Below are 144,179 nucleotides of genomic sequence, written 5' to 3' on the forward strand. Positions count from 1 at the left end.
TCTTGGTTTTCTTTTCTATTTCAAAATTCAGAATTTTTCTTTTTCTACTTGAGATGTGTAAGTTGCTAAATCTGGGGCAGATCCCTGCTTTCTCGATGTAACTCTACAGGAATTCTCATCTCTTCCCTCAGTGTCTGCCCAAAATAGGTACAGTTACGAGAGCTGCTGCCGCCCACAAAGTGCAGGCTGCTGTCCCTCGGGCTGTGGAGCAGACAAAGGAAGGAGAGAGGATTTTTTGCTAAGAAGGCCTGTGGCAGAAGCCTGGGTGCACATACTTGCCAGACAGAAAATAGCCCAAGATGATAATCTCAACTTATTCTTGATTGCTAATTTCTACTTGCTGTACTGAACACAGAGTTAGAAACACCATGTGCTCGGAGGGTTTGCAGTCTACTCTGCCAGTGGTATGCCCTGTGCATAAGACTGGTCAATAAATATTATTTGATGAGTGGGCAGTCTATTCAGAGGGAGGGACAAACTGGCTCTCTGAGTAGTTCAAACACTCAGTCCAAGAGAAGAGGAATGGGATTCTGCCAGAAGTTGAGAAGTAGTAACAAAATGAATACTCATGCCTATTTATGAGCAGGGAGGGTTTTTTGTTTTTTGTTTTTTGTTTTTTTGTACCACAAGGCCCAGGTCCTTTTTTTTTTTTTTAAGATTTTTATTTATTTATTTGACATACAGGTCACAAATAGGCAGAGAGGCAGGCAGAAAGAGAGAGAGGAGGAAGCAGGTTCCCCACTGAGCAGAGAGCCCGAAGCGGGGCTCAATCCTAGGACCCTGGTATCATGACCTGAGCCGAAGGTAGAGGCCTTAACCCACTGAGCCACCCAGGTGCCCCCCAGGTACTTTTGAACACAGCTCCCAACCCTGCTTAGTGGCTTCAGGAAGCTTGAGGGATAGATTCATCCCCATTTTTGAGGAGGAGAAGTTGAGTTATGAAGACATGAGTCAGCTTTTCTGTGGTCATACGGTACAAATAGTCCCAGAGTTAGGTTTCCTGCCTTCCAGCCAAAGAAGGCATTTTTCAGACCTCTGGCCCCCTTCACAGGACTCTTCTGATACAAGTGTCTCCTACCAAACATCCAAAAAAGGCCCAACATGGCTTTGGCTTTGATTCCAAGTTGACCAGCAATTAGCGATGTGAAATGGAGACCTTCCCCAAAAGGGGCAGGAGAACAGCAGAGCAAGAATGAGTGGAGCCCAGGTCAGTGTCCTGTGCTGCAGAGAAACAGACAGTCACCAGACATCTCTGCTGTCCCTGATGTGTGGCCCTCCACAGGTGCAAAACAGGGAAGACTTGCCCCTAGTGATCAGATCGCCATCTGAGGCACTAGATAACACAGTTGGCAAATAACCGACTCCACATGTGGCTGGCTCAGCTCAGCTTCATCTCTGAAAATGAGCATATGGCTCTAGGTGCCCACAGGCAATGCTGCTTCCATCCAGCTCAGCCAGGCTGTGCAAAGATGATTATCAGCAAGAGAACAATCAAAACACTTAATTGTCCTGAAAAAGAATGAAATGAAAGCCAACTAGTTTAGCCAAAGAAGAAGATACTTGTTTTTTAAATACCAAATTTAAAAACCGATTCACCAAAGAAAACAAAATACAAGCCAGAAATTACCAGTCGGTAGAGGTTTGGCATTTGAGTGTGGTGGACCAGCTGTCCAAGATGACAGGATTGTTGTTGATGGGTCCAGGCCTCCAGGGAGATGGACTTTGGATGGTGTTGCCATGGCCTGATCACACTTGTTTACATCTGTTCCTTGGAATACTAAAACAGCATTGTACTCCATGCCCTATGCCTCAGTAACCTAGCTGCTGTCCCCTTGCAAGCCCATACGGCCCTGTCTTTAAAACAAGTCTTAAAGCATAGGTCAGCCAGAGGGCACAAGTGACCCTGTGGCAGAAAATGTACTAGATGAGGGGTCAGAAGAGGTTTTTCCTACCTCTCCCTCTAGCACTTCTCTGATATCACTGGCTATGGTTTACTTAGATAAAGTGGAGCTCATACATACCTTCTCCACATGTTGGTGTCAAATGACATCCCATGAAGTGCAAGGTCTTGAGGTTGTTGGTGTCCCAGGGCCGTTGCCTTGGCTTCTGATAAATCTCAAGTTGGTCCTATATCAGCATCTCAGGCACATGTAGGGCTTGGCCTGCCACTTCCCCTCAGTTCTTGGGGCGTATATGTACTGCTCTTTGGATATTCCTGTGGTTGGATCATCACTCCTGGGGGATGATTGTCAACTAGTGACTGCAGTGATACTCCAGGGTATGTCCTTGTTCCCTGGAGCATGTCTGCAAGAATCCAGCATTGGCTCTCCTTCAAGCAAAGGTGCTGAAGATCCTGGCAAATCTTAGAGTATCTCCTAAAACTGCTTCCAAGAATCAGTCCTACAGAAGATCATTTGACAAATCCTGAGATTCAGCACTATTCTCTCTGTTTTTAAGGAGGGAACGGAGAAGCCAGGACTGAAAAGTGAGAAGCCACACCTGATGAAATAGTTTGAGATGATCACAGTGAATGTATGAAAACAAAAGACACACGGAAATCATGACTTGAAGTTAGATTGTGAAGGAATAGATTTGATGTCTTTCAGGGTGTCTGCACGGCTCCTCTTCTTGAGCCTCCTCATCTATCATGTGAGATATCTGGGTCATGTGGCCTGCCTGCCTTGGCTGGAGCTGATCAGGTGGGACCTTGGTCCGGATGCACCAGTGGGACTCCCAAGGAATGTGGATTTGGGATTCAAGGATGCAGCTAGTCTCTGGGTGTGGCTGGACCAGAGGGACATGTAAACTTGTGCTCTGTGGGGCAGATATCTTCTCTCATGTGCATGGAGCCACAGAGAAGGCTGATCTAAGGAGACAAAGCAGACCCACAGAGACAGCCAGAGATGTGAGCCCATTAGGGCCCAAGGGCCCAAGTTGCCTTAGTTCTTGAAGTGCCCCAGGGTTTGATTCTAGTCCCCTGTGAGATGTACCTCCTTCCTGCTATTCTGTGAGATGCTTCTGAATCCTTATACCACACCTTCCTTTTTTAATTTACATTAGATTGAGTTTGTTTCTTTTCCCTCCCTCCTTTCCTTTCTTTCTTTCTCTCTCTCTTCCCTCCCTTCCTTCCTCCCTTCCTGCCTCCCTCCTTTCCCTCTCTGAGTTCATTTCTACTATTTACAATTCTCATAACCCCAAGAAACTCAAGAGACTTGCAGGTCAAATAAAGGCATTTAGACTTTTTTCCTCAAGCAGTGGGGACAGTGCCCAGGCAGTAAACCAGTAGCTTTTCAAACCATCACTTAAAGAAAATGTTGAAATGTAGCTGATACAGCATCTCGCTGTTAACAGCCACTCAATAAGTGGTTCTCGAATTACATGAATTAAGACATGTGTAGGACTCTATACTCTAGTTCAAAAAAGGAGAGGAAGAGTGTGAGGTAGGTCTTTCTAATCTTCAAGACAATCAGATGCTCTGGTGTTTAGCAAGTGACACCTAGGAACCTCCATCTCTTTTAGGTAGTCTGTTTTCTGAATATATCTATATGCTCCTAGCATCTAGGAGGGTGTTCATGGTACAAAAAAGGCGATATTTATGGAGACTTCTCCTACATATGGTAATTACAGACAGTGGATATGTACTTCAAAATATTTATGGAGGCATCTGGATGCCTCAGTCAGTTAAATGTTTGCCTTCAGCTCAAGTCATGATCCCAGAGTTCTGGGATGGAGGCTCATGTCAGTTTCCTAGTTTAAGGGAGAGCCTGCTTCTCCCTCTGTTCCCCCTGCTTGTGCTCTCTCTCTCTCTCTGTCAGATAAATACATTTTTAAAAAATATTTTAAAATATTTTTTAAAATATCTTGAGAAAAGATCTTTCCCAAATTCATATCTGTATTAGACAAGTACTGGTGGGGGGAGGAGGCCTAGACGTTTCCTTTCCAGGGATGCAGTACTTCTCAACACTCTTCTCATTACGTGGTACAGAGAGCCCCATTGTTCAAAAGTTTGCCTTATGCCACTTCACTCTTCCAGAAGACCTGCATTAGTACCTGTTTGCACTAACTGAAAGAAATCCGAAGAGGATTTTTTTTTGCTTTTACCAAAAAAAAAAAGGTGAAAAGCCAAAATCACACTCAGCTTTTGTTTTGCAGCAAGCCTTCACAGAGGCTTCCAGGCAGTGAGAGTGTTGCCCCCAAATTTCTCCCTGGGAATGGCACTCAGTGCCTCTGTATCAAGCCGCATTGCTCTGAACTTGAGTCTGAGTATCTGTGCTTTATCTCCATTTATTTTGTGCACTTGTTAGCAAGATGTGTCTGGAGGTATCTGAAAAGCCTAAGAGGGATTATTTTTGGGGTCTGGGAACACTCAAAAACTTTTCCATGTAAATTAATGGCAATGATTCCTTCATTTTATGTCATTTTGGTTTATGAAGGGTTTCATAGGAACACCACTTTCAGGGAGTGGGGGAGACCTGTATTGGAGAGTGTGCTAGGGACAAGAGAGGAATGGACAGAGACAAACCAGAGAATGAACATATAAGTCACCATAGGAGAGGACTTAATATTAAAGAATGAGGTCTTTAACCAGAGAATATTTGGCTTGGAGGTGAGTTCTTAGTCTTTATACCTATCTTTAAATATCTTGAAGATTTTCAGGTTGGAGAGAAAATAAACTTGTCATGGGTTATTCTAGAGAAGGAAACTACAGGGGCACCTTTTTCATCCAAAACACACAATATTGTCCCAATATTATACAGTTGGTATGTTTTTTCTACCTCTTCCGTCAACAGGTACTGTGCTTTGCCTCGAAGCTAGCCAGTTAAGGAATCCATGCCTTGGTTTTTCCCATTGTTTGGTCTGTGACCCAGGGATTTTCCTTTCCATTGGGACCTTAGTATGTTCAGGCTTTGATAAAAACATGCTACAGAATGGATGGTTTATAAATGAGAAATTTACTTCTCACAGTTCTGGAGGCTGAAAGCTCGAGATCGAGGTCTTAGCGTGTTCAGTTTCTGGTGAGGCCTGTCTTTCTGGTTCATAACTGGAGCCTTCTCGCCGTATCCTCACATGGTAGATGGGGCAAGGAAGCTTTTATAACAACACTAATCCCATTTACGAATGTTACACCCTCATGACCTAAGCACCACCTAAAGGCCTCACCTCCTAAGACCATCCTCTTTGAGGGTGGAGAGTACGGCGGGTTACAGTTTCCACATATGAACTTAGGGGGCACGCAGATGCTCAGACCATAGCGATTGGGTTCATGTTACAAGCAACTGAACAAGTCCTGCCCTGGACCTATAAGAGTTGCCTGACGAGAAGCAGGCAGTCTTTCAACAGTCCGTTCCTAGGATGGGGCATGTGCACAGAGAGGCAAGAAGCACCGTAGAGGGAATCAAAATGTCTTCTGCACTGTGAACACTTCAGCTTCTTGATCCTTAAATAATAGCAATATTCTTCCTTCACAAATTATTCACCAGGAAAGAGAAAGTAATGCATAATACATGCCACATAAAAAATTAAAAAGACAGCAAAATGTTGTAAATAAACTAATAAAGTACTCAATTACCACCCAAATATATCACTCAGCTCATCTTTATTAACTTCCACCTCTCCTTCTACTATACGAGTTCCTTAAAGGTCTGTGCCTTTCTGTGTTTTGTTTTGTTTTGTTTCTGTATCCCAGGACCTGACAAACACTTTTTAAAGAACTGAAATTTAGGTGCATCTTTGTTTTCAATAATTTCCAACATCTAAAGGATATGACTTACTTGAATTTAGGGATTTACCGAAGCTGCAAGTGTACTTTATCAGCTTGAGCTGTGGTAACAAAATACCACAGACTAAGTGGCTTAAATAACAGTTATGTATTTCTCACAGTTCTGGAGGCTGCGAAGTCCAAGATTAAGTTGTTGGCAGATTTCAGTTCCTGGTGAGGGCCCTCTTCTTGGCTTATAGAGGGCTGCCTTCTCACTGTGTTCCCGGGGCACAGAGAGAGTAAGCAAGCTCGGATCTCTCCTCCTCTACTTATAAGGGCACTAATCCCATCTTAGGGCACCACCCTCATGACCTCATCTAAAACTAGTCACTTCTCAAGGATCCCACTACCAAATACCACACACTAGGGCTTAGGGCTTCAGCATGTAAATTTTGTGGGAACACAGTCAGTTCATAATATATAGTTTATTAGGAAAAGAAACTCTCCCCAGACTCACCCAGGGTCCACTCTCCCTCTTGGAAGAAGGCTGCGGCCTGGGTAGAGCTCTAATTTCCTACTGTCCTAAAGAGGGCAGCCTGCTATAAGGCGGTTGTTTGAAGCCCAGGATGAGATGGGCCTTCCTGGCAGGTTGTCCTGTGAGATTATATTAATATTATAGTTCTTACCTTAGCCCTGGAGTCTATAAGACATGGAAGCTTCCCTCCAGAAATCAACCACAGTTAAATTAGCCCCACCAAACCCCAAACAGAATGCACCTTGACTCTGCAAAAGCTGAATTTCCTCAGGCTGACCCAGCTCAGCAGCAATGTTAGAATGCTTAAGAAGATTTCTTGAGGCATTGGCAGCCATTATTGTTGCTCTCTGACCCTAACTAGCTTTCCCCAAGGTTTCTCAGATCACTGTGGGGCAAGAGCCTCAGACCTTGCTTCCATCAACAATCGTCTGTCATCACCCAGGGGCATCCATTGGACACTGGGATTACCAAACCTATGGAAGCAGTGGGGACACTGGAGGGTTTGTAATAATTTTTACAGGGTAGAGGCCTTTACAGGGTGAGGGGAACCAGACAGAACTGTGACCTCCATTCCTGGAGAGAGAGAAAACTTAAAAATCATTTAATTATGACTTTTGGACTTCATAGGAACAAGCTCAAAGTTTTCCAACACCCTTCCACAAAGCCTCACAGCCTCCAAATGACTTCAGCCGCTCTGAGACAGTCCACTATGTGTCTGGGACATCAGTTTGATTTACAGAGCATTTCAAAATATTTATATATTTTTTAGGGTTTCCATCACAGCCTCAGCCAGTAACCTGCTGTGTTTGAAAATGTCTGGGCAGTAATTGTCACTGTTTGCAACAGCTATTTTGGACTCCACTGAGCACCGTGGCATTTTGTAGAATCTAGGAATGCAATTACCAAAGTTGTATACATAATCCAAGTGACCTCTTGGCTTCAGAAGCTCAACCCCTAGGAAAAAAGGGATAACAACAGCAAAACGTTTGTTTCATTTTTCTTCTGTAGTTGGTCAGTGGTAGGTGGATTATATTATGGCCAATTTGGCAAAAAGATGATTAGTGTAACAATTCCTTATAAGTACAAAACAATGTTGGATTAAACATACAAGAAAGAATATGACTGGGATGATGGGCTCCTCTGACCCACTTTCCTACCTAAGTGTTTGTGGAGGAAATTAGATACGGTGGGGATGTCTGGGTCTTGTAATGATTCATCCTTCATGATGCAAGAGATTGTTTTTTTTACCAATTAGAAGAGGGCACTCTTATGTCATTTAAAAAACAAGTTGCTAACAGTCAAAAAGTTTACGTAAAGACAAAAAACCGTATTCAACAAGAAAGAGACCACTTTAGAGTCAGTAAATGAATTTACGAGTTGCCCTGTGTGTCATTAGGGATTTAGGTTTTTTGGATCTTATCAGCTTCTGACAGGCTCAGGTTACTCCCAGATTATTTTCTCCTCTCCTGGTGTGTGTGTGTCTGTGTGGTGTGTGTGTGTGTGTTTGGCTTTCAGATATTATCTGGAAACTGCGCTTCAAAAGGCCTCCTGCAGTGTGAAGCAGACTTGTCAGACCTAAGAACAGATAAACACAACCTCTTGATTTCCAAGCACATCAGTGGTTTGGGTAGCTCCTGCTAGAAATACAGAATTCCCAAGAAACAGTCTCAAAATGTCCAGGCTTCCACCAAGAAAAAAAAAAAGTAATTTCTCAGACGGAACTGCCCGTGATCATTTTGCTAGCCCCTTTCAGGCTTACACAACAGGTCCCTAATCCTCTCTGTCCATCAGCATGCCTGGTGCCTGTGGATCTGAACCTTGGTGAGTCTCAAGCCTGGATCCCAGCTTTTTCTCAGACTCAATGCTAAGTGGTGGACTGTGCTTCCTGCACTGTCCATATCCTCTTCTCTTCTTCCCTTTTTTTTTTTTTAAGATTATTTATTTATTTATTTGACAGACAGAGATCACAATTAGGCAGAGAGACAGGCAGAGAGAGAGGAAGGGAAGCAGGCTCCCCGCTGAGCAGAGAGCCCAATGAGGGGCTCAATCCTAAAACCCCAGGATCACGACCTGAGCCACCTGAGCCGAAGGCAGAGGCTTAGCCACTGAGCCACCCAGGCGCCCCCGCCTCTCCTCGTCTTGATGATGGTCTTTGTTTTCCAGCTTGTTTTTAGTATGTCAACAGGGCCACTGGAAAACTCAAATGAAACTGGACCTAAACGGAACCTCTAAAGGTTCTGAAGGTCTGAAGCTCCCTGAAGTGACTTAAGACTACAGAAATGGGACCCAGGTGACCCTGGGCCTTCTTAAAGTTTGTGGTCTGTTTTTATTTTTTCCACTTCTTTGTTGTTGTTGCTGTTGTTGTTGTGTTAATACATCATTAATTTTTGATGCAGCGTTCCAAGATTCATTGTGTATGCACCACACCCAGTGCTCCATGCAATACATGCCCTCCTTAATGCCCACCACCAGGCTCACCCATCCCCCCACCACCCCTCCCTTCCAAAACCCCCGGTTGTTTCTCAGAGTCTCTCACAGTCTCTCATGGTTCGTCTCCCCCTCCGACTTCTCCCAATTCACCTTTCCTTTCCTTCTCCGTATTTATTCCACTTCTTTACCAACCCCTTCACTTCACTGCTGTTTTCACATTCCTGTGAGGAATTATGCTAAGTATGGACAAACACTCCCATACCCCCCGCCCTCCAAACAACATGTATGTTCTGAAGGACTGCTCTAAACCCTAGGCCAGGCTTGCCACACGTCCGTGAGATTAGCAAATGCATCTCACTAGGAGCACACACAGGCTGTCTCTGAAGAAAAGCATTGCCAGCCAGTCTCCGTGGGGAAAGAGCTGCTTCAAGACAGGCTAATCATTCCCAGTCAAGCTGGGTGCTGCAGGACGGTGTGTAGACAGCTGTCGGCCATGATTACCGAGAAGTAAGCCGGCTCTAGGAGGCTAGGGAGGGGTTCTGAGTCCAGACTCAGCCGGTACTCAGATAGTGGTAATAGTAATTATATCTGAAGTGTCTGCCACCTAAAGAGGTGACCTCATACACAGTGTCTGGATAAATCATCCAGAAAGCTCCAGCAGGAAGTTGTCCTCGAGGAGGCTCTCCAGTTTTTTCTCTTCAGATTATGCACACATCAAGATAAAATATCTCAGTGGCTTCTGTTCACATAAATTATATGGCTCTGAAATGCCAATCCTGTATCCAGACAGGCAAATCTTTCAGCCAAGGGAGTTTTTATAACGTAAGCTTTACTAGGTACTTCCTCCCTCTTTCTTGTATACTCAGTTACCCTGGTTTGTCTTTTATTACTGTAAGCATGGCTTTTGACTAGAGGAAATGAAAGCATTGACATTTTTGTTCATTCATTCATTCATCCTTAAAAGGAGACTGATGCTTTTGTGATGTAAAGATGTTCCCTGGGAAGCAATGACAGCCTCGGCTGGAAGAGCAGATTTAACAACAAATACATTATTCTTGCAGAATTTTTCCTTGTGCCAGGAAAGCAAAGTGATCTGAGCTTCACCAGGGAAAGCTGTTCCATCCATGAGAATTTGAAGCAGTGGAAAGGGCTCCAGATTCCTCCGTGTTCATTCCAAATGCAGACTAAAATGCCTCGCACTGTACACTTGCAAATTAACTCTCCAATACGTCTTTAACTCTGTTAAAATCTGGATACCAGAGGAATAGGGAGGCAACAAATTTATCACCCATAATTTATGCCTGAGTCTGAATGAAAGATTTGAGAGCAGATTTTGCTAGAAGGGGAATCACAGAATGTTAGAGTCCAAAGAGTCTCTGGAGAATATCAAACCCAATCTCCCAGTCCTACTTTATACTTTCTAAGTGGTCCTTGAACAATGCCAATCAGTCTATGGCACAGGTCTGTGGGAGGGCTTTTCTATGGAATTCTATCATAAAGTGATAATGGTCCTAATTCTATTGTTTGGAGCAAAATATAAGACACTCCCTTTTTTACCTAAAGGCCTTCAAATACTTGAGGATAATCATCACATTTCCACTCAGTGTTCTGTTCTCTAGGTTCTGGTCTGTTCCTTTGCCCCGTCTTCTTATGATAAGATCTCCACGGGCTTCCCCCAGCTCTCTCTGCCTGCCTCTCTGCCTGCTTGTGATTTTTCTCTCTCTGTCAAATAAATAAATAAAATCTTAAAAAAAAAAAAAAAAAAAAAAAGCAAGCTTATGGTATGATCTCCGGATCCCTCACGTCCTAACTGCCATCTGCTCAACCCCTTCCAGTGGATTGGTGTTTTTAAAATGTGGTGCCTCGGGGCGCCTGGGTGGCTCAGTCCGTTAAGTGGCCAGCTCTCGATTTTGGCTCAGGTCCTGGTCTCTCGGGTTCCTGGGATCCAGCCCTGTGCTGGGCTCTACCCTTAGTGGGGAGTCGGCTTGGGTCTCTCTCTCTCCCTCCGCCCTCCCATATGCTTACATGCTTGCAGTTGTGCATGCTCTCTCTCTCTCTCAAATAAATAAATCTTTAAGAAAATAAATATATAAAAATGGGGTGCCTAGAAATGAAGACAATATGCCAGGTATTCTGTGGATCATGTTCACTCCCTAAAATTACAATTCTCTTCTAAGAGCCCACTCTGATCTTGGGAGCTTAAGGCCAACTTTCTTCCTCATGAAGTGATATCAAGTCATGTCCGCCCCTCCCATCCTGTGCTTATTTTTAATATAAAATTTATATTTACCTATATTAAATTTCTCCTTCACGCTTCTAGTCTTGGCTGTATCTTGATTCTGGCATCTTTTGTGCCTGCTCTTCTGCTTAACTTTATGTCATTCTCAAATGTGACAAACAGCTCTCCTGTATACATTTATCAAAATCACAGATAACAATATTGAGTAAGAGAGGGACAATCCGGGGCGCCTGGGTGGCTCCGTGGGTTAAAGCCTCTGCCTTCGGTTCAGGTCATGATCCCAGAGTCCTGGGATCAAGCCCTACATCAGGCTCTCTGCTCAGCAGGGAGCCTGCTTCCTCCTCTCTCTGCCTACTTGTGATCTCTGTCTGTCAAATAAATTAATTTAAAAAAAAAATTAAAAAAAAAAAAAAAGAGAGAGGGACAAGCCTGAGGTTTGTGGCATGCCACAGAGGACCCGCTTCAGATGGAAACAGATCCACTGCAGGGCACTTTCACATTCTGTTCTTTCTTTTGGGGGGGGTTATTTTGTTTTGTTTTTTGTTTTCGTTTTTAAGTAGGCTATGTGCTAAACATGGGGGTTGAACTCGTGACCCCGAGATCAAGAATTACATGCTCGACCAAATGAGCCAGCCAGGCGTCCTTGCATCCTGTTCTTAGTCACTTTCTACTATGATTAATCTTTATATCTCACAATTAGCACAACGTCTGGCATGGTGCAACTTAACTGTCTGTTGAATGAATAGCGTCCATTGTATTTCTCCACTCAATACACAAGAATATATGTCTGTATATACACTGTATACTTGACTCGCTAAATGGAATATACTTTCTTTCTGCACTATCTTCCCTAATGTATTAATGTAGTAGCCCATGTAAAAGGAAGTGAATTTTTTTTAGAATAACTAACTTAGGGTCACATTTTTGCACAACCCAACATTTTGACCTTGGCATAACATACCTGCCACATTGGGAAGCTTAACCTTATTTGGAGTTTGGCTACTCTGTTGACTAGGTCCTGGTCCTCAGTTTTCTCTGCTATCCTCTGGGAGCTGAGAACCTTTTTGTGTGATACCAGGTAAGTCCTCTGCTTTCACATATATTTTCAATTGCCTGTTATATGCTCTCACCCTTTTATTATCTTTTCCTAAATGTCCATGGAGCTTAGCAATAACCGCTCAATTTCATTGGCTATAAAGGTATTATTTGCCTCATTTACCTCAAAAGCCTTTGGACCTTTGCTCCAGGTCTTATATCCCCTTCCATTGATCTTACTATCCCATGCACTGAAATTGGAGGTTGTAACAACTGGATCTCTCTCTACCTAACACCACGGGCTCTGTGTGCTCCACCTACCAGCAACTAGGCTATAAATGACCCAGCTTCTAAACTGATCTTACCTTCTGTGCTCCCAGGCTACTCCCGGTACTAGTTTCTCCAGGAAACAGACAGAATTCATCATGCAGGGAGTTTATTAGGGAAAGCTCTCACAATCAACACCTGTGGAAGGAGGGAAAGAAAGTAAGATTTGGGAGGAGGGAGAGGTCAAGTGGGAGCTAAAACAGTCAGTCAGTCCCCAACAATGGGCAGAAATAGCTAGACCTTTATGACCCTCCTCCATCTATCATTGGATGATGTCTTCTCTAAAAGGGCAAGCTCTTGAGCCAACTGGCTCTCTGCAGCTAAGACAATCTCAGAAGAGTCTATTAACCAAAGTCTGTCCACTGGCAGCCCTCCCAAAAACTGAGAGAAGTTTTTTCTTGTCACAAAGGAGTTAATATGAAGACTATGCAATTAGATAAGATTCTTTTATTAACTATTTACTTTTAAGAATTTCTCATGCTTGTTAGATGTTAATGCTCTCAGAATTGATCCACAGATTCCCAATGAAAATTGCAGTAGACAGTAGACCTTTGTGTAAAGAAAAGACAGCATTCATTAAGTTAATTTAGAAAGCTGTAAAGTCAAAGGCAATTACTAAAGAATAATAAAAGGAATGTAACTTCCAAAACCAGGAGCAAGGGAAAGTGAAATAAAAATTAAAAACAAAGAAAGACAAAGCAAACCCTGGATCAATCCAAAAGAAGGAAAAGGGATGACACTAAATTAAGTGGTAAAAATAAGTTCAAAAATATTCCAATAGGGGTAAATATTTAATTATTAAAAGACAGCAATGGTCAGATTAGATTGTAAAAGCAAAATCCAGCCATTTATGGTTTTAAGAAATGACTTAAAGCCTAAGTACACAGAAAGTTTGAAAGTAAAGAAATGGAAAAATTGTACCAGGGAAATTTTTAATAAAGGAAAGCTGGTGGGGGCACCTGCGTGGCTCAGTGGGTTAAACCTCTGCCTTTGGCTCAGGTCATGATCTCAGGGTTCTGGGATTGAGCCCCGCATCAGGCTCTCTGTTCGGGAGGGAGCCTGCTTCTCCCTCTCTCTCTGCCTGCCTCCCTGCCTACTTGTGATTTCTCTGTCAAATAAATAAATAAAATCTTAAAAAAAAAAAAAGAAAGAAAGCTGATGTAGTAAGAATTATATCTGAAAAAAATAGGTTTTAAGATAAAAAAATTACATGACTAAAAAATATATCATGTAAATTACATAATAATAATACAAAGACATAATTATTTAATAATATGAACAATTTATTCAGGACAATATGGAAATATCTGCACACTTAATGATAGTATAAATAATTTATTCAATGAAAATATCAAAAGTTAATTAATGACATTATGAATAATTTTCTGGGAAAATATGACAATCCTTTACTTACATACATACCTGCCAGCATTGCATATAAGCAAAACCTGACAAATGTACAAGATGAAATTTGGAAGATATTAATCTGTCACCTATAAATTACTAAGATCAAGCAGCTTAAAAATTAGTAGGACAGAGAAGATCTGAATCATATAATGAGCAAACTTTAATCCAATGGACATAGCTTACACAATGCATGTAAAAGACAGAGACATACTCTTTTTTGGACAAAAATGGACTACTTAGAACTGGGCCCTAACATAAATCTTATGCCAAATAGGTGTGCCTGGGTGGCTTAGTGGGTTAAAGCCTCTGCCTTCGGCTCAGGTCATGATCCCAGGATCCTGGGATCGAGCCCCGCATTGGGCTCTCTGCTCAGCCTGCTTCTACCTCTCTCTCTGCCTGCCTCTCTGCCTACTTGTGATCTCTGTCAAATGAATAAATAAAATCTTTTTTAAAAAAATATTATGCCAAATCATTGACATAACACCCCTCTCATCACAATCTAATAAAATTAGAAATCAATAATAAATTGAAAGCTGATTTTTTAAAAATTTTTAATTTTTTCTTATCATATAATGTATTAGCTCCAGGGGTAGAGGTGTGTGAATCGTTAGGCTTAGACACTTCACAGCACTCACCATAGCACATACCCTCCCCAATGTCCATAACCCAGCCACCCTCTCCCTGCACCCCTCCCCCCCGGCAACCCTCAGTTTGTTTTGTGAGATTATGAGTCCCTTAAGGTTTGTCTCCCTCCCAATCCCATCTTGTTTCATTTTTTCCTTCCCTAACCCCCCAAACCCCTACGTTGCCTCTCAAATTCCTCTTATCAGGGACATCATATGATAATTGTCTTTCTCTGATTGACTTATTTCAGTCAGCATCATACCATCTAGTTCCATCCAAGTCGTTGCAAATGGCAAGATTTCATTTCTTTTGATGGCTGCATAGTATTCCATTGTATATATATACCACATCTTCTTTATCCATTCATCCATTGATGGACATTGGGCTCTTTCCGTAGTTTGGCTATTGTAGACATTGCTGCTATAAACATTTGGGTGCATGTGCCCCTTCGGATCAACACATTTGTATCTTTAGGGTAAATACCCAGTAGTATGATTGCTAGTCATAGGGTAGCTCTATTTTCAACTTTTTGAGGAACCTCCATGCTGTTTTCCAGAGTGGCTGCACCAGCTTACATTCCCACCAACAGTGTAGGAGGGTTCCAGAAAGCTGATTTTCTAACATCTAAGATAAATATTTAACTATGCTCAGTATTATGATTTCATAGATGATTTTATGACTTTCCTGCAAGGTTTTTTTAATTTATTTCCCTATCACCAACCAAAGTCTCCTTGGCCAGAATTAAGTCTAGCATACCAGGTTCCCTGTTGTTTACTCCTTCTTTTAAGAGATAAAATAAGTAAAAATAAATAAATAAAAGAATTCAGAAATGGAGATGACAATGTCACGGGAGCAAATTGCAGATGGCCTGGCCAGACTGAGCATGGGAGAAATATTTTACTATTTTTTTTAAGGTTTTATTTACTTATTTATTTAGAGAGATTGAACATGAACAGGGAGAGGGGCAGAGGCAGAGGAAGAGGGAAAAGCAGACTCCCCTCTGATCCTGGAATCATGACCTGTGCTAAAGGCAGATGCTTAACCAACTGGGCTATCCAGGCACCCCAGCAATATTTTATTTTTAAGTAATATCTTCTTAATACACATTATTAATCTGAGATAATAACAATGGAATCTCTTAACCATGTAGACGTGTTAAAAGTATTATTTGACTGAAAGCAGAACATGTGATAAAATTTTGTTCTTCCTTATCTGCCATTTTATCCCTTTATTTTTAAGCATTTTTTAAAAGATTGTATTTATTTATTTGACAGAGAGAGACACAGCAAGAGAGGGGACATAAACTGGGGAGTGGAAGAGGGAGAAACAGGTTTCCAGCGAAGCAGGGACCCCGATGTGGGGCACGATCCCAGGACCTAGAGATCATGATCTGAGTTGAAGGAAGATGCTTAATGATAGAGTCACCCAGGCGCCCCTTATCTCTCTCTCTCTCTCTCTTTTTTAAAAGATTTTATTTGACAGGCAGAGATCACAAGTAGGCAGAGAGGCAGGCAGAGAGAGAGAGAGACGGAAGCAAGCTTCCTGCTGAGCAGAGAGCACAATGTGGAACTCGATCCCAGGACCCTGGGATCATGACCTGAGCCAAAGGCAGAGGCTTTAACCCACTGAGCCACCCAGGTGCCCCTCTCTTTTTTAAAAGGAAAAGATTATTTATTTGAGAGAGAGAGTGCATGTGCCCAAGCGGGGGAGGTGGTGGGTAGGGACACAGGGAGTGGGTGAAGGAGAGAGAGAATCTCAAGCAGACTTCCTGCTTAGCACAGAGCCTGACAGGGGGACCCAATCTCAGGACCCTGAGATCATGACCTGAGCCAAAATCTAGAGTCACATGCTTAACCGACTGAGCCACCTAGGTGCCCCTGATTTCTTGTGAAGTTCTTAACCTTTCCGTGCTCCAATAGTCTCATCTATAAAATGAAGATAATAATAGTACCAATATCATGGGACTTTGTAAGAATTAAATGAGTGAATACATTCAAAGTGCTGAAGTCAGTATACATAGAATAGCTGTTATTAAATAGACTTGCTCTTGAAATTTAGTTTAGAATTCTCTTGATTTTTTTTATGTATCTTTTGCCAAATACATTATTTTTTTTCTTAAGATTTTATTTATTTACTTGAGAGAGAGAGAAAGGGCATGAGCAGGGGGAAGGGCAGAGGGAGAAACAAACTCTCTGCTGAAGGGGACCCCAATGTGGAGCTCGACTCCTGGTTGCCCGGATCATGACCTGAATCGAAGGCAGACCCTTAACCGACTGAGCCACCCAGGCACCCTACCAAATACATTCTTGCAGGACTTTTTGTGACATTCTCTCTCCCATGTTTTATGGATCACAGTTTAGAAAACTCAACCTCTTCTTGACATCACTGGCAAAACTGTTTGCTTACTTTGCTTAGTCAGAATTATAAAATGTCAGAGATTTTTTTTTAAAATCTGTGTTTCTAAATTCTTCCATCTCCTACCCAGTATGTCAGTCATTAGAAACACATTTCAGACTTTTTCTGATTATATCTATTCTTTCCATGTAAATCAGCACATGTGGATGGACTCAAATACAAGTTACAGAGCTTATAAATAAGCCTCCTTCCATAATCCTTAGGGCAAAAAGAATAATCAGCCTACTCTGTGATCCTTCCGGTGCAAAATATCCATATGCATTTCTATACAATAAAAATGAACAATCCAAAAATAAAATTAAGAGAATAATTCCATTTATAATATTATCAAGTAGTATAAAATATTTAGGAATAGATTTAAAAAAGAAGGTGCATGATTTGCCCACTGAAAACTAGAAAACATTGTCAAAAGACATTAAAGGAGACCTAAATAAATGGTTTGGAAGATTTAATATTGTTAAGATGGCAGTACTCCCCAGTAGAACTACAGATTCACTGCAATTCATATCAAAGTTCCTTCTGCCTTTTTGCAGACATAGGTAAACTAACCCTAAAATTTATGAAGTTACAAGAAACCCTGAATAATCAATTTTGGAAAAAAAAAAAAAAAGTTGAAGGACCTACACTTCCCAATTTCAAAACCTACGACAAAGCTATTGTAACCTCAAAATGGTGCAGTACTGGCATCAGCATAGATGATATATAGATGAAAAGAACAAAAATGGGATTCCAGCAATAAACCCATATATCCATGGTCAATTGATTTTTGACAAGGGTGGAAAGCCAAGGCAATGAGAAAATAATAGTGTCTTTAACAAATGGTGGTAAGATAAATGGATAGATACCATATGCAGAAGAATATAGTAGGACTCTTACCTCACATTCTATACAAAAATTAACTCAAAATGGATCAAAGATCTAACCATACAGATTAAAACTCTTCATGACCTTGGATTTGGCAATAGATTTTTAGGTATGACACCAACAACACAAGGAACAAACAGGAAAATAGATACATTGGACTTCATTGAAATGATAATCTTTTTTTTTTTTTAAGGTTTTATTTATTTATTTGACAGACAGAGATCACAAGTAGGCAGAGAGGCAAGGATAGAGAGGCGGGGGGCGGGGGAGCAGGCTCCTTGAGGAGCAGAAAGCCTGATGCGGGACTCGATCCCGGGACCCTGAGATCATGACCTGAGCCAAAGGCAGAGGCTTAACCCACTGAGCCACCCAGGCGCCCCTCAAAATGATAGTCTTTTGTGCATCAAAAGACCCTATCAAGAAAGTGAAAAGGTAACCCACAGAATGGAAGAAAATGTTTACAAATCATATAGCTGATGAAAGTCCAGTATCCAGAATATATAAAGAGTACTTATAACTTTATAACAAAAATAGAAATAACACAGTTTAAGAATGGGCAAAGACCTTGAACAGACCTTTCTCCAAAGAAGATATATAAATCATCGATAAAAACACACAAAAAGATGCTCAACATCCTTAGTCATTTAGTCACTAGAGAAACACACACATGATACCATTTCACATCTACTAGGATGACTATAATAATTCTTTTTCTTTTTTAAGATTTTAATTATTTATTTATTTGACACTCAGAGAGAGAGCACAAATAGAGCAGCAGACAGAGAGAGAGGGAGAAGCAGGCTCCCCGCTGAGTAGAGAACCTGACAGGAGACTCCATTCCAGGACCCTGGGATCATGACCGGAGCTGAAGGCAGACACCCAACCATCTTAGCTACCCAGGCGCCCCTATAATAATAATTTTTAAATAGAGAAATAAGTGTGGTGAAAATGTAGAGAAATTGGAGCCCTTATACTCTGCTAGTAGGAATGTAAAATGGTGTAGCTGCTGTGAAAACTAGTGCTCCCTCAAAAAGTTAAAAAGAATTACTATATGAACCAGCAATTCTACTCATAGGCATATAATTCCAAATTTAAAAAACAGTGTTCGAACAAAACCTTTTGTACACGTGTTCATAGTAGCATTATTCATAATATCCAAAAGGTGGACACAACTCAAGTGTCCCATCAACAAATGACTGGACAAACAAAATATGGAATATTCATACAATGAAATATTGTTCAGCCACAAGAAGGAATGAAGTGCTGATACAGGCTACAATATGGTTGAACCTTGAAAAGATTATGTTAAGTGAAAGAAGGTGGCAATAAATACTATATTTTTTGTTACTCTATTTATATGATATGTGCAGAATAGGCAAATCCTTAGAGACAGTAAGCAGATTAATGATTGCCAGGGGCTGGGAGGATGGTACATGAGGAAGTGACTATTAACAGGAGCAGAATTTCTTTTGGGGGTGATCCAAATGTTCTGGACTTAGGTAATGGTGACGATTATACAACACTATAAGAGTACTAAAAGCCACTGAACTGTACAGTTTATTTTTATTTTATTTTATTTATTTAAAGATTTTATTTATTTGACACAGAGAGAGAGAGCACAAGCAAGGGGAGCAGCAGAAAGAGAGGGAGAAAAAGGTCCCCTGCTGAGCAGAGAGCCCAATGTGGGGCTTGACCCCAGGACTCTGGGATCATGACCTGAGTCTAAGGCAGACGCTTAACCTATTGAGCCTCCCAGGTAACCCTGAACTGTACACTTTAAAATGGTGTACAATTTTCCCAAGTTAGGGGATGGAAATCCTAATTGACAGATTCAAGAAGGAAATTAGAAGTTAAGAATAAAAGATGAGAATGACTTTTTTATTCTCAACATATGTCATGATCCATTGTTAAACTGACCTTGTAAAGTTAATTTGTTGCAAACAGATTGGGGTTGACTCTGCAGGTATGGAAACTGTGTTTTCCAACTCTTCTTTTAACCATCTTATTTAATTGTGCTATTTTAAAAAAATGATTTATTATATATAAAACAACAGGCTAGACAAATAAGTAAGTACACTTACAATTTAAATAGTGGGTAATTCCTGTTGCTTCAGGCAGGGCTTCATGAGCCTTGGAAAGGAATTTGGGCTTTAAAGTCAGGGGTGTCTTGATAAGTTTCAAGTTCTAGAAAATTCATAGTAACTGCAATGGGAGAATGACATAGTAGGGAATCAGTCTATTTGCAGAAATCAGTTAGGAACCTTTCAGTGGCTTGGATGAGACTGATGGTGGTATGCACAGAATTAACAGAGAACGTGACCAATTTATTATATTAATCAGAACTCTTTCAAAGAGACAGAAATGACCTCGAGGAAACTCTGTTATAAGTGAGGAACTGTTGATTCCAGGAACAAAATCATGGAAAGGCCAGGGAACTACTGGCTCTGGGATGACTGGAAGACTAGATGGGGGAAATGGAATGCTGCCATCTCCTTCTATTTTTGTTCTCATTTCTTCTTATCTCTGAAAGTTCGCTGTTCCCTCTTTTAGGCTGGGGAGGGTACATGACCTGTTGGTGGCTCTGAATTCATGTCCTTACAGCTTTTGATGAAAGGAGACCTGCTATCTTTGATTCGGAATAGATTCAGAATGTAGTGTCCCAGGAAAAGCTGCCATTGGCCAGGTTCAGATCATGTTCTTATACCTGGACTCCTGTCTCCAAGGGGAGAGGTACTTAGACTGTCTAAGGGACATGATCATGCCAGTGGTCAAGGAGGTTAAGGTCCATTGCCACATAGGCAAAGGGGAGATGCAGGCCATCCTGAACAGACACAAGAGGCACTGCAGAGTTAATGGAATTTGGCGATTGATTGATTATGCAGGAAGGGCAGGAATGAGCCAAGTGTGACACTTAGATTTCCAACATCCTGGGAGGATGTTGGGGCTATGCTCTTAGACAGGAAAGGGAAGAATAGATGCAGGTTTGAAGAAGACAATGAGCTTACATTTGTAACCTGGGGAGTGCTAAAGCACAATGGGACATCCAATTTGAGATGCCCAATAACAGGCCTGATTTCCTAGAAGAAACAACTGAGCTGGATGGAGATTTGGGAATCATCAGCATTGAGAGTGACGGTGAAGCCCCAGGATTGGAGGCCATCTTTCAGAGTGGATGTAGAATGAGAAAAGAGTGGTTGAAGACAAACTCTGGAGAGAACCACCATCTGAAGGAAGGACTGAAATGACTAAGAAGGAACAGTAAGGAGTAGGAAACCGGGAGAGAATACTGTTACGTGTATTCTGGCTCACGGTGGTTGGAAGAGCTTGCAAGGAAGGATGAGAAAGCTGGTGGCAAAACGGAGAAGGAAGTCATAACCTTTCTAACAAGATAGGAACATATCAGCTAACAAAGCAAGTAGTGTGTGATAGGTGTCAAAATGAGTTCTAGGAGGGAGGGAGAGAAGAAGCATTATGGATTGGGGCAGCCAGAGGAAGTGGGATTTAAGCCAAAAATGCCCAAATGGGTAAGACTTGAATAGTTGGAAATAGGAGGAGAAATTCCAGGTTCGAGGAGTTTTTGAACAAAGGAGGGACTATACCAGGAACATTCAGGAGACTTACTTATGTTGAGGTTGATAACAGATAATTTCAGGAAACTGAGTTTAGGCCAAATGGAGAGGCTTTGAATGTCAAGCTAAAATATCTGATAATAAACGAGTTAGTAGAGAGTCTTCAGTGGTTTTAGATAGTCCCTTAAAGAAATTGCCCTGTTGTTGCTGCTATTATTTTGTCCTGTGATGTTTTGTTTTTGTTTTTACCTCTCAAAGACATCCCTGCTGGACCAGCCCCTATTGTATGAACCACATTCTCTCCCATCACATTGTATTTCTCTCTTTTGTTTTAGAGAACATTAGGTGTGACTCTGACGCTCTTTGAGTGTCAAAGCTGCTCTGGGACTGTTCAGAAGCTTTCTCCAATAGGTAGGTAAGTTTTCTTTTCTTCCATCCTATTAGTTCTACTTACATCTCTCAGGGACCATGTGAAACAATTCCACGTTTTCTCAAGTTTATGTTCTGAGGATGCTTATAGAGTTTCCACATTCCCTCTACTTTGAGCTTAGCCAAGGTATACATGTTTAATTCTTTTAATCTCTCCCCCTAAGTCACTCCCTCTGGCCTCTTAATCATCCTAATTGCTCTTCTTTGAATGGCAGCCAACTCAGTATGTGCATCTTCCTTGTGAGGCCATGAGGAACATACTATTCCACGTGTGGTCTCACTAGACCCATAAATTACCATCCTCCCATGGCTGGACACGTGGGACTGCCCCCCCTCCAACTCCCCCCCTTCCCACAGTGCAACCTGGCCTTGGTAAATCCCTTATCCAACAGGTTATCCTTCCATTTCCAGGTGGCCTTTTCCAAAGCTTGGAACCTCTGTTCACCACGTGCTCTCCCCCAACCTCCTGCCCCAGGAGGTCTCTCACTGGAGAGAGACTTGGGCCCAGGAGCAGGCCCAAGTGTCTGTGGAAAGTTGCAGCTAAGCTTGCACAAGTAAATCTTGGAAAGGGGCAGGCTGTGGAGTGCCCAGAATTAGAGGATGCTGCGGCCTGCCATGAGCTCTCTGGCCTGCAACGCTGTGAGCATTTAAGAAGGTGCAACTTGGAGGCTGCTTCCCTGTTTCCAATTATCCTTTTATCTGTGCTCTGGCCCCTCTCCTTACCTAAGTGTTTTCATAGCCCTCAGCCCTTACTGTTCAGCTTTGGGGGGGGATAAACGTGAAACCAAACAAATTATAAATATCCTGTTTCAAGATGTGTTATCACTCTGTGACTAGAAACCCTCAGAAGCCGGAGTCTTTTGAAAGCTCTAGTTCTTTTTTTTTTTTTTTTTTAAAGCTTTGAAAGGAAAAAAAAAAAAAAATCCTCTGCCACTCTAAGGATGTGGTGGCAGAGGTTAAACTGCCTTTGAGAAAGCCAAATGTTTGGACTTCAGTGAAGGTTGACATGGAAACCCACCTGAGGCTTCCTCTGGTGTCTCGGGAGGAAATAAAACCCGAGATGGATGTTCCCGTTGCGAGAGGAAGAGCCGCTCAGAGGGGTGGCAGGTAGGCCTGCACCGGGTGAGGGAGAAACGGCCCCGGGGGCGCAGACGAGGCAAGTCGGCGGAAGACATCAAAGGCCAGAAAGGGCACGACTGCGGCGTCTGTGCCGGTGCCCCGGGGACATCCCGGCCGTCCCGGAACTTTCCACGGCCGGGGCTCCAGCGCCGCCGCTACTGGAAAGTTGACGTTTTTATTCGAAGCCCTTTCGCCCAGCCGTTTAATGAAGAGCAGCCGCGGGCCGGGGACGGCGGCGTCCCGGCGTCCCGGGCGGGGGCGCGCCCAGTGGGCACCTCCCTGGGCCGCCCGGCACCGCCGCCGCCGCCGCCGCCGCCCCGGCCCCACACCAGGCCGCAGGGCGGCGGCCGCCGAGCCGGGGAGGGGTGGGGTGCGGCGGAGGGGCTGCGCGCCGCCGCTCCCCGCCTGCCGGCCGCGCGCCTCCGCTCCGCCTGGCGCTTGCACGCCCCCACGCAGCTTTGCCCGCCGCTGTGCGGTAGGCTGTCCGGCTTCGGCCACTCCCCACGTGGGCACGGGAAAACTACAGTGAACCGAAGTTTTTGTTCCTTGGGGTTGGGGGAGGGGGTGGAGAGAGCGTAGAAGTGAGGAGAGTCTTGAGAGAAAGAGAGGAGGAGGAGGAGGAGGAGGAAGGAAGCCAGAGAAGGGAGCCTGTAGGAACCGGAAGGAAGCAGGCAAGAAGCTGGTTGCTTCCAGGTTCTCCTTGTGTCTTTCTATCCGGATCTCTCCTCAGAGGTGGGCCAGGCTTGTGGGGGGAACTAGCCCTTGCACTCCAGGTGGCCCAGACTCTTCCGTTGCTACTCTGAGTGCTTGAGCATGCCCTAGAAAAGAAATCTTGAGAATGTCTCTCTGGGGGATTTTGAGGGCCTCCATCTTGTAGGGTCACCGTCCAAGTCTGGGTTATCCATACAGTCTAGTTGTGAGGTAAAAGAAGGACTCCTCGTTCAATCTGAGTATCAGATAAACAAGGAATAATTTTTACTCTAAGTATGTCCCATTCAATAGTGTGTGTGTGTGTGTGTGTGTGTGTGTGGCTAAATCTGGTAGCTGATTCAGTGTGTATTTATGATTCCTCTAATTCAGTTCCTGTCCAGGCAGCCACTCTTTGAAGTAGGAAAAGGACTCCTGCACACTCTACCAGCCACCAGGCCCAATTTCCAGTCTTCTTTTTGTCCCCTCTAAATTTGGTACAAGTTCAGCTTTGGGCCAAACTGTGAGGTGTTTTCTGGGGCAGTTGGTGGAGAGAGCTGCGTTGGGGGCAGAGATCAAGGGGTCTGTAATTTAGGTTACCTAAGATAGCAATTGGAATTTCCAGCTTGAGATAACACCTCGACTAAGTGCTGTCTTCTCATTTATTGGAGGCATTTACAAGATGTGCTGTGAACATAAGAGTTAAATAGTAATCGCCTTTTGTAAGAGCAACTCTAACTGGAGTTTACATTTGGGATTAATAGTAAACTCCCCAGGCCTTACCGAGAGAAGAATGCAGTTGCCCAAATAAACAATATTTTGATCAGGACTGAGCACCAGTCCTCAGAGCATGTAGCCTTTTCCTAGCAAGGAGCATTTCCCAACTCTGAAGTAATTCGCAATGTGCTAGAAAAACATTTTTAAAAAATGGATATCTTAGATACCATAAAAGGGAAAACAATTCTCCCTTTTTAAGTAATAAATACCATTTGTAGGAGAATTCCTTCAGTTTGCAGTTCTGAATTATTTCCTGATAATGTGAGGTTTACAGTCTTGAACGGTGCCTACTGCCTATATAGTAAAGAGGAGTCTAAAAGAACAATGTAGGTCTGGGGTTTACTGTCCTCCAAATGTTACACATTCTTCTTGATACATAAAACTAAGAATGCATGCCACATATGGGGCTGGTCATCGAGACCCAGAGTGGAAGGCCCCTCAGAGGGTGGAATTCTGTCACAGCTTCCCAGTGGCCATTGTTCCTTCGGCCTCTCTAACCAAAGGGGAGGAATAGCGAAGGAACACTTTCAAGTTGCTTCCCCCCAACCCCTTCCCATTATGTCCCCAACATCACAGACTGGATTTCAGCAAGATACAACATCTCAACAAAGACAGTCCTTTGACTAGAATCTGAAAGTGCTGAGAAGCACAGAAAACATGTTGTTCTACTGGGAGGTCTCAAACAGCTCCAGGAGGACTCTCTTGGACAGCCCTGGGTCTACTCCAGAAATGCTGCTCACTCTGCCCCCTGGTGCATGTGTGTGCGCGACTCATCCAGTCCGGAATTCCTTCCTCACCACTTCCAGGCAGTGTTGTGAGCTGCTTTTGGAAGATCCTGCCTTCCTGGGGCCAGTGAATGTTTCTCACTCTGTGGGTCATGTGCTTAAGGTTGGGGAAACCAAAAACTTGGATTTCTTTCCAGTTCATTCCTTCAACAAATATTTGTTGATTTCCTACTGTGTCCACATCACTTTTCACCAAGCTGTCAAGGGAGTCAGGCTTGGGGATGAATGGGGCGGAGGCTGAGTCACTGTGGGGAGTGTTGTGGGCGAGCGGATGGCAAGGGGAGAGAGTGGGCACACTGGAATTTAATAACAGTAAAGCCACTTTATGCTCAATGTCTAGCAGTGTTTCTGGCACAAAGCTAATGCTCAGAAAGTATTTGTTGAATCTACTCGGCAGTGAAATATTCTGGGTGATTAACTTTTTCTTATTATCCTTAAACTCCTTTTCATTTCAGTAAGTATCTTATCAATCCCTTCTTGGTAACAATGTGTGCCAAAGTAAGATTTTTTTTCCTTAGAGGCTTAAAAACTTTGGAGCATATCAGACTCATTTTCTGATCTCAGATTGGGTCTGCCGCGTAATGAGTCCTATGGCAAGGCATTGCAGGAGAGGAGGTGAGTATGCACTGACAGAGGGACAGGTCTGGCTTTTTTGAAGAACTCTCTTATGCAAGTTTCTTTGTTGAGATGCTGCTGCATCTCACTGAAATTCAACCTACGACAACGTTTGGGGGCAGGAAGGGAGGGAGAGGAAAACAATTAAGTAGGAAATGGGTATGACTTGGGAGCCCTGCTTATTAATGAACTATATGCCTCTATCCCACGGCAACGTCCAGGTAGGGTAGGTTTGTGTGAGTGAAGCGGAGGGGCCTCTTCTCAGCTTTTGGTGAGGTGCAAGAAATATCTGGGAGACCCCCCACAAACACACACAAACACACAAACACACGGCCAAGTCTGGCTGCTCACGCTGCGTGAAATTTTATGGATAGCGTTGCCCAGGGGTTGACATGGGAAACATTGCTACTGACTATTAAATGTTTTATTTTATTTTTTTAAAAGATTTTATTTATTTGACAGAGAAATCACAAGTAGGCAGAGATGCAGGCAGAAAGAGTGGGTGAAGCAGGCTCCCCGCTGAGCAGAGAGCCTAATGTGGGGCTTGATCCCAGGCCCCCAGATCATGACCCGAGCCAAAGGCAGTGGCTTAACCCACTGAGCCACCCAGGAGCCCCTAAATATTTTAAAACAATTAGATGTTTATTGGTTCTAGAATGTGAAAACCTTCCATAGTGCTGGATCTGGTGGGAGGCAGAGAGGAAAGAGAAGAGTCTCCACCTGCTGGGGCCTATAGAGTTGTTGCAGATTCAAAGGTAACACAAAACAATCAATTGATGTTATGACACAGGTACATAGAGACGGCAGAAAAGGACATGGGTCTCAGGAGCCAGAAAGAGTTAGAAGGCGAGAAGGGCTGATAGGGATAATAGTAAGGTGCCAGACACTGTGCTAAACAGACTGAGGGGACTGTTTCTGTGATCTACACTCTAGCTCTGTGGTGGCTGTGCTCTTGTTCCCATTTTCTACATGAGAAAGCTGAGTCGTACAACATTTAACTTGCCCCAGGTCACTCGGGATATTAATGGTGAAGCTGATATCAAGACATCTGTATAGAAGACAAAAAGAGTGGATGAAAATTGTAGTGTAGTGGGGGGGGGGGGCAGCACTTCCCCTCCCCCCCTCTCTCTTTAAAGCACGGTTGATAATTCCTACCTTTCAAGATTATTAGGTGGGATAAATGAGAGTGTTTGTGTGCATTCCAAGAGGCCTGGTGCTCAGTGGGAAGTCAGACTGCATTAGGGAAAAGTGGGGGTGAGGACAGACATCCCAGTGAGGAGTGGGGCACATGACTAATGGGAACAATGGGAAAGGGGATCTCGTTATTAGAGGACCTCAAAACCTGAGAGAGAGGACCTCAAAACCAGTTGATGTGTCATTACATACTTCACCAGAAGTAATGGTTCTTTTCTGATTTGGGAAATAGTATACACTCACAAATAATTTGGTGGGAAAACCTGGGAAAGTAGAGAGATTAAAAAAATAATAATTCCACCACTTGTACATAACCATATATCTTTTTTTATTATCTAACTTTGATCCTAACTTTATGTTATAAAATAAAAAATCATGATCTTAACTTTATGAAATACAGTGCTCATAAATGTATAATAAATACATCTACTTATAATATTCTTTACAATTATACTGTGAAATTCTGCTTTTTTCATGCCTTTTTGAGAACATTTTCCTCACCACAAGATAGTATTTTTTAAAAGTATTTAAAGTGAGAGAGAACAATTTCTCTTTTATTGGCTATTTTGATTGTTCCCAATTTTTCACTTAAAAAATAGCAGTGGGATGAATATCTTTATTTGCACTTTAAAGAATTGTTTCTTTAGGCCGAATTCCTAGAAATGGAGATACTAGGTCAAAAAGTTAAAGTGTTTTCAAGGCTCTTGATTTCATTTACCAAAGAGCTTTCCAGAAAGGTTAAATCAATTTCTGTTCCCACCAGTACCATATGAGAGTGCCCATTTTAGGAATCCCTTGCCCACAATAAATTTTCCTTTTTAACTGATAATTTCATAGAAAAACATAGTATCTTGTTTTACTTTGTATTTCTTAGATTATAAGTGAGGTAGAACAGTTTTTCCAGTTTATTGGCTATTTGTATTTCTTCTTTTGTGAATTTTTTCTTTGTGTTCTTGACCATTATTCTAGAACAGCACTGTCAAATAGAGACCTGATATGAGTCATGTACATATGTTTTTCTAAAGTACAAACCTGAATGTGTCAGAGAGCAGGAAGTAGGAAAGAAGTAACAATGGCTTTGCCTTCTCTCAGGCTTCAGTTTTGAATTTTAAGTGAAAAAAATACGTCATCTTTTATGGAATTTCTCAATTCAGTTTCAAAGATTTTGTATTTAGTAGAATTTCCTCCCAGATTTTAGAAATAGATAGACTGGGTTTTAGTTGGGTTTAGACTTGGGTTTTAGTTTTTCTCCACCCACGGATATATTAGCTCATGGGAAAGGTTCTATTAGAAAGTATTAATCAAACACCACAGGTTTTACTCTGGGTGAATAATTTTGACCAGGAGTTGAGATCATGAGAGCCATTTTAGGATGATGCCTGACCTGACAGAACCATGTTTTGGAAGAGTTTGAGCTTGGAGGTCTGTAGACAAGCTGGGAAGTCATTGGAACACACAGGCCTGAGGCACTGAGACTTTTGAAGGGACAGCGACATCAGGAATGGAGCAGGATGTGTCTATCCAGAAAACAATTCCTGTGAAAAGAAACTTTGGGTCTTTGTAAAAAAAAAAAAAACTGGACTATAGCAAATGAAGATAGAGAGAAAAGCTGGCTTTAAATGTTTTGTGTGTATTTTGGTGGATTTAAGAAAACAAAACAGTTTGCCTCTGCATAGAAATGGGAGGGTAGGAAATCTCACTTATGGGAAAATGTTATTTTCATATGGGATATGCCGACGTGGAGGGAAAAGTTGTCAGTCTGTGGAAGAAACTGAAGACTGGCTTATTCAACAACCATTCAGTCTCTGTTCCAGCTAGTCCTGTATCGCAGGCACTAGAAAGCTAAACAAACAAACCTGTTCTCAATCTCCTAAGCAGATGAATTATAAGCATGTGACTATAAGCATGGATTCTGCCTTAGTTGCACCTTTGAGATTTAATGGCAGAATGGAGCACATGGGCTTGTGGAAGAGGTCACATCTGAGCTAGGATTAGTAATGATGTGGTGAGAATAATGGAGTGATAGGAGATCGGCTTCTCAGAGAAGAAAAAAGGTGCTGGTCAAATGTGTGGGGATTTTATTAAGGAGATAACTCTGAAGAACATGAAAGGTTTGGTTTTGTGGGGCTGGTTGAGGCTGAAGGACATAAAACTTTATAGGCTATATCAATTCAATGTTATATCTTTCTGCACTGGGAGCCAAAGAATACATGGCAAGACTAATAGAGTATTTGCTTTAACTTTGTTATGACTTTTAATAGTATGGCTTTGAGCAGGTTGCTTATAGTCTCTAGATTTTCACTTCCTCTTCTTTTTTTCTTTAATTTTAAATTTTTTATTAACATATAATGTATTATTAGCCCCAGGGGTACAGGTCTGTGAATTGCCAGGTTTACACACTTCACAGCACTCACCATAGCACATACCCTCCCCAATGTCCATAACCCAACCACCATCTCCCTACCCCACTCCCCCCAGCAACCCTCAGTTTGTTTTGTGAGATTAAGAGTCTCTTATGATTTGTCTCCCTCCCAATTCCACCTTGTTTCATTTTTTCCTTCCCTACCCCCCAAGCTCCCCACTTTGCCCCTCAACTTCCTCATATCAGGGAGATCATATGATAATTGTCTTTCTCTGATTGACTTATTTCGCTAAGCATAATACCCTCTAGTTCCATCCATGTCATTGCAAATGGCAGGATTTCATTTTTTTGATGGCTGCATAGTATTCCATTGTAGATATATACCACCTCTTCTTTATCCATTCATCTGTTGATGGACATCTATTCGCTTCCTCTTCTTACATATCTAAGACCATTTTTGCCAGAATTGAAGCCCCCTCCAAAGTGAATTTTTTTTTTTTTTTTATTTGACAGAGAGAAATCACAAGTAGATGGAGAGGCAGGCAGAGAGAGAGGGAAGCAGGCTCCCTGCTGAGCAGAGAGCCCGATGCGGGACTCGATCCCAGAACCCTGAGATCATGACCTGAGCCGAAGGCAGTGGCTTAACCCACTGAGCCACCCAGGCGCCCCCCAAAGTGAATATTTAATAGTAGTTCCCCACCTCTATGAATCAGGCAGTGTGCTAGGTACTTAAGATACAAAGTTTATCATGACAAGGTCTCTACCCTCAAGAACTCATATATTCTGTCGGGGGAGAGCACAGTAGTCAACAGGAATTACAATACAAATCAGAGTAATGATGAAGGTCCGCAAAAGCATCCCAGCTTGGGTAGGGCTGGGGAGTTGCAGAGGAAATCAAGGAAGATTCTCAGAGGAGAGTAGATTTGTTGCAGATCACAGGGGTGAGTCTAAGTGTTTAGATAGAGAAAGCAGGGAAGTCATTTTTAGTCAGCTGAGAAGCATGGACAATGGTGTAGGTATATGAACACTTTCAGCCAGGACTAGTAACATGTCTAGGTACTCTGGGAGGATGGGTCATGGTGATCTGACCCTTCTGTTGCCCCTGATACTTGCTCTGTCAGTTGACTCCTCCCTCTCAGTAGCTTCAGGATCCCTTTACATAGGCCACTTCTCTTTGGTCAAAACCTATAAACTCAAGTCTTCTCAGAGATTTGATAATTTTCCTTGTTTGTCTGTTTCTCCATCTATTGCCCTTTGACTATCTTTCCTTCCTTTTCACTCTCGGTCTCCCTCTTCTCCCTTTGTAACTCAATCTCAATCAATCTTTCTTTCTTTTAAAGATTTTATTTATTTATTTGACAGACAGAGATCACAAGTAGGCAGAGAGGCAAGGGAGGGGGGTGGGGAAGCAGGCTCCCTGCCAAGCAGAGAGCCAGATGTGGGGCTCAAAGCCAGGACCCTGGGATCATGACCTGAGCCAAAGGCAGAGGCGTAACCCACTGAGCCACCCAGCACCCCTCAATCTCAGTCTTTCTTACTCAATCTCCAGTGCCTTAGGTTCCTTGTCCATCCCTCTGCTAATCTATTCTTACCGCAGGTTGCCGGGGGCTAACAGATGGCCAGAATCCATAGCTCCTTTTTCTGTTCCTTTCTTATTTACCTCTGTAATAGTTAGCCCTTTGCTGCTTCTTCCCAAATCTTCTACCTCACTATCCTTTCAGAATCTCTTGAGTCTTCTGTCACCTTTGCCAGTCCTTTTCTGCTGCCCAACCCTGAAGTTTAATGCTTCCTAGCATTCTTTTCTGAGCTCCATTTTTACAACCAACAACTCTCTCGGAGTAATGTCCCTCTCTTGGGGTTTCAATTTACCTCCCTCCATTATTCTAGCGATTCTGGAACCCTTATCTGTGGCCTCTGCCTCTTGCCTGGGGTTCCATGTCACGTTTCCCATCTCCTACTGAGGACTCCATTTTTCTGTTCCTCAGGCATCTCTAAGTGAATATATCTCCAATCAAACTTATTAGCTTTTCCAACAATCCTATTTCCCATATATCCTATATATACTTCCTATATATCCATTTCCATCTCAGTGTCCAAACTTGAAACCTGGGAGGGGTCCTTACAGCCTCCTTCTCTCTCTTCCATATCCAATTTATCAACAAATCCTTTTATTCCTTTCTATTTATCTCATGAGTTTTTTCTCTCCTCGTCACTGTCTGAGATCCTGATCACTATTGAACTGATCAGCTTTCTTTTTTAGGGGTGGGGGTCAGCTTTTTCGTTCGTATTCTTTCTTTTCCTTTCACTCCACTCAAATCTATCTTCAAGTATCTTTCAGAGGGATCATTCTAAACTACATTCATTCCAACATGAGTGATGTAAATCATTCCACATTCCTGATTGAAAAATGTGTTTTCTATTACCTAAAACAGTAGTTATCCTTCTTGCACAGAGACTTTTTCATGTCGAAACACCTGGTGTATGCCCACGTGTTAGCTATACTCTTGGTGCCTGTTGATTGAGAAAGCACATCAACCAAAAGCTACTTCAAATTCAGCGACAAGTTTATTCTGTTATTAACAAATATAGCATTGACATACATTGACCAATAATATATATTCAGAAACATAAGACATATTTCATCTGAAGGCCATGAATGGTGGATTCTTGGACTCCTTGCAATAACTACTTCCTACTAGTCAGGAACCACTGCCTTAAAGATGACATCCAAATTAATTAATGAGCTATATAAGGTAATTTAAACATTTTTTTTTTCTTGAGAGAGAGAGAGAACCTGCAGTTGAGTGTGGCGGGTGGTGGTGGAGAGGGGAGGTGGAGTGGGGAAAAGGGCAAAGGGAGAGGGAGAGAGAGAATCGTAAGCAGGCTGCATGCCCAGGACAGAACCCAAGGTGGACTTTGACTTTATGTTCCTGAGATTTTAACCTGAGCTGAAATCAAGAGTTGGATGTTGAACCAACTGAACCAACCCAGTGTCCTGTAAAGTGATGTTTCCACTCTCATCTCTAGTCACTTTGCCGTCCTTGCCTTCTTGTCACACCACGTTGCCTCCACAAGTTGCTCCTTTTCCTCCGGTTCCTCACTCATCACTTTTTCAGGAATTCCCTTCCTTCCTTTCCTCTATCTAAAACATCCGTATCTTATCCCTCAAGACCTGACAAAAATGTCAGGAGAGAAGACTTATTTAGATTCCTCTTAGAGTTATTTGTTCTTTGATGCAACTCATAACACTTCGTGCATCATCTCTAGCAAAGCACTTATTACATATTATATTAGGATGGTTTTTACATTTATCTCTCTCCCTAGATTCTGGGCTCCCAGGTGGCAGAGTCTGGGTCTTATTCATCTTTGTATCCTGGCCTCCCAGAATAGTGCTTGGCATATGGTAAGTGCTGTGGTATATAGTAAATGTTGGTGGATTCATAGTAACTATTAGAATATCTCTGGCAACCTTAGAGCAGCATCAAAGAAAAGCAAAATCCCAGCCCTGAATGCCTAGCTCTTTCCTCGAAACTACCACTCTATGCTTCTGGAGCGTCTGCAAGCATATGCAGGGACAAATAATGATCAATCTTACACTTATCCATAAACGTGTAGAAAGTTACAGCTATAAATAACTGTAGCTGTCATGCAATATGAGTCCTTCACATTACAGACTGGGAAATCGGCATTGAGACTTTCCTTTTCCACATCCAGCATCACTCTTTTTAGCTTTCTCCATATTCTGGTCCCTGATTCATTTTCTTTGGATCCCGACTTGTCTACATTCCTCCTAAATTGTTGGAATAAGTCACTCATTTACAGAAGGTATAAAATTTGTTTTAGTCCCTAATATACAAATGCCTGCAATCCATAGATAGTGTATATTTTTAAATGATTTAGACATTTTAATCTTCCTCCTGGCCCCAAGTTCTTCACTGGGCAGTATCTAAGGAGGAACAGCATTGGCAGATGTGAATTCAAGCTTCCTTTACTTCTCTTGCCCAGACTGTGAGGGAAGTGAATGGGCAGCAAAGTGCCAAAGGCAAGCGGCCAGAGAAGAGCAGCAACCTGGACATCCAACCTCTGGAAAAGTGAAAATCTACTGAGGCCCACTCTCATTTCAGAGATTATAACCTGTCTGGTTTGTATAACCTCTGAGCCTTGAGCCTCAAATACCAGGTGTCAAACAGGAGATGGGTATTTTTGTGGCAATGTGGATGTATTTGGTGGGGGCAGGGGGGGATATTTATATGGAACCATGAAGTAAGTGACTTGAAGGAGAATGTGGAGAAAATTTGTCTTGGGCAAGAGGCTAAGCCCCTAAAGTATCTTCAGGATGCTGTGTATAACATGGAAAAAATTAGACTTTCTTCTGTTGCATCCAACTGACTACATGGTCACTTTGAGAACAGGAAAGTGGTAGTTATTCTTGAAGAAGTGTGCAGGAGAAAATTTAGCAAGAGGAAGTTATAACTGAGGACTTCTGAAGCGTCTGCCCCAGATCTAAAATAGATTACTGCCTCCCTATGGAGGAAAAACCTGGGCATCTCACTGAATTTAAATGAGGTATTACTGTTTGTTATTAAAAATGAAAATCCTCCTACATCTAGTTGCCTGGGGTGTGCAAGCATCCTTACCAACCTGTATTCTATCTTTTGGCAAGTAAAAGTGACCTGAACTCATCTATTTATACAGATTCCTAACTCTAGGGGTGGAAATTGTCAGGCTTCCAAATTCAAGTCTAGGGAGGTTAGAATCCTTATTGTACAAAGCTTGTCCATCAAATAAAGCTGGTGTTAATTAACTCTGGCATTCCTAAATTCATTTTGCATATTCAAAGGTTGCTATGAAGGCTGGGTCTTAAATAACAAATGCACAGACAGCACCATTAAGCAGAATGCAGGCATCACATAGTTTTCCTTGTGTTGCTTCTGTTACCAATCAAGCATGCAGATGTGAGACTAGAGCATTTCTGCTCTAGTAAGTCCCACAAAAGATGCTGTTCATTGATCTTGGCAGTGGTTAGTACTATTCTAAGAAGGCAGCTGTACATGGCAGAGCTCACTGTTATAGCTCAAAATCTGTCCTTTCTTAACACTTGCAGGACATTAGGTTACGGCATTCAGAAGGAAATAGAACAGATAGAAGGGTACATTGAGAAACAGTTAAAATGCTATGACTTATAAAATCCCTTATGTGCAGCACAATGTTTTCAGTTATTAAATGAACATAATTAAAGAGCAATTTGCTTGCATTGTTAGTACTGTTGTATATTCCTACCATATTGGTCAGTTTTAACTTTTTTTTTTTATATAGATTTTATTTATTTATTTGACAGACAGAGAAAGATCACAAGTAGGCAGAGAGGCAGGCAGAGTGAGAGGAGGAAGTAGGCTCCCTGCTGAGCAGAGAGCCTGACCCTGGACTCGATCCCAGAACCCTGAGATCATGACCTGAGCTGAAGGCAGAGGCTTTAACCCACTGAGCCACCCAGGAGCCCTAGTTTTAACTTTTTGTAGACAACTTGCAACTAGTGCAGATGAATAGTAGTTCATGGATATATTTAAATCTAAAACAAGAGGTTTACATGATATTTTAGAAATTTTAGTTAGCACGTTTCAAGTTATAGTAACTTCAACAAATACCCTATGTAAACAGAATATTTGGATATAAAGTAAGCCACCAATGCAATATCTCAGAGGTTGGTCTTCTTTTTTCATGTGATCCTTTTCTGGGCAACAAAATTGCAAACTCATTTGCAGGCGATTGGGAGGCACACAGAGAAATGCCCGTGGATTCAGTTCAGGAGTACACTGACCTACTAGGACAAGAATGGCTTTGTCTGGGCTCACGTGACCAAAAACTGCACACAGTCTCTAATGATAGACATACCTTTTTCCTTTTGATTATTGGCAGGATGCCCACTGTAAACGGACAGCAGGCTGGGTGCTGAGCAGAGTTGGAGAATGAGAAGGAATAGAGAAGGTAACGGAGCAGTTTTTCTTCTTTCTCCCCAATGTTACATAATGTAGATTTATTTACTCCTTAAGTCACCAGGCAAATATCCGGCTATCCTTATGTACACTGTAATCACCCTCTTTGCTAGTGCTTTCGGAATAAAACACTATTTGCATCCAGACATCACATGTTTTTGTCTTTGCATATATGCTAGAGTCTAATGAGCCTGATTCATTCCATGGTATTATGGCAAGAACATCGTTGGATCTGCATCTTAAGGCTTTAAAATAGAGATTGGGGTTTTGAATTGAGAGCCTTTCCTCCCCCTTAATTTGCAGATTATTCCCTTTTTTCCTATTCTGCGTTAAACCAGACACTCCTAAAAGAGTCTGTACCTCGAACAGACCGGGCATTGTTGGGAATACATGGGCTGCAGTTCCATAGAAATCCTGTCCATGAGTCAGAAAGCAAACACCAGGCCTGTTGTATTGATTCTATGATGTGGGTTACTAATATAACACCTGACGTGTGTGAGCTGGCCAAGAGCTGCTCCCTCAAGAGTTGCTGGGCAGAAGGCTGGAAGGGTTGCAGCTAATTGGAAGTATAACCCATGACTGTTTAGGGGAGGCAAAGTCGTGCCATTTGAGAGCCAGGCCTTTCCCTTCTGTTTCTCAGTGGGGATGCTATTTTCTTAATAGTGTCCATGGCTTTATTGCAGTCAGTGGAAGACAAGAGGCCATTTGTTTCCTGTACATCAATCACCATGGACCCGAGATCTCAGGGTATGCTCATCAGAAGGGAGGCTGCACGAGCTCTGCTCCTAAATTCTTGGAGAACACTCAAACAAGTCAGCTAACTGCAAGAGCCCAATTTATCAGACTCTATGGTGGATAGAGGTGTGAAGAAAAACCCAGATGTCTTCCAATGAGTAAGCAAAATAGATTGCTCGTCTGTCATTGTCTATGGTATCATGGACCTGCTATAAGTCGGAGGTCAGCAACCTCCACCTTCCAGCCTGATTTTGTACAGCAAACAAACTAAAAATGACTTTTACATTTTAAAAGCATTGTTAAAAACAAAAACAACAACAAATTAAAAGCAGAGAACAGGGGCCAGAGACTGTACGTGGTCCATGAAACCTGAAGTATTTACTATCTGGCCTTCTATGGAAAAAAATGTCTAAGCTGTGAAGGCATGATAATGAGAAGTTGTGTATTTCTAGCTGCCTCGTTCCTTCACTCCCCCTCTCAGTCCATCTGAGTTGTCAGCTGGCCCAGGGGAGGACTCTGGCTCACTTAAGAGAGTCCTTCTGGACCAGGTGTGGTTTTGAGATTCCTGCCCCACTTTCAGGCGGGCCTGATCACAGTAAGGCCATGCCTGGTGTTCCGGAGGTAAAGGGGTGGAGACAAGTTAGACTGAACATGTATTTGAACAGTCCCCTCCAAGTTCCCAGCCCATGACAGGCCTGCCACAGCCGCCCAGCTTCTCAGCGAGCACACACATTTATCAGATCTTTTGAGCCATTCGATACTTGGGTGTTTTTCTTCCAGTGCCTTTTTTGAAGAGCTGGCCCACCTCCAGTGTTTTGGGAAGATAAGATTCTAAATTAATTCCTAAAGTTTCGGTAAGATAGAGACTGCCTTTCAATCCGGGTTCTTCCTCTTTGTTCTTTGATCCAAATCCCCGGAGAGTCACGGGTGTCTCTCCTGCTTCAGCTCTGTCTGAATGTTGCCAGTGAGGTCTGCTGATGTGCCCCTAGGTTGATGACCAGGAATGGGGCCGGGGAGGGGAAACATCCTTCCTCTTTCATCTTGCTTTCTCTTTGGGCCAAACATTCTCTTCTTGAAGGATTATGAATCTCAAGGCTAGGTATGCCTCACATAAACAGACTGACTTAAAAACCTGGGATTCCAAGAAGCTTCCAGATGGGGCATCCATCCCCATTTCCCTGTGACTCTCATCTCCCCCTTATCCTCTTTGGTGTTGAAGGTCCTGGTTCAGGCCTTCATCACCTGTCACTAAGACCAGAGTAGTGACCGCATCACTGGTGACTCAAATCCAAGTCCACCTCAGCCTACTCTGCACCCTGCTTCTGGGGAGCTGAACACCTGGCTGTGTTCCCATAGCCTACAGAATAAAAGTTCAATTCTCTCATGGCAGCTTGAGATCTGCCTACTTTTCCAGTGATCTGCCTACTTCCTTACCTCATCTCCCATTTGCATCTATTTTTTTAAAGATTTTTTAAATATATTTTTTAATTTTTTTATTATTTGACAGGCAGAGATCACAAGTAGGCAGAGAGGCAGGCAGAGAGAGAGAGAGAGAGAGAGATGGAAGCAGACTCCCTGCTGAGTAGAGAGCCCCATGCGGGACTCAGTCCCAGGACACTGGGATCATGACCTGAGCCGAAGGCAGTGGCTTAACCCACTGAGCCACCCAGGCGCCCCTGCATCTATTTTTTTTAAACATAGTTACAACTGTGTCATTCCTTAGCAGACTGACACATCTATGCCTTTAATCATGCGGGTGGCACCCACCATCTAAAAATGCCCTACCTGCTCTTTTCCTAGTGTGTTTCACTAATACCTAATCATCTTTCAGCTTGGAGATCAGGTTCATGTTAAGGATTAAATTGCATCTCCCCAAAAGATACAGAAGCCCTAATCCCCAGTACCTTTGAATGTGACCTTATTTGGAAATAGGGTTTTTGTAGCCATTCAAGTTAAGATGAAGTCAGTAGGGCCAGCCCAATAAAAAATGACTGGCACCTTCTAAAAAAGGCAAATTTGGACACAGATTTGCATGGAGGGATGATGATGTGAAGACCCTGGGAGAATGCCATCTATAAGCCAAAGAATGACAGGCTATCAGAAGCAAGGAGAGAGGCCTGAAGCCAGTTCTTCTACAGCCCTCAGAATGAACCCTTGATCTTGGATTTAGGCTCCACAACTCTGAGAGAATAAATTTCTTTTGGTAAGCCACACAGTGCGTGGTACTTTGTTAAGGCAGCCCTAGCAAACAAGTATGGGTCATTTTGACTGGAGAGCCTTTCTTGGTTCACATACAAGGCAAAATGGACTTTTGTGTGCCCCAGCTTATTCTAGATATATCCCATTATGCCAGCAGCCATATACAATAAAGCTGTGCATTCAATTTATAATGCATATGCAGATCACCTGGTAATCTTGGTAATCACCTGGTAAGGGCAGATTCTGATTCCTTTGGTCTGGGTTGGGGTCTGAGATGCTGAATTTCTAGCAAACTCCCAGGTTATACTGATGCTGCTGGTCCACGGGCCATACTCTGAGTGCCAAGGCTTTAGGACACTTGTTAACATGCGTAGTCATGATGCTGTACCATGCCCGAGGGCAAGATCTAGGTCTTTAAATACCTCATACTTGAGGCAGTGCTGGGAATATGACAGGCACTTAATAAATGTTGGTTGGATGGTTAGTGAACCGATAAATGAATGAATCTATGTTATTAGACTTGTTCGTTGGTATCGAAGGATTCATGTTCATTCCCAAGATATGTTGGACATACAATAACTGCCCTGCCAAATGTCTCACAGCTTTCCTACCCTTCACCTGTTTTACTTGTTTGAAACTCAGGGAGAAAATCTGCTCTGGGGTGCCTGGATGGCTCAGTTGGTTAAGCAACTGCCTTTGGCTCAGGTCATGATCATAGAGTCCTGGGATCGAGCACTGCATCGGGCTCCCAGCTCCGCAGGAAGTCTGCTTCTCCCTCTGACCTTCTCCCCTCTCATGCTGTCTCTCTCAAATAAATAAATAAAAATCTTAAAAAAAAAAAAAAGCAGCTCCTATCACACACGAGGAAAAACATTCTTGAAGGCCTCAGTGGTGGTAGGGGAGGTTTATTGCTCATTCGTCAACTATATTGAAGTCAACTATATTGAAGTCAGCTCTTTGACACTGTTTGGCAAGAGTCACCCCCTTCCTCCATCCATCTTCCACTTCTACTCTTTGTGAACTGCCCAGAAGGTGACCAGTGAGAGACAGAGGACAGGCAAGCAATGTACATAACTGAGCTCCTGGTAGAAATTGGCTCTGTGCCCTTGAAAGAGCTTACTGGGGTAGGTGTTATTATGCCTAGTGGTGGACAGAAGCAGGAGTGAAGCAGATTTAGCTTCACTATCTGTGTCTTTTCCATTGCACTGTGAAAGAGACAGCCAGTGCTCTAACCCACCATGCTGAAGCTATCTCTGTGTCCTTCTCCCCTCCCAGCAGAAAATAGACAGTAGTAGCTCTTACTTTCCAGCTAAGAGGTGAGTACTCAGCTGCTTTCTAGGCTCTTCCTATTCTGGTAGTCACAGAGCTGTCTTGGTTTTCTGGCATCTTCAAGAAACAGGATGTTCAGGGGCACCTGAGTGGGATTCAGTTGGTTGAGCGTCTGCCTTTGGCACAGGTCATGATCTTAAGGTTCTGGGATCGAACCCTGAATTGGGTTTTCCACTCAGTGGTGAGTCTGCTTCTCCTTCTGCCTCTGTGTTCCTTCTCCCTTGGTGATCGCTTTCACTCTCCCTAAAATAAATAAAATCTTTAAAAAACAACAACAACAAAGAAACAGGATGTTTCTTCCTGTAAGTGATTCCTTTCAATTTAAAAAATTGTTTTAACAATTTGGGATAGACAGTATACTGGTTTTGCCTTCTTCAATAAGCTCTGAATGCCTCAGGGCCATTGTGAAGGATTGTCATTCCTAACACTGTGCTGAAATTTATGCATATTTTCAGATATTTCTGAAAATAGTGAACTGTTTGCCCCTACAGTAAGTGGTGTCAGACTCAATATATTTTTTTAAGATTTTATTTTTAAGTAATCTCTACACCCAATATGGGGCTCAAACTCACAAGCCCAAGATCAAGAGCCATAAAGTCTACCAGAGTCTACCTGACTACCTGTCTCCCAGACAGGTGCCAAGACTCAATCTTTTTTTGGACAGTAGTTCTTTTGTAGTTTTTTTTTTTTTTTTTTTTTTCTATTCATCCCTTAATCTAAAGACTATCAGTTATTCTCTGTTGCTGCTGTCAGTGAATTTGCTTCTACTGTCTTGTTTCTCATTGGTTCATTCGGTTCTCAAGGATGAGAAGAATTGATTGAAAGCCTGTTAGAAATATATGCAAAATAAAAGTGAATAGGACATGAACCAAACATCTAAGACGTTTCCTTCTGAGTTAGTTTAAGAGATTCATTGCCTTTAAAATAAATGTTTTTATTCTCCCAGAAGTTTCAGTGAATTTTCTGGTTTTGAGCATTGTATTTCCAAGTTAAGGTCTTTTCAGAAATAGTATCTATTAAGGTGCATTGGTGCTGTACAATATATTAGCTTTAGACTCCTTCCTGCCCATAAAACAGCTAATAACAGTAAATACTCGCTAATCTGGAACAATGCAAAAGAGAAGACATTCTGAAGTAATTTTTTTAAGACCTCTTTTAAAGTACTTAAAAAAAATCATGTGGGTCTCTTGCTTTCTGAATCAAAAAGTGACTCACATTAGCTGCTAAGAAAATGTTGGATGTATTCTGTTGAGTAGACAACAGTATTCATTTGGCTTTAAACAGTATGTCCAAACACTTTATTGTCTTAAGTAATTTAAACCTAATATTGTAATCTTTCAGTGTATTTTCCCCTATAAAATCATTTCTAAATAGTAAAAAAATAAACTCTAGTGTCAACCAGGTTAGATTATTGCAAATTCCTCATGAATAGGGTCTCACTTTACTATATCTGTTTCTTTCTATCGTTCTTTCTTTCTTTGTTAACTGCGAAAGCCTTGTCTCAGTGACCTTTTGGCATTTCACAATTAAGGTTTTCCCATACCTTCGGGAAGAAATTTTAAAACTGAAAGGTAATTTTATTTATGCCTCCTTATCAAAGTATATGCTAAAACTTCTCATTTTGAAAAATCAGAGGAGAGCAAAGGAAGAAGAATCAAAGATGAAGAAAAAAGAGGTAATTGGTCAAAATTCAGTGTGGTATATGTATAGCAGGCTAGGGGCCAGAGGACAGGCCCTGCTTGGATTCACTGGAATGTTCCCCTGGAGGCAGACTATTTCTTCTTGGTACTTACAGACCAATGACCCTTAGGTTTATCTGAAAAATCAGCATTTGAAAAGTCAATGTGATTTATCTAAGAAGAAATCAGTACCAGCAAATTAGTTCTTTTAAACATAGAAACAAACTGTAAGGGTTTTTTTCTACCCTGGGCTTTTCATTCCAAAGAGCTTTGAATAAAGAGATGCACTACCAACTAAGAGTACATTCATCTCAGATAATGCAACAAGTTTCAGTTCTAACAGGATTTCCTGGTGTAACAGAAGCTTTCCCTAACAAAATAATTGTAGTCTAGAGGAAACAAGGAAATTAGGCTTTAAGAGTCTCTTTTCTTACTTTTTATTCTTTTGGCATAAAAGTACAGGGGCTTTTTTCTTCTTTTAAGATGTTTTTATGATTAATGAGATGGACTAACGTGTTGGAGGTTAAAGCTAAACACACTAGGGAAAACATGCTGTTTACAGAAATTTGCAATTTACTAGCCAGAACCACGTTTGTTGGGCAAAAAGCCTTCATAAAATAATTACGAAAATAGTTAACTTTGATTTTTGTTGCTCACGTAGAAAAATTAAGGGCCATTTTAAAGGAAATAATAGTACTACCAACAACAACAAAAAGAATAAGGACAAGAAAAGAAAAAAGACATTTTTGTAAGATGTATGTTCACACAATCTAAAAAATTCTGAATAGGTGCCAATTGTATACTTTCCTAAATTTCAGTTGTTTTTAAACACTCTTTTACCAACCTTATTTTTTCTTATTTTGATTTAGGGAAAAAAAAGGCTACTACCCTACAGTGCTTCAAAGAGTAGGAAAGTCTCTATCAATAATCTTTAAGCTTTCTGCTCAAACACATCAAAAGATTTTAACTATCAGTTTGTCCTTCAGTCAGTGAGATGGTCTTCTTTTTATGCTCGGAAAGATATAGACTGCTTCCTGACTGTGGGAGAGAACATGTAAATTATATTTGTCTATGCCTACAATTCCTGCATCTTCCCAAGTTGGAAGTGTCTAAGTCAGAAATGAAGAGGAAAAAAAGGAAAATCTAAATGTCAATGAGATTCTTCGTAGTTTGTGAAAACACCATGATGCTATCTTTCTAACTAGAAAAGATTTTTCAGGAAGCCTTGTCTTTTTAAAACTCTCTTGTCTCTGTATATCTTTGAAGCTTAAATTTTTGTACAAATTTACCAAGCTCCTTATTGTTTTCAAAACTGCTTCTCCAAGAAGCTTAGAACTTTTTTTTTTTTTTTTGCAGAATTTATAAATAGAGTTGAACAGACATTTTAACTAAAAAGCCAGGATAAGGGGGCACCTGGGTGCCACAGTTGGTTAATCATCCAACTCTTGATTTCAGCTGAGGTTGTGATCTCAGGCGTGGTGCTCAATGTGGAGTCTGCTTAACCTTCTCCCCCTGTTCCTCCACCTCCCTCGTGTGTGTGTGTGTGTGTGTGTGTGTGCGTGTGTTTATTTGTGTATTGTTCTTAATTAATGCTGAGATATTTAAGTAAGTGTTTCTAAGTAAATTTGATTCTTTATTTTATTTTTAATTTAATTAAGTAATTTTAAGTAATTTCTGTACCCAAACTGGGGTTTGGAATCACAACCCTAAGATCAAGAGTCACCTTCTCCTCTGACTGAGCCAGTCAGGCACCTCTGATTCTTTATTCTATTTTTATTTTTATTTTTTTAAAGATTGTATTTATTTATTTGACAGAGATCACAAGTAGGCAGAGAGGTAGGCAGAGAGAGAGAGAGAAGCAGGCTCCCTGCTGAGCAGAGAGACGGATGCGGGGCTCTATCCCAGAACCCTGCCCTGAGCCGAAGGCAGAGGCTTTAACCCACTGAGCCACCCAAGCGCCCTGATTCTTTATTTTAAACAATCTTAGCTTTGCGCAGTGGCAGTATCGTAGCCAATGAGGTTTATCCGAGGTGCGATTATTGCTAATTAAACAATCTTAACTTCCCTCTCAAGATAGAGTTTATGGGTAAGAAACTCCCGGTCTCAATGTTCCAATGACCCAACTTTCTAATTACTCCTACTGCACCCCCGTAAAGCCCCAGAGTCTTTCCTCAAAGAGGCTCCTCCAGTCAGTTCTACTGCCCTTACTGGTCTTCCTTCTTCAGTGAGGCAACAAATATTTCATGTGGTGCCAAAGGGGACAGACTCTTTTCCTTCCATACTCAAGTACCTCACCCATGTTCACTGTAGAAATGGATTTTGTCTTGCTGTGAGAATCCTGTTCATTTGAAGTGGGTGTTCTGTTAGCTTTTTGTAGTAAGGGAAAAGCATTTCAACAATCCCTACTCTTCTGCTGGAAAATACATCTCACCCTGGTCTGTTATCTTCTTTTTGTGTAGAGTGAGGTAAAGAAGTGATTTATCCTCTCAACTTGCACGCTCTGCATTGTCTCGCTGACTTCCCTTCCAGGCTCTCCATGGGATTTCAGAATTTATATTTCCTTGCTTTTGTTTGCTGATTGTATAAAGGATTTTTATCTTCTTGTTTCAAGTGAAGTCTCACCAGCTTGGATTTCCTTTCTTTAGGTAACACTTTGTCCTCTAAGCATTTTTTTTTTTTTTTAGCATTTTCTTGAGTTTCTTCACACTCCATTGCACTCTCATTTTGTTTCTTTTTTCATGTATACTTTAAGAAGGCATTGCTTTTTCAACTCTATTGTTTTTCTCCTTTTTTTCCTCTTTATTTCTTTGGAATGGCACTTCTCTCTCCCTCTCTCACCATTATTTAAAATGACCTAAAAGGTGAAGTGCAATATCCACCCCAAAAGGCTCCTTTTCTGCTTATTTCTAAAAACACCACCCACGAGAATTTACACTCACTCTGAGTAGCTGTTCTCAAATTAGAATCACCTATTGTCATTAACCTAGTGTCATTTGTCCTTGGGGTATAAGTTTAGCTCTGTTCAGGTGAAATAGAATATACACAGAGAGAACAAAAGAACAAAGACCATCATTCTCCTGACTCCCACATACCTAGCAGACAAAGTCTCAGCATAACAAAGGCTTCAGGCCTAGGATTTAAGTGTTTCACACCAGGGTGTGTGTGTGAGAAATATATATTAATTTCTGTAAGAACAAAGAAAATTGATGAATTTCAAAGCAGACAAAAGAAATAACACTGCAAGTTTAATTTAATTTGAATAAAGTAATTATGGCTAGAAGCTGCATAGTATAAGATATTTTCTAAGTTTCACTTGGTGGCTCACATTTTTTAAAAAGAACATTTAATAAAATTCCAAGTCAACGAAATAGGAACAGTGCCTTAGAAGCTGCTGTAGGCAAATGTGGTTTGTATTTAGTTAATTCAATCGTTTTTTAAGTTTTTCTCTTAAATAATATGATTTTTTAAATGCAATCAGTTAGTGGTAGCATTAGTTTGATTCAGGTTTATTATAGGTATGAAGTAAAAGCAGTAATAGATAATATGGTTTAAGGCGGCATTGAAAAAGTCTGGCTCTAAAAATTTCACATGTTAGCAAAAGCAGCACACAGGAATCCAATTAAATCATCAGCATTTTAAAATCTTAACTCTTCCTCCTTGGGGAATCAGCCGCAGCTGGAGGAAAATGCATTGCCCCAAGACACACTGGACATCATCTTATGAAGTGATTCCTGGTGTGCAGTAGGGAGAAAAGGTCAAACAAGGATAGCTGAACAGTGAGAGTTTTAAGTTCAGGAAAGGTTTATCTTGAACTTAAGGGGACTTCCTTGGTCCCCTTGTTGCAGAATTCCTAGCTTTCATGGTTTTATCAGGGTATTTCTCTATATATACTGTTGAGATCTTTTATCCTCATCAAAATAGACCTCTAGGGGCGCCTGGGTGGCTCAGAGGTTTGGGCCACTGCATTTGGCTCGGGTTCTGGAATCGGGTCCCACATCAGGCTCTCTGCTCGGCGAGTAGCCTGTTTCCCCCTCTCTCTCAGCCTGGCTCTCTGCCTACTTGTTATCTCTCTCTCTCTCTGTCAAATAAATAAAATCTTAAATAAATATATATGTATACCTTTAAAAATGTGCAAGGAGATTTTCAGGGCAGGGACTGTATGAAGCTCTAAGGGTGGACATGTATCCCTGTGTATTTGTCCACCTGCAGAGAATGTACAATACTAAGAGGGAAGTGTGATGTAAACTGTGGTCTTTGGGTAGTTATGCTGTGTCATTGGACATTCATAGATTGTAACAAAGGTGTGACCGTGGTGGGGGTGGTTGGTAGTGGATGAGGGTGGGTGGGGGGTGGACAGGATGTATGTGGGAAATCTCTGTACTTTATGCTCAGTTTTGCTGTAAAGTTAAAACTGCTCTAGAAAACAAGTGTACTTTAAAAAACTTGCACAGCAGAGACCTCCCCACCTCTCCTGCCTCTTCCTTCTAGGCATTTCAGTTCAGCTTTTCAAATGCTTGGGAGTGACAAACAAAGACCACATACAGCCTTGAGGCATGTCCCTTATCTAGTAGATCATAGGGTAGAGTGAGGGGACCACCATTAATAATTGAATAGGGCTAACAGGTCTTGCAGGATGTATGACCACTCTACTTAATATTCTACTGCTTAACAGCATTTTTAGATTATGAAATTAATGTAGCAATGTAACAAAAAGCTTGAAAACTAGGGGGAAAAGCCTAATTGCACCATCCTGAACAAGCACCTAGTAGTTTTGGATTCACTTCCAATGTTGTCCATATTTCTTTTTTACAATCACAATCCTAATGTGTATGTGATTTTTGTACCCTGTATTTTTCTCTTAATGTGAGGTTATAAACATTTTTTCATGTTGCTAGTTTTCAAAATTATTTTAACATAGATCTTGGTATTACAAGGAGATGTACTTGCCATTTACTTAGTTATGTCTTGCCATATAGTATTTTAGCTGCATTTAAGTAACCCCTTGCTACTTTGTGTGGCCTCTGGGCTGGTAGCATGGGCACCCCCTGGGGGTCTGTTAGACTTGGAAAGTTACAAGTCCCACCTACAGAATCTGCCTTTTAAGAAGGTCTCCAAGTGATGCACATCAGATTTGGAGAAGCACTGAGTTAGCCTACTTATAAATAATACTGCTGTGAACATCTTCACATTTTGCTTGTGGATGGTTTAGTTATGTTCAATTTCCAGAAGTGAGATTATGAGTTCAAAAGACTTGCAGATTTTTATGTTTGCCAGAATTGCTGGAAAGTTCTTTAGGAGCCAGAACAGTGGGTGTAACTGAGTGCTCTAACCTGAAGGCGGGGTCCAATTAGTGCCCTCTGTCAGCTGGCGGATTATAGTTGACCTCTTGGAGCCCTCTGGTGTTAAAAGTCCTACTATTTAAAGAACAAGCCTCCTGTTACTATCTGGCTGCGGCAGAGCCAGAGAGAAAAGCTTTCTGTTCCATCTCTCTGCCCCTTAGACTCACAGAGCTTCTTGGAGTGCCCATCAGATTGCAGGGCTAACAACTCCTAAATATTCCCGATACAGGCCAGAAACCTCTTAAATTTCATGTCTAGGGAACTCATTCCTGACTCTCTCTGAGTCATGAAGAAAAAGAAAAGCTTCTTTCGGGGGCTTTTAGGTTCACCTTCCAAGCCACAGTCATTCTAGCCTTGTTCTGGCATCCTTGACCTAAAGGATCACTGTGCCGCCTCCTCCATGGCTCCCTAAGTCTCTTTCCTTCCCCAGGAGCTGCTGGTACTTTCTTTTACAGATAATCTCAGCCCTGGAGGGGTCTGCAGTTCGAGGGCTTGTGCCATCCTCCTTGGGTTCCAACATGTTCTCCAGACTTTCTCTGCTCACCACCACTTTCATATCTGACCTGCTTTTCTACTCCAGCATCTCCAGTTTTTTAGTTGGCCTCTCGGTTGCTGTTTTTCTTGGGACAATGTCACATTCTGGGGCTTATGATATGCTTTCCTGATAGTGATATTGTCCAGATCCTCAGTTTGTTTCTTACTGTTCTTAAGCCTGCCCGTCAAAACTGCCACACATCAGGCCTGCTTATCTGTGTAGATGTCTGGGACTGTGTCTGGCAACTTCACCGTGCTGGTTTCACCTTCGTTTAAGGACGATCACAAACGACATCTGGATTTGTCTTAAGATTACTGGGATACCAATATCCATCCTAGCAGGCTTAATGAGATCACTAATGTGCCTTTACGATTTCTTTTGAAGACATTTCCTCAATTAAGTCGCTCTCCCTTTTCCATCAGTGAAAAAGCACAATGTTATCTCACAGAAATGGAAGTGTGCTTTCCACCAATTACTCTTCTTTATGGGGTTCAACCTGGTTATGTGGGTGACAGGGAGAGAATGAGAGAGAGAGAGTCTGACTTTTACCCATAGTTCATTTTGCTCTGAAGGAGGCCAAATAGAGTAACTTGTCTTCAAGATGTCTCCCATTAGTTCCTTCCGGTATGTGCAAACCATTCTCCCCTTGAGCAGTGGAATCTATGCTTCTACTTCTTGGACTCTGAGCTGATAGGTGAATGCTGTGACTAACAACATAACTCACAGGAGAAGTAAGGCTAGGTCATAAGAAAGCTTACAGCTTCTGCCTGGCTCTCTTGGAAGGCTCACTCTGGGGGAATCCAGCCCCGGTGATATACGATAGCTGACTACCTCCAAGATTACCATGCTGTGAGGAGACCCACTGTAGCCACACAGAGAAGCCACATGGACAGAGGTACGACCAATAAGTCCGCAGCCATCCCAGCCCCCATGTCAGATGTGTGAGTGAAGAAAACTTTAGAAGATTCCAACCTCTGCCTTCATTCAATGGAATGACTTTGAGGGACTCCAAAGGAGTACCAACCAGCTGAGCCTTTAAACACCCAGAACCATGAAAAAAAAATTACATAATTGTAAATCACTAAGTTTTGAGGGAGGTTTATTATACAGTAGTAGATTATCAGAATATCAAATATCCATTTTTGGTAGGGAAACCTCTCAGATTCAAGGTAGTAATAGAACTGTGTCAGTGATTATGCCACAGAGTGTGAACTTCTGCTTCAACTTGTCTTTAAAAGCTATGGCTTGCTAAATTACTCTGGAAAGAGTAAAGTATCTCAGTTACTTTAAGTTGCAATCAAGATGTGGCTTGGATGGGCTGTTCTCCAGAGCCGGGTGATGAAAGATACCAATTCAGTGCTGATGGGCTAGCTTTGTTCTAGGACTTTATTCAAGGGGAGTCTGACCTTAGTAACTACAGTATGGAAATAGGTCATAGCCATAGAAAGTTAGAGGAAGAGGCCATATATATAGAAATTGCCTAGTCCAACCATCTACTTTTTTTTTTTTTTTTTCCTTTTTTTAGATCAGATAGATAGAGGTGCACAGAGCTTGCCCAGATCTAGATCTGGCTAGTGTCAATACCAGGATAAGAATTCACACTCTGGGGCACCTGGGTGGCTCAGTGGGTTAAAGCCTCTGCCTTCAGCTCAGGTCATGATCTCAGGGTCCTGGGATTGAGTCCCAAATTGGCTCTCTGCTCAGCAGGGAGCCTGCTTCCTCTCTCTTTCTCTCTCTGCCTGCCTCTCTGCCTATTTGTGATCTCTGTCTGTCAAATAAATAAATAAAATCTTAAAAAAAAAAAAAATTCACATCTCCTGGCCCAGGTGCAGCACCTTTTACCCTATCACTCTGCCCCTTGGATACTAAAGAAACTCTGAGGAAGCTGTTGTATGCCATTTGGTTTTATCTTCTCTTTCATTTATTTTATATATCTATATCGATATAGATATCGATATCTAGATATCGATATCTATATCTATATATCTCCTCTCTATTGTCAATCTGTACAATGGGGCTAATACCTACCTTATGTGATATTTATGAGGGTTAAATGTGATAGCTTATGGAAATTATCTGGCATTTACTGTGTACTCAATAAATGATAAGTATCGTCTTCATGAGCCCAGTAAAACAGATTCTTTGGAATAACCATCTCAAGAGCCTTTAAATTGAAAGAATTTTTCCCCACAAACCATACCCTAGGTATGAGAAATTCATCACTGGGGAGGACTCCAGGAGGCAATTCAGCATCCACCCAAGTTCTAACCCAGACAAGGAGACATTTCAATGACCTGTGAGAGAAGAGAGAGCGGGATGTGGATAATTAGCACGGCTGCATGGAAAAAGTCACCATCCTGCAAAGAGAAGCCGAGAGGCTGAGTCAGCTCTAGACAAGAATAGGAAGAGAGCAGGTCTGGATGTCTGGAGTTCTTTCTGTCAACTTTTTATAAAAATAAGTACCTCTAGCTGTCTGTCTGCTAAGGAGACATCCATCACCCGGTCTGTGAAAGTAGCTTTCCTTAGGCCTGTCTCTCCAGACTTCTGTTGTGGTTACTTGTCTCACTGTGGTTATCCCCATGTCTGCTTCTCTGTCTCCCTTGTATCATATGTGCTGCGTGTGTAAAACTCTTTATGTGGAGTCTGGGAACGGTTTTTAATACATTCAGAGCAATAAGCCAGAACCTCCACCTTTAATACCTGCTTCTGCCATTTCTCATCAGCGGGGCTGTGAGCACATGTGGGGAGCAGCCACCCGTGACAGGTCGGGGCCTCACCGCTCACAAAGATGCAGATGGGGAGAAAGGGAACGATTGCACCGAACACCTGTCCAGCAGTCTGGAGGCACAGCAAAGGTGCTCTAACAGCCCTAAGGAAAAGTGGACACCGCCCAGATTGTGGACACAGCCAACAAGGGATGCTACAGTTTAATTATCATCGTGATTGCAGGCGATGAGCAGAAAACTCATTTTCACCCACCCTTTGCTCACTGCATGGTAAGCGGAAGTTGTTGCTTCACAGCTGTCAGCAGATGCCTTTGGAGTTAGACGGATGGGTTCAAATTCCAGGTCTGCTGCTGGTTGCCTTTATGATTTGTGGTAAACTATTTAAGTTCTTGGAGCTACAATTTCCTCACCTGAAAAATGGGGATGATAATAATGCCTGCTTTACAAGCAGGTTGTAAAGAAGATCGCATGGAAGTCGTGTAAGAAAAACGTCTGTCATTGCTCTGGAATATTGCTGATGCTCCATAAATTAGAGCCCTTGATGCTGACTTTCCAAGTAAAGGGGGGAAATACTGTACAGTGAATAAGATTAGCTTCCTCATTGGGACTAAATCTTCAACCCCACACTTAAGATGTCACTTAACCTTCCTGTATCTATCAAGTGAGGATCATTTTGTTTCACCCCTTCAGAGATTTGGTGAATCTTAACCTTAGGTCTAGCTGGACTCCCTTTGCTCTGTAACACCAAGATGTCTAGCTCCAGAAGATGGGAGGGACTGCAGAATTTTCATCTGGGCTTGGAACTGGTTTGACTCTGTTTCTAAGACGAATTCAGAGATTTTGTGCTCCTCCTCAAAAGGTCGCATTATAAACATCTGCTACTACTATTTGTCCCTAAAATGTTAACGTTCTGTATAAACAGTGAAAAAGGAACTTCTCGTCCTAAGTGTTTTATTCAGTTATGTAATAAGCATGAAGTGAGTTGTGTTTATAGACTCAGCTAATGAGAAGAAAAAGCCAGACAACCATTTATTGAGTGCTCGCTATATGCCAGGCATGTCACAATCTTCCCCTGAGCATCGTTGTGTTCCCATTTTATGGAGGACAACTCTGAGGCTCCAAGAGATTAAGTCTTTGCTAACGTCCCTGCTGGTGATTGGTGGAGTTGGTGTTTGGATGTGGACCTGCCTGATTCCGTTGACCCTGCTCTGCCCTGTCCACTTGACCGCCTCGAGGCTCAGCTCCATTTACTTGACTTTAATGAGGACCCAACAGATACACAATCTCGCCGTTTTCTTGGGCCATTGAGATGCTATGGACATGCTTTCATCTTTGCAGTGATCCTACTGCTTCTATTCTGGGCGCAGATGATAGCAACTCTCTGTGCCTATGTCAGTTATTTCCAAATGCTGAGTGTGAAACTTTTCATCAAGTGTTTCAGGGGAAGACCACATCTGGAAACAGTTACCAGATGTTATAAACCACTTTGGCCAGTGAGTGCGGGACTGCTGTCCAGGTGACGAGTATAGGACAGCCCCCTCCATATGCAGAAGATGTTCTTGGGGAATGGAGATCTGGGATGTTTGTAACTACTGTGCCATGTTCTTCCCTGGAAGGGATGTCAAGCATCTGAGTCACACGTCTCCCAAAGCAAGGGTTTCCTGATAGTTCAGAAGAATGTCTAATGTCCAGATTTTTTAGGAACTAGAATCCCCATCCATAGGTAGCATGGCTCCCTATGAGTCAGTCACACAGCTCTGTTTCAAGGCAAAAATGACACAGGTAACTGAGTTCCATTCAAACCTGATGATCTGGTCCATATCCCACAGTCTTTTGGTTTTGATCCCAGTGTTCATTACTGCTATTTATTCATTGCCAACTGAACTCAGCCAACTAAAAGGAAGCAACATGGTATCAGGCAAAAATGGTAAAAGGCATAAATGTGGAAGTTAAACTAGCTGCATTCAAATCTATTGCTTTCCACCTGTGTGACCTGGGATGATTCATCCCTAATCCTTTGAAGCCTCAGTTTTCCCCCCTGAACAATGATAATGCAGTGGCAATGCCACACCTCCTTGGGTTGTGGTGAGGGTCTGAAGTGATGGTGTGTGTAAAGCCTTTAGCGCAGTGTGAGTACTCTATGAACAGTGTTATTGTGGTGGTGGCTGTCGATGACCATTTGTTCTAAGAAAATGTGATGTCTTTTGCTACCTGGGAGGTGCTGGGTGTCGCTTGTGTTGGAATTCAAACAATTGGCTAGTGATTTGATCCAGAGAAGGGAAAGGCTGACTGGGAGGGGCCTAGATCCAGCTGATGCTATTTACATTCACACTAGCAGACTCAACTTGTAATCTGGCCCAACCAGCCAGATTCAAAACCAGCCTCTCCGCAGGAATTTCACACATGCAAATGAGGATTTTGATGGGCCTTGTAAAATAACCTCTAGTTTAGTCTGCACAGCCATGCCTTTTGAGAGCCAAGGTCCTCAAGATGGGCCAAATCAACTGCACAATTGCTCTAGTCTGATCCCAGCTTCAGGAACCACAGAGGCAACTGTTTTCAACCTTCCAGTCTGGGGAGATGCTCTCAGCATTACTGCTGAGTGAGTGAGCCCTGTGGTTAGTTCTGAGCAGAGGGAGCCAGTCGACACTTAGCCTAGGAAACAAAAGTGAACCCCCATTAGCTCCTACTGTTTAATGATATGTTCAGGCACAAATGTCAGTTTGACCTTTCTGAATGAGAATCCTGGGCCTACAAAGTCAGTAGGACCCTTTCAAGTTGCACCCATTGACAAATTTTCCTTGAGACATTCAACATTTTGGATCTCTTCTTATATAAAATCACATTATAAATTATTCACTTACCTCTTAAAAAGTTTTTTTTCTTTATTTTCTTTTTTAGGGGAGTGAAACAGTTGAACTCTTGGAAGTATGTAAGCACAGTTTTGCTTTGTTTTATCTGATACATCTGGATTATTTTACTTTCAGGCAAAGATCCATTAGCATCAAACAAAATGAAACTATGCTGTCTTCAAACTATATTTTTGACTAAAATTTCCACCTTAAAGCAAATTATGTTCAGATAGCTTGAAACAGAGGAAAATCATTCTTACTCTGACTTCTTGGATGATCCCTTTGAATTTACTTTCTTCTCCCTCTACTTGTGAGCGGGTCCCAAGGGTCTGCCCCAGTCTCACAATGCTTCTGACCAGAATTCTTAGTCATCACTTCTGCTTAACCTTTCACCTCTATTCAGGTGCCATCCAAATAGTGATGCTAAGGGAAAAAAAGAAGAGAATGATCCTTGCTTCCAATGCATTGAGCTTGGGGAGCCCACAGAATGTTCAAATAGGGAAGTCTAGCAGAAACATGCAGAGGCACTTCTAAGCCAAAGTTTTATTCAACTTTCTCTTGACTATAATCATGCCTTGAAAAAGCTCCTGTTTTAATAAATCATGGCCCATATCTGTTTGCCAGAGAAGCTGACGAAGCAGGTTTGTTTTTCTTTTTTTTCCCCCTAGCCTGTGGGGTCTCCCATTTCATGCTTCTGTTTATCCAAGTTTTATTTACAATATCCTAATAAATCTCCATGCTGTAGGATCATGTGGACATGAAGATGGTTTCAGGGGTTACCCATGAGTGCTATAATGTTAGGAACCATATGGCAGTGCTTTCCTGTAGAGGACTAGGGGATCTCACTGCGTGAGACTGAAGTCAGGTTTCCTGCTCTTGACTTAAGGAAAGAGTTTCAGAGAAAAGACCAGATGGAGCCTTTTGCAGGCCCTGTCCAAACCACCACTGGGCTAGGAACAGCGAAAAATGCTCATGCTGTTCCTCCCTTGCTTGGATGATGACAGGTGAGACGCAAATTACCGCTGTAATAAGAGCATCGGTCAAACCTCCTGTCCAAATGTCCCTAAGTCTTTCTGTCCTGCGGATATTAATGAAGTCACATTAGTGCACTTCCTTAGCTCCCTTCTAAATCCTGCCCACATCACTTTGGGGAGCCCTAAGGACTGTTCTGTATGGGTTAATATTTTTATAGTATTCCACCTGAACATGTACTTGCTATATATATTGTTTTGTCGTCTCTTTTTTCCTTTAGTGTACTGTAAACTTTCTCCTATAGACTAGATATTTTTCTATAACATTTTTTATGGCTATATGGTATTCCATCATATGGCTAATTTGTTTAACCAGTCTTTTATTATTGTGCATTTACTACCAATAATAAGTAGTTCTGTGTTAATATCTCTGCACACTTTCTTTTCTCTTTTAAGATTTTATTTATTTATTTGAAACAGAGAGAGAGAGCGATATCACAAGCAGGCAAGACAGAGAGAGAGGGGAAAGCAGACTCCCTGCTGAGCAGAGAGCCCAATGTGGGGCTCAATCCCAGGGCCTTGAGATCATGACCTGAGCCGAAGGCAGAGGCTTAACCCTCTGAGCCACCCAGGTGGCCCTCTGTACTCGTTTCTAATTATTGTTGTGAAATAATTCCTGGGCATGGGATTGTTTGTCCAAGTGCTCATCAGAAAGGGTTAATGCTGGTATTATTAATAAATAATGATATCTCAAGTACTACTAAACAAATGATGGGCCCATGGGAAGCAACTCCTCCAGAAAGAGTACAAAAATACAGCACTTACAGCCTTTAAAAAACACATTTTAAGGACCAAGAATCATTCCAAATTTATCAATACAAAGGAAAAATTTTGAATTTTTGAAATTCCTTTATAATTGACATTTGTTTCCTAAAATTTAAATTAGATATGACGTTTTTATGCAGGAATGGAATTATCTATTTAAAGGACAATAATGTATAAATTATTTATTAGTGATATTTATCATCAACTAGTTATGCAAGTCTGGACAGACATTGTATACTTTATGTGAAAGCCCAACCTCCTGAAGTCTGTTAATTTTCTGCTACAGAGATTTTTAAAGTTCCAGTGGTCTATAAGGGATTAAGTGGAAGGTATGACTTGTAACCTTAACTAGATTTTAAGAGAAAGGCGTTGTCACCAATATATTTTGGCCAAATGTCTTATTAAAGATACCCCCAAGAACAGAGCTTGGAAGCAAAGGTAGCCCGGACACCGCTGGCGGCCCCATCATTCGGTACTTTAATAACTCATTGGCAACAGGATGAAGTCATTTATGTTCCAGACTTTGCCTCCTGGTATCTAGATTTTTATAGGTGTTTTGACTGAGGTGTAGAGGAGGCATTTTTTTGGCCACTGATTTCTATTCCAGATTGTGGGATGTGAATAATTTGGTAAATTAACATCAATGGGTTAGACTGTTCTTTGTTACCAAAGGCCCCTGGGCTGCCTGTTCCCCTGGATGGTCACATTAATTTGCAACCACAGGAGGATGGCTGCTGGGCACATACGCCCAAGTTAAATTTCCTTTAGCAGGTTTTCCCCCTATTTTGGATATTCAGGTAGCCACTGAAGTCTGAGGGAGCTCTCTCTTGTGCATTCATAATTCTGACTAAACCTAGGGTTTCCAAAACTAATATCGGGGAGGAAAGATCCAAACCTTAGTGCTTTTGTGGCTTTCTTTTTTTTTTTTTTTTCTTTTCCTGGGGCCAGCTTTCGGCCATGTTTCCAATGATCAGTCTGTATGCCTAGTTATACACTAAATGCATAAACTGTGTGTGCTACAAATGATGTTTTTCTAGCCTGTCCGTATAACCTATTAAACCAGAGTTGGCAGTTTTCCATCCCTTAGGAGAAGCATTTGGCATAAATAATATTGTCATTTGGGAAGGCTAGACATGGTTTGAAGAAGTGACCTTGTGTAAATATTGTCTGAGGTATGACTGAGGCTAAATTATATGACAGGGAGCTAGTATAGTCTGGGCTCTGGGCCCTCCTGGTAATGAAGTTGCTTCTTGTAGTAATGGAACTATTGAATCAAAAATGTAATCAAATATATCAGATGCTGTTAAAAACACAGAAGCCAGCCTATTTATGAAGCCCCAGAGTCCAAAGGATGGCAAAATGGTCCTGGAATGTCTTTGTCATTCAAATGGCTTTGTCTTTTAAAAAGAGAAACTGTCCTAGAAAGTGCCTTTTGTCTTCACCACAGAACTTCCCCCGGTGGTGCGACTACTGACCATGCCAGGCATTTGTTGAACCTCTGCCCACCTCTGGGATGAGCACAGTGTTGCTGGCTTTTTGTGGGTAAGCTGGTCTATCAGTAGCGCAACACATCCGCTCCCCCCACCGGCCAGTTACTTTCCATTCCCCTCCCACCATCCTTGTTTAGAATTTTATTTCCTCTTTCCTGGTCTATGTTACTCAAACAGCCTACTTATTATACAGAACCCTTGCCCTCCACCTTTCTCTTCCTTTTAATTGATTTGCCAGATCTGTCTTTCAAAAACATGATTTTATTTTCACCAATTCATTGGTTTATTCATTTATTCATTCAACAAATATTTATTGAATGTCAACCATGTGTCCACCACTTAGCTCTCTGCTATAAGAGTTACCGTCTAATGGGGCAGACAGATATCTGACAAATAATCCCACTACCGAATAGACAATTTTGAGCTAGTGTGAACATTCTGTAGGAATGAAGCAACGTTCTTTGATAATATAAAACAAAGAAACTCTCTCTGGATGGAGGAAGTGGGGAAACTCCTCCAAGGAAATGATAATTAAGTTGCAATGTGCACATGTATAGGTATAGATTTTAGCTAGGCAAAGGAGTGAGCTGGAGAGTGGGGACAGAATGGGATGGTGGAAGGTTTCCCAAAAAGAGGAGTTGGGGGGCACCTGAGTGGCTCAGTGGGTTAAGCCTATGACTTTGGCTCAGGTCATGATCTCAGTGTCCTGGGATCGAGCCCCGCGCGTCGTCGGGCTCTCTGCTTAGTGGGGAGCCTGCTTCCTTCTAATCTCCTTCTCTGCCTGCCTCTCTGCCTACTTGTGATCTCTCTGTGTCAAATACATAAATAAAATCTTAAAAAAAAAAAAAAAAAGAGGAGTTGGTCATGGCAGGGGGCGGCATTGTGCCATCTGAGGAATGGAGAGAAGTCCACTGTGGTTGGAGTATGGAGAATGAGGGCCACCCCAGCAGGGCTATGTAAGGCATGTTAAGAATTGTGGTCTATGTCTCTCAGCTGTGGGAAGTCATTAAGGAGAATATAGGCAGGCTGTGATTGGATCAGATTGGCATTTTGAAAAGTACACTTGGGCCACAGAGGGGAAGAGAATTGATTGGCAGTGGCCAAAGAGATCAGGGAAGAGAGGTAATAATGAACCCAGGTATTAGCAATGAGGATGAGAAATAGGTTTGAACATGGTTTATGTAGGGGAAAAAATACACAGTGTTTGAGGACAAATTGGACATGAGGGAGGAAATCATTGCGGATGTCTGTGAGACTCCAATTTGTGCAGCATGATTGATTGAGTTGCCATTACTGAGTGGGGGATGATGGAAAAAGAGAACTAGAATCACAAGCAAAGACCTCCAATTAGGAGCAAAGGATTATTTTCAAGGGATAGCAAGGCGGAGAGAGCCATAAGACATGAAAATGCAGAGATGTGACCGTGGAAGTTGGCAGATTAGATCATGTAGGGCCTTATAAGCCCACTGGAAAAGGATTTTAGCTTTTAATGGAAATGGGAAGCTATTGGAGGGTTTTGATCAGACGAATTACATGATCGGACTTAACACTTTTGAGTGATTACTGTGGCTGTTCTATGGAGAAAAGACTCTAGGGAGATAAGGCCAACATCGAGGAGATCATTTGAGCAAAAATCACAATAATCCAAGGGAAAGATGGTAGTGATGGTGGTAACTTACATCACAGTGGTAGCTGAGAAGGTGGTAAGAAGTAGTAGAACGTGGATGGATTTTTTTTTTTAAGATTTTATTTATTTATTTAACAGAGAGAGAGATCACAAGTAGGCAGAGAGGCAGGCAGAGAGAGAGGAGGAAGCAGGCTCCCCGCTGAGCAGAGAGCCCGATGTGGGGTTTGATCCCAGGACCCTGAGATCATGACCTGAGCCAAAGGCAGAGGCTTAACCCACTGAGCAACCCAGGTGCCCCTGGATGGATTTTTAATATAGAACCAGAAGCATTTTCTGATGGTTGAATATAGTGAGAAAGAAAGTGAAGAGTGAAAGATGATATCAAAATTTTTGGCTTGAGCTACTGGAAAGGTCGATTGCTATTCACAAAGATGGAGAAGATAGCTGGAAATTCAGGAGTTTGGTTTTGAATATTGTATTTGAGATCCTTATTAGATATCCAAGTGGAAAGATTAAGTAGGCTATTGGACATATGGCCTAAAGTTCAAAGTAGAGATATAGCATAAAAATATAAATCTGGGGAGTGGGGTGCCTGAGTGGCTCAGTCAGTTAAGTGTCTGCTTTTGGCTCGGGTCATGATCCCAGAGTTCTGGGATAGAGCCCCAAAGCCCCGAGTTGGGCTCTCTGCTCAGCAGGGAGACTGCTTCTCACTCCTCCTCTGCCTGCTGCTCCTGTTTGTGCTTCCTCTCTTGCTTTCTGTGTCTCTCTGTCAATTAAATAAATAAAATCTTTAATATATATGTAGGTACATACATATATATATATATATATATTTATCTTTGGTTATATTTGAGGTATAGATAGATGATACTCCAACTCACGAGAAAGGATGAGTTCCCCAGAGGAGAAAGAATAATTAGAGAAGAAATGAAAATGTTTAGAAGATAAGCATAAAGAAGGAAATCTAGTCAGTAATCATGGTTGATATCACCAGTAATAAGACATACCAACATCTTGTATCATACCCTTGCTATGATGCACTGAGAAGAGTATAAAAGTATAAAAGTATAAAAGTTCTGTAGTACTTTTGCCAAAAAGTACCACGAGGAAACTTCAGACATCCAAACTAAGGGACAGTCTATGAAATAATTGACCAGCACTCTTCAGAAGGTCAAGGTCTTGAGAGACAATGAATGACTAAGAAACTCACAGATTAAACAAACTAATAAGGAGCATGACAAGTAAATACAACAGTGAGATCCCAGATTGGATCCTGAAACAGAAAAAGGGTGTTAGTGGGAAAACTGCTGAAATTCAAATAGACTGTAGTTCAGTTAATAGTATTGTACCAATGATATTTTCATGGTTTGGATCATTGTACTATGGTCACATAAAATGTAAACATTAAGGGAAGCTGGTTTAAAGAAATGGGGGAACTTTCTGTTTTATTTTTTGCAACTTGTCTATAAGTCTAAAATTATTCCAAAAGAAAAAGTTTTAAAAATTAGGTTTATGGCTTTTAGGCATGCGTCCCACAAGGATGTGGCTGCCCTCACTTCTAGTCTTTCTAGCTTGGCATAGAGATGCTGGAGACATACGCAGGACCACCCATTGGGGTCCTTAGAGTGTGTTAAAGACTTTGGACTTTCCTCTAAAAGCCAGTGAAAGATTAAGCAGGGAATGTGGAAGAAGATGGGAAACTGGACATGTTTGTTTTAGGCAAAAAGAGACAAGAAAACAGAATAAATACTGGGTTAGGCCCAGATTCAGGCAAACACCCAGTTACTCTCAATTATTCATCCTGTTCTCCAAACAGAACTGACCATGAGTTAGTTCATGACTCACAAGGGTGTTAGCACATTGTAACGTCTGGCTGGGAAGATTGCTCAAATCCCAAAGGATTATCCTTGCCGAGCCTTGCAAGCCTCCTGTTTTCTCCTGGCACTCCTACAGTTCAGCCATAACTGTAGAGGGGATTTTAAGCTTGTAAGCCTGAAAGGTAAGTTGTGTATGTACTATATCTCACCCTCCCTGCCCAGAATGATTCCAGAACAAAGACTGGAGCTGGACTGAGATACCAAGCTACAGTGAATGAAGAAATGATCATTAGGAATGAGGCGAGAGACTCTTCCTGCGCCCGTCTTCTCAGCCAATTCCACGGGAGGAGAGGGTTGCGGTGAGCTAGGGTGGGGTGGGAAGTATTAAAGATTCCATCACATCAAAGGTCCCAAGGGTGTTGTGGACTAGTTGGAGATGGTGACTGAGAAGTGCTAATTGGAAAATTATATATTAAATATTAGCCTTGGGAAAATTGTAAAAGTGGTTCATAAAGAAGACAGAAAGGTTCCCTGAAGCTAGGGAGACTCTGTCTTGGCCCAAAGAAAGGATGAACCATGGAGACAGATGTGCCCTTTAATCTGCCCAATGTTCTATGGGGGATGGGCTAAAATCAGGAGAATCCTTAGAGTCTTACCCTAAAGATCACCTGTGCGCCCTCCCTACCATCCACCTACCTTATTTCCTGGCCTGGCAAGAAACTGTGTGTCAGCATTGATGGCTAGACCCGCTCTCAGAAACTCTGAAATTGACCACACTGTCTGATACCCTAAGGCTTAGAACCTACAAAATCCCATTTTTAAAAATATTTTTTATTATTTTTTAAGATTTTATTTATTCATTTGACAGAGAGAGATCACAAGTAGGCAGAGAGGGGGTGGGGAAGTGGGCTCCCTGCTCAGGGCTCAATCCCAGGACCCTGAGATCATGACCTGAGCCAAAGGCAGCCACATCACGACTGAGTCACCCAGGCGCCCCCAAAATCCTATTATTAATGGTAGCTGTCAATTTCTGAGTACCTACTACATGCTAGGTTCTTTATAGGGTTGTTTCTAATCCTTCCAGTAACCCTTCCAAGTAGTCATTATCATTGTCGTATAATAGGAGACCTTCCTGGTGAGGAAATAGAGGCTTAGCTAGTTGTATACAACTAGTGGATGACAGAGCCAGGATTTGAACCCAGGACTGGTTTCCCGCAGAATCCCAAAGCTTTCCACTAAAATTAATGCCTCCCTGATCATGAATGAACCTATGGGGCCAGAAGTTAATAAGCCCCTAGGACAATATTAGCGACGCTGCAAAGTGCCAGAAAGGGCACTGACCCAATTTTATAGACCTATACCAATGTGCAGGATTTCAGGAAGTTTCACGAAGGATGTGGAATCAGCAGCCCATGACTCATCTGGCCAAATTCGGGGGAGGCTGACTGATGATGGTGCTGCTGCTGCAGGCAGTTTACTGTAACTGAGGTCTGTGAAGAGTGAGGGGGAAGGGCATGAAGAATCCTGACCAGCACACCTGGGCTCCTGATGTTGGAAAATCGTGAGGATGTTCTGTCAGTGTTGGCCTGAAGCTACATTTCTGGCGTAAATTTGGGTGGCTTACCAAGCCTCAAAGGCGGAAAGAACAAATCATGTTAAGAGTTTGACAGTGAGCGAAGTCCAGGGTTCTAGCTGGCTCTTTGCCACAGACTTGACATGTGAAGAGGAGCAGAGAAGCTGCTTCTTCACCATCAAAGTCTGTCATCTGGGCTGGATGTCTCACAGAGAAAAAGGTAGCCAGGTCTCAAGTCTACTTTCTGGAAAGAAACCCTTTGATGCAGAATTACGGAGACGTCTAGGCCCGCAAAAGACATTATTATATACCAACCTACCACACTGATAAAATAGACATGCTATTAACTATTTTCATTAAGCTCAAGTAATAGGGGAAGGGCATTTTGGGTGTTGGGGACATTTTAACAAGTCAGTGTGTTCCAGAAAAAGTAAGGAGAGAAAAAAAGAAAGAAAGAAGGAAAGAAAGAAAGAAAGATAGATAGATAGATAGATAGATGACCTCCTTATGGGTATTGAGAAGAGAGAGAAACCCTGAATTCCACAGCACTATTTTTTAGATCAGACCCCTGCCTTTTCCTCATTCTGTCGTCCACTGTGCTTTTCTCGGCCTTGCTCCAGCTTTGTTACTCTCTTGCTGGTCTGCTTTTACATAATTTCTCTCCTCCCCACTTCTCCCCATCACTTCAATAGCTCTTACTTGTCCTTTATGACTCAGCTCAGTGTGTCTGCCTGGGGATGTCTTCTCCGTCTACCAAAGCTGCTGGAGACTAGATTTCTCTGCATGGATGTCCCATGGGTCCTCCTACTGAATTGGCCTGCCCCTCACCTGGGTTCCTGACCACCCCGCCTCCATCAGTCATCTTTGACTCTTCTCTCCCCACCGCCTTTATGGACTCACTCCGTAAGTCCTGCCTGTCTGTTCAGATACCAGTAAGATTAAACCCTTAGTAGACGTTAGGTATTGTCAAAGGGACTCTGGGTCTATTAGCTCACTCATTAGCTCACAACAACACTACAAGGTGGATCCCATGATACAATTGCTTTACAGATGAGGAAAGGGAGGCAAAAGAGGCTAAGCAATTTGCCTAAAAACACACAGCTATAAAGTGATGGGGCCAGGAGTGGAACTCCGAAGCCCTCATTTCCTAAATATGTCTCAGTCCCCACAGGCCACCGTAATCTCATTCCCCTGTGCAGCCTATCCCCATAATGCAGTCAGAGTGATTTTTCTAAGTGAACTCTCCTTAAAACCCTTGGCTTCTTATTTCCCTCCAGACAGAGTCCAAACTTTTTCTTCTTCTTCTTCAAATATTTTTAAAAAATATTTTATTTATTTATTTATTTATTTAACAAAGAGAGCACAAGTTAGCAAAGCAGTAGGCAGGGTGAAAGAGAGAAGCAGGGAGCCTGATGTGGGGCTCGATCCCAGGACCCTGGAATCATGACCTGAGCCGAAGGCAACCGCTTAACCAACTGAGCCACCCAGGCGCCCTGAGTCCAAACTTCTTAAGGCAACAGAAACAACACTTCCCCCATGTGCCTCTCTGCCCACTTTCCAGCCTTGTCTCATGCCGCTCCTCACCTCAACCCCTGCGCCCAGGACTTCGTGTGTGTGGAGTCCTGTGGCCTCCTCTTCTCTCTGTCTGACCAGTTTCTCTGTGCCCCCAGGTCTCAGCTTGGTTGTCACTTCTTTCTGAAAGATCTCCCTGGCGCCCTGACTCTGTCATCCTGCCATGGCACCCAGTTCTTACCCCTTTGCGACACCATCCTACCCATACAAGGTCTGCTCCATTCCCCTCTCTCCACCCTCAGCTGTAAGCAAAATGAACAGATACTAGGTCTTGTTTTCAGTGAGTCCCTAGGGAATAGCAACGTATTCAACAAATGTTTGTTAAATGAAGGAATAAAGGGCATGCATGCTCTAGGTCAAAGTTCTGACCTGGCTGATTGTACAAAGGTCCCTATCCCTATATTTGCCCACTTAAATAACAGACAAAATTGCAAGATGGTATTAATGGGCAGATGACATGGAAGAGGGGACCACAAAGGGAAGCAGCCACTCTTCCCTTAGACACAATATCAACTTCCACTTTCCAGGGGATATGAAGCCTTCCTGGAACTTTTTGCGTGAGAATCTGGCATTAAATCATTTGCCCTGTATGTGTCCCATCAACCAAAGGGCTGTGTGAGAGTTCAGGCTACCTGTGGTTCCTTTCAGGTGTCATCACTACTCACTTGCTAGCTTTTGGACTTGGGTATAGCTTTACTAAGCTTCATTTTACTTATCTAAAAAGGCCACTTGGGTTTCAGTTTTTGGCAGTATAACAAATTAGATGCACTGACTAACCCTTCCAACTGTAACAACTAAAATGAAAGAAGAGGGGAAAAAAAAAGTTTTTTGTTTTTGTTTTCATTATTTAACTACATTGTTAAAATGTCTTAAAAGTAAAGAATCTGTGAATCCCAAAATTGAGGCCAGGAAACTTGAACTTCTGTTTTGATGGATGTGCAGGACTTGAGAGGGAGGAGATAAAGCCTTGAGCTTGTCTAAAGTGGAGATTAAGTTAGATATCCTAGCATAAACTGGGATCCCAAAGGCATGAACCAGAAAAAACAGTAACAACAACAACAAAATAAACCTACACAGAAGGTTGCTACACAGAAAATGAGAGCAAGGAGGGACAGAGCAATATGATATTTCCTTACCTTGACCTAGTCACTGGGTGGAGAGACAAAACAACTCCCCCAGAATCAGAGAACCATACATAACTGAGCCCTCATAAGGATGTATCAGTCTGAATTCATGCCACCTGTGTGGTCAAAAAAATGTTGCATGAAGAATCAACTTAAAGTAGTACCAGAATAGTGCCCCAGGAGACTGACAGAAGTAATTTGAATCTTCTTGAAAGGAACTCAACTTCACTCAACCCTTTAACATTTTCTTCAGATAAAGTTGCAAGGAAAAAGGACAACTCAGGATAAAATAAAACTCAAAAAGTATCCCAGGAAAACAGCACACTGTGAATGAAAACAAGAAGAAAGAGGTGCCTGGGTGGTTCAGTTGGTTGGGCGCCTGCCTTCAGCTCAGGTCATGATCTCAAGATCTTGGGATCAAGCCCCACATCAGGTTCCTGCTCTGCCAGGAGTCTGCTTCTCCCTCTCCCTCTGCTCCTCCTCCCAGCTCGTGCTCGCTCATGATCTCTCTCAAATAAATAAATAATCTTAAAAAAAAAAAAAAAAGGAAGAGGAAAAAAGTGCAAAGCAAAATTGCAATTATGAAAATATTTAATAAGTGAAAAGCAGACTTTATGAACTTTCTATCAATGAATTTGAAAACTTGGATGAAATGGGTTGAATCCTAGAAAAATATAACTCAAAAACTGACTCAAAAAGTAGAACATTTGTAAAAATAAAAACAAAAAACCTCCCAGAAAATCTGAAGAGTCCGTCTTTCTTTCTCTTTCCCTCCCTTCTTCCCTCCCCCTTCCTTCCTTTCTTTCTTTCTTTCTTTCTTTCTTTCTTTCTTTCTTTCTTTCTTTCTTTCTTTCTCTTTCTCTCTTTCTTTTTCTTCCTCCCTCCCTTCCTCCTCTTTCTTTCTTTAGAATAGTTCTACCTTAGTTTTAAAAATACATAATACTTTAAAAGCTTTCCACACACACAAAACAACAAAACAAAAGAGTCACCAGATTCAAATGACTCAGAAAAATATTTGATAAAATGTAACACCTATTCATGATTAAAAAAAAGAAACTCGAGGTAAAAAAGAGATGTACCTAACCTGGAAAGCAGAGTCCACAAAACTATCTATGGAAAGCATTTAATTTAAAAAGGAAATACTGAAAATGTTCTTTTTATTTCTTTAAGTTCAATCTACTTCCTAATGTGGGACTCAACCTTGCAACCCCAAGATCAAGAATCACATATTCTCCCCACTGAGCCTACCAGGTACCCCAAACTTGAAATGTTCTATTTAAGATCTAAAAAAGGGAAGTCCATTTGACAGCCCGTATTTTACTGGAAAATCCTAGGCAATGCAGAGACTAGAAAATTAGAAAAGATAAGAAAGAAAAAAATAACATTGTTTGCATAGCTAGTGCTTGAAAATGTAAATAAAAAGAAAGGCTTAGAACACCCAAAAGGATCTACAGATTGAGGATGAATAAGTGAGTTTGGAGAAAGACTGGATGTAAGAGCAATATGTGAACAGTCAATCTTATTCATCATCAGTGTTTAGTTTAAAAAAAAGTATTTTGAAGAAAATAATCACTTAAAAAAAAAAGGAGGCCTCTCTGCCTGCCTCTCTGCCTAGTTTCTCTCTGTCAAATAAATAAAATATTTAAAAAAAATAATACAAATCAATAAGATAAAGACAACACAATCCAATAGAGAAATGGACAAAGATAGGTCCCTTATGAGAGAGGGGTTCAACCTCACTAGTGTTCATTCTTTTAATAATAAAGGAAATACATATTAAAATTAGAATTTCCTTCCTCATCAAATGGGCAAAAATTTTAATTCTAATAATTCTAGATATTGGCCAGACTGTAATGAGACCTCTCATTCCATGTTAGCAGGAATGTAACTTGGTAAAAGCATCTAAAAAACACCTTACCTAGTTAAGTTAAAATGTGCTTATCTTAGTAAAGTTAAAATGTACTTACCCTAAAACCATCCGTTATATTTCTGAGTATGTGGCTAGGGAAAGTCTGCCTATGTGCACTGAAATACATATAAAAGAATGTACTAGCAGCATTGTTTATAATAGTTCTGATTAATAACACAATGAATGTCTATAGAGTAGAATAGATAGTGTTTCTCTATTCAATGGAAAATTACATAGCAGAGAAAATGACTAAACCACTTTTACATATATCAACATGGATGAATCTTTATCTTATTTTTTTTTTAAAGATTTTATTTTTATTTGTCAGAGAGAGAGACGGAGAGAGAGCGAGCATAGGCAGACAGAGTGGTAGGCAGAGACAGAGGGAGAAGCAGGCTCCCTGCCGAGCAAGGAGCCCAATGTGGGACTCGATCCCAGGATGCTGGGATCATGACCCGAGCCGAAGGCAGCGGCTTAACCAACTGAGCCACCCAGGTGCCCCTCTTTATCTTATTTTAAAAAATATTTTATTTTTTATTCGTCAGAAAGAGGGAGCACAAGCAGGCAGAGTGGCAGGCAGAGGCAGAGAAAGAAGCAGGCTCTCCTGTGAGCAAGGAGCCCGAGGCAGGACACGATCCCAGGACCCTGGGATCATGACCGGAGCCAAAACTGTGGCTTAACTGACTGGGCCATCCAGGCATCCCAACATGGATGAATCTTTAAAAACATAATGAGGAGGTTCCTCAAAGAATTGAAAATAGAGCTACCCTCTGGCCCAGCAATCACACTACTGGGTATTTACCCTAAAAATACAAATGTAGTGATCTGAAGGGGCACATGCACCCAAATGTTTATAGCAGCAATGTCCACAATAGCCAAACTGTGGAAAGAACCTAGATGTCCATCAACAGACAAACAGTTAAAGAAGATATGGTACATGGTATGGTATAAGACAGAATACTATGCAGCTATCAAAAATCCCCCAAATCTTGCCATTTGCAACGATGTTGATGGAACTAGAGGGTATTGTGCTGAGTAAAATAAGTCAATCAGCGAAACACAATTATCACATTCTCTAATAATGAGGAATTTGAGAGGCAAGGCGGGGGGGAGGGTCATGGGGAGTAGGGAGGGAAAAAATGAAACAAGATGGGACCAGGGAGGGAGACAAACCATAAGAGACTCTTAATCTCAGGAAACAAACTGAGGGTTGCTCGAGGGGAGGGATATGGGAGGGATAGGGTTGCTGGGTCATGGACATTGGGGAGGGTATGTGCTATGGTGAGTGCTGTGAAGTGTGTAAGCCTGATGAATTACACACCTGTACCTCTGAAGCAAATAATACATTATATGTTAATAAAATAAATAAAAACATAATGATGACTGAAAGAAATAAGCTACTAAGATTACTGCAAGCAGTATGATTCCATTTATTTAAAGAAAAAATTGGCCAAACTAAGTGTTATACTCTAAGAGATGCAAACATCGTTGGTAAACTATAAAGAGAAGCAAGGCTCTGATTAAAACAGAATTAAGATGCTGCTTTTCTTGTAGGGAAGAGAGGGAAGTATCACTGGAGAGAGGTCCCCAGAAACTTCTGAGATACTGATAATATTCTGTTTCTTATCCTGTCACTGGTTACACATTCTATCATTATTTTTAAAATTTTACAGATAAAATTTATTCATTTTAAAGTAGGTGTATTCTGCAAATAAATGAAAACTCCTGTTTCTGTTACTATGGCAAAGATCGAATGACACAAGGTGCAAAAAGTGCCAGGCATCTAAGAGGTGCTCAATATGATATGTGTCTAAATTAAAAAAATAAGATAGGAGTAACTTCCCTGAGGCCTAGGGGTGAGACAGGGAGGCACGGAGGAGTGGGCTATGGATAGCAGGACTGATTCTTATGGGCCCCAAGTAAGGACACAGAGACTTGGACATTGGCTGGAGCTCATCCAGTCCTTGAAGAATCTGCCAAGTGAAGCAGGCAGACACATTCCAGAAGATGGCATGTTTACAACTTCTTGGCCCACACCGCTGCCATAAAAGCAGTCTGCCCAAATCCCTTTCTTCTTATCCACAAATGAGCCCCAGGATATTATATCTTTCCTGGGAGGAAACCTTGTTTTCCAAGAGAAGATGAGCCTCGTTTACCTTGGCTCCTCTCCACCCACCAGCCATGTAGATATTTAGCAGGTAATGATGTGCCCATTAGACAGTGCTTATCTACCTCACCTCTGCCCTTGGGTGGAGGGTCTCAAACATACTGACTGGAGGCCAGGTCTTACTGGTGGGGGAGGGGAGGGCTCTCAAGGTCTTTTAACAAACCTGAACTGAGCATCTGCTAACTGCAAGACACTTTGCCAGATACATGGTGTTGTGGGTTGATTTTTGTCCCCCCCCGCCCCCGCCTCCAAATACGTTGAAGTCCTAAGTCCCAGTGTCTATAAAGGTGACCTTATTTGGAAATAGGGTCTTTGCCGATGATCCAGTTAAAATGAAGTCATTAGGGTGGGTCCTAGTCCAAAGCGACAGCCTCCTTCTGAAAGGGGGATGTGGACACCGGCACACGGGGAAAAGGCCATGTGAAGATTAGCATTCTCCTGCCACAAACAGAGGAGCTACCAGAAGCTGGGATGGAGGCCTGGAACAGCCCATACCTTGATCTCACACTTTAGCCTCCAGAGCTGTGAGCCACCCAGTTGGCCATACTTTATTTTGGCAACCCCAGGAAACTAATACAAATGGGTGGGTATAGACATAGAAATGAGGAAGCTACGACTTCCTGCCCCCAAGGAGCTCACTGTCTCCAAGGCAGTGGTACTTTAAGCAGAATGAAATAAATAAAATAACAAAAGGGCAGGGAAAGTGTTCTGGCTGTGTAGGCTAGAGAAGGAGGAACTGTAACTGTAGCTAGTGTAGTTTCACACAGCCCTTTGTTTATCCTTTCTTCTGCATACTCATTTGTTTATTCATAGGGGCTGTAGAATATATTAAATAATTTCCATTTGAAATCAAATGGAAGTTCCTATTTCAGGTCAGTTGATTCCTAGTTGTGTGATAGCAGGGAAGTTTCCATCATTTATAAATTGAGCGTACTCAGACCTACCTGACAGTGCCTGACACATTGTAAGTGCTCCCTAAATGGAGACAACTCCCGGCAGCGGCCGTCTTGCGAGTCACCCAAATAGAGTTTACTGTGTCTGCCATGAGCCAGACAGCAGGTTGGGGATCTAAAAGTAAGGCAATCGTTCCTGCTCTCACAGAGATCACAGTCTAGTTCCTTCCTGGCTCGGAGTTGGGCATAAAGCAGTTAACCACATCATAGATTAAGTACTGATAGAGGTAGGCATCAAGGAGGACCCAAGCTGGGAGTGTCTTGTCCTGAATGAGGGGATCAGGGTAGAGGCAGAGAAGAGGTGATGCTTGAGATGAGGTTTGAAGGTATCAGAGTAGGGCCTTTCCAAGGAGATGGAGTGTGTACAAAGCAACAGAAACAGAGAAGAACAGGTGACATGTGGAGAAGGGCAGTTGGTGTAGCTGAAACACAGGATCCTAAGTAAGGAGAGAATCTTGGGAAGATGGACCAGCTGCTTGTTGTGAAAAGTTCTATGGGCCAACCATAGAAGTTTGTAGTTCATTTATAGGCAATGAAAGCTTTAATTTCTTAAGGAGGCTCCACGCCCAGTGTGAAGCCCAGTTCAGGGCTTGAACTCAAGACCCTGAGATGAAGATCTGTGCTAAGATCTGGAGTCAGATGCTTGACTGACTGAGCCACCCAGGGGCCAGGGCAATGAGAGATTTTGAGGGACTTCTCATTTTTTAATAATGGATGGTAAGCAAGGGAGGGACATGGTAAGGCTTGCTTTTAGATGTACTGATGCTTGCGTTAGTGTGGAGGTGAGAAAGGAGGCAGAGAAGCCCGTTAGGAAGTTATCACATTAGTCAAGACCACGCGCTTTGAAGACTAGAGCTGAGTCAGTGTTGGTGGGGTAGACTGGGAACATAGAAGATAGAGTTAACTGATGTCTGCGATGCATTGCAGCTGCCTAACATTTCTCAAACACCCTTCCTATGGTTGGGGAATTTCCAAACTTAGTGTCCATTCTCAAAGAAGAGGCCAGAAACTCACTTTTCCAGTGTCTCTGTCAGAGAGCTCACAGGCATATAATCTGGGCTCTGCCCATCAAGACTTTGTTTTGGGAAAGAGGATTGCGAAGTAGGAGATAGCACATGGAATCCATTCTGATGAGGATAGTACCGCAACACTGAGTTCCACAGTCCATCTTCCCCCTAGGGTTTGTCTGTAATGCACAGTGTGCCAATGGTAGCAGCAGCATGGTTTCTATGCACAGCCTGGCTCACAGGCCCTCTTGAATATTCTCTGTGCTACCTAACAATTTAATAGATTCTTTTTTTTTTTTTTTTCCCTCCTTAAACTAGAGTGGCTAGAGTGGCATCTATTTTTTTGTAACTAAGAACACAGTCTGATACAGGTAGAAATGACAGGGTTTGATGATAGATTGATAGATTGACAACGATTGCCCAGATTTCTGTGTGAGGTGGGATGATAGTGTTGTTAATTAAGCTTGGGAATGAGGAGGGAAGAGCAACTTGGGGAAGAGAACAGGAAGTTATAATGAGCTCGTTTTTAACATGCTGAGTGTGAGTTTCCTTTGGGACATATGGGTCATAGACAGATACATGAAATATATGGATCTGGATATCAGCAAGGAAGTCTAAATATGACTTTTAGACTTGTTAGAATGTATTTATTGTTTAAATTAATTGAACACTTAAAATGTTCCGGTCACTGGGGAAACAACTGTAAATAAAATAAGATCCCTGCTCTCATAAAATTTATCACTTAATGAGAAAAATCATAAATATGTAAAAAAGTAAATATGAAATGTGATATTGGGTGATATGTACTACAAAAAGGAGTAGAATAAGGAGATAAAGAGGGATGGTTGGAGGTGGGGTTGGGACAGCTAATATTTTTTTAAAAGATTTTATTTATTTATTTGATAGACAAGAGATCACAAGTAGGCAGAGAGGCAGGTGGAGAAAGAGAGAGAGAGAGAGAGAGAGAGAGGAGGAAGCAAGCTCCTTGCTAAGCAGAGAGTCCGATGTGGGGCTCCATCCCAGGGCCCTGAGATCATGACCTAAGCTGAAGGCAGAGGCTTTAACCCACTGAGCCACCAGGTGTCCCACACTTCTAAAATAGTAGCTGTCCTGGGGGCGCCTGAGTGGCTCAGTGGGTTAAAGCCTCTGCTTTCAACTCAGGTCATGATCTCAGGGTCCTGGGGTCGAGCTCCACATCGGGCTCTCTGCTCAGTGGGAATCCTGCTTCCTCCTCTCTCTCTCTCTGCCTGCCTCTCTGCCTACTTGTGATCTCAAATAAATAAATAAAATCTTAAAAAAAAAAAAAAAAAGAAGTGTGTCCAGGGAAGGTATCTCTGTGGAAGTGATATTTGAATAAAATTAAGGAGTGAGCTCTATAAAGGTTTAGGGATAAGGAAAAACAATCTAGGCAAAGGGACAAGCAAATGCAAGGGGTATTGAAGGAACAGCAAGGCAGCCAATGTGGCTAGAGTGAAATGAGCAAGAGGAACGTGGTAGCTGATGACCTTGCAGAGGTAGACAGGAACCAGATCATGTAGAGTCTATGCTGTTGACCATGATGAGGAATTTTTATTTCATTCCAAATTTGATGAGAAGCCATTGGAAGGTTCTGAGCAGGGAGAGAGATGATATGACTTATACCTTTAAAGATCACTGCTTGCATATGGAGTACCATCTTTGAGGGGGCAAGAGTAGAAGAGAACAGACCAGCCAGGAGGCTAGTGCAGTAATCCAGGCAAGAGATGGTGGTGGCTTAGCAGAGTTTATGGGGATGGCAGGTGGTGAGAAATGATTAAATGCTGGTTATCTTGAGAAGAGACAACCAATAGGACTTACCAGTGGGATTGCTGTGGATGTTAGGGGAGAGAGAAATGTTGGATGACTGCCACGTGTTTGGCCTATGAAACTAGGTATCCAGTGGTATGTTTTAATGAAGTGGGTGAGAACTAGTTGGGGAGTGGTGGTAGAAATAAAATATTTTGGTTTGGATGTAAGCTGGAGATGTCTACTAAATATCAAAAATAGGCTGGGGCAAGATTGATCAACTTGGAAGTCACCGTCTCAGAGACAATATTTATCCATCTCCCTACTCTTCCCTTCCCCATAAATCCATTCTCAAATCCCCCTGTAGCCTTAGGGAAGCTTCCTGTCACAGGTGACTTATGGAAGGAATCTTTATCTTTCCTCTCTGGCACAAGACTTTCCCCAGGAGGTCTGTGTTAAGCTTACCAGAAGTAAAATCTAGAAAACAGAAAAAGCAGAAAGCCAACGCAAGGCATTATGAAGAGAAGTACATTATACTGCATTGCATTATGAATTTAGAAATTTTAAGTTGAGTAAGCCTATAAAATATATGTGCTACATGTTTTAGGATTTAAACTTCTCTGTAAAGCAGCAGTTGCTCTGTTTTGTGTTTCCTTGAGAGGCAATTACACTTGATCTTAGCCAAAAGGCCGGGGAGCGATCCTTGAGAGGCAATTAAGAGAACTGGTTAAAATAAAAAATCACCGGCCTTGGAATCCTACTTCTTGGGTCCAACTTGGAGATATGCAATTTTGGTCTAGTTATTAAATATCTCAGCACCTCAGTATCCTCATATGTGAAATGGAGGTTGTAATAGAACTACCATTTCAGGACTATTGTAGAGATTAAATGATTGAGTGTGAGTAAAGCCCTTAGGATATTGCCCATGTTGAATGAACTCAATAACTGTTGGGTGATAGTACATACCATGTGTTCTACAGGGACATAGGCATATCATGGATCCCACATAGGAAATGGTTAAACAGAGGCTGAAATACTCTAAAAATACTCTAAAAATATTGTGGGAGAGCGGTAGTTTCTGGATCTAAAACCTTCAAATTTTAGATTTTTTTTTTTTCATTCTGTGAAGTAATTCGTGTGCTGCCTGGGAGCACAGTGTGTTGACTGAGCATATGACAATGTGTGAGACTGGTCAGTAGGGAACTTCTTGGTTTCCTTTTGATGCCACTTTTTTTCTTGAGATGCTTACTCTTATTCTGGATGCAAAATGATCTGCTGTGCTTTCTGTTTATCTGGGTTACCTGCGTCTGTTCATCTCCCATCCAGATTCCTGATTCTTTAGGTGAGAGACTGCTAGCCAGCCGACCATAAGGATTACTCTTGCATCATTCCTTCTAGGCAATACTCACATTTTAGCAGAGTCCACCACGGCAAGTTTGCAGAGGTGAGTATTGATGGACACACCCAGTGAGGGAGGCAATTGCAGAACCCATTCTGGACACTGTAGTGAGATTTGGACTGTTACAGGTCCCTGTGGCCCATCCTGCTAGAGCCCCTGGGAAAGTTATTCTAGAAGGAACTAAACGGATTTAAAATCTAAGCTCTTAGAAAGAGGAAATGAAGTTTGTATACCCATTGGTGGTCACCATGCTTGGATATAGCCCTGGATGCTACTTTCTCTGGAGGGAATGGATAGGATCTTTAAGTCTGAGAACAAAGACAATAAACTCTTTTGCAGTTGTGTTTAAGTGTTGTGCTGCTGTTCTGAGGTAGGAGCCATATCCTTGCACTTGCTTCAGAAAATCCAGGTCAGTGTAAATGGTTGCATGTACAACACACACACACACACACACACACACCCTAACCTAACCACTGTCAACGCCAGGTGCTTCCTGTCTTGCCTTGCCTTGCCTTGCCTTGCCTTTTCTTTCCCTCCTTCCTCTCTTTTTGGTATTAAGTTTGTTTAATATCTTTAATTATTCTATCACTTCTAAGTCCTTCCACAAAGGACATTACTGCTCTTCAGTGTATAGCAAACATATCTTTTAAAAAAGAGCCAACCTTAATGTCGAAGCTGTAGTAAAAATTTTTAATTATTGGCAGCACTATACTATAAAGTAAAACAAAGAACATCTTATTTAGATGAAAAAAAATATAATACTTCACTGGGGAATATATCCAGCACATTTTTTTTCTTTACATATGTACATCCAATGGTAGAAGTTTGTGGGCTAATTTAAAAACAAAAGCAGGGAGACAAACCATAAGAGACTCTTAATCTCAGGAAACAAACTGACGATTGCAGGGGGTGGGGGTTGAGTGGAGAAGGACGGGGTGGCTGGGTGATGGACACTCGGGAGGGTGTGTGCTATGGTGAGTACCGTGAATTGTGTAAGCCTGATGAATCACAGACCTGTTCCCTTGAAGCAAATAATACATTACGTGTTAATAAAAATGCAATTTTTAAAAAAATAATGAAAGCCATGTTTTTCTAAGGGATAGTATTGTATATATGCCTTATAGCTTGTTTTTATAGCAGATACTAGTTTGCCAAACTTCAGTGGCAAACCACTAAGTTGTGAGTTTGGTATTGTCCACCTAGCTGTTTCTTGTTGCCCTGGAGAATCTGGCCGTGAGTAATGTTGAGAAATCACCTTGTTGACACCATTTCTCTTCTTAAGGGCAACTCCACTATGACACAATATTCATATCCTGAAGAGGCAAGGCCTCCCACAAATCCACCGGATATCACAATGTTCTGTTTGATAAACTCTGTTGCTGCTTCACTTGTATTGTGGGTTTCAGGTGCTGCCTTATTTGCTCCTTTCTTAATCTTTTCTGTTTTGTTTACATCTTTTTCAACTCTCTTCCGGTCTGCACACAGCCACTGTGACTGGCAGTCTGAAGAAGAAGAAATCTACCACTTACTGCAGTTTTCCGCTTTCCAGAACAAAACTCCTGCACATTGGCCAGTCACTCCACCCTTTTCAATCTGGATGGCACTGAGTGTTTTTCTACAATAGGTCTGGAGCTGTGGCCAAACATTCAATTCTATTCTTCTTGCATATTCAGTTAAATCCAACCCGTTGTAAGACTCATCATTGCTTTCATATTCTTAGGGAGGGGAGTTCCAGGTTCCTGGTCGCCATGATACTGCTGGCTCAGGTAGGTCCTTTCAGATGTAACTGAAAACATCACTCTCTCCTCTGTGCCTCCCTCACAGAGGCTGTGAGGAGTGTGGTCTTTGTCTACATATTTAATGGAGTGGAGGTCTCACAGGGGAAATGCTAACACTTTCACTGGGTCTTTGTGTAACCAAGTAAGCAGCCAACTAAAAGCTCACATCCTCTTTCTTAAAGAGACAGGACAGTCAAATGTAGTGCGTGATCCCTGATTGGATCCTGACTGAAAAAAAGGGAAAGAACTGTCAAAGATATTTTGCGATAATTGAAGACAGTCAAATAGGGATTGAATATTGATTAGATCCTCCCTATTCAGAATGTGGGCCGCTGACCACACCAGCAGCCTCACCTGGGAGCTTGTAAGAAATGCAGCTTCAATCCCCACCTGGGTGGTTTACAGGCACATTAAAGGTTGAGAAGCACGTGTGTGAGAATGCGTGTGCATTCCGAGTAGAAAAATTCAGAGATAAGTCTGTAACCCCGACCGAAGGCCACATTTTCAAAGGAACTGGACCCTAGACTCCCCCAGGGCATCGTGGATTGTCTTGCTGGAGCCATTGGATTCTTTTTCTAGGTGGGATAGACATGGAGGAGACATAGACATGCCGGGAGACACCTCTAGGCATGGAGGTGTCAACTGCACGGAGGAGTGATGGAATTAGACCAACCCCACAAGAAGAAACTCCAGAGTCCCAAAGGTGCCTAGGGATTCACTGAACTCTGCGACAAGAAGTCAACAAGGTTAGTAGTTTGGGTGTGTCCCCTTAACTTGGTGGGGATTTTTTCCCCTTTGTTGGATGACATAGCTTAAAATTCCTTCCTTCCCAGTGCTGTAATTCCCTCTGGTTTTCCCCAACCCTTGACTGTGGTTGGACAACACCCCTACAACTTTGTGTGTTGGTGACAGGGGAAAAACGAAACCTGCCCTGTGGTCACAGCCCTCCGTGAAGGCCTTGGCAGGGACAGTAGCATCACTGGCAGGGGGCAGAGGTCACTGGGCTCTAGGCTACATTTTCCAGAAGAGGAGGTGAACCTCTGCCACTCCTGGGTCTCATTTCTGTGTGTCTGTCTCCTCTCAGGTCTGAGCCTTGTATTCAGGATTACTAACTCTGAGAACTTCTCTCGGATTGCCAAATCACAGAGTGGGAAGTGGTGAGGACGAGGCTCTCCCAAGTCCCATATTTCTGTAGCTATAAAGGATTTGATTCATGCGGAGGCATTTATTTCAAATAAAGACTAGCACAAACTGAAAAGAACTGAGAAATTACACCCTCCCATTCTTGTTTCCAAATTCCATTCAGGTTTGACACTTATTTGAACAATTTTCATTTTGAAACATGAAAAGGTGGAAGAATCCAGCCTCTTTCTGTTAACAGTAGACAAAGATAAGCATCTCTTCACAAAGGTACGAGATTATGTTACCCTTCTGGAATTCTGGTAGCCAATTCAAGTTGTTTTTGAAGCACAATGCTACCCATGAGGCCTAAACCAAAAGAACCAGACATTCCAGATTGACTCAAATAATTCCATTTTTTAAATGTAATGTTCTGGCACCTCTGCGATTTCCATATTTGTTCCAGTTTTCATCACACCCTGTGATATTGAATGGCAAGACCAGGAACAGAATGCTTCTTTGAATAACTCAGCTGCCTTCCTACCTTGTGGCTGTCAGGTATAGGATACAGTTTGTCAGGAATTAAAGGAAAACACAATTTCCACTCAGGAATTTAATTCTCTTTCAACACATATAAAGAGGGTAAAAATTGTTTTGTGGTTTATTGTGGGGAGGGGAAGTCTTCTATTAAAAAACAAAACAAACAAACAAACAAACAAACAAAAAAACCACCACCAACAACAAAACCAAAGGAAGGAAATTCTCAATAGAAACTATGGATCATTGATGAACTTTTTATTTCTGGATGATTTGAGATTTATTGAGCCAAACTAAAACCCATTTTGTTTTTCACTGTGTCTTATAAGTAGGGGGAAAAAATGACAATAACTATTGAGCCATATGACTCTCAAATACATAGTAACTTGGCTTTGCATGCAAGGCAAAATGCTTCTAGAAACCCCATGATATGAAGGTTAAATCCTGTTTGTTTTCTTTGGAACTATTCGGAAACATTCACAGGTCAGAGCTGGGATGTCCATCCTGTAGTTTATATAGCAAAGCTGTGTTGTCTCTGACTCCACAGAAGAGTTTACAGCCGAACTGGAAAACAGCTCTCCTGTGCTGTATCTAGTCTAGGCTATGTCCAGACTTTATCAGTTTTTTGTACTCCATGTGATAATTACTGCTTGCCAAACACGCTTGTCTGAATTATTCCATAAAACATGCTTGATAAATGGACTTATCAAGACCACTAGGTCTTGTAGAACTTAAATTAGTCCCAGATGACTCTCTTTTCAGTTAAAAGATAAATTTAAATAAAATGTGAATGTAAACATATTTTCAACTCAAAGTTCTATTTTAACCACTGAAGCACATTCTGGCACGAAGTACTGTATCTATTTTTGACGTTTATGAGTTTTGCATTTGTTGGAAACAAATAGGATCTCAGGTGGCTGTATCTATTTTTTATATTTATGGCTCTTTTGTATTTGCTGGAAACAAGTTCTCAATTTTCTATACGCAAAATGAAATCATAACAGATGCTTCAGAAGGCTCTGAGGATGAGTAAATAAGATGGTAGACATAAGGTGTTTATCACAATGCTGGGTACATAGTGACTGTTCAGTAAATGTTGCAACTTAATTCCTTTAGCTTGTGGAAGATGCACACACACTTGAAAGGTGATTTAAATATATTCATTTCTGTTGGTTTTCAAATTAATGTATTCAACTCTCATTGTAAAGTAATGGGTTTTGGCACACTTGGGTGGCTCAGTTGGTTGAGTGTCTACCTTCGTGCCTTCAGCTCAGCTCACAATCGATCTCAGCATCCTGGGACTGAACCCTGTGTTGCAGGGCTCCCTGCTAAACAGGGAGCTCCCTGCTTCTCTCTCTCCTTCCGTATCCTGACCTCCCCTGCCACCTGCTCCTGCTCTCTCTCAAATAAATAAAATAAATTCTTTTTAAAAAATCAAATAATGTGTTTTAATAGCAATTCAGAGCTAATTTTTTGTGCATTAGTTAAGTTTTGGAAATTTAATTCTCATACTGATTCTGCTCATAAAGCCCTCTGCTTTTCCAGTGCGACTTCACCACTTTTTTCATGCTCCCAACTGACCATTTGGGCAGAACTATGCCGGTCCTGTCATACATTCCACAGTTTCTTTTCCAATTCTGTAACTGACATGTAACACTGTAAATTTAAGGTGTATTATCATACAACGAATCATACATTTATATATTGTAAAATGATTCCCATCATAGAATTAGATATCATGTCCATCACATCGCATAATTACCATTTATTTTTTTTTACTTTTTGTGGTGAGGACATTTAAGATTTACTCTCTTAAGAACTTTCAAGTATATAATACAGTATTATTAACAGTAAGCACCATGCCATCTATTAGCTCCTCAGAAAGTATTCATTTTCTAATGAATCTGAAACTGAAAGTTTGTTCTCTTTGACTGACATCTCCATGCCCAGCCCCTGGTAATCACCATTCTACTCTCTGTTTCTGAGTTCTGCTTTTTAATTTAATTTTTTTTTAGCTTTTATTTTTTATTTTTTTTAAGTAAGCTCTATGCCCAACATGGGGTTTGAACTCAGGACTCTCAGATCAAGAGCCAGATGTTCTGCCTACTGAGCCAGCCAGGTGCCCCAAGTTCAACTTTTTTAGATTCCGTATATAAGCGAAATCATATGTATTTGTCTTTCTCTGGCTTAACATAAAGTCTTTGAAGTCCATGTTGTCAAAAACAGTAGGATGTCCTTCTTTCTCATGGTTGAATAATATTTCACCATATATATGAATATTTATTCATAATGATATATATGAACAATATTTTTATGTATATTATCTTCTTTATCAATTAATCCATTGATGGGTATTTAGGTTGTTTCCATACCATGGCTATTGACTCCACAGTTTCTTGTATGATTTTTTTCCTTGTCTAGAAAACTTCTTCCCCAGTTTCCTTTATTATGATCCTGCCCTTCCCTTAAGGCTTGGTTCACACATGCAATTCTCTTAGTCCAAGAGTAGTATCTCTCATACAGCCATTCTAATGACTTTGAAAAATTTTTTTAATAAAAATTTAAATTTAGGATTAGATTTAAAGAAAAGTTGCAAAGATTGCCTGGAGGATCTGTATATATATCTATGTATCTATATCCATATCTATATCTATATCTAACCTATCCCTTAGCCCATGTCCCCTAATGTTTACATCTTACTTTACTATGGTACATTTGCCAAAATGAATAATCCACCACTGGCATATGGATTGAGCGATTTCAACATATATTGTAGCTGACTCTTAATTGTAAACTCCTTGAAGCCAGGCTCTGTGGCTACTGAGTCATTTTTATAATCTGTATAACACCAGTGTTTACCACTGTGTACTGAGTAGGCACTAAAACATTATTTGTTGAATGAATAATTGCCTTCATTGCCTGAACCGCCTACTTAAACAAAACCCCTCATTTCATTTGTTTATTGTAAGTAAACTTTGTATTGAAGTAGAACACACATGCAGAAAAATGTGGTCATAAATATAGAGCTCAATGAATTTTCACAAAATGGACACACTTATGTAACTATCACTGAGATCTTCAAATAGAACATTTCCTGCATATTTTCTTTCCCCCAAAGCTCCCCAGTATACTCCTTCCAGTCTTCCATTTTGACCTCTTCCATTGCCCTCACTTTTATTTTAACAATGGGACACAGTGATTATGATTATAATGCAACTCTCTTTTATATTGTTATCATATCCATGCAAAGTGGCTTGAATCTATCTCTTAAAAATTTCACTGCTTGATTAAAGGAAGTACAATGAAGCAGATTTTCCAGCCACCAAACAATGTCCATTGTCTTTGTAGTTTATAAAGTTTCTTCATCAAGGCCCAGCTCATAGTTGGGTGTACCCACTTTGGGCTGAAGGACAATTCTAACCTCAAAACATCAGTCAGGCCACTGTAGGAAGTAGGATATAAACCATTTTGGTTTCTGTTCCCTTAGAAACACATGGAACAAAATACAGTTTGCCAAATGGAAATATACAAAGCCACTGGGGAAATAAATGTTATTTTTAAGCTTCTAAGAGGCTATCACAAATAACTGGGAGGAGAATGGAAAGAATTCAAAAAGCAGGTGACCTTTTAACAGACACAACACAGCAGGTTTAGCAAGTTGTTAGCAAGGGTAACACAGTTTAACAGGCACAACACAGCAGGGTTAGCAAGCCTGGAGAATGTTGTGACCTGGAGAAAGAGATGCCGAGAGACCAGACAGGGCGGGACTGGCCTCAGTGGACATGATGAGAATGAAGCTGGCTTTTCCCCATCCTATTAGAGCTGGGTAGCAAAAAGAACACCATCCTCCAGAAAATGAGAATCCCTAGGTACTACAAAGAGGAGCAGATCTGGAGATCTGGGAGCTGGTCGGTTTGTGGCTGGCAGCTGTGTCTGGAGTGTCACCCTCAGAAGACTGGCTTTCTTCTACTCTCAGAGCAAATATCACCCTGTGGAGATGTGACCAGTTCTCTAGGTGGAGATTACAGAGGTGGGGCAAGTAGGTTAGAAAGAAAAGGATGGCTGCGCTGTCACTAGAGAAAGCTGTTCTGCAAAGGGGACAGGGAGAAAGGCAGGCATCTCTTCTGGATTCAGAGGGAAAAGAAAGTCACTATGGCTTGTCTCTGTCCCTCTGAAGTTACATCACTGTTTCACTGCTCGTTCTCAGATGGGTCAAGAATTGACAGCTATGGGGCGCCTGGGTGGCTCAGTGGGTTAAAGCCTCTGCTTTCGGCTCAGGTCATGATCCCAGGGTCCTGGAATCAAGCTTCACACTGGGTTCTCTGCTCAGCAGGGAGCCTGCTTCCCTCCCCCTCTCTCTGCCTGCCTCTCTGCCTACTTGTGATCTCTGTCAAATAAATAAATAAAATCTTAAAAAAAAAACAAAAAACAAAATCTGACAGCTACTTTGCAAAGTGTATGCCAGTTACACAAATGGCCTGCTTTGTGCTGTGCATTTAAAACAAGACAGAAAACGTTGCCAATTGGTCTAGCTTTCTGCACAGATAGCATTGAGAAAACTGGCTCGACTAGAGACAGTTTGTGCCACATTTTCTCTCATAAAGGGAAAACCTCCACAGACCAAGCAAAGCGAGAGATGCAGAGGGAGATGCCAAGAGCTGGCTGTTCCTGCGTATCCCTTGGGTTACAGACAATCACAATTCCAAGCACACCAGGGACCTATCGTGTTTTGGTATTCACATAACTACTAGCATTGCATGCCCTTTACTAAGCAAGACTAACAACAGTATGTGTAAAATCTTCTGGGTAAAAAGGCCCTGGGAGCTTGAACATATTCTCTAACCACCAGCCTTTCTCCCACCATCTCTTTCTACTACCACAACTTTCAGTCAAGGTGACTTGCAGGAGATTAATTAGGTATATGCAGGAGCTCGCAGAGATGTATTGGATAGCTCACTGGCTTCATTTATCCTTGGTTATCTGGAATCTTACAAAAACATGCCAATCTCTCTTTATAGAGAGGCATATCACAGTGAGGCAGGAAAAGCACTAAGTGGTATTACTCTTCTTTTACTTAGGACCAGTTCTTTGTCTGAATTTCTCTGATTTTTTTTTTTTAAATAAGAGAAAGAAACAAGGATTTTCCCAAATACTAGAGTACAGCTTGTCAGAATTAAAACTGAATGTTCAACATCAGTGTTCTAAAAATCATCAGCCACTTATCTTCACGGAGAGCTTTCTTTTTTAAAAGATCTTATTTATTGATTTGACACAGAGAGAGAACAAGCAGGGGAAGCAGCAGGTAGAGGGAGATGCAGGTTCCCCATGGAGCAGGAAGCCCTATGTGGGGCTCAATCCCAGGATCCAGGGATCATGACCTGAGCTGAGGGCAGGTGCTTAACTGACTGAGCCACCCAGGTGACCTCAAGAGTTTTTCTTCAGTGTGCCAGGTTACTATTTTTCCTTGATCTCTTTTTCTCACCTCTGTAAGAGATGTATCCTTCTCTGCCACTAACCTCCATGTCCATTGCAAAGCCTGTGACATCCCACTTCTCCGGCAAAAAAAAGCTCCTCCTCCTCATCTGCCCTATCAGCCCTCTATCCTAACTCTCTACCATCAGTAATATGGAAAAGAGCAGAAGTTTCCAAGTTTGTTTCCTGAACATACACTGGGTAAAATTCTTGGGGGCTTGTATGCTCCACCAACCAACCAACAACCCCCAAACACGGGGAATGGTGCAGTGGTCTACCCACTGTCCATATATCAATAAAAATTAGACATAATAGATGCCTACAAATTGAAATTATGTTTAAGTAACTGATGATACATCCACTAAGGAAACTTTTTATGAGCTTTAATGCAACGTTTGCTAAAAGTACATAACATGTTTCTGCTACAACATTAAGTTAAAAAAAAAAAAAAGGTAGGATACAAAATAATGTATTTACAACATGGCTGCAGCTGAGCAATGCTTAAAACCTAAAAATCTGTCGGGGGAAAAAAGGGCAGGAAAAACAAAGAAACAAAAACACTGGACACAAATGCTTCAGAATTAACAGACTGAGCCCTGAAGATGAGGCTTTGGGTGATTCCTTCCCTTTTTGCAATTTTCCACCTTTTATAATTTATGAAAAAAGAAAACCCTGAGCTTTTGCATTTAATCAGTGGGCAAAAGCAAAGACAGGGGCGCTATGGCCGGGCACCCAGCGCTCCCGGGGCCACAGGGAGGATTTGGCGGTGGCTGCCTGGGCCGGGAGGGGTTCCTGGGACAGCCTCCGGGACACAGGATCCTGCTCAGACAGGAGCTTCAGAGAGGAGCCTGATTTATCTCTGAGCCGATGACGTCATCCCGAGAAACGCAGAAAGTGCTGATTAATCACGAACTCAGGACTAATCCCTAGAAAGAACTCGGGTCGTGGTGACACAAGATGGTGCCCCGAGAGCGACCGCGGGCTCCGGCGCGCAAACCGGGACGCAATCCAATCCGCCACGCCGCGCCGCGGCCCGAGACGCTCCGCGCCCCTGGCTGCGCAGGTGGCGCATGCGCAGCCTGCAGGCCGGCCCCTCCGCCCGCGGGCGCGCCACCTGCTCGGCGTCGCCGGCGTCGTCAGCCTCGCGCCCGCCTGGGCCGGTTCTGTCTGGGTGGCGAGTTTGCGTACACGGCTTGATTCGTGGTCGCGAACCGACTAGCACGGCCCTGAAAGTTGACTTGTCACCGTGGTGGGAAGCCCCTGGCCGAGATCTCACTTTTCCTTGGAGAAAGTTCTCACATCCTCTGAGAGAAAATGTGTATAAACGGTTGTCTGTGCTCTTGAGAGAGGCGTGATCAAAGGACGCCGGGGGACGGGATGGCAGTAGAGGCCCCGGGCAGTGACACACATTCCTCGTGCGAATGACTTTGTAACAAGTTCTGAAAGGGGGTGTGGGTGAGGCCAGGCAAGCAGGGGGAAGACTTGAAGCGTTTCAAGGGGGAAGCTCCTGGGCTCTGCTCGGAAGGAAAGGCTGGAAGAGTGCCAGGAGCGGACGTGCGGAGCGGAGCGCGGCGGCCTCCATCTTGCCGCAGTCACCGCGTTGCCTCTTCACCGCCGGCGCTCACGCTAACTTGGCGGTGTGGCCAGTCTCGAAGGAGCCCTGTCTGGCGCCCTGCAGCGCGGTGCCCCAGCTCCTCCAGCCTGCACCCGTCGTCGGCTGTGTTAGGCACGCGTTAAACAGCGAACCTCACCAGTGGGCGGTGCGTTAGAAAGCACCTGGCACGTGCAGGTGGAGGGGCACTAGAGCTGGTGTTCTGGTCCAGGTGCGCGGAACTGGTACCCGCTCAAAATACCCACAAACTCAAACTGCCCTCCTCATGTGTCTTAAACACGTCAAGGCTTGTCGGCGTCTTTCTATTTTCTTTCCTTTTTCCCTTTCTCTTACAAAACGAAGATCTCCCGAGGGTTGTTTTATGAACCTCACCAGTACACTCGGTGCTGCATCAGGTTGGATCCTGGGCAAAGAGAAGGGCGTTTTAATCTTCTTTTGATCACCATTGGTGTCTCAGGCCTTTGGCTCTTTTGAACACATCCATTGTTTGACACTAACACAGCCACTGCTACAACTGTGCTGCTCTCTTGATTATATTTCTGTGGCTCAAATATGGTATCTTTTCTGTCTCTTGCACCCAAAGGAATGGGGATATGGAGGAAGGTTCCTAAGCGGTAACTGGCACCCTGAGTGCCTATGACCTTTTTGGAGTTCATAGTAACCAGAGTCAACAATGAACAGGGTTTAGGAGAAGCAGCAGCAGGTTTATGTAGTTCAGAAAAGATAATGCAAGTTGCAAGGCATGGGAAGAACAGATAAGGATATTTGGTGGTTGCTAAAATCAGACCTTCCCAGACTGGGGTTACGATCAGAATTACCCAGGCAACTTAAAAACCCCAGGCAACTTCTGGAATTGGTATTGAGAGAGACACATCTGTGTTCTCCAAAACTCTTGGCAGATTCTGCCATCAGCAAAGGCTGGGCCACTGGTTTATCACTTGGGCTACTGTGCATCAGGGGCAACATGGTGTGCCTGGGGTTGGAGTTGCTGATCAAAATTTATGAGGTTCTGGAGATACATTTGGCCCAGTTTGCCAAAATTACCCCATTATTGTAGGATATGACCTTAAGACTTGGGACTCAGAGCTGAGGGGATCTGGGAAAGGGACGGCAGACAGAGGTACCTACCTCCTGAGTGACTAGGAAGCAAAGACTTGCAGGTCCCTAAGCCCCGGGGAAAGGTGTTAGGTCAAGAAACAACCAGTGGAGAGGGATAGTAGCAGGAGAATCCAAAGTAGCTGTACAGCTTCTGAGCATCCACTGCTTGATTCCCACCTCTACCAGCAGGGAAGAGCTGTATGTTAAAGCTTATAGGAACCTAAAACTCACTCTTCGACAAGAATTCTAAACTTGGGAAGGTTTGACTGAAGGAGGTAATGGTAATATTAATAATAATTGCTAACACAAATGATGTTCTAGTTAGCATTTATGGAACAGTTTACAAGAATGAGCTAATTTAATCCCTCACAACAATCTTTTGAGGTAAGCCATTTATTCCGTTTACAGATGAGAAAACCAAGGCACACAGAGTTTAGGTGAATCACCAAAGGATTCCCAGCTAGTTGATGACAGAGACAGAACTTGAACATAAGGCTCTATGCCTGCAGAATGTGAGTTCTTTTGATGCGAGATGTCCCATTTCAGAGGCTTGTTTATTCCCATAGTGGAGTTGAATCCAAGTCAAAGAGTGAGGTGGTGGTTAAGAGAAACTTAGGAATGAATGATGGTAAATGCTAAAATCCGTAAAGAGCAATGAGTTTGAAAACTCACATCTTATCTAATTGGGGTCTTCTTTTTTAAGATTTATTTTTTTATTTTAGAGAGAGAGACAGGTGCACACACAAGCAGAGGGAGGGGCAGAGGGAACGAGAATCCCAAGCAGACTCCCTGCTGAGGGGGGAGCCTAATGCAGGGCTCATCTCATGACCCTAAGATCATGATTTGAGCTGAAATTAAGAATTGGATGCCCAACCAACTGAGCCACCTGTGAGTCCCGGAGTGGTTGTTTCAATTTGGTTATTCGTAGCCTGAGATCTTAATAGTTCCTTGACACCTTGATATCAATCTGCGGATTAGGTAGGTGCATAATAAACCACATCAGTGGGCCTAGAGGAGAGTTAGGTTCCAAATCTTATTTTAATAAACAACTCTTTATACCTTTCCAGAATCATTAAAAAAAAAAAAAAAACTAGTATAATTTTCTTAATACAGCCTCCACATTTTAGCAGTGTCTCTCAAGTGCTCACCAAGTTGGTTTGAGAAGGAGATTGGCCATGACTTGGAAACTATGTCGTCCCTGTAACATGGGCTTGAGAGTCCAGTGAGGGAAGAGTAAGGAAATGACAGAGCACCCTTTGGAGGATGATGACAGAAATCTACGTATGAAAATAATCACACCTTGGGGATCTTGGAGGGTCTGCAAGCACTACTGATTACTCACCAGTTGTAAGCTCTCCCAGCATTAATCCATCTTGGCAGTGGGAAGGATATTACCACATGACTGCATTGCCTGCTGGCTTCTTACAAACTCCTGGCTGGAAAAGAAAATGAGTGAATATTCACTCTGGAAGATGGAATTGTTTCCTGTATAGAGTCTACCTCATGGAGGTCCTTCAAGCAAGTAAACCAGATTTTGAAATTTTATTTTTCTGTTGACCATATTCCAACAAATTTTGAAGTGTCTAATTCCTATCTTGGAAGAGTTTCCTTAAGATTTGACCAGACTCATGTCAGGCCAGTGGCCACTACGGTTGTTTTTTTAGCCCTATCATAATTTTACACTTCACTGAAAATGTCAGAACTTGCCTGCATCATATTGGCCAAAAAGGGGAAAAAATACTGCTTGGTTTTTGAAGGCGCTTTAACATTTTTAGGTCAATGTTTATTTCACTTTTTTGTACCTAAGATGGTCGGAGAAAAAGTGCACTTGTAGAAAAACAAAACAAAACTTTTTTTCCCCTATTGATGGGACCTGTTTTTACTCACCAACAGTGAGGATAATGTGGGATACAAGGCAAAGGGAATGTGTATTCAGGTGCTGGAAGACTTCTTTGGTCACCATGGATTTTGAAATGGCCGCCTCTTCATGTAGTTCTTTCCAGTAAGTTCAGGAGACATAGTCTTACATTATTTAAAGGAGGGAGAAGGAGAGAGAAGAGGGGAGAGCGAATATGTTTTCCATACTAGCATATTACTAACCCCAATTAGCAGAGAGAAGGTTTTCTTTAAAGAGAGGCACTAAATAGTTTCCCACATTATGCATACAGAGAGGATTTACCCTGGATCTGGAGGCAGATCATGGACTATACATAGTAGAATGTCATTCAGGAACACGATCTTCCCCCAGCCTGGTAGGGCATGAAGATCTCATTCGTAAACTTGGGACTGTCCCTAACCTGTGGAGAGACACTTTTTAGCTACTCATACAGCTTACGGGGCCACAGAGAATGTCTTTGTTCTTCAACTTGGTGGCTATTGAATTTTAGGCTTGGTGAAGAATCATCTTTCTCAGAGTGCTGTAGAATGTTGGGAGGCCAGAGGCAGAGAGCTGTGATCCTGGAGAGTGGCTTACAGAAGTCTGTTTCATTACTGTAGGGTCTGGGTCTGAACTTCCAGATCCATTTCCTGAACAAGTTATGGGCCTCTCCATCTCATAGCTCAAATCGCAGGTTATTGTCTTGTCTCTGGATCTAGAGTCCTGTGCCCCAAGTTTTATAGGAAGCTAAGTATTTAATGGGATATTTGCTATGGGATACAATGAAGTGGTAAAGGCTAAGTTGTATGGAATAAACAGTCCTTTTAGTTTCCACCTGCAAAATGCCTTAGCTCCAAAGGCCATCTTATCTCAGGGAATATTGACCAGATTCCTCAGAACGAGAGCCTGAGAACAGAGCCCAAGGGAAACAGAAACAGAACAAGAATTGATAGAGGAAAGGGAGAAAGAGAAATCAGGATTAGAAGTAGGAGGGAAGAATTCCAAGAGGGTAGATTTGAATTTGGCAAGAAGAATAGCATGAGTGATGATTGTACTGGAGTTTCAGTAAGGTTCTCAGGACCACTTGAATTGGCTAGCACATGGAGAAGCCTGGCAGTGAAAGGGGAGACAAGGAAGAGCTGTCTCTTGAGGTTGTGCTATTGATCATTGCACAAGGGTACCCTGAATAAGGGGACATGCTTCACATCACCAGCAACCTAGATTTGATATTTATCATCTCAGTTTTTCTTGCAGATGTGGTGAAGTGTCTTGTTCAAACAAAGTCAGTATGTTATCACAATTTTCTGACATGTGGAAGTAAAGTGTCTTGGGGAATGAGTGCCTTTTTCTAATTCACACAAATGTACCATATGGACTAGGAAAAAAGTACAGTACTCAAAGGGCATTTCAATGCTATAAATAATATCAAAGCTATGGAATCAGTGAAATACTTTAAAGATAATATGTTTATTATTTTACCCTTATCAATACTGTGGTTAAGATGGAGGTCTTGAAGGTTGATATTTTGATGTGGCTGATAAGAAGGAGATCCTGGAAATAAATCTTTCTCTCTGTTTTAGCCTGCATAAGAATGCAGGTGTTTTCTGTGTTTTGAAAATTTGTGAACATTTTCTTTTGCAATCTTATCCTGTCCTGACTCTCTCCCACTTGGACATGAGATCATTTTCTGTGGTTGCTAGATGAGATTTGAAAGTGGCAGGAGAATGGATCAGTGGGAAAGAATCGCTGCTGAAGTCCAAACCACTTGGCTTATTTGTAATATCCTTGATGTGTTTAAAAAGCATCATTTTGAAGCACATAAAAAGTAAAGTTGACTTTCAATTGTGACACCTTAGGTAATGATGATTTCTAACAAAATTCTCCCAAATTACCTTCTGCCATATATCCTTGGAAGAAGATTTAAGAGAATGAGTTGATTTTAAGGCAAATGGAGTTATAGTACCGAAAAAAAATCTGTTAATCTTTCTTGTACGATAGTATAGTTGATGCTGCCAAAAAAAAATGGCACCTGAGAGATTATATGTAAAGAACAAACACTCTAATCTTGATGTTTTGATGGGGAACATTTCACTGATTTACCTTTTGCATAATCAATTAGCTATCTACTTATTTCAAGGTATTTCTTATAAAATGGGAAGGTTATATTTAAATACCTGGAGGAGCCTGTAAAGCCTCTGCCTTCAGCTCAGGTCATGATCCCAGGATCCTGGGATCACCTGCATTGGGCTCTCTGCTCAGCAGGGAGCCTGCTTGCTCCTGTCTCTCTGCCTGCCTCTCTGCCTACTTGTGATCTCTGTCTGTCAAATAAATAAATACAATCTTAAAAAAATGTATTAAATACCTGGATAAATTACCCATTGTTTCAGTGAACTCAACTGCTTTTTTTTTTTTTTTTCCTATTTGATAAATAAGTGACTCACTTAGCCTTGGAGCACTAGAGAGATTTACCCAGATCGTTTGTTACATTTCCCTATCATGTAAACATTGTGTTCAGGAAGGGCTCTAGTGGGAAGTGCTGTGAACTGAGAACAGACAAGCTGCCCTCCTTGCCTTCTAGACTGCTCAGGTTGATTGCACAGGTGTACTTGACTTTATGTTGTTTCTGTGGGAAATTCTGCTCCTCAAAGGACAAATGAATTTAACTAGGAGCTTATTACATAAAGGAATAATGAGGGATGTGATTTCTTGGGTTAAGAAAAGAAAATTTAGATCTGTTTTAACCATTTTGGATTCACATGTCCAATAGTTGTTTTCCATTCTCAACCTTTCTGCTTTAGGACAGCACATCTAAGTACAATTTTCAGTAAACAGACATCAGCATTAGTTGGGAGAACTTGTTAAGAATCAAGCAAAAAACAGTAACTTCTTGGGATCCTACCTCAGATCAATGGACTCGTCATTTCTCAGACCTGGGAAACTGATTTTAACAAGTGTCCTGACCCCCTGCCTCCTCCAGGGTGATTTTGAAACACGTTCACACATTTATGATCTAACATTCTGTTTTATTCCTCTGGTTAGAGGAGAGGGGAAGAAAGAGAGAGATAAGAGATTGATTCTCAGTTTTGTATCAAACCATGAACAAAGAGAGATTAACTTCTATGGAAGGTTCTTTCTCTGTTGAAATGAACAAGGAAGTAGTTAAAGAAAACCTGGGTGTGTAGTCTGATAAGCCTGGGGCAGTAAATATTTGAAACTGCAACTTTGTAAAACCCCGAATTGTGTGGATATTTAGAATATTTTTTTAATATACATGAGCAAGCTATTATACAACTAGCATAGTTTGAATCTAACAGTTTTGAATTTGTGTCTGCTTATAAACTTGATTCTTATCAAGTAAGATACTAGGAATTTATTTATTTTTATTTTTTTATTTTTTAAGATTTTATTTATTTATTTGACAGAGAGAGATCACAAGTAGGCAGAGAGGCAGGCAGAGAGAGAGAGGAGGAAGCAGGCTCCCTGCTGAGCAGAGAGCCCGATGCGGGACTCGATCCCAGGACCCTGAGATCATGACCTGAGCTGAAGGCAGCGGCTTAACCCACTGAGCCACCCAGGCGCCCAAGATACTAGGAATTTAAAAAAAAAAATCTGCAAAATATCTAAACCAAGGGTTGAATATTCCAAAGTTTCATAAATTAAGGATTTAAAAAAATATATTGTACCTTCTTGGATTCAGCCATTAATTTGTGTTAATAGGCTTTTAGAATGTCTGTCAAGTAATATATGTATTGTGTAAATTTCATAATCTCAATTCATCTAATTTACTCATACCCATATATATCTTAAGTTTACATTTTATGCTATATGAAAGCAAATACCATTAAAATACCATCTTTTTAGGCTTTTCACTGAAATCATGTCTACCTGACAACTTGAATTCAGCATTCTCAATCCATTAATGAAATTGGACTTGAAGGGAAATCAGTGTAGGTGGCTCATAAACATTTGAGGATGAGAGATTGTTTGTCATTCAAGTTCCCTCTGCCTATGGGCCTGGTTATGGCCTCTGAAATAGAGGTTGAGGGAACGAGTCTCTTGGGGATTCCCTCTTGCTTTACTACTGTGTTGAGGCTGAAGGCAGCTGTTTTCCCAGGCCTCGGCACTTCTAACCTTAGGGTGATGTGCAGTTTCACTCCCTTGTCTAGCCATCATGACTTCCTGTTCTTTTTCTGTAATGTTTTTCAGATCCTCTCCTTCCTGTTGCTTTCCCAAGCCTGATTCTGGTCCAAGCTCTAATTACCTCACACACACCTGCACTCTCCTAACATCCTCTTTCCTGTCTACAACTTTTCCTCTCACCATTTTTTTTTTTTTTTTTTTAAATTCACAGAGTTGTTAGAATCCTCTTCCTGAAGCATCATTTCCATCACACTCCTCCTCCAGCAGCTCCCAGTTGCATCAAATCTGAGCTCCAGGTCCTCTGCTCCAAAGTCCCCTTCATTGCCTGGGCCATTATCTCCTTTACAGCTGGACTCCACTCCAGCCAAGCAAATGTCTTGACACCATGTCTATACAATGCTATAACATCTGGTTAATCCAGTCAACTCTGTCAAATCTTCAGTTAATCATCTGGATGTTTTGTCTACAAGATGCCAAACATCTGGATTGACTGAAGAAATTCACTACATTGATAGAGATTTTTTTTTAACTGAATTGACCAGATGTTTTGGCATTATGTAGACACATTGCTGTCTCCTGCATTTATCTTAATAGCTTGTCTGCACAGTGTCCTCTCCACCTGAATGAAGCATGACCTGTCTTCTTGATGCCATGTTCTCCCTTCCTTCCAAATTATGGTCAAAATTGCCTCTGCCATAAAGCAATTCTAGATTAATGCCACCAAACTGAAATTTTGGTTCATACCAGCATTTTTACATACATAATTAATTTCAAATGAAATCACTGTTGTATTTTATTTTTGGGAATTGTCGTCCCCCTTTGCCTCACTAGATTATAAACTCTGTAGATCAGTATAACCTATACCATAAAACAATCTGGCTTATGGAATGAGAAGCATGGTATCCTAGTGATCAAGGTCAGAAATTCTGGGAGACACTCTTGTTTTGAATTCTAGCTCCTCTACTGTGTGACCTGGACAAATTATTTAACTTTTCTAAGCTTCAGATCTCTTCCTCATTTGTAAAATGGAAATAATAATAGAGCTTACTCTATAGAGTTGTTTATAAGGATTGAACAAGTTACTATAGATAAAGTGCCTTGAAGAGTGTTTGGCATAAATTATTCATTAAATTTTTCTGTTATCATTATAAGCTTTGTAAGAGCCCAGTTTTCTTGTCGATTCTTTCTTTTGACTGTGTCATCTAGGTAGGAAAGGGAGATGTGGGAGAAAAGAAAACAGATATCAGGAGGTTATATCATTTGCCCATTAAATCAGTTGCAGTTCTGAAATCTTATAGTCTTACTTTCTACACATTACATGTTGGCCCTCAGTTCTTTCTAATCTCGGGCGTTAGATATTACTTTCTATAAATAGCAGGTACTCCTATGATTAAGTGTCTTTTCAAGGTTAGTCATAGGAAACAAACTGAGGGTTACTAGGGGAATAGGGTAACTGGGCGATGGACATTAAGGGGAGCATGTGATGTAATGAGCACTGGGTATTACATAAAACCGATGAATCACAACTCTACCTCTGAAACAAATAGTACACTATATATTCATTAGTTGAACTTAAATTAAAAAAAAACTAATGGAGGGACACCTGAGTGGCTCAGTGGGTTAAGCCCCTTCCTTCGGCTCGGGTCATGATCTCAGGGTCCTGGGATCGAACCCCCAATTGAGCTCTCTGCTCAGCAGGGAGCCTGCTTCCCCCCTCTCTCTGCCTGCCTCTCTGCCCACTTGTGATCTCTCTCTCTGTCAAATAAATAAAATCTTAAAAAAAAAAAAAAAAAAAAAACCGAATGGAAAAAAGAGCAGGTACTCAGGGAATGTGGGTAGAAATGTGTTTCCTTAAAGAAATGTGGTTCCTCAAAACTGGTCTGTGGATCAATATCCATTGAGACAAAGTGCCTTATGTTAAAATGAGAAAAAGACAATGTAGTAAGGTTTTTTTTTTTTTTTTTAAAGCTAAATTTATTCAACTGTTAGTGCTGTCCCTGAACTGAGGTTGAATCCTTCTTTCATTTTTAGTGTAGCAGTGTTCTAACTGTGAAATGGTAGGGGTATTAAATGATAAAATATGGAATAACATTATATTCCATGCTTTTTAAAATGTACTGCTTGATTTATTCATTCAACAAGTATTATTAAGTGTCTACTATTTGTTAAACGTGGTTCTAGGCAGTGGAATAATAGTAAAGTAGACTGACAAAAATTCTTGCCCTCAGGTAAGGCACTCAAGGGTAGGAGATGGGATGATAAATAATAAGTAAGAAACCTCTGTAAGGCTTAGTTTCTTCATCTGTGCAATGATAACAAGGGCCCCTGCTACAGAGGTTGCTTACTAGAGTTAAATACATGAATAAAGCAAAGTGCTTAGGTGTTTATTGTATTGTTGAATATCTTGGGAGATGGAAATTTAGAAAGATTGAACCCATGGGGAGGAGATGGATTGCATTTTAAAGTAGAATGATAACTGTAGGCTTCATTTAAAAAGTGCCGTTTGAATGAACTTGATGGAGCCGAGGGAGTTAGCCATTTGGACATTAAAAAAAAAAATTAATAATGATTTTTATTAACATATAATGTGTTATTTGCCCCAAGGGTACAGGTCTGTGAGTCGTCAGGCTTACACACTTCACAGCACTCACCATATTCATTTGGACATCTTGAGGAGAGTGTTTCGGATGGAGGGCTCATTCAGTACGAAGCGCTGAGGAGAATCACACCTGGCTCATTTGAGGAAGTGCAGGAAGGTTAGTGTGGCTGGCACAAAGTGAACCACGGGGAGGATAATGAGAGAGATCAGAGGTTATGGGAGAGGGCTGGCAGTTATCTAGAGTCTCGTAGCTACTGTGAGTATGTGGGCTTTTACTCCGAATTAAATGGGGGAACCGTTGAGGGATTCTGAACACTGAAATATAACCATTATCACAAAACAAACTGAGGATTGCTGGGTTGGGGAGGGATATGTTGGTTGGGTGATGGACACTGGGGAGGGTACGTGCTATGGTGAGTGCTGTGAATTGTGTAAGACTGATGAATCACAGACCTGTACTCCGGGGGCAAATAATACACTATATGTTCATTAAAAAAAAAAAAAAAAAAAAAAAAAGAGGAAATTCACAAATTTTAAGTGTACTCATAACTGTTGAAAACTAACCATAAAATATGTTCTACTTTAGTCATTTATTTTCTATACATGATACCCTTCAATTAAAAATTTGAATATTAAACCTCCAACTAGATTAAATGCAGAAAAAAATGGGAAACTCACTTAAGAGTTTCCTGCTCTCGAAACTATTTTAAATAATAAAAAGTATCAGAACTTTAGCAACAATTATCTATTTTTGGCATCATGAAAATGAGAGGCTATAATTTCCTAAAAGACCAAGAATACCTTCTTTGTGACTGGTGCTGAGGAGAAAGCCTCTAGAAGTTGTTTTTGCTGAATAAGTAACATGAATTAATACCATGATCTAACCTTAAAGGAATAATTTCCAGCGGATGTGGAGAGAGATCAGACTCCTGTCTGCATTTTAATTAGAAGCCAGTCTTTTCTCTTCAGGTAGGATTCTCTATTCCCAGCTCAAAATACCTTTAAAAAAATTAAATGATGAATTGGTATGTTATCATTTACAAAAATTAATTCAAAGAACTATAATTATATTTCCTTACTTCCTCCCCCCTACTTTTTTCCTGTGAGATGTGGTTGCTTCTTGAGTTGGACATATGACTGAGGCAAAAATGACAGGCAGAGGGAAAAATAAACGTAAAAATAAAAGTGGCTTTGTTGAAAGAGAATCTAAAGATACAAACTGGTCATAAAAACATAGAATGCGGATGTTACTAGAACTTAGAACTTGACCAAATTACGTGAAGTAATCACATAAAATAGAAATACACATGAAGATTGTGTTCTTGGAAAAAGTTTAAAAGCTTTTGTGAATTCTTTGGTGTCTGTGCAAGAGTTACTATATAAGCTTTTAGCTCACTGTGAAACAGAATGGGAAAAATAACCAGTTGTATATTGGGGCTTCCTTTGGTGGCTTCAAGTCAGCTGTGGTATTTACACCATGGAAATCTGCAAATGCTACAAATCAGGGCTTTTTGTTTCTTTCCATTTTACCAGTACACCACTGAAAATAACTCTGCACAGGGATTAATGAAATTCTTAGCACCCGTGACAAAGATATCCTGTAGGGCTTTGGTGAAGGGGATTTGGGGAAATAAATGAATATTCTTTCTATAAACAGGGGACTTCTAATATCCATCTCCATTAGATTTGGTGTTCTTGGAATTAAAATTCCATCAAATTCTTCTTGGAAAGGATTTCTTTAAAATATGGCTTCTGTTTCACTTCTTTTCATAAAAAGGTAAATCAAGAAGATAAAATTTATGTGTGGCAGGAAAACTTCCTGCTTTCTAGTAAGCAGAAGTGGTAGCACCTGATAAACTGTATAAAGTCACTGGAACAGAGTCAAAGCCATAGAGGAGCCAGACCCCCCCTCTTTTTTTTGTGAATGACAGTGTTAAAGAATGTAACCCCTCTCAACTTCTTTACACCCCGTACATACAAATTGCTTATGCTGATACAACTCTCAATGGTAACTCACTTGACACCTCTATTTTTTTTTTTTTTCCTTGTTATCACCAAGATTAAACAGCATGTTTGGGCAATATTCTACATTCATCTAACCTTTTCCATACAGGCCACACTGATACAACAGAACAGGTTTATGTACCTCACACGTCAGATCCTATCAAGAAACTTGGTAGTTTGATAAGGACACCGTAGCTTATTGAACTTGTTCTAAAAACAACAGCAGCAAACCACTCACCTCACACATTTTACTGACCTTGTTCTATGCTGTCCCCATTTTTAAATGCAGCAGATATATTACTGTGTGGCTTCAGAGTTTAAAGAAAGCTCAGGCATGTAACAATATGTGTTTTGATATTACACCATTAAAAATTCTAGAGATCTGCATTTACTTCAATTACCTACTGAGAAAGGAGAGATCTAGGGTAAGTTTTAACTTCCACCTTGCCAAAAGCTTTAACCAAAGTGAAAAAATGGCTAGTCAGAAAATGAGAAGAAAATTGCCAGGAGTTGCTTTTTTTTTTTCTTTTTTTTTAAAATTATTATTTATTTTTATTAACATATATTATTTGCCCCAGGGGTACAGGTTTGTGAATCATCAGGCTTACACACTTCACAGGACTCACTATATCACATACCCTCCCCAATGTCCATACCTCAACCACCTTCTCTACACCGCCCCCTACCCCCAGCAATCCTCAATTTGTTTTGTGAGATTAAAAGTCTCTTATGGTTTGTCTTCCTCTCAATCCCATGTTTGTTTGTTTGTTTGTTTTTTTTTTTTAGTTTTTATTTATTTATTTGATAGACAGAGATCACAAATAGGCAGAGAGGCAGGCAGAAAGAGAGAGGGAAGCAGGTTCCCTGATGAGCAGGGAGCCTGATGGGGGGCTCGATCCCAGGACGCCAAGATCATGACCTGAACTGAAGGCAGAGGCTTAACCCACTGAACCACCCAGGTGCCCCCCCATCCCATCTTGCTTCATTTTTTCCTTCCCTACCCCCACAGCCCCCCACTTTTCTCTTTGGTCTCCAGAAGGTCCGGGATTGTGATAGACAACCAACAAGAAATACTGATAGACTTCACTGTTTCAGGGTGACATGCCTAAGGCAAGACACAGAAAAGGAAAGTAAATACAAATAAATTTAAAATTAGAATGAATTATAAAGCCTAATTTTCTTATGTTTTTTATTTTTTGTCTTTGAATTGATGTTTTTTGGGGGGGGCACCCAAACATTCCTCTGCTATGCCAAAGATTTTATTATAAACACATTTAATACCATATTTAATAGATTATTTAACTATATTCTCAAGCTTTAAAAAACTGTTATTGCTTTGATGCAGTTAATTTCTAAGTGAATTTTATTATTACGGTGAAATTTTCAGGTGGGATTCTAATCTCTGTAGAATTTCAGATTTTTCTGCTCCTGATGGTTCAAGCAGGATAAGGAGCATTCAACCAACTTGAGAGTTTAATTTTGCCACTCAGTTATATTTTTACACCTACAAATACTATTCTTTTGGCTTGTGCTCTGGAGGCCTTTGGTCCCATCTGTTCTTAAAGATGGACACATTCAAGTAGAAACAGAAAGAAACCTATAGGATTATACTGTATAAAGAAATCCAGTGCTAATGTATTTCTGAATAACTAACAGAAACTTTGTGAATTTGGAAAACATAATTTTGCATTGTGAATATCTGTAAAACAGCTGATATTGTGGTGAGGGGAGACTGGGCACACTTCTGAACACTGGCTTGTATCTTCGTGGGTTTGTGTTTAATCACCCTGCTTTGGAGGGTGTTGATGTTTTCTTCGAATACCACTATCATCTCCCTCTCCTCTTTGAAACTTTCTCCTATTTCTGAAGCAAAAAAGAAAGTGTTCTTTTTACTACTGGGAGTCCTTCTCTCTTCTCACCTCAGGTTCTAGATGTGATCATAAAGGAAAAAATAGGAAATATCTCAGGCATACTAGAATATAGAGAGAATATAATGAGGTTTGAGTACCTAACATCTCCCTTAAGAAATGAAACATTACAAACACAAATGAAGCCCCTATATGTTACTTTTGCCTCTTCATAGGTAATCACTATTCTCATTCATGTTTTTATACTTTTGCTAATTGTGTACATCATTAAACAAAATAGAATGCTGTGTTGCATGTTTTAAATTTTTATATAGATGGCTCCCTTTTTTCACATTATTTTTAAGATAAGCTCATACATATAACTCTTGCTTATTGATTTTCACTACATAGTATTCCATAGTATGGATATACAACAACTTAGTTATCCATTCTTTTGTTGATGCTTCAATATATACTTAGTACAGGTCTCCTTGAGCAATGTGTGAGAATCTCTTTAGGAGACAGACCTGGGGTTAGAATTTTTGGATAAATGGATATTCATATCTTTAATTTCACTAGATATTGCCATGCTCCAAAGATTGAATCATCTGCAGCGAAGCCAGCAATCTGTGTAAAAAAAATCCTCTCGGTTCGAAGTTTCAGATTCAATAATCTGGAGGTAGGGTGGTGGTGGTGGGGAGTATGGCAACATATTGCATTTCTAACATGTCTCCAAGTGATACTATTGCCACTGCAGTGTAATACTGGGGACTACAGTTTGGGAACAAGTGCTCTAGAGAAAGTCTGTCGGATTACATTTGAGAAAAAAGAGAGTCAATGAGACACTATCTGAAAAAAACGTGGCTGGTGAGGTTTTATTAGGTAACTGAAAGTCAGCCTGTGGTATAATTTGAGGATTCGGATTCTAGAAAAACTGGGTAAAAAAAAGATAATATATAGTAAATAACCGGTATGATTGGTTTTCAACAAGGCTAAATTCTTTATGAGTTAGTTCTCTTGCTAGAATGGGAACTCTGCATGTTCTCCTGCTGTTGCTATGCCGAGAAGGGCAGGGCAGTAGACTGGTAGCCCTGTATTAGCCAGTGTGTGCAGTAAAGTTTGGCTGATATAACTCAGTGTATTAATGTCTTGATTGTACTTATAAAACCCAGGTGCTGGCTTAGATGAAGGTGAGAATATTCCCTTGGGGAATCCTCAAGCATTATGGCATGGGGCTACTGAGTCTTACTGATGTGGCTATTTTTAGATACTTAGATCCAGAACAACAACAAAAATCAATCTTTATATTATGTATTTTTTTTTTTTATTACATTCCAAGTTCAGTAATGTGATAACAGAATGCCAGGGAGGTTTCCCTTAAATACTCTTTCTTGCAAGAACTTCTTATTAAAAAAATATTGAAAACAAAGCCTTTACATATTTAGGATAAAGAGATAACACACAGGCTGCCACAGTCTACAAATAGTTAACATGTAAACTGGCAGTAAAGTTATTTTATTTCATTTTTAGCAATATAAAAGTTCAAATGGGGGAAAAGCATGTATCGGTAAACAAAAACATTTGCTTATATCATTCCACGATTTACATAACAAGATAACTGTTCTTCAAAACCAGACAACAGGTTTGAAAATACCTCTCTTCACACCCTTATAAGTGATGCTGTTGGGAACAATGGCTGTTATGAGGCCATTTATTACAGGAACATTTCTAGCTAGTTCTAGTTAAACATTACTGTTGTTTTATCTTCTTTCTTTTTTTTCTCTCATCAACTTTTTGCTTTCTTCTCGTCTTCTCTTATTCACTGGATTCCGAGGATCATAGATTTCGAATGTATCTGAATCTTGCATGCTTGCATCTTTCACTTTTCTGGTTTTATCCTCAAACTGAAGTACATGTGACATCCTAAAGAGGGAGAGAGATGGTTCAGTGATTTTGGCAGGAGAACAGAAAGTAGAAATTTTATACTATACTGTCCTTGGCATAATGAACCATAAGGGTACAGAACACCAACATGGGTTTATTGTTTATTGGTGCTTATACCACATGGAAACCACTTAAATTTGAAAAACATGTCTGGAGTTTGTTCTGTTGCTTTGTACTTTTGGTAATGAGTCTCTTTGCCTCAGTCTTCACTTGAAGGTCCTTTCCTGATGGGAGGTTAAGGAATTCTCCCCAGAAGTGTTCCTTCAACTAAACTCAGAGAGCATTTTGCCAACTTCCTTTAAAGAGCACAGTCACTTAGCCAGGGTTGCGGGGCAGAACTCCAGACAACAAACCAGCCCTATCTGATCTTTTTGTTTTCAGCAGTTAAAGGGGTCAAGAGTCAGGAATGTGTTAAGAAAATTCTTGTTCAAATGGTATTAAGACTGCCTTTTCTGGGGCGTTGCAGGGTAAAAAAAAAAAAAAAATTTTTTTTTTTTCGTGCAAAAGGAAACTAAGCTTTGGCATAACTCCATGGACTAATTTCCTCCTCTTACTGTTGATTACAACAAATTTAACCATCCTGCTTTCCCACTTTATCAAATGCTTACTGGTCTTAAGGTATCAACATGTGCTTGAATCATAAGTGGTCATAAGCTGGCTATCCTTAGCAGCAGGGAAATATGTAAGTGATTAGCGCTGCCGCCATTAGGAGGTGTCAGAAATAAATGGAGAAGTCAAAGACCAGATTTCAGGGCAGTTGAATGAATCTGGAAAGAGAAAAGTTCAGTTTTGATAATATAAACAAAACTACTAAGGCTTTTCCCACTTGTTAGTTAAGCAATTTTAAAGTGGGCATACCCAACACTTTTATCACAGCTGATAGAGCTAAATTGCCTATCGGATTAACACTCCCCATACACCCGTTGTAACTTTCACATGAAACCCAAATATTACATTAATTTCTTTCCCCTGAACAAGCAGAGATTTGGGCAGTAGGTACCAACACAAATCCTCCCACCCCTTTTCCCTGCAGTAGCACAAATGCTGAGTGAAATTTACTTATGTGATAAACTCTCATGGATATATTTACATTTTGAAGAAAAGATTTTGCAGAGAAATAAAATTTTACAATATTAGTGGTACTTAGCATTCACTAGCTACTGTTCTTGAGGGCTGACAAGTTGAGTCTTAACTACCATTCCCACCCCTTCCATCCCAGAAGAGCTTACTGGAATGCAATTAGTACAAGTGATATTATTATACAGATGACCTAGAATTTACTTTAAGTTACCAAATGAGGTAAGTCACATGCACATTTTAATACTTTATTATTAATAATTTGTTATTTGCATCAGATTTCATAACTTATTTCAATACATGAAAATGCCCTATCACCTGTCAGAACTGCTGACTTCTTACATTTCTCTTGCTTTAGTAAACACCCTTTTTTTACAAAAGGCGTCATAGGAGATCTTGCCATTTACAACATGGCACCCTCTAGGTGGACCTAGAGGGTATTATGTTTACTGAAATAAGTCAACGACAAATACCATATTGTTTCACTTAGATGTACAATCTAAAAAACCAAACAAATCAATTAACAAACAAACAGAATCAGACCTATAAATACAGACAGCAATCTTTGGGAACAGAGGGGAGAGGGGTGGGAAGATGGGCCAAATGGGTAAAGAGGTGTGGGATGTACAGGCTTCCCATTATGGAATGAATAAGTCATGGAAATAAAAGGCCCAGCATAAGGAATATAGTCAACGACATTGTAATAGTGTTGCATGGTGACATGGTACCTACACTTATGGTAAGCATGGTATAAAGTGTACATAATTGAATCACTATGTTGTACACCTAAATCTAATATAACACTGTATGGCAACTATATAAAAAAGGAAAAAAAAGAAATAACAACAAAAAAGAAAATCAGAAAATATAGTGACTTCTTTACCATAGCAAGTACAGTGGAAAAACCATGCTGATAGATAATTTCAGAAATGGTGATAATGTGGCCCATGCTTCCTTAGTTTCCATTTTAAATTGTTTCTATCTTCTTTTAAGATAAACAGATAGATTTAATGGAAGAAATAGAAAAAAGAGCTCTGAATTAAGTTTACAGTAACAGAATAAATAGCATCAATTTTATCATGGATAATCACACAATTTAGTAGGACAAATCTGTATATTCTCTGTGGGAGGAAGAAGATAGGGTATTCATAGGTTTTGATTACAACTTTTCAATTGGAGATATTCATAAAATCCTGGAAACTACAAGTATGAAAGAAAAAGGAAATGCATCATAGGATCATTGGTTATTTAAATGGATTCCTCAAGTCTGATTTTCTTATGCTTTCAGTTACCTACAGTGTTTACGTATTAGCTTCTGAGAATAAAAAAACTCCCAATTCCTAGAAAAAGGCTGATTGTTCTACATTCATGGTTAACAAAGAACAACTAGAACCACTTTGAAACATAATTGAACTGGATTTAATCAATTAATGATGATCTGCCTAGACCTAAATGTCAGTGACAACTCAGTTCAGTAAATACACCTTTGAAAACCAACTAGTCAGTGAGAGCCTTATGCTTTTGATAGTTGGCTAATCAGTCAGTGGTGGACTTTACTAATCATATTTCTGAAACCAACCAATCACCGACAGTCTCTTGTTGGTATTGGGCTTCTGAGGCTGTCAATCCCTAAATAATCTCTGACCCCAAAACTCTATATTAAAGATTTCCAACCCACTTTGCCCAGGAACTGGACCTAAAAGCATAGCTCTTCCTTGCTTAAGTAATAAATTAAACTTTTTGTTTCAGGTAATAAGAGGTGGTATTTTTCTTTGACACATCTTACGATCAGTTCTGCATTTCCCACAGAGTATATTTTTTAGGAATTTTAAGTGTATTTGCACTTCTGAGGAACAAGTTTAGAAGGGTGGCAGGATGTCCTTTTGAAGGTTTTTTACCACACATTGTGGGGAGTACAGACCCTACACTGCATTTCAGTAAGTGTTTAGCAAATGATTCTTGTGCAGATACCTAAGCTGAAACCAGGAAGTAGCTCAAAACATAACCTTTAAAACAATTTTATTCAATTTTCCTGTATTGATAGTGAAAAACAAAACCACTGTCCTTAACTTATTAATATCTTTCTATATAAACATTTTCTATTTCAAAAATTATTGCTCTCTCTGTCCAAAAATACAGATGGATTTTTTGGTAATACCCATTTCTATTAGGACTGCCCACATTTCAAAAATGACTTTACCAGAACTTGTCAATTAAAACCTTATAGGCACCTTCCTCCTTTCTATCCCATGAGAGTATCTTGCAACCATTGGATTTAGTTGGCTCTGGTATAAGAATTGAACTCTAAACATGTGAATAATAGCACAAAGTCCACAAAGAGAAACAGATTTTCCTACAAATTTGAAAAAAACAGAAAGCCGTAAATTAAAGTAGCTGTCTTTTTCAACTGTTTGTTTCATACGCCACTGCACTAAACAAGTCCAACATTTTGATTAATAACAAACCTAAACCCAGAGGAAAGAAGGGGCTATCAGCTTACAAACTACTTCAGCTTTAATATCATAATACTTAGCATGGCTGGTTACTCAGCAATAATATTTAATCTTTAATAGAAATAAAAGCATAATCAAATGGTTCACCCATTTATCTTTCAACATGCTTTGGTCACTTCATTTTAAAAAGCAGAACAAAACAGTTATTATGATTTTCAGCATAATAAACTCCTGACCTATGTGCCTCCATAAATCACAGACTGCATGAATTGAAAGCATGCCCACATTTTACAGTCTCCTGTGAGAATACAAATGCAGACTTATACTACAGGTACATAAGGTCTGGTCATTTACAATACTGTATCTCTCGATAACTCAATACTATTCACTCTGTGTCTGGTCATGGAACTGGCCCAACAAGAGCAGTTAATTTTTTGGAATTAATTGCACACTGATCATTTACATATGAACATTTTAGAAGGTTCACTTGAAGGCAAAGACAAAAACTTCAGTTCTCTTTAATAAAAAATTTACATAAGCTCAGATTCTCAAATAAGAGCACTGACTTCAGTGTGTTACAGAAATATGGAGGTTTACATTTTCATAGAGGTTATTTGGTAGAACAGGTTTTTTGTCCCCCCCCCAAGTGGGGTTGTATGAAATTATAAACAAAGTAAACAACTGATTGTTCAAAAAGGACCTGGACCTTGACTAAACTCACTAATCTGACATTCAGTTTTTAAAGTTTTCCCAAATTGTGAAATAGATTAAGAAATGACAGCAATTGATATTAATGGAGAACACAAGAAAGGTACTTATTGTCAAACATACAGTAAGTAGTACAATATAGAATTCCAGAAAAATTTGTTTCTGACTAAAATGCATTAAGCATAAGCACAAGATTACTTATGCTTCTATTGTAAATAGCCATCTTTTTCTCAGGAAATCTATAAACTACTCCTTTCCAAGTCTCACCAATTTAGGAACTTACCACCCCATCCTTAGACTTTGGTCGGTGTTCTAACTGTTCTACATCGGTACTATTTCTCCTTCCAATCCTGCAAAGGTTCTAAAATAATATTAAGTTTTTAAAAAATTAAGTGGTTCCACACTCAACACAGGGCTGAACTCACAACGTCAAGATCGAGAGTACATGCTCTATTGACTGAGTCAGCCAGGTGCCCCTAAAATAATCTTTCTAATATATTTCTTTGATCAGGAATTACTGACTATTGTATTAGACTGAACTACCTCAGCCAGACCCTTAAAACTCTCTAACAACTACATCTTCCTATCTTACCAACCTTATTTTGTTTCTTTCATCATTTACCCTTTTGTAACTGGCTATCCACTTAATTGTGATCAGACCATCAGTTATTCGAGACGGTTTGAGTCTTGTTCATAATTGTATTCCCAGCACCGAGAATGGTGATTTGTATTGTAAAGCAAAACCCCCAGATCCTTTGTACTGGCCAGGCCTGTTGGCTGGTACTAGCTGGTCTGCTAAACTAACACTTGGCCTCCTTTTTTGGGCAGGGAACGTCTTTTATTTTTGTGATAAACTTTTAAAATGTCTAATAGGTCTGCACAAAGTCTCATGCTCAGCACAAGCCCACCTTTTCATGACCTCTCATAGCTCAGCACATACTGATTGCTGCTTTTCCACTGTCCTCCTATCACTTAATGGCTGGTTGTACTCATAGACTTCAGTGGAAGCATGCCTTATCTTCTTTTCTACTGACTATGGTTCCTACTGTAAAACTAGATGGGTTTTTTTATTTTTAATTTTTTTATTAAGTAAACTCTGTGTGCAACATGGGGCTTGCACTCATGACCCTGAGATCAAGAGTCACATGCCCCACCGACTGAGAATGGCAGGTGCTCCTTGATAGATACTTTTTAAAGTAGTTTTACATAGACTAATCCTAGAGCCCTGCATCAAACACAGGCTGTATGTTAGAATCATTCGGGTAGCTTTAAAAACTATGCCAGGCTTCTACCTCTAGAGGTATTAATTTAACTGTGCTGGGATGGGGCCCCAGCATTGGTAATTAAGTTGGTAATTAAAATTTTTTCCTGGTGACTTTAAAATACAGTCAAATTTAAGACTACAGCACTGAAGTTTAAGAATCATTACATTTTCACATTGATTTATTTCATCAGCCATTTGTTCTGGCCCCTTCAGAGATGAACATCCAGTTTCTAATGATGAACTACTCAGGTACTTGAAGAAGCATAAGTGGCCTCTGAGCTCATTAACTGAATAATCTCAAGTGTATTATCCTTTTCTTATATATCATTTGAAGATAAGGCAAGAAACTGGACTTAATTCTTCACTCAACAAACATCTGAGGACATATTATGTGTGAGAACCTGTGTCAGACACCAGGGACGCAAGCCAAATATGACCCAGGCCCTGCCAATCTAAAGCGAACAGTCTGTTAGGGAGATGCACACACAGACACCAGAACAAATGCACATCTGGGATTGCTTGCAAAGCGTGAGGTGACAGTAAGAGCATCTATGGATACAGCTCTCCACAAAAAGCTTTCACATGTTGTTTGCTATAATCTTCACAGTTGTAGTAGTATGGGGGAGGCAGGAAAGATGTTGTCATCACCCCCACTGCACAGGCAATCTGTGAGATTCATGGTCAAGAAACCTGTAGCTGGTAAGTAGTTGGTGAGGTACTCTAATAAATGTCTTCAGAGGTAAGAAATGTTCATCATGTGAAGATGGATTTAACTTTAAGAACAATCCGAAAGTTAATTCAGTGCTAAATAGAGTGATTAAGTTAAAAAAAAAATCAGATTGGGTAGTGCTTATTTTGGACTAAATTTTTTTTTTTTTTAAATCCAACTATAAAGAGACAAGAATGATTATTTGTTTAGTTCCCAGACTGGCCTTTAAATCAATTCCAAAAGAGAAGTTTCACAAATGTCTTGAGCAACATAGGAGGCTCTTTGGGAAAAGATACCTCTCTTTTAGAAGAAAACTTGCTAAAAAAAAAAAAAAAAAAGTAATTTTCACTGTAAATTTTTATCCCATTATTGTCTTTAGTAGCGCTGTCTAGAATCTCAGTCTCAGTTTCACCTTATATTTCCTCAAATGAGGATGCTAGGTTGGGACACCCCTTCAGCTGGAGTCCCAAAGCGGGAGAGCCAAGTGCCCGTAGCCTGCCCCTCGGAGGTTGGTTGTTTGGCAGTCTCCTATCAGTCATCTAATTAGTAAGGAGTGCACAGTGGTTGATGATGATATCCAGGTCTTTTCTGTTATAGATGTATCTTTCAAAATGCAAATCTAGCCATGAAAACTCTTCTGTGCTAAATCCTTTGGTGCTCCCCATTGTCTACACAATGAAACCCAAATTTCTTATTTGGACTTTGGAATTTGGTTTTTGATTTCAAGTTCCTGTATCACCTTCTCTGATCCCATTTATACCCCAGACATCCTGAATTACTTGCAGTTTCCTGAACAAGACCTGCACTTTCCTGCCTGCTTCCTGCCTCTCTATGGTGATACATTTCTCTCCCTTGCCTTGGCTGAGGTGTCATCCCTTGTGGGAACCAGTCCCTGATTCCTCTCCTGGCTTGTCCTCTTTTTCTAGTGGGGTTAGGCCCTCTTCTGTACATTTCTCTAGTTTAGGCTCCCGCAACTGTAGTTGCCTCAGTTTTACTTGCCTTTGCACCAGCACCAGTCACCAATGCTTGGCAAGAAGAACACTCTCAATACATTTCTGATGAATTAATAAATGTTTCTGGGTAACCAGTCACTTCTGGTTACTTCTAAAACCTTCGGCTAGAATTTTGAATTTTTTTTTTTACCATTCTCCTTAATAATATTAATATATATAATTCTGAATTATTTAGCTATTACATTTATAAACCCTTGCATTTTCTAGGTCAGTAACTTTCAAACTCCACAACACCAGAGAAAAGGTTAATATTTCAAAAAGCTAAAACAAAGTATTCCCACCACTACTAATTTTATGTTACGAAAATCCAATACTTATCTTCCTCAAATGGCCACTTAAATTGCCTATGAATTGACATTTGTCTTTTGTACTCTTTGTCTTTGAGATCTGAGGTGGGGGCAAAACACATATATTGTCCTCAGACAGCCTCCCTTGAGTTGGGTTGAAAGGCCTTGCCATTCTTTGTGAAACTGTCATCCTCATAATTTGTCTTTAGTATACTGTGTTGACAGCTTCTCATTTCTCTATTAGATTAGAATTCCTAAGAAACCCAACTAAATAACTCCTAGTTATTAAAGTTTATTATTCTACAGGACTACAGATGAGAAACTTAAATGATCTGGTTGAAGGTTTCTTTTGAGGGAAAGGAGATTTGCATTTGAAAGCAAAAATAGCCCTTTTTGTTTTTAAAGAAAAATTTCAGCAAGACAAAACATTTTTCAAGTTTTGCCCACATTTGATTCTTTGAAAGGACCACACCCAGCTCTGTATCATAGATGGCCTGCAGCATACTCTTTCCACGTCACTTCTCTGGAATGTCCTACCACCCCCTTCCCACTGGTCTGTGTCCCCTATCCTTTCAAAGCCCAAGTGTAATTCCCATCCCTTATAAAAATCTTCTGACTGACCTGGCTTTCAGTATCCTTACTTTTGAGTTCTCTGACACTTTCTATGGAAACTTTTGTGCACTGCAGTTGGAAGACCTGAGTTATAGTTCAGTCACTAAATGCTACTGTAGGAAAGTCACATTGCTTTTCAGGCCTGTTTCTTTATCTGTGAAGAGGAGATTGTGATATGCGCCCTAATTATGTCACATAATTAGAATGAGATTCAAACATCATGCCTCCACCAAGTCCAACACTTATTATTTCACTTTATTTTGTATTTTGTATATATGTGCTACACATAAACTGTGCTTGTATAAAGTTATATTTCATAATATTTTATTATACTGCATAGACTTTTTCAGATGTTTTTGTGTACACCGTCATACACACATAACTTATTTGATCTTACTTACTTTGGAGGCTTGTATGTATATTTTAAAATATATCCAGTCTTGGGTGCCTCCGTGGCTCAGTTGGTTAAGCAACTGCCTTCAGCTCAGGTCATGATCCCAGGGTCCTGGGACTGAGCCCCGCATCAGGCTCCCTGATTAGTGGGAGGCCTGCTTCTCCCTCTCCCACTAAATAAATAAAATCTTTAAAAAAAAAATCATCTGTAATTCCATAGCTCATCAATAATTATTATAAACTTATACAGGTACATCATTTCCTGTACTTTTCCTGTGCATCTCTCTGAATATGAATATATGAATATATATATAAATACATATGGATGTATAATATATATATGGATATTTGTGTGTGTGTGTATAAAGGGATCATAATGCATATATTTTATACATTTTATAATTTGCATTTTTTAAAAGATTTTATTTATTTATTTGACAGACAGAGATCACAGTAGGCAGAGAGAGAGGAGGAAGCAGGCTCCCCGCTGAGCAGAGAGCCTGATGTGGGGCTCGATCCCAGGACCCTGAGATCATGACCTGAGATGAAGGCAGAGGCCTTAACCCACTGAGCCACCCAGGTGTCGTATAATTTGCATTTCATACCCAACTATACCACGATCATCTTTACATGGATAACTCTAATTTTTAACTTTTTTTTAAGATTTTATTTATTTGAGAGAGAGAGAGAGTGCGTGTGTGTGTGTGTGTGCATGAGTGGTGGGGAGGGGTAGAGAGAGAAGGAGAACAGACTCCCTGCTGAAGAAGGAGCCAGACATGGGGCTCAATCGTCTGACTCTGGGATCATGACACAAGCCAAAGGCAGACACTTAACCTACTGAGCCACCCAGGGACCCCGGATAACTATACTTCTGTATCATTTAATTAGCTTTCCAGTATTTGGGGGTTCTTGAGTGGCTCAAATGGTTAATTGGTCTGCCTTCAGCCCAAGCCATAATCTCAGGGTCCTGGGATCTAGCCCTAGGTTGGGCTCCCTGCTCAGTACAGAGTATGCTTCTCCCTCTCCCTCTGCTCCTCCTCACTGCTCATACTTTCTCTCAAATAAATAAATAAAATCTAAAAAAAAAAAATTGTCTAAGAGTTTATCCTATAGATAATTTACAATCAACCTCATGTTGTAGGATTCTTAGGCTTGTTCAGATTTTCACCTTGATAAACAAAATGTTGCTAATAGTATCTATGTGATTAAGAGAATTTTGGATTTTCTTATTTGTAGAAATTTTGTGGAAGAAAGGCTGGTACAGTATTCTTTCTTTTGGTAGCATAATTCTTTTTCTTTCAGAAATGACCCTCTCCACTCTCAGTCCAGGTTGTTGGAGTAGAATGACATCTGCTGTCCTTGTCCCAGTATGGGGACTCATGTAATAGGCCTGCCCAGAATAACCAGTGATTACATCAGGGCATGGGCATTTGAATTTGAAAAGGCCAAACGGAATTGGTTCCAGAACTTTTCCTGGAACCATTAAGGTTGGTCATAATATAATCCTAGAGCTTCTGACGGCCATCTTTGGCACCCCCCTAGGGGAAGCCTGGCCTATGGATGAGGCCAACTGAGAGGAAAATGGAGCCAGGAGACAGAAAAAAGAGAATACTGGTTGAATTCTCTGGTCTACTCATGCCCTAGCTTTACTTCTTAAGATTCCCTTGCTGATAGAGTCCCCATTTTTGTTTAAGATATTTCTATCATTTGTAATAGAGAATCTTTACTAACGTTTAGGATATATTCCCAGAAGTAGAATTCTTAGGACAACGATTTGTACATTTTTAAGGTATTTCATATGAATGGTCTAACTTAACTCCGGAGAGGATTTATCAATTTACACCCTCATTGGCAAAGTGCCTTATTTTCCTTAATAGCTTTTGTTTTCCCTTTTCTCCCATGTTTTTGGCTATCTGTATTTCTTCTTTTGTGATATGTGTGTCTATCCTTCGCCCACAAATCCATTTGGATTTGTGAGAAATTTTACTATATTAAGAATATAAATCTATATTCATCACATATATTCAAAATGGCTTTTCTAGCTTATCATTTGTCCTTTGATTTTATTTTTTTCTGTTGAGTTTTACTTACCTATTTCCTGTCTTCCTCCCTCCACCCTTCTTTCCTTCTTTCCACCCTCTGATATAGAACTTTACAGTTTTTTATATAGTCATTGTGAGCAGCCTCTTCCTTTGTGGCCTCTGTCCTTAAAGTCATACTTAAGTCTTTCTTCACATTAATACCATGTAAATTATCCACCTAAATTTTCAACACCACTTTTACAGTTCTCTTTTCATAATTTTGGCATCTGACTGGGAAAGATCATTACTTTCTTACTCTTAAACAACATTTCTCAAAATTTGTTTATATTTAAAAATAGATTCTGTTTTTTTAAGAGGTTTAGATTTACAGAAAAATTGAGCAGTTAGTATGGAGAGTTCCCTTATACCCTCAAACCAATTTTCTCTATTATTACCATCTCATGTTAGTATGGTACATTTGTTACACTTAATGAACCAATATTGATACCTTGTTATTAAATCCATAGATTATTTATATTTCCTTAGTCTTATGGACTAAACTGTATTCCCCCCAGATTCGTAAGTTGAAGACCTAACTCCCAATATGACTGTCTTTGGAGATATGGCCTTTATAGAGGTAATCAAGATAAAATGTCATTCTGCAATACAAATGTTGAATAATTATGTCACACATCTGAAACCAATGTTATATGCTAATTATACCTCAATTAAAAAACGATTACATGAGGTCATAAAAGTGTGCCTTAATCCAAAGAGAACTAATGTTCCTAAAAGAAGAGGAAGAACCACAAAGAGCATATGCACACAGAGAAAAGGCCATGTGATAACAGAACAAGAAGGCGGCTATCTGCAAGCCAAGGAAAGAGGTCTCATTCAACCCTGCTGGGGCACCTGGGTGACTCAGTGGGTTAAGGCCTCTGCCTTCGACTTAGGTCATGATCCCAGGGTCCTGGGATGGAGCACCACATTGGGCTCTCTGCTTGGCAGGGAGCCTGCTTCACTTCCTCTCTCTCTCTGCCTCCCTCTCTGCCTACTTGTGATCTCTGTCAAATAAATAAAATCTTTAAAAAAAAATAAAAAATAAAAAAAAGAACTCAACCCTGCTGACATTTTCATCTTAGACTTCTAGCCTCCAAAACTGTGAGAAAATAAATTTCTATTGTTTAAGCCACCTTGTCTGTGGACTTTTGTTATGGTAGCCCTAGGAGATTAATACACTTAGCTTTTACCTAATGTCCCTTTTTCTTTTTCATTTTTTTTTTAAAGATTTTATTTATTTATGTGACAGAGAGAGATCACAGTAGGAGAGAGGAAGGGAAGAGATCACAGAGAGAGGAAGGGAAGCAGGCCCCCTGCTGAGCAGAGAGCCTGATGTGAGACTCGATCCCAGGACCCCGAGATCACGACCCGAGCCGAAAGCAGCGGCTTAACCAACTGAGCCACCCAGGTGCCCCTAATGTCCCTTTTTCTATTCCAGTATCCCAATAAGGATATCACATTCGTTGTCATGTCTCCTTAGGCTATTCTTGGCTATGGTGATTTCTCAGAATTTCCTTGTTTTGTGGGATGCCGACACTGATGGAAATTATCTGGATGTTTTTCTCATGATCACAGTGGGCTTATGGGCTACTGGGAGGAAGACCACAATGTAAAGTGCAATTTTCATTACATTATATCAAAAGCAAATACTACCAACATGATTTATGATACTGATGTTGACCTTGATCACCTCACTGAGCGCTTGTCAGTTTTCTCACTCTAAAGTTACTCTCTGCCCTCCCCACCCCCAGCCCCAGCTTTCCATCTTGTACTCTTTGGAGGGAACTTATTATGTGTAGCCCATACCTAAGGAGTGAGAAGTTATGCTTTCCTACTCTTTCTTAAAAATTTTCTTGGCTATTTTTGCTTATATATTTTTCTCCATCCTTCAACTGGTATTTTTATTTGGATTATATTAGGTTTATGAAATAATTTTCAGACAACTTGTTTTTTGTTAAAAATTAAGCATTTTAGAAACATAGTATACCTATCTATTTAGCCATAAAACAGGTTGCGTTTTCTTAATTAAAAAAAAAAAAAAAGTTTTCTGGGCTCCTGGGTGGCTTAGTTGGTTTAGTGTTTTCCTTTGGCTCAGGTCATGATCTCAGGGTCCTGAGATCCAGCCCCATATTGGGCTCCCTGTTCAGTGGTGAGTCTGCTTCTCTCTTTCCCTCTGCCCCTATTTGTGCTTTCTTTCTCAAATAATAAAATCTTTGTAAAAATGTTTTCTAAGTGATTATTTTAGAGCACTAATTAATTGATTAACTGATACTGATCTGTGTGTATTAATTGTGTATCTGGCCACAATAATGAAGTCTTAGAACTTCTGGTAGATAACTTTGGATTTTCTAGATCTGCAGATAACTTGGTTTCTTCCATTCCATTTTTATATATAAGTAACTAAAGAGAAGATATTGAACTTACTTATCAAAATGGAACCTGCTTCCCAGTTCACAGTCTAGAAACTTTGGAAGTCTAAAAATGACAGATACTGTTACAGGTACTTTTGCTGCTAATGAAAAATAAAGATCAAAAAATTTCTGCAGAATCTGCATAACTAAGTTAACATTTGGTACTTATTATAATTTTAAGAAAGTATATCTAATAATAAGCTTTTAGTTTTCCTTCAAATGAATTAATTAAAACTCATCATATAGAGAATAATGACATTATCAACCCCAAATATTACAACTCTTTTTTTTCTGTGATTCTGTGTTCACTTTTGATACGGCTTAAAATGTAAATGGCAATATTGTTTAAACTTTTGACATTTTCATATGATTTCTAGAATATATTTTAAAATATCAATTGGATGATTCTTACATTTTGATAGTATCTTAACTATCAAAATGTAATATTTAGGTGAAAACAATATAAATTTTTAATTTTAGAACTTTTCTCCATCACTGATTATAAGTAACTTAGGGTTATCTTTTCACAAATGTTAAAGCTTCTTTAGGAATTAAGAAGTTAAAGGGTTAAAGTATCACTCCATATAAAAGTACTGTGAGTCTTTTTCAACATGAATTAGATAGTAGAAATCACAGTAATTCATATGAAGAGACAGAAAAAACATGAGTGAGGCCAGAGATCAAAATGTGTTAAAAAACAAACAAACATCCAGGAAAGTGAAGTCACTGGGATTCTTCATGTCCAGCAGAGTAGGGCAACACAGGACAGAGGTGACTGAGAAGCAGAAGAGGCTAAATAGGAGAAGAAAATCAAGGAGGAAAAGGATGAAAGAACACTCAAAATAGGAGACAAACAGTGACTTAAAGGAAGCAGAGAAAAATGCAGACAGAAGTGGCCAAAACTTAGAAGAGTGATTTAAAAATTGACAGTGGGAGGACAGCAGTAACAAAAATTAAAAAAAAAATGTTTTTAAATATTTGAAATACAAATGAAGATAAGTATAGGAAAATAGAGCATTAGGTAAACCAAGAAAGATGCTGGCCTATGGAAAAAGAAAACAAAGATAAACACTAGTGGAATTTTTTTTACTCTTCACCATTAACGTGGGAAAACTTCCTTTCTTCTGAATTTTGAATGAATGTTAATAGTATTTCTTCCTTGGTTTGGGGTTTTGAAAAGCCAACTCTTAAAAAAACCTTTTGTTTCTGTCATTTAAAAAGAAAAAAAATAATCCTCATAGAGTGTCTTTAATAAATATTGAGTATTTTTGGAGCAAAAGTGAAAGATGTAATTTTTAAAATAGTTTCATCAGCATGGGAATAACTTCTCAGCTTTCCTGCTTATCTAACATGCTTCACACTCAGTAGGATACAGGTGGAAAGGTTTAAGAAGCTTTCCAGAATAAATCTGAAATACACATTCTAACACCTGCCCTGGGGTTTAACCAACTGGTCAGCCAATAACATTTAATCTATGGCTAGTGAACTAACAAAACAACTTGGGAAGATGGAGTTCTCAGTCAAAAAGTCCTGGTAAGCAGCTGGGGTACATGGCTATCTGCCCATCTCTCTCAGAACAAATCCATGAACAAAGCAAACTTACCTAATGTGATAGAAATTTATTTCAGTTCAAACTATAAAAGCAGAGTCAATACAGAAGAGTTTTCTTTAGACAGAAAAAAAAGGCAGAAAAAGGTGACTTCGGGGACTTGTCGGAGGGCTTAGAAATAAAATAACCACCTTTCCCACGGTCAGCGACCCTGACAAGTTCCTATTTATGAAGAATCTCATTTGGTCTTCTGCAGCATTATTTACTGCAGCATTATTTACCTTAATAAAATGAACACTAATTAGGGAACAAGGTTTATAATCCTATTCCTTGTTTCATTTTATCACTACTTTAGAACTTGGCTAAGAGGAAGAGAAGAAAAACATTTACATTATACTGAGCTCGTAATTCTCTGCTCTCTAAAGTGATGATGTTCTTTTGCATTATATTTAAATTTTATTTTCAACTGATATCCCCTCCACCCCTCCCTTTTCTCAGTACCAGCTCAAGGAGAAAAAACATTTCATTAATGAGGCATTACTGTTTACCATAAAATTATCAAATCTCAAGTTTATTTTTTCTCAAAAAGAATTATGATAAAAACTAAAGTTATCTACTGCAACTTATTATGGGTTAATTAAGAAAAGGTCATAAAATTTGTCAAACATTATAGTAATGGTATAAATTCCAATAATTATTTTGATAGATCTACTAACAAATACAGAGGAATTACTTTCCAAAAATAACAATGACAATATAAAAAATGAGAATAACAAAACATTTATTGAGCACTGACACCCTGCTAAATCCTCTAAAAAAAGTATTTCACTTAATCCACAAACTAACCTATCAGAATTACAGTTTAACCTATCCTATTACGGTGTAAGGAACAGGATTAGAAAGATTATACAATTTGCCTAAAATCACATAGCTAGTAAATTTCCAAGTGGGGATTCAAAGCAGGTTTGACTCCAAATCCCATACTCATAACCAATCTATTCTTTATATTCCCATGGAAAATTATGACTAAATGTGGGTAAATGAGGCACTTCTTTTTAAGTTAAACTTTTAAATAACTTTCTGAATTTTAATTCTTCAGATAATACAGGGTTTATAATATTAGGGACATGGACTTAATATCTACCATGATTTTAAGGGAGATAGACAATTTTTGACCAAAAATTTATAATAAAGTCCTGAAGTCACTTGTTTGGCCTTGTTACCACAGTTTACAAACAACAACAACAACAACAACAACAAAACAAAAAACCAACAACACTGCTTTAACAAGCAAATGTGGAAAATATGTAGGTTAGAGAAATTGTTACAATATAAAACACACACACACTTGAACTAAGCATGATTAGCTGTTTTTGAGATCTACCATTTACTAGCTATGAGATCTTCACTAAAATTACTTAACCTTTCTGTGCTTCAGAATCTTCCCACATAATCTGGGTGTAAGAGTAAGATCTAGCTTATAGGTTTAAACAAGATTGATGCTTTGTACATGTTCAGGAAAAGTTAGCTCCTTCTTAAAACTTTTATTTCTACTTAAAAACAGGCCAAGCCCAACATTTTAAATATTATGGCCAACTGAATTAGCTGCACACAAGGAACAGAAAGAACATTATTATTAAATTTAACTTGGTTATCTTCAATAATACCAGAGAGGATAAGGGGTGTTAATAATTCAAAATGGTAGGTAGTAGGAAGAATATTAATGAATGTCTTTGGAAGATGACTTTGTGGCTTACATATATATATGGCCACCCTAGATGTCCTGGGGATTGACATCATGTATAACAAAAATGAGATGTTATCCACTATATGACTTTGTTAATCCTTTGTGCTTTTTTGTTCAGTACCAGGGAGATGGAAAAAATTTTGTTGAAGCTTCTCATAAAACATTTATAAACTTATACTATAAAATGGCAATCAAATATCCTAGATTTTGTTCTTTTTTTATTCTTCATGCTACTTATTTTCCACATGCAATCTTTTCCATTACTTTGAAGGTAGGGAGTTTGTCTAAAGACTGATTATTTCCTTTTTGGCACTGGGGCTGCAATTCAGGTAGTGGCCACCTGTTAAATAATGGGACCTTTTATTGATTCCATGGTCAATTGTCTAAGATTTTTCCAGGTGTGGTTACCTCAGAGAAAATACGAATGGAGCAACATTATCCAGATGCTTAAGCTTTTAAAGTAAAAATATGTGTTGAACAATAAAGGTCCAACTTGCTTACCAGATATTAAATAGTATTATATGGCTACAATAATTTAGTAGTGAAGTACTGACACAGGAGTAGACAGAAAAATCAATGTAAAATACTGAAACTGACCCCAAAATATTCCCAAGTCCTTACTCTATGTAAAGGATGTGTTTAATAGCGGGGGGGGGGGGGGGGAACACAGGACTATTCAATTGTGGAAGTTAGCAATATAGAAAAAAGTGCTGCAAGAGTAATTTAACATAATCACGAAATAATCAATTCCAGGTAAAGATGTCAGTTAAAAATAAAAATAAAATTATAAAACACTAGAGAAAGATACAAGTAGGTATTTATATAATCCTGGCATTATGAAAACTTAAAGAGTGACATTGGGCCACAAACATGAAGAAAAAATTGGCAGATTTAGCAATGCATATTTAAAACTCCACGTTAAAAGCAAAACAAAACAACAATCATAATGGCAAACTAGTAAAAATATTTAAAACCAAAAATATCTTTCATATGTAAAAAATTTGGTAAATCAGAAAGAAATATATAATCATACAATAAACAGCCACCACCACACGGTGATGAAATATAAATGGACAGTTAACATCTTTAAAAAGTTCAACTTCTTTTTTTTTTTTAAAGATTTTATTGGGGCGCCTGGGTGGCTCAGTGGGTTAAAGCCTCTGCCTTCAGCTCGGGTCATGATCCCAGGGTCCTGGGATGGAGCCCCATATCAGGCTCTCTGCTCAGCAGGGAGCCTGCTTCCTCCTCTCTCTCTGCCTGCCTCTCTGCCTACTTGTGATCTCTGTCTAATAAATAAATAAAATCTTAAAAAAAAAAAGATTTTGTTTACTTACTTGAGAGGGAGAGAGAGAAAAGGAGAACACAAGCAGGGGGAGTGGCAGGAAGAGGGAGCGGGAAGCCAGCTCCCTACTGAGCAAGGAGCTCAATGTGGAGCTCAGCCCCAGGACCCTGGGATCATGATCTGAGCGGAAGGCAGATGTTTAACCGACTGAGCCTTTTGACTGAGCCATTGACTGAGCTACCCAGATGTCCCTAAGAAGTTCAACTTCACCAGTAAACAAAGAAATACAAAATAATACAAAGTAGAAACTGGCAAAGATTAATGTATTTTTATCTGTTATCTGTGATATATTACAACATACACATAACATAATACTTTGGAGAAATCAGCAACTTCATACATTGCTGGTACAGGTATAAATGATTTAACTTTCTGGAATGCAATCTAGCAAAGATGTTATCAAGGCACACCTGAGCTGACAAAAATCAGAATGATTTGGGGCAAAGAACTGGCTGAAAGGGGCATGAGGGAACTTTCAGGGGTGATGTATATGTTCTAGCACTTGTGTTGGTGGTGTTTAAATGGGTGTAGGCAATTTTTAAAATTGAACAAATTATTTTGAGCATAAGAGGAGCAATTTCTTATATGTAAATTATTCCTTGTTAAAGTGAAAAAAAAAAAACATATTTAACTCAGCAATTTCACTTCCTTTAACCTGAGGAAATGACATTGAACATACAAAATATGTTAACTTGGATTATTCACTCATGAAAAACCATGAAAAGTTGGATAAATTTTGTATAATAATTTCCATTCAATTCAAATTCTCCATTCTAAAAGTGTACATATATATATGGATAGAAAGAAGCATTAATGATCACTCTCTGGGGTATGAAATTACTATTGATTTTTTCTTTCCTGTTCTTTTTCAGTATTTCTTATATTGACTATTATAAACACAAATTAGGTTAATTTGGAGACTCGATATGACAATTTGTATAAATTTTATCTAAAAATTCTATGAAAGAAGATGGTACAATTAAAACTCTTTTTACAGAAATACAAACAAGTATATACAAATTCTGCATCTTCACTAAATTTCACCTGACATCTTACTATTGGGTTTTTCTATCCCACTTTAAGCATCATTTCACTTTCAAATATGGTTAAAGTAATGGAACTTTTGTTCATATTTTCTTGATTGCCCGTGCACAATGGGAACTTTCATTTTGTACTGGCTTGGTTGCTATCTGTAACTCCCATTGTAAAATAAATTTTTACTGCTTTGTGCTTAATCCCAAGGACCTTGGCTCCTTAAATTTTCTTTCCAATAAAAATGAACTACTTATGCCTACAGGGCCTTTCTCTGTTTCAAAAAAAAAAAAAAAAAAGATTGTAGAGAGAGTCCAAGTCCATAATCTATGATTGTGTCTTCCCAGGATAGAAAAGGTAGTCTTGTCCACCCTCCTTTTCTTTCTCTGAATGCTAAATTTATATCAGCTATACTCTGGAAGATTTAGGATTTTATAATCTTGATTCAGCTAAAGAAATTGCTTTATAATACTTCCTTTTCTCAAGACATTTTAAAATAGAGCCATCAAGCACAACTAGTATATTTACTGAATTTACATTCCTTTTTGGTCACAGACAACATAACTGAGGTAAAATAACATTTGCCTTTTCTTTATATATTATTTTTCTTTGATAATATTACATGAAGACAACTATGTAACAATTTGTCAGTTTAATTAAGAATGTTTACTTTGTGCTGCTTTAGTAATTTGTCAGGCTTTACCAATATTACCTCAGTATTATACATGCCCCCTCCCTCTCTCACCCCTAATGTTCCCTGAGTATTTCCTTAGCATCGAGCACTTTATAACTTTATAACTGCTTTACATGAATTATCTCACTTAATTCTAATAATAATCCTGAGGTAGATATTGTTATCTCCACTTTACAGGTGAAGAAACTGAGGCTTGCAATAGAGGTTGCTTGCTCAGGCAGTTTGATTTAACAGCTTGCAATATAATTAAAGGGTAATTCAACATGTAGGATTACAGAGACTCTCCATGGTGGTGCATTGTTTTTCTGTTCTTCTTCTTCTTTTTAAAGATTTATTTATTTGCAAGAGAGAGAGCACAAGCGGGGTGAAGGGCAGAGGAAGAAGCAGATTCCCCTGATCAGGGGAGCTGATCAGGGAGCCTGATGCAGGACTCAAATTCAATCCTGGAATTCCAGGATCATGATCCAAGCCGAAGGCAGATACTTAACTGACTAAGCCACCCAGGTGCCCATGGTGGTGTACATCTTTAAAAGAATGTAGAAAGTATTCTGAGCATGAGGATAGATGATATATGCTGTAACCACCTCTAGAAGACAGATATTATGATTTAGAATCAAAGGTCTATGAAAGTCAAGTTGATTCCCCCCGCTTCACTCTATTAATTATTACTTCATGCTGAAATCACTGTTCTGGAAGCAGCATAGGGTCTTACGTGTGACCAAGAGCCTCACCATTTATGACTGTGTGATCTTGGGCAAATAACCTACTTTTCTAGGCCAACGCTGCCTCATTTATAGAATGGGACTAACCCTAATTATCTGATGGAGTTGTAAGAAACAAATCCACCATAGCTGGTCTCTAACCTATGAGCCCTCTGAGGGTTAAATGAGGGAAGATAGCATTAAGGTCCTAGCAGGATACCTGAAATATAGCACATGCAAATATCTGCTTCAAGAATGAATTGGTAGGATTAAGAGCCACCTTTAACTCCTACTACTAGTAGAAGAATAGGATTGAAAAGCATAAAAAGTATGTATATTTAAAGTCAAGTATAAGTGACTTCTACTCCATCAGTTATTTTGTATTAATCTGAATAATTGATAATTGGGTAAAAATATACTTAACAGGCTATTGTTAAAAGAAAATGATGAGACTGCACATTAAAGTAACTCTGCAGACTTTCTAAAAACCAAAAAGTCTGCGATATAAACATAAACACTCCATAAGCAAAAAAAAAAAAATTAATCTAGGCACTGACCTTACAGACTTGACAAAAAAATTATTCAAAATGGATTATAGGGGTGCCTGGGTGGCTCAGTGGGTTAAAGCTTTTGGCTTAGGTCATGATCCCAGGGTCCTGGGATTGAGCCCCACATCGGGCTCTCTGCTCAGTGGGTAGCCTGCTTCCTCCTCTCTCTCTGCCTGCCTCTCTGCCTACTTGTGATCTCTGTCTGCCAAATAAATAAATAAATAAATAAATAAAATCTAAAAAAAAAAAGAGGATTGTAGACCAAAGTAAATAAGTCATAGATATGAAAAGCATGGCATAGGGAATATAGTCAATAATACTGTAATAACATTTTATGGTGGCAGAAGGTGATGACACTTATTGTGGTTGAGGAATGTAGAGAACTGTTGAATCAATGTCATATACCTGAAACTAATATAACACTGTATGTTAATTATACTTCAATTAAAAAATGGATCAAAGACTTAAATGCAACATGTAAATGTGTAAAACTCCTGGAAGATAACATAGGAGAAAATCTAGATGACTTTGGCTATTAGATGTAACACCAAAGGCATGATCCATGAAATAAGCAATGGAGAAGACACACTTCACTGAAATTAAAAACTTTTGCTCTGTGAAAAACAATGTCCAGAGAATGAGAAGACAGGCCGCAGACTGGGAGAACATATTTACAAAAGACACATCTGAATATGCAAAGAACTTCTAAAACTCAATAATAAGAAAGTGAAAACCTGATTAAAAAGCAAGCAAAAAACCTTAGCAGGCACCTCACCAAAGTAGATATAAAGATGGCAAACAGCATGTAAAAGGATGATCAACATCATAGGTCACCGAGGAATTGAAAATTAAAATAACAGTGAAATACCACTCCACACCTATCAGAATGGTCAAATCCAAAACACTGAGAACACCAAATGCCAGTAAGGAAGTCAAGCAACAGGAACTCCCATTCATTGCAGCAGGAATGCAAAATGGTCAAGCCACTTTGGATGAGTTGTAAGTTAAACATGCTCTTACCATATGCTATAGAAGCCATGCTCCTTGGTATTTACCCCAAAACCTATGTCCACAGAAAAACTTACACATGGATATTTACAGCAGCTTTATACATAATTGCCAAAACTTGGAAGCAAGTGATTTTCCCTTTAGTAGGGATGTAAACTATACTACATAGTAGTATAGTAAAGTATACTACATACAGACAATGCACTATTATTCAGCACATAAAAAAAAGAGCTAGGAAGCCATGAAAGGATGTGGAGGAATCTTAAATGCATATTACTAAGTGAAAGTAGCCAACCTGAAAAAACTACATACTCTGTGAATCTGGAAAAGGCAAAACTATGCATACAGTAAAATAATCCTGGTTGTCAGCATTATCTGGAAAGTGAGAGATGAAGAAGCAGAACATAGAGAATTTTTAGGGCAGTGCAACTACTCCACATGGTATTATAATAGTGGATACATGCCGTTATACATTTGTCCAAACCTATAGAACATATATCACCGAGAGTGAGCCCTAATGTAAACTGTGGCCTTTGAGAGATAATGATATGTGAATGTAGGTTCATCATATTTAACAAATGTACCTCTCTGGTGTGAGATATTGATCGCTGAGATGATTGTGTTAGGGGAAAGGAGAGGCAGGGGAATATGGGAACTCTACACTTTCTGCTTATTTTTGCTGTGAGTCTAAAACTGGTCTAAAAAAATAAAGTCTATTACAAAACACTTCTGAAAAAGAATAAAAAAAAAAACAGTTAAGTATCAGTTTGGAATTGTTATGGGCATTGTTATGTTGGAAGCAGGTCTAGACCAATAGGTTGGGCACATTTAATTCAGAAAGCATTACTTTGGTACTGCTTGAAAACAAGGATCACAAACTGGGAAGTTGAATAAAGGTTCCCAGGACCTATAGATTGGGTTTTATATCTAACAAAGAATCATCATGAAGCAATGACACAATGACTAAAGATGCTTTAGTCCACCATTTCTCAAAGTGTGACTTGGGGCTCTTTATGTCTCCAAAGTCAGTTATTTTAGTATGAATACTAAAACATTATTTGCCTTTTTTATTCTTATCTTATGAATGTACAGTGGAATTCTTCAGCAAATACCTGATGTGTAATATCAAAACGGAGTGCAGAAGCAGATGTAAGAATCCAGCTGATCTGTTATGTCAGATAGTAGAGATGTGTAAAAAAGGTAAATCAATGCCACTCTTCTTACTAGACTTTCTCCTATGAAAATACAATGGTTCTTTGTAAAAAATTTATTTATGTTAACATGAAATGATTTTAGTGATTTTCTTTTAGTTTTAATTTTTAGAAGGTAAATATCAATAGATATATTTCATACAAATAAAAGCTCTTTGGAGTCCTCACTAATTTTTAAGAGTATAAAGGGGTCCAGAGATAAAATTTTTGAGATCTGCTCTCCTACCTAATGCTAAGGGGTAAAGAAGATCTCTCACTTGGCTAAGGTGGGCTTTCACTGTTCTCACAGTGTTTGTCCTCATACCTATATCTGGGCTTGTCTACATTTACTTACTACCCATGCCTGGTAATGTCCTGACTCCACTGAAGTAGAGACTAAAATTAAAATATTCATCTGTAGTTATTGCATCCTTTACTCAATACATGACTAAGCCATATACAAATTACAGTATGTATTATACACAAAAGGTGTTTACAGCTTTGCCAGTGAGATGAAGCAATGTCCTTCAATGGTACCTTATAAGGAGCTCTGAATGGGCCTATCAATAATTACTTTTATGTCTGCATTATTAAATTTTCACAATTTTGGATACTCAGACAACCAGTCCTTGTTATTTCTATGCTATGCTAACTCCAGAGGAACGCTTGAAAACTACTTCATGCTAAACCTTGGTTCTTGAACTCCAATCTCTAGCACAAACAAACTGTGACTGATGGACAAACTGATTTTTAATGCAAGTCAAGGTGCAATAATAAAACTGAAAAACAGAAACAAATAAAAGAAGAATCTAGATTCAAAAGTTCTAACTTATAAGATTATCTTGGAAGGAGAATTTTTCAGAACCAAGAACAAAACCACTTAGACCTGAGGATGCTGAGGAATCATGATGAAATCTGTACCAGTTTTATTAAAAACAGAAGCAAACCAGACTGTGTGTTTTTTAAAACTTTAAAAGGGCAAAGCATTTTTTGTAAAATGTTATTCTCTTTCACTAAGTACAGCAGAGTACCTTAATTAATTCTTGAGATTGTCACAGCCCTAAAAGCAAGTCATAAAAATGGTATTTACATGGGAGTATAAACTGGAATGACATTTTGGGAGGGCCACTTGAAAATATTTAGCAGAAACCCAATATGCATACCCACTGAGTAAGGAATTCCAGTTTTGCAATTAATCCAGAGAAAACTAGCAATGATGAAGACACATGGATGTTCACTACAGTGTTGTATATAATGATAAAAACTGGAAAGAGCCTAAATATCCAGCAACATAGGGTTGATCAAGTAAACTATGGTTTACCATATAATGGCATACTATGTGGCCATGATACAAAAATGTAAAAATTAATTATAAAATTATATATGGCAAGGAAAAGTACTTAATCAATATATATACTTAATCAGTATACTTACTATATATTGCTGAGGGGAAAAAAGCAAGTTATAAGATTAAAGCATTACATAGTTTCATTTCTGCAAAAAAGATATATATATGTACATAAAAATATCAGGAAGGGTATAAATTAATAGTATTTACTGCTGAGTTTTGGATTACAGGTGATTTTTATTTATTTTCTTTGAGGGTCTGAATTCTGATTTGCTATAGTGAATATCTTTTCTTTATATAATAAAAATAATTATTAAAATACTTGAGGCAACCATTGCAATTGTTAGTATTTCTCTAATTCTTATGATAATGAATACTGTCTTATGGAAAGTGGTAGAGGAGAGTGAGGCGAGAAGACAAGGAGGGAGCAAAGCAGACAGATTTTATACTGTTTATTATTTTATCATGAATATTTGTGATAAAGTATTAGGTTAATCTTGGATTTAGCAATCTGGAAAAAAATTCAAAGGAACTTAGTAGCAAATAGTTAAATGTTCACAAAATCACACTTTAATCTCATAGATTTAATTTTTCTCCTCTCCTTGGAATGCTGGTTTTGTTCCTTAGGAGCAGGTGGCTTTCTTTTTTATGTCTCTCTATTATCCTGTCAGACACCGCTCTCTCAAAACTTTTCTGGGAACTAACCAAGCTTTATCTAACCAAACCCAAAATGGCATGTGGATTTCATCCACATGGTCATATGAATCTGTTGGCTGATGACTCCTGCCATATATCTAATCGGTTTTATAAAATCCATGCTTGAAGAAGGATTCTATAGCTGTAAGAGTGTGATGCTGTGGGATGAAGGAATGTAGTGGCAAGGAGGCTACTTTAGCTGCTACATGGGAATCTGGGAGCCATCACTGCCACCAAATATTGGCAGCACATATCCCAACAAAGGAAGAATCCTAATAATTTTGAGTGAAAAATTTCTATCATGCATTTCAGCTTAGATCTACTAATAACACTTCTTTAAATGCTTTGTTAGTGAAATCTGGGAATAATTATCAAACACCATATACAGTGTTTACAATAGAATCATATTTCTTTTCTTTCTCTCCCCCTCCCACTTTTTTTTTTGCATAAAAAGTAGAATGCTGCTGAATGGTACCCAAATGTCTGTTGTATACCATGCCAATACAGCAGCTCAGCCAAAAATGCGAATAGAAGAGTTTGCCAAGTAAAAGAAAACATAACAAATTGGTAATGGTTTCTATCTTGACAGAAAATGAAAATGATCCCTCAATGTGTGGTCACTCATGTGGACACATAAAAATGTCTGAGAAGCAATCATTTTACCTCAGATAACAGACCCTGACAGTGTAGTACAGCACTGGCTGACTTTCACTTCTTAGAAAAGCAGTAACCGTGACCTACAAAATAGTCTGGTAACCATGTAATTTATGCATAACACACATGCACATGCCATGCACTCATAATATTTGCCATAAATCATTCTGAATATAAGACTTCTTTTCTGAGTGGAATATACTTTATGAGAGATGATCTAAATCACTAGAGACCTGATAAAGTGGAACGGGTGTATTTAGGAACAGAAAGGATGTTGTTGCTTACCGGGTTACAAAATTTCAATTGTCTATAGTGCAATAAAAGGGGTCCCATGTATTCTGTATGATTCTCTTTAGTACCCTGAACACAAAAGGTATTTTACTAGATGTTAAATAAAACAAATACGAAAAATGTGTACGTACAGAGTTTACAGTTCTGACTTTCTGTTAAGGAGACTGCAACTGAAGGTAGAAATGAACCCCCTGAAGACCATGTCTTTAACTTACTTACCTTTCCTTGACCACTTATTTTTGTTCCCCAGATGGAGAAGTGGTCAACATCATTGACCAGTGATTTTACCATCTGGTAAAGTTTTTCCATTTGTTTACTTTCTAATGAAGATGTTAGGACATAGATTGTACTGTGAAATCACCACAAAAGCAAGAATGACAATTTTAAAAACACTAATGATATCTGAAGCTAATGAGGAATTCACAATGAGAAAATACTGAACCAAGTGTCTAGGAAGAACCCTGGGAAGTTAAATGGTCTTGCCAAGTTAAAAGTAAATTTGAATCCTGCGGGTTATGAGTTTCAAATGAAACTTCTGGGTTTAAATTTGTTGGTGACTTTCCTGTTCAATAAAAAAGGACTTAAATGGCTTATAAAAAGGCTAAAAAAACTTATTGGGCATCAAACTGCTCTTACAAAACACCATCTTGATGAGTTAAGTGTAAATGAATCAGAAACACATGGATCATGTTTCCTTAAAAAATGCATATGGATTCAAAAATAAGGGGAAGAGGACTTGGCAAAACATTTTTTTATGTGGTGGCTGAACCCAAAACATTTGAAAGATATTTTGAGACATTCAAGGAATCCAAAATAAAACTAAACCTGTCCAGTCATATAAAAAACAGAAAGTTCTTCTTTGTAATGTGCATTTACCTCGATGGGTCAATCAACTGTCACTGAGCCTTCCCCTTTGGCACAGGACAGTGGGAGAAGCCAGCTTCTGCCTTTAAACAACTTTGAATTTAAGTGTAAACAAATACACATAAGTAATAGAAACCCATTAAAAAAGTCTCAGGGTTAAAAAAAAAATAACCTAGTCATACAGAAACTATATCTTGAGAAATATATAGGTACTTAAGGGTCCTAGGGGAGGTAGGATTCAGTCCATTCAAAAAATCATCCCCTCAGCCCTTTTGATTAAAGTTATATATAGTCATAGAATCTTGCTTAAATGTTTTCTTAATAAGTGTTTTTATGTCTTTTTTAATGTGTGTCCCAGCCCTCTTTCCTCCACCCTCTAGATTTGTGAGTACTCAACAAATCTTGCTGACTGGTTTCCTGGAGGATGGGAGTGTTGAGCAGTTTTGAAATAGGAGAGAGATGCTGTCTGGCAGAGAGGAGTGAGGCTATGATTCTGGGTTGGGGTAATGGCACATGTGACAGTTCAGAGGTTCCAGAGGGTGAGTCATATGTGGGGGGTGACCCACTGGCTTGCTTGCAGCAATGTGCTGGAGCCAGGGTGAGTGGGAGGTGAGGGCAGTTAGGTGTGGGGAGTCCTAATATACTACATGTGAAGTCAACTGGAGGACAGAGGAGTGTGATAAGGGAAAGCGCAATTCTTATTCCCTTTTTTCCCCCCTTTTTTGCCATTATAGGATAAAGTGCTAAGGATAGGACATATACGAGTCATTAATTCCTTTATTTCTTATCAGTGTCTTAAAAAGCTAAAAAATAGCCAAAGAAAAAAATAAGTTGACTGCGTATGAATTGCTAGGATCTTGTAGGTCATAAATTTTAAGAGGAACTTAGTAGGATTATGAAATGTATTACTGAGTCCTAAAATGTTTGTGGGACAGTGTAAAAAATTAATGATTTAGAATCTTTTGAGGCTGCTTTCTAGCTGTTTAATGTGAATCTTATCTTTTCCACAATATTAGAAAGTTATTTAGGACAGGGAGAAAGTCACATATTTCTTGTATATTTTCTGCTGGCTAGCATAATACTGGGAACACAGCGAGCACTCAATAAATGCTTACTCAAGTGAAATGAAGTCAAAGGTGCTGAGGCCCTATATAATGACAAGGGGATGATGAAAGGTGAAGTCTGAAAGAGAAAAAAAAGGGCGATATAGTGGGAATGTCCTAATAACGTCTCTGCCCTGAGCCTTTTGTTCAGGGTTGATACCGAGGAATCAAAGCCCTTACCATCCTTCATCATCTTCTACTTCTGCTTCGGAAACGTCATTCTCGGGAGTTTCAGCAATTGCTTGAGTGAGTTTAGATTTAAACTGGTTCAGCAGCGCCAGGGTCTGAAATAACAATTACACTGCTAAGTTCTCTGATAAGGATAAATATAATTTTATAAAACTGCAACAAACCTTGAAATTGCTTTGTTTGCATCTGCACTGACATTTTCCCTCAGACACAGGTGACTGCTTTCTGACTTAGGGAACATAAATTTGCTTATATAAAAGATTCCTAAACAAAAAAAGTATGTTTGTTAATGGCTAACTGTTAATGTCCATAGAAAATGATGTACTTTACTAAAATATGCAAAATTAAAACTAAAATACCAAAAATAAATACTATTTGTCACTGAATAAATTTCCATGAACTTAAAAAGTTCATTGTTAAGGAAGGTAAAATGAACACATTAACTGTTAGAAGATGAGTAAATGGGAGTGACATTTTTAGAAAGCAATTTAAATTTATCAGAAGCCTTAAGATGATCATTCCTTTTGATTCGATCACTTTTTTTTAAAAAGATTTTTATTTATTTATTTATTTATTTATTTAAGTAGGCAGAGAGGCAGGCAGAGAGAGGGGGGCGGGAAGCAGGCTCCCCGCTGAGCAAAGAGCCCGATGCGGGGCTCGATCCCAGGACTCTGGGATCATGACCTGAGCCAAAGGCAGAGGCTTTAACCCACTGAGCCACCCACGCGCCCCTCCAGGAATCCATGAAGAGAAATTGTGTGAAACATGGAAAATGGCTTATGCAAAAAGTGTACACTGCAGCAGTACTCATACAAGTTCTCATGGAAACATGTTAAAATGTCTGTCAATAAGGAACTAGATAAATTTCCTAAAAAACAGTGACTATGCATGCCATTACACTATTATAAAAATTATATTCATGAAATATTACATTCTATTGTTAAGTAAAAGAAGTAGGGCATAATTACCATGATTCAGTAGGTTTTTTAAAAAGAGACCATGTCTCTAATTTTTGTTTTTCTCCTGTGTCCTTTGTGGGTAACAAACAATCACATTGTCCCCTGGCTATAACTTAACAGTTGACTCCAGATTTTGAGCAGAGAACAAAAGTTGGAAAAAAAATTTTTTCCCTACAATTTAAAAAACTACATAATTGTGAAATGGGGTGAAGTACTACCTGTCTAAAAAATCAAATGTCTAATTAAGATACTGTCATATTGAATTCAGTACTAAAATATTCATATTTCATAAGAAAAAAGATTTATAATAATTCAGTATGTGAGTAACAAGTACAATAAGGAGTCACAATAAATTGCTACGCTCCGTAATTTATCTAGGAAATACCATTAAGACCATGGTTCATGAAAAATGAACTTAAGCTCAGTAAAGACAGGTGGTGCAAGAATCAAAGACAGTTATTGCTAAAAATGATAATGAAAGTGTCTTATATACTTTATAAGGTCTGTAAAATTTAATGCCCACATGAACAACAGGTGAAAGTATACACATTGCCATGGCTATTGAATGAGATGAGTTTTGGGGAAACACTATAAATTTCTACAGAATATCCTCATAGGCATTCTAAGGGCTGCCTAGTGCATTAGGGTTTAGATATTTTATTCTGTTTCAGGAGTAATTAAACTCTTCAAGCAGTGTTAACAGATAAAGAAGATATCCCTTGTTTTTTTTTTTTTTTAAATGTCTTTTTTTTTTTTTTTAAAGATTTTATTTATTTATTTATTTGACAGAAGAAATCACAAGTAGACGGAGAGGCAGGCAGAGAGAGAGAGAGAGGGAAGCAGGCTCCCTGCTGAGCAGAGGGCCCGATGCGGGACTCGATCCCAGGACCCTGAGATCATGACCTGAGCCGAAGGCAGTGGCTTAACCCACTGAGCCACCCAGGCGCCAATATCCCTTGTTTTTAAACCTCACTCATTAAAAGAAAATTTTGCTTACAAACTTCTGTATTTGTTTTATAAGAAAAAGTTTAATTTAGAGATACTAGCAAACAAGGAGAAGCAAAACAAAAATATCTATTATCCCACAACTAGGAATAACAATTGTCGACATTTTGGCAAATATCCTTAAAGACTTTTTAGGTGTTTTTGTGTATATGTGTATGAGCTTATATATTATATAAAATATATCTGTATATGCATATTTCTATATCTATAAAGTAAACACTGATTTTTTAAAGATTTTATTTATTTATTTGAGAGAGGGAGAGAGAGTGAGCTTGTGCAAGAGCCTGAGCAGGGGTAGGGGAAGAGGAAGAAGCAGACTTCCTGCTGAACAGGAAGCCTGACGCAGGGCTCTATCCCAGGACCCTAGGATCATGACCTGAGCCAAAGGCAGATGCCTAACAGACTGAGCCACCCAGATGCCCCAAGCCCATCAATTTTTAATGGTGGATATTTGTACACTTGGAAATGTCTTTTCTAAAGGCATAAAGAAAAATGAAAACAAAGGAGACTTCTTAGTGGAATCAAATTTAAAAGCCTCCTGGAAAATTATGCTAGACCTGGATCTTTTTCCTTGAGTTGAAAGTGGCAAGGCTGTCTATTTTTAGAGCCAATTAGCCTGCTACAGGCCTTTGCTCAGAGGAGGGGGACTGCAGCAAGTAGAAAACATCATCTTGGCCTTTTTTGGCTTCTCCTGTATTCAGGATTAGACTTTTCTCTAGCTGCATTCTAAAGGCAAGGGAAGACACAAGGCAGAACAATAAACATCACAAAAATAATGGGGCACAACACAGACTAAAAATAGGATTTGGGCCACCTGGGTAGCTCAGTCAGTTAAGCGCCTTCAGTTCAGTTCATGATCCCAGGTTCCTGGGATAGAACCCCACGTCAGGCTCCCTGCTCAGCAGGGAGTCTGCTTCTCCCTCTCCCTCTGCCCTTACCCCCTGCTCATGCTCTCTCTCTCTCTCTCTTTCTTTCTCTCTGACTTGTTCTCTCTCTCTCTCAAGTAAATAAATAAAATAAAAAAAAAAAAAGAAGATAGGATTTACATAGGGACATTTCTGTTTGGCATCTATTAAGGGAGTTAGTCTTCTGGTTTTTGCTGAAGGAATGAATGGCAACTACTTATAGCTTGGCTCTTCAGCATAGTGAGAATTATCCTAGCAGGAGGAAACTGTTTTGAAGAGGCCCTGCCTTCGCAGACTTTGTTGCATGTGTATCTACACGTAAGAGTCTCCTCAGTGGGCCTCTGCACCTCTAGTCCTGTCCTGGTTCAGTATACTCTCTCTACTGCAGCCAGGTTGGAGGGATCTTCCTAAACTGCAAATGAGATCATGCCACTTCCTTCTTTCAATGGCTCCCCACTGCCCTTAGGGTAAATTTAAATTTCTTAATATGACTCAAAAATGCCTCGCATGAGTTGGCTTCTGCTTACCTCTCTAGCATCATCTTTCTCTTAGTTTATGTTACAGTCATACTTAACATATAGTTCTTTGTAAAGAGATCAGATACTCTTCCTTTTGTCTGGCTACCTATCTATTCAACCATCACAGTTCAACTGCTGAATCATTTTCTCAGTGAGGCCTTCCCAGATTCTCAGACCATCTTAGGTCCTATTAGATGTTTCCATAGTTCCCTGTACTTAACCTGTCACAATGCTCACCTTTTTTTAATGGTATTACTTAACTGGTTCTTTTCCCTAATAGCTCAGGACATATGTGTGTCTACCTTGCTTACCACCAAATATCCTGATTAGTACATGGTTCTTAATAATTATTTGCTAGGAAGCAAAAAAGAGGAGTCCATGAATAAGAGTGATCCTTGGGTATCTTTGGTAGTATTATTGACTGCAGTTGCTATTCACTGTGACTCCATGAAAACAAGTTAATAATGTACTTTTTCTTAATTTCATTTGATATGCCATTTCTTTTGAAAACTGCTCAAATTCATCCTCTATAATTACAATTTCCTGTATCTGACTTCTTGTAGAACTTTCCTTATGATTATTTTCATGCTAAGTACTGATGCATGATTCTGCTTTACCAGGAATTGGGTGTCATTTATAATGTAGTCCCTGATTATATTAATTTATCCAAATAGACTTAGGCTTTTTAATTTACTTTTATTTTGCCTATTTTATCCATATACCTAAAATGGCATTTTCTCAAATAGATATACATGGCAGCATCACAAATAAATGATTTTGGTCTTCCCCCTAGCTTTTCAACATGAATGACTGACTGCTGGAGATATTTATTTTATTAAATGCCAAGTGTTGCATGGTATATAAAATTGACTTTCAGATTGTGGAGCTTTTTTATTCTTATTTCTAACAGTCATCTTTTATGAGTTCTTAAAAATTCATAAATTATTTGAAACAAGAAGAGTCCTGTGATATTATTTACAATAGAAATCAACTAGTGGACTGAATGCCTTATTTACAGGCAGTTTACAATTTTGAGCAGAACTGGCTAGTCAGTATGTGAGATGCTGTGCTAGAAGAAATCTCTTTACCATTTATAATCGCCACTCCATTTTATATTTTATATTTTATATACTTAGACAAAGGTTCTACCTGGCTACTGAGAATATGTGACTTTATATGGTTTCTATGCTTTTATATTTTATATTTACTTAGACAAAGGTTCTACCTGGCTACTGAGAATATGTGACTTTATATGGTTCCTATGCTTGATATGGGAGTACAAGGTTGAAACCTGGAAGTTTTAGGCTTTTTGCCTACAATATCTGGAAAGAACATGAGTGTCCAAGATTCCTGTCACCCCACACTCTACGGATATATCTTTTTTCATTTTTAAGAGGTAGTGTTTTTCTTTTTTTTTTTTCTTTTTTTTTTTTTTTTAAAGATTTATTTATTTATTTATTTATTTGACAGAGAGAAATCACAAGTAGACAGAGAGGCAGCCAGAGAGAGAGAGAGAGAGAGGGAAGCAGGCTCCCTGCTGAGCAGAGAGCCCGATGCGGGACTCGATCCCAGGACCCTGAGATCATGACCTGAGCCGAAGGCAGCGGCTTAATCCACTGAGCCACCCAGGCGCCCCAAGAGGTAGTGTTTTTCTGATGTGTAATCAAATCAGGTTTCATTAGCGACACCTCAAGACCATTAAAAGGCAATGTGTTACATATAGATTTAGGCTTATGAAGTTACCTGGTCTTCCCGGGAAGTCCCCTTCTTTGCCTGTTGCTTTCTCAGAGCTTCATACTTTTGCTTTTCTCTTCTGTATTCTGCAACAGCATCATCAGGAGCAGTTTCATCCTCTGAAGAATAATACAATATTCTTAGAATAAATAATAAAAAGGCTATGTGGTTTCATATTAACATCTATGCTTATTACAGAAGAGGAGGTCAGAACCTGGGATTGGTTTTCACCCATGTGAAAATCAAACCAGGGACATCTGGGTGGCTCAGTCATTAAGCATCTGCCTTTGGCTCAAGTCATGATCCCAGGACCCTGGGACTGAGCCCCATATTGTGCTCCCCGCTCAGCGGGAAGCCTGCTTCTCCTACTCCCTCTGCTCCTCCCCCTGCTCCTGTTCCCTCTCTTGCTGTCTCTGTCAAATATATAAATAAAATATTTTAAAAATTTTAAATAAAAACAAAACCAATAACTATTTCCTGTGCTAGACAATGATCAATGTTGACTTATCAACCAATTTTATAAACGTCTTTATTATATAATGTATTATTGTAGTTCTCACTTGTTTGAGTATAAAATCACCTATCTCGCTTTTAAAATAATTAAGAGGGGCGATGGGTGGCTCAGTGGGTTAAAGCCTCTGCTTTCAGCTCAGGTCATGATCCCAGGGTTCTGGGATCGAGCCCTGCATCGGGCTCTCTGCTTAGTGGGGAGCCTGCTTCCTCCCCTCTCTCTCTCTCTCTGCCTGCTTCTCTGCCTATTTGTGATCTCTGTCTGTCAAATAAATAAATAAATAAATAATATTTAAGGTTCTCCTAAAATTCAGCACTGCTGTTTTACATTCTTCTCCTGTTTATAAGATACAATTGTTTGATATTGGTTGATTTTCCAGCAACCTGCCACTTCTGTTGCTCACTCAGTTAAAGCAACAACAGCAACAACTAATAAACAAGTTCAATTTGATGTTATCGTAAAAAACAAATATATCCAACGAATAAGTCGGGACAGCTATCAGAAGCAGATCAAAGTAATTTTTACTAAGTTAGAAATTAGAAAACCGATTTATAGATTTGATCCTGCAATACTTGCCTGTGAAGATTAGTTAACATCTGGGTTTATGGAGCACAGTTTTGTCTCAAGAAGAGTACTAACATTTTGTATTAACTTACATGCATTCGTATTAGTGAAAATTTATGATTGAAAAATAAAAAAACCAAAACCAACAACCTATCTCTTATCTTTGGCTGGCAAATGAAGATGAGCCAGATGTAATCAAGAATGCCAGTAATCTTTCTATTCAAGCCTTGGTTTGTTGCTTACATCTTTGTTACATGGTTTGAAGAATGTTATTAATGTGCAGTGTATTAACAATCAGCCATTTTGTTTGAGATTTTCTAATGCTGTGACATTAGGAAACTGTGTGAAAAATCTGGTCAACTATTCTATTTCATAAATGAGTATATCACATTAGTATAAGTACTTCCCTTTACAATATGATCAACTATGAATAATTATAGCATGTTAATTTTTTATTTTTATTTCTCAGAAGTATATTCTGAATAATTTCCTTCATTTTATAATTCAGTTTATTAATCCTTTGTTTAGTTATAATTACTCAGTTTTTTTTTTAAAGATTTATTTATTTATTTGACAGAGAGAGATTACAAGCAGGCAGAGAGAGAGAGGAGGAAGCAGGCTCCCTGCTGAGCAGAGAGCCCGATGCGGGACTCAATCCTAGGACCCTGAGATCATGACCTGAGCCGAAGGCAGCGGCTTAACCCACTGAGCCACCCAGGCGCCCCTAATTAATCAGTTTTTAAGATGTAAGCTGAGCAATTGATTTTAATTATATTTTTATTTCTAGGTATTTTTTTGGGTTATTCTTTTGGTTATTCATCTGTTCTTTTAATAGTCTCAGTCTTTTAAAAATTAAATTTAGTCCTTTAAAAATCTCTTTTAATTATTTAAAACACCTGTTATGTTGTATCTTTCAGATTCTTCTTGGGGATCTCTCTTGGGGAAAGTCTTCTGACTCTCTTCCTAGACTCATCAATTCTCTATGTGTTTTCTAATTTTTGACTGTGAGTTTATATTTAGCTAGAGCTGCATCTCCATCATGCTCTGTAGGAATTCTAGGCACCCAGGATTGTTTAAGAGTTTCTACAAAAAACTTTTGCATTTGTTTCTACCAGGCAATTTAGGGGGTCCAGTAGTCTAGACATTTTTTTTTTTCAAGTTAATGTCTTGGCTTAGGATTCCTATACCATATAGGGAATGTATATTCAGACTTTGTAGCCATGCCTGGTAGAGGTTTAGAGTTTTGCTTTTTTGAAAAACTTTTTTTTTTTTTTTTTAAATTTCCCCCACATAGAGGTCTGAAACATGACAAGCTTCATTGTGGCCTTCCTGACTAGGTGTATGGTTTTTCTAGTTTCCATTTCTCTTGAGCCACAGCCACATCTCTCTCCAAGTCTGAGATTAAAACTCCCAGCTTCTAGCTAGTAGAGCCTACATCTGGTTCCATTACCCCCCTGGGCAACGATAATATCACCTTGTGCACTTAATGCTCTTTTTTTTCCCTTTGTTTCTGGTACCTAGGACCTTTCCTTTTTTATCCTTCTCTCTCTTCTCTCTTTCTCTCCCTCTCTTAAGCTTAGCTAAGTATTTAAATTGGGCGGGATCATATTTTATCCAGCATTTCTATATATGTGTAGAAGAAGGAAGGTCTGTGCTAACTCAGTCCATGTTGCCAGAACAGGAAGTAGCACATTCATTTCTCATGTGCTTGAATCCCCCTGAATAAACAAAAATTGAATAAGTGACTGGATGATTTTAGTGACATAAAACTGGCTAATAAAATACACAAGGAGTTTGAAAAGTTTAGTTTTTCTAAGTACAGACTGTTCTGCTTTTACTTTTCTTATAAATCTCCATATACAGTGGATGATAATTCATAAATAATGATGATATAATATGATGACTATTTGTCATTAACTGAAATTTCTACAAAATATGCTAAATAAATAGGAAGGAAGAGTGGTAGGGAAAAAAAAGAACATTTACCAAAGAGTATATGTTAGGCACCATGTTAAAGTGCTTTGATGATCTATAAAGGATCCATACACCAAATGAGGACAACAGGAATTACAAAACGGTAGAGCTGGCATTTGAGCACACTGTGCTTAGTGACTTCAACTAAAACTTCAATCCAGAAAATAAAATTTTACCTAGTGTCTCTCATGTGTGGCTATGAAAGACATCTAAAACAAAAATGATACAAACTTTTCATTCTATAATGTAGTCTAAAGGGTGAAACAAACCTAAGATATGTGAAAATAGTTAAGAAATCAAGCCACTGACTTTAAATTTCAAATTGCTGATTCCTTAGAGGGCTTAAAGCTTACATATGTTATAGTATTAGAATAAAGTATCTCAGCTATCTCTGAGATAATATAGGTAGGTAATATATGTGAAAGGGTCTGGTGAAAAGAATGTCCAACATCACTATAATCATCAGTTTATCACTGGACTATCAGCTCACTAGAGCACCAGAGTTAGAAGTTACCTTAAGGATCGACCAATCTACCTTCTCAGTCAATAGGTAAGGGAACCAGTGTTTAGGTGAGTGAAGTTTCTCAGCCAGTCTCCCAGAGGGATCACCAGCAGAGCCTGGGCTAAAACGTGTGTTCTGACGCTTAGTTTAAGTGACAAAGTTAAGTACTGCACTTCTGTCCTTGCATGTTATAAAGAATGCCTTAACCCCTCCTCTAAGAGCTAGTCAGAAACTTAATCCTTGCTCCACTTGAATCTCTTCACTGTGAAAACTTTTTGTTCTGAACATAAAGGGACGATGACTCAACTGTGGTTACTTAACTAATGAACCAATGGTATCCATCTACAAATCTCGTTTTATAGATAAAGGGCTTATTCCCTCCACTGTCTCAGGATCAGCGCTCAAGTTGCTTAACAGCTCCAAGTAGTTGTTACATTCATTCATTTTTTTGAAAAAGGCTTATTGAATAATCAGTATGTATCAGAAACTGTTAGTAAGGCTGCTTATAAATTATTTTAAATATGCTGGCATCCAGTACTTCGAGGAAATTTTTGAAAAATTTCCGTAATAAATGAAAACTTTTATATGAATAAAAGTAATATGTTACTGCTAATAGTAAATAGCATTTGAAAACAAAACAGATAGACTTTAATGGACACAGAAAACATCAATGCTGGTGATACCTAGTTGTACTTATCATACTTTCTGGAAGCTAAAAAGTATGTTTTCTTAAAATAAAATTTTGTGGGGCTCCTGGGTGGCTAGTGGGTTATGCCTCTGCCTTCGGCTCAGGTCATGATCTCGGGTTGTGGGATCCAGCCCCCTGTTGGGCTTTCTGCTCGGTGGAGAGCCTGCTTCCCCCTCTCTCTCTGCCTGCCTCTCTGTCTACTTGTGATCTCTGTCAAATAAATAAAATCTTAAAAAAAAATTAAAAAATAAAATAACATTTTATATACACCAGTTCTTAATTCTAGGAAAAGTACCAGCTGAAAAGCGATATCCATGATAGCTAACATTTTAAGTACTCATTATGTGCCAGATACCAGTACCTGAATTACTTGCTTAATCCTGATAACCAACCCTATAAGGAAGGCATAGTATTAGCCCTATTTTGCTGATAAGGAAATTAAGGTAGTAAAAGGTTAAATGACTTATTAAGGGACTATAACCATGAGAATATAAACCCATGTAGTCTGGTTCTAAATGACAAGTTTTTAACCACTTTGGTTATTTCTTCTTCATGTTTGACACGCAAGAGAACAGAAAGTACTCCAATTCAACACAAAAAGGCTTCAGGTTACCAGCTGGATGTATCTGATGAAATAAAATCCTACCAAAAAAGGTTCTATATTCCTCCTAGACCATGATAAATGGGAAATACAGTTTGCCAAAACGTGGGTTTATGTAAATAATTTCTACCTAGGAAGAATTCTCAATGATTTTTTCTTGATAGTCCTTAATTAGTCATATCCCCCTTCATTTGAACCTTTAAACAGTTTAAATACTATTATCATAACTGCTTCTTTGTCTGTACTGCCCCCTAGTCTACAAACTCACATGGCAGGTATTATGCCCTGTTTGTGGCCTAGCATATGCCTTGCATATAGTATGTACTCAATAAATAGTAGCTGAATAGACAAATGAACAATCTGATCATTCTTAGATCTTAAATTACAGCAGTGTCCATAGTAGTCTTATTGCTTTTGTGGATGAAAGACTCTTTGAGGGACTTGTAGGGGCTCAGGGTCCTTAGCATACAAATACTTTTTCAGCAGATAGTTGTTTAATTAAATTGAGTTAGAGATAAATAATTTATGACATGTATTAAATAGGTAAGAGGAGTAGAAGTCAATTTTAAGGTAGTTACTTCTGATTACTTGAACATTAAGCTTTCTAGGTAGAATCTGTTAGAGTTGTAGCCATTGACTGAAGCTTCACCATATCCTTGAGGAGCTACTGGGGATAAACTATATATTCTCCCCCCAGTCAGAATGCCCATTTTTTGGTTTGTTTTATTAGGAAAATATATTATGGAAATTATAATAATGGGGATATTCTTTGCCATTAAGATGAGAGCCTATATATACTTTTTATTATCATTTTCATAATTATAATCCATAGTATTTATTGAATGACAGGAGGTTAAATTTGTACTAATTTGGGGGGTTATTTATTTATTAAAGATTTTATTTATTTATTTGAGAGGGAGCCAGAATGAGAGTGGGGAGAAGCAAGAGGGATTGAGAGAGAGAGAGAGAGAGAGAGAGAGAAGCAGACTCCCTACTGAACAGAAAGCCTGATGCAGGAATCAATCCCAGGACCCTGAAATCGTGACCTGAGCTGAAGGCAGACACTTAACTGACCGAGCCACCCAGGTGCCCTGTACTAATTTTGTTTTAAAGATAATTAAAAGTTGCTTAGATGATGTCCTTAGAAAGTGAATCAGAAGAAAACTGGTCTCTTTATCCTATAAAATTGCCAAGATGAAAATTATTCACAACAATGAAATTATTTAATAGAGGTGTCTTATGCCCATTACAAGACTAGGCAGAAATTTAGAGGAAGACTAGGCTGAAAATTTAATTTATTTCTGTACTGTGAACTAAAATAAGAAATTCATGATTTAATTCATTTTATTTAACCACTTCTTATTTTCAGCATATTTTTTGTTACGAATTGAATACTGGCTCCATCTGGTGGTCAAAATAAGCCTGTAGTTCCATGAAAATAAGTCAAAAGTGGTTAAATAATTCAGGAACTGCCTGAAGTATGCTTGAACACTGAACACTGGCATATGCTTTATCACTGAACAGTGATTAAAGGGAATTCAGTCTACATTTACATGGAATTTTTCTTTTTCTTTTGCTGTTGTTCATCCTAGCTTCATTGCTTCAGGTTATTTTAGGCTTAAAATAACCCTTAAAATAAAGTAATACACAATATTTTCCTGTGTTTTTCTATTAACTGAGTAGAGAAATGTGAAAGTAACAAGTTATAATACAGTTAAATTAATCCAGACTTTTAGACTGTATTCAATTTTGAATATAAATACAAAAATACTTATTTTCACTATTTGTATTTTATGAATTTGACTATGATATGCCTTTGTGGTGGTCAGCTTTTATTGAATTTAATAGGAGCTCTTGATGCTTCTTAGATTTTGATGTCTGTGCCCTTCCCCACATTAGGGAAGTTTTCAGCTGTATTTTACTCGAATAAACCTTCTGCCCATTTTTCTCCTCATCTTCTGGGACTCCTATGAAATGAATGTTACTACGTTTTAATAAGTCATTGAGTTTCCTAAGTCTCCCTTTGTGATTCATTACTTTTTTTTCTCTCTCCATTTCAGCTTCATTGTTTTCCATAGTTTTAATCTTATATATTGCTGGTTCACTCCTCTGATTTGTCCATCTTTATTTTTATGGCCTCCGTTTGGGTTTGCATCTTGGTTGGAGCAGTTTTATTTTTTTTCCCCCAAGATTTTACTTATTTATTTGAGAGAGAGTGAGAGAGCACAAGTGGGGCAAGGAGCAGAGGGAGAAGCAGACCCCCGGCTGAGCAGGGAGCCCAATGTGGGGCTCGATCCTGGGACTGTAGGATCGTGAGCTGAAGGCAGACACTTAACCGACTGAGCTACCAAGGTGCCCCTCGGTTAGAGCATTTTTAATTTGGCCTGACTAGGTTTTAGTTTTTTTTTTTTTTTTTTAATCTCTGCACAAGAATACTGACTTTCAGCTGTATTTTCCATTAAACATTTCTAGCAGGGGTAGCCTATGAATAAATGAGAGTTCATATATAGGGGCTCTGTATAATTATAATCTACTGGCTACTTAATCTTAATTTTTTTTTTTAAAGATTTTATTTATTTATTTGATAGGTAGAGATCTCAAGTAGACAGAGAGAGAGAGAGGAGGAAGCAGGCCCCACGCCAGGCAGAGAGCCCGATGCGGGGCTCGATCCCAGGACCCTGAGACCATGACCTGAGCTGAAGGCAGAGGCTTTAACCCACTGAGCCACTCACAGGTGCCCCGTTAATCTTAATTTTTAAATTCACTATAAAAGGAGTATGTCCATAATCACAATACAAAATATTAGTACTATAAAGTTCTTAGGCAGCAATAACTGCTCATTTACAGATGAAAAAACTGAGGTTTCGAGAGGTCAAATGATTGTGCTAAGCTTGGAATATCAGAATCCAGATCTTCTGACAACTTAATGTTGTTTCCTTTCTACATACACTACTGTGTGTTCTTTCTCTTTAGAATGTGTAATCACCACAGATGTATTTCATTATAGTCTAATAATCACTTTGAAATTATATCCATTTATACTACAATGTGACCATTTATAAAATGGCATGACTCTCCAATATAGATTTAATTCTCTAATTGGGAGTTTTCTTAATTTAATTTTTGTTATTTTCCCTTAAGTTATTAGAAATTTTTTAAAACTTATTTTAATGTCCTGGTCCTATCCAAATACAAAATTTTAACTTTTACTTCCCCCAGTATATTGCTTTGTGGAGTTTATAATTCAAATAGCAGTCGTGTTGGTAATAACTTACATAACAACACATACATTAGTTACCACAAAGTATTATACTAAAAATCAATTCAAATAAATTAAATGAACTTATCTAATAAATTAAGAGATGAAGAGAACTTATATCAGTAAAGACAGGTTCTGAACCCTAAACATGAAATTGCCTTAAATTACTAATACATTTTTTTTTATTATATAGACTCTGTCTGATAAGTTTTTTTAAAATCAGATGTTTCTCCACTTTTCTGAAAAATGATCACAAGAAACAATTACAATATAAAAATGAGTACTGAGAATTATTGAGGGGCATTAATAGCTTTACTTCTGGGGCTCTAACTTTCCACCTATCTGTTCTACTCTGTTGTTTCTGTTCAAATTTACTTCATTCTTCCTCACTTGGACACTAGGATTAGCACAGAGATTGATTGCCCCCACGTTTCTCAACAGAGCACACTTTGTGTACTTCTCCAGATGGTGTGACCCACAGTTCTTGCAGTTTGATGGCCATTTTGATAACATCCCTATGTTGAACTGTCATTCTAGATATGGAAACTACAAATTTTATACTCTGTGTTGTAGCAGTAAGAAAAGATATACAAAATTCTTTAAGATAAAAAGATTTCATGAAGCGAATCAGGGCAGATACTAAAGAATTGGTACCTAAAATTGCCTAAGGCTATAATTATCCTAGTAAATTAAACACTGCAGAATATCTGCATTTCTAATAGCACTTAAAGGAGAGTTCTACTGTTCTGCAGTAAATTTATGAGGTACTTTTCTCCAAGTAGTTATAAGAGTTTATAGACCAGTTCAAAATAGTGCTTAAATACTTGCATGTGTGATACACATGGGCTTCTTTTTATCCCCTGTGTGACTGAGGCATTGAAGCAATAAAGTAGCTTCTAAAATATAAGTTAAGACCACTACTACTAGTACTATCATCACTTTTTAGGACCTAGCATGTCTGAGATATAATACTAAGAACTCTGTGCCTGCTCTCTCACTTAATTCTTTTTCTTGTAACAACACAATGGGTATTATCGTCTCTTTTATGAAAGAGGAAACAGGTTTAGAGAGGTTAAGTATCGTGTTCAAGGTTATATGGCTAATAAATGATAGAGCAAGGATTTGAAATCAGGGCTGTCGGACTTCAAAGCCCATGCTATTTCTACTCTATTACACTGCAAGCAGTTATGGGAATGAAGAGGGGCACTACTGTATATGGCAGTGAGTGAAATATAGATGGTTCCCAATGTAAGAAGCTTTTAAGCTGGAAAAGGGATAAGACAGCTATACTCTTTAACTGTGCAGTATTACAAATGACATAAGAGAGGTCCTGATAAAGTACTTAGGAAATTCATGCAGAGGAGACAGAGGAAAGGTGGGAGGAGGAAGTGGCAGGATCACTGGGCCTTGTAGGAGAAAGAAGATTAAGCCATAGCAGGTAGAAGAGACACCATAACCAAGCAGGAAGACAACAGAGGACAGTAGGCACAAGAGAAAGAGAAAAAAATGTTCTGTGAAAGTGAAGAATGGGGTGAATAAGATAGGGAATAAGGAAAATAAGAAAAATCTGATCATGCAAGTACCTAAGTGCTAGATTAATGAATTGGAACTTTATTTTGGTAAGTAACAAGTAGCCACAAGACCTATCTTCTAGGTCTGTATTGCAAGGAAATTATTTACAAGTATCTGCAAGCCTTTTGTTAAACTCAACGAAGTATGTTGAACCACCTTACACTGGTATGTTGTTTGAACTCATTTCTAAAATAAAATAAAAAAAAAGAAAAGAAAAAATTTAAAGTGTATTTTCTTATTATGATACTAGTTTGAGTTAGTTGGTAAAATGGAGGCTAAAGTTGCAAGTTTTCTGATACCCACACTTCTCTTAATGAAAACAATGCCTTCTTCAGTAGTTCAGAAGACAAAGACAAATAAGTGAGAGAGAGAGAAGAGACTGACTCCTAAAATCTTATTAGAATTTTCCCTAATTAGTTTAAGAAGGAACTTTGAAATGTATCCTGGTAAAATTATTTTTCCATATCTATCAGAATAGTCTGACTTAAATATTAAAATATGTGCAATTACTTCAAAGTACCATGCCCAATTGTTTCTGGTTGTGTTGACTATCTCAGAATTTTTTAACCTGCCTAGACCATATTCTCTACTATAGGTACACTTACTCTGATTCAGATTTCACCCCTCTTCCTCAATTCCCATCTTAAATGATATCTCTAACAAACTAAATTTTGAGAGAAGGTGAGGGTAGGACAAAGGTTATCAAGTTATGCTTCATCTGAAGTTGACCTGTGTTCAGATATGCTTTCTGGAACCTGGGGTTGGAGTCTGAGTTGGATGGGGGTCACCTTGCTTAGTCTTACTGGTACTGCTATCTGCTGTAAGCCAGCCCTCACTCTGCCGATTCTGGCTTCCAGCTAACAGGTCATTTTGCTTGTAGCTTATTTTATTTTATGTTTTATTTATTTGTTTTTTAATTTTCTTTTTCTCTTTTTTAATTTCTTCTTCCTTTTAAGATTTTAGTTATTTATTTGACAGAGAGAGAGACACACACAGCGAGAGAGGGAACACAAGCAGGGACAGTGGGAGAAGGAGAAGCAGGCTTCCTGCTGAGCAGAGAGCCCAATGAGGGGCTGGATCCCAGGACTCTGAGATCATGACCTGAGCCGAAGGCAGATGCTTAACAACTGAGCCACCCAGGTGTCCCTGTTTTTTAATTTTTTTAAGGAAACACTGCTTTATAGCTTTATAATGGAAAGAATAGTGGACGAAGTTCTGACTCCTCAAATCTGTTTGAGTTAGGCTGAATATTAAATGTCTTCAATGCTTTGGCTCCTTCGTTTGCGAAACGGTAACTATAGAACTTGTTTACTCTACTTCTTCTGACTGTTACAGAACGAAATGTAAAGAGGCAAATGACAAGACTTTGTAAACTGTTCATATTATATAAATATGAGGTGTTATTTGGCACTGAATACAGTGCACCATATTTTATGTCTATAAGCTACTTTATAGTTATGGCTTCCTTCAAAAAATTAAATCTCATTTGAAGAAGCAAGGAGTAGATATATTTTTCATTTTATTAACATATTTGTTTGAATAAAAAATATTTCTGTATATTAAGTCATATTTTCAAAGCACTAATAGAATTCATAATTGGAAGAAAATTAGACAATCCTTTTGTGAAGTGAATTATCAAAACTTAATTTATATTTCCACAAATTTGGATGTTCAAATGTAACATTCTTATCATGACGCTTACCTATGAATCTGAATTTGCTTAAGAATAACCTGGGGTGCCTGGCTGGCTCAGTTGGTGGAGCATGCGACTCTTGATCTCAGGGTAGTGAGTTTGAGCCCCACATTGAGTATAGGGATTGGTTAAAAAAAAAAAATCTTGGGGGCACCTGGGTGGCTCAGTCCTTAAGCATCTGTCTTCAGGTCATGATCCCAGGGTCTTGGGATGGAGCCCCAAGTTGCACTCCCTGCTCAGCAGGAAGCTTGCTTCTCCCTCTCCCACTCCCCTTGCTTGTGTTCCCTCTCTCCCTGTGTCTTTCTCTGTCAAGTAAATAAAAATCTTAAGAAAAAAAAAACTTAAAAAAAAAAAAAAGAATAAGCACTATCTGCTAGCATATGTTCTGCTCTACTTATCCTCTACCTGTAGGACACTTGTACAAATAGTGCTTTCCGCATGCCAGTCAGTACCCTAAGTGTTTTATGCAAGATAATGTATTTAATATAACAGGAAAGGAGTTGCCACTAGATGTATCCTTTTGAAAAAAGCCAAAATTTGGAAAAGCATGTGATAAGTGAGCTATGATTGAGATGGGTACCAAGCTGGACCTAAGAAAGTGAGTTCCTAGAGGGCAGGAACTTTTCTATTTTATTCACCATTTTATGTCTAGAGATTGAACAACTGCTTATAAGGTTTCAGATACTTGACATATTATTTAAATGAATTAAGATTTTTTTTTTTAAAAGGAAGGCGGTTTTTCAGAGGAAAATGGGATTCCTAGGGAAAGTTAATTGAAAGAGGGAGTGGGGAGACAGAGGGACAAAGCAGAAGAATCTGAATAACTGGCCTTCCTTGTCCCAAACCCTGAAAAGCTGCAGTCATCAGGTGCCACCTTAAGCTTAATGTCTCTGAACATTTCTTTTGTGGTACCTGCAGCCAAAAAATGATCAGGAAACAATGGAAATATAATACTCATTAGGATGATAGATCAACTAAAGTTAAAGTGTCTGAACTCTATATTATAAA

The 144,179-nt window shown here is 39.7% G+C and overlaps 1 protein-coding gene and 3 long non-coding RNA genes across 5 annotated transcripts in view; 1 reads left to right on the forward strand and 3 right to left on the reverse strand.

Annotated features, from left to right (window-relative positions):
* Nucleotides 1-12,360: 12,360 nt before the first annotated feature.
* Nucleotides 12,361-22,677, reverse strand: LOC309860717. The gene is made up of 2 exons (XR_014309552.1): nucleotides 22,591-22,677; nucleotides 12,361-12,402 (listed from the first exon to the last, which is right to left on the reverse strand). It is a non-coding gene; the product is annotated as an uncharacterized lncRNA (long non-coding RNA).
* A 13,114-nt stretch (nucleotides 22,678-35,791) lies between these two features.
* Nucleotides 35,792-50,579, forward strand: LOC309860715. 2 transcript variants are annotated; one of them, XR_014309550.1, is made up of 3 exons: nucleotides 35,792-35,997; nucleotides 49,126-49,334; nucleotides 49,644-50,579. It is a non-coding gene; the product is annotated as an uncharacterized lncRNA (long non-coding RNA). The 2 variants fall into 2 exon arrangements; XR_014309549.1 differs by having other exon boundaries at nucleotides 49,126-50,579.
* A 2,183-nt stretch (nucleotides 50,580-52,762) lies between these two features.
* LOC309860716 lies at nucleotides 52,763-94,096 on the reverse strand. The gene is made up of 4 exons (XR_014309551.1): nucleotides 94,007-94,096; nucleotides 93,813-93,926; nucleotides 85,655-85,748; nucleotides 52,763-52,921 (listed from the first exon to the last, which is right to left on the reverse strand). It is a non-coding gene; the product is annotated as an uncharacterized lncRNA (long non-coding RNA).
* A 3,983-nt stretch (nucleotides 94,097-98,079) lies between these two features.
* CWC27 (CWC27 spliceosome associated cyclophilin) overlaps nucleotides 98,080-144,179 on the reverse strand; it is a 201,168-nt gene continuing 155,068 nt past the window's right edge. The window contains exons 12-14 of the mRNA XM_082723092.1: nucleotides 131,817-131,926; nucleotides 126,678-126,781; nucleotides 98,080-98,701 (exon numbers count right to left, since the gene is read on the reverse strand). Coding sequence (XP_082579218.1) covers nucleotides 98,539-98,701; nucleotides 126,678-126,781; nucleotides 131,817-131,926 — 377 coding nt within the window. The 3' untranslated portion in view covers nucleotides 98,080-98,538. The remainder of the gene's footprint in view (nucleotides 98,702-126,677; nucleotides 126,782-131,816; nucleotides 131,927-144,179) is intronic.

Source organism: Mustela nivalis (assembly GCF_964662115.1).
Source record: "Mustela nivalis genome assembly, chromosome: 3".
NCBI lineage: Eukaryota > Metazoa > Chordata > Mammalia > Carnivora > Mustelidae > Mustela > Mustela nivalis.